We start from the raw sequence: 144179 nt of genomic DNA on the forward strand, positions 1-144179 counted from the left end.
GCCAACCTAGCAGTTCGAAAGCACGTAAAAAAAATGCAAGTAGAAAAATAGGGACCACTACGGTGGGAAGGTAACAGCGTTCCGTACGCCTTTGGCATCTAGTCATGCCGGCCACATGACCACGGAAACATCCTCAGACAAGCGCTGGCTCTTCCGCTTTGAAACGGAGATGAGCACTGGCCCCTAGAGTTGGAAACGACTAGCACGCATGTGCAGGGGAAACTTTACCTTTACTTAACCTTATTTCAAGAGGATATGACAGGGTTTAACTCCCGCATACTTGAGAATAAAAGAAACTTGCTAAGCCTTATCTGAGAAATAATTCGCTATATTATTTCCTATAAATGATTGCTTTTAATTATTATGTAGTATTTTGCAGCAGAGGATAACAGCACAATTCCACTGATATAATTGGAAAGATGCGCACTGACTGAGGTGATATGAAAATTAAACTGATAAGTAATACAATACAAAAGGCACTAAGGTGTGAAAGCAATTTCAATGAAACAGTTATTGAGTATCAGTTACCCATGAAATGATACTAACTTGTTGGAGAAACCATTGCTTTACTATTCTATGATAGCCTATTCTATGACAGCCTATCTATAATTTTAAAGAGTCCTACTTTTTCAAGAAGAATCCAGGAAAATTTTAAAAAACGAAGAACAAAAGATCTCAAAAATCAGTGATTTGTTTTTGTTTTTTTAAAAAATTCAATATTATTCATAGGCCCTTATATTGTTCAGGATAACCTACCACGCCAAGGCTTGACAATGATCACAGTTTGACTAGGCAGAAGATTGACAGATGGAATTTAGCTTGTTTCCAGTAGACAAGGATGAAACCAAACAGAAGAGTTGATTGACCCCTGCCAGGGATAAGATGCAAATAACTTTTATAGTCCTGGGATTTAAATTTGTGGCTTCTTCCTCCTGTCTTTCTGCACTGACGGACATATAGTATAAAACATGGTGGTCTTGAAGCCATCTCTGACTTGGTATTATCTGATATTACTGAGTCAATTTACTATCCTCCTTCTCTCCCCCCCCCCAAATAAGTACAATGGCTACGAAATATTTTTGAGATGTCCTAAGCCAGGGGTCCCCAACCCATGGGCTGTAGTTTACTACTAGGCCTTGAACCTTTCAGAACCGTGTGCGAGCAGCAAGTGAGCTAGGCTGCCACTTGGACTTTATTCTAGTAAGACACAATTCTTCTACTGCCCTGGAAGAGGTGGCGAATAACACCGTGCACCCCACATTGTCCTTTAACATCCCTGGTATTCCCACGCCGAGAATTTGCTGCTTCACTTTTGAATTTAATACTTGTGAGTATAATGACTTGGAAGAAAAAGACGAGACCTTGATACGTGATTTGGGTAGCTAGCTAATGAAGGATGAGTTGGCACAAATACCAAAAATCTCATAAATCTATCTGCCTAGTAATATCTTTTTCATTCAGGTTGATGATCTCAAGGGAGATCATCAAGGCCATTTGGTTTGCCACAAGTTCAAATCTCTGTTTTTGAAAATTTGGTTTCTTTCTTCCTTATGTCTAAAAATGACTGAAATCTATCTGTCTTATGCTTGGACATGGGCACCAAGGTTCCCTTGGGTTTGTGCCAATAACCAGGCTTTATAAGGTGGATAGAGCTCCCGAGTTTGGTTCTTGTGCTGAATCAAAGCTCAGACAAACTTTAGTTAGTTTGTTAAAGTTAAAGTTCTTGTGTTGAATCAAAGCTCAGACAAACTTTAGTTAGTTTGTTAAAGTTAAAGTTCTTGTGCTGAATCAAAGCTCAGACAAACTTTAGTTCGTTTGTTAAAGTTAAAGTTCTTGTGTTGAATCAAAGCTCAGACAAACTTTAGTTAGTTTGTTAAAGTTAAAGTTCTTGTGTTGAATCAAAGCTCAGACAAACTTTAGTTAGTTTGTTAAAGTTAAAGTTCTTGTGTTGAATCAAAGCTCAAACAAACTTTAGTTAGTTTGTTAAAGTTAAAGTTCTTGTGTTGAATCAAAGCTCAGACAAACTTTAGTTAGTCGGTTAAATTAAACGAAGGAAGTCCCATCCCAAGTCTTTATTCTCGCACACTGCCCATTGATGGGGCCAATGATCCGTTATCTCTCTTCCTCAGCTGAGAACATACAGTAAGAAGTAGCTATAGAACTGAGCTCCTGATTATGAAACAACAGCAGGGAGGAGTTAATATAGAGAGACTCAGGATATAGAAAGACAATGGGAATAAGTTTGAGGAGAATCCCATCTACCACCTGCAGCCTATATAGAATCGAATAAGGACCCTTCCAGACTAATTGTTTATTTATTTATAGTATCATATTTGTATGCCATGACTCTGATACAGTGACTCTGGGTGGCTTACAATATAATAAAAAGTTTTTTAAAAGGTAATACAAGGCAGGTAAAATTAAGCAAGGTAAACAGAAAAACTAAAATCCAAGATGATGGGGGACCTGGAGGCAGATACCCTGGACCCATGCCATAAATGCTTGAGACACTAATTTGCTAACAGTTTACTGTATGTTAATGGATTGGGATAGCAGTGCTTTTCACAAGAAGCAGACAAACGCCAGTGCTTCAGGGCGATAAAACAAACTTATTGTGTTTTGCCTCCTGTTGACAATATAGACCTGTTGTGTTTATGTGGAAGAGCAGAAAATATTCAATCTAACCTGGGGACATTTCAATAATGCAAGCATTCCCCCCACCCCACCCCTTGCAGGGCTAAAATTGTAAAGGCACATTGCTTGGGGAACTGTTTCATTTCCGATGTTTCATTTCCAGACTGATAAAGAAAAAAGAAGTGCAGATAGACCTCACTTATTGACCATTCTTTCAGCAATCTTTCAACGTTATGACTGTGCTGAATAAGGAGACATGACCTATCCTCAAAGTTTTGGCCATGACAGTGTCCCAGGGTCATATGATCACCATCTGCAACCTCCACAGCCAAGCAAAGTGAATGGGGAGGCCGGCAAGAGGTCGAAAGTTGCAGTTATGACATCACGTTTAAAGATCACAGGTGATTCACTTAGCAAACAGTCAGAACTGACAAACTGCCATCGTTAAGTTGGGTGTGATGACATATTTCATTTTACAACCATGTTGCTTAGCAACAGAGTTGTCAATCTCAGTTGCAGTTGGTAAGTGAGAACGACCTGCATAGAAATGATCCCTGTTGATACGATGCTTGGAAATCTCTTTTCATTTCCTCTGTTTTTACAAACACACGCACAGACACACACACATAGAAACACACCCTCCTTTCCTTTTTTTTGCTCTAATCTATGTGTTTCCTGGTTTCTTCTCTATTACAGTACTCCATTGACCTTTGTCTGTTGAGTTTGTTAATCATGCTACTATACCTAGTTTGAGAATTCAGGATTTGAAGTCTTAGGGGAGAGTTTGTTGTTGTTGTTGTTGTTTTTAGAAACAGTTTCATAAATTAGAAAGAGGTTATATATCTATTTTGGATGGAAGGTTTTGGTTACAGGTTCCTTAGAATTCTGATTCTCTTAGAATCCCAAAGTTATTGTAAGGGTTTAATTTAAAAAAAAAGAAGAAGAAATCTATAGCATTTACTTATTACATCATAAAGTTATGTTACACATCAGCACCAACAGACGCTTTCTAAATTTCAGTAGGTCTGAGTAGATAAAAAAGCAAATATGAAAACCCAAATGATATATTTTAATGAATAAAATGCTTTAAATTACATGCGCAACACCAAATGAGCTATTGAAAACAACAAAAATCCAAGGTTGAGATGCAAATACACAACAGGGTATTTATCTGTGAGATGCAATAGAAGACAAAGCAAAATAACATCATTGCCAAGGGGCATAAAGAAAAAAAAAGCATTAATAGAATCTGAAATTGCCTGGCAAACCTTACAATTGTTGACAAGAGTTAAGATAGCTCTCCTCTTGCTTATACTCAAGGTAAATAAAGCAACTTGTGTTGTAATTGCTCTACCTTGCCCACTGAGATAAAATCCATGGAGCTGAAAGAACGATCAGCGAGACGCTCCAGCTAAAACTGGCAGCAGACGTTTTCTATTTCAAAGAAATAGAGTATACCTGTTTCCTTCACTCATCCATTTTCACAAACAAGCATCCCATCTCCCATCTTGGCCACTTAAGAATGGCCCTCCAAGCACTGCATTTGTCACTGTCTAGTTTGTTCTGAAATACTTGTGCAGCTTAGTCTACAAATCTGTTTTAACTCACAGCGCAGTCCACCCAAGCCCATTTCCTGGGAAAAGGATCCGAGAAAGCCAGTCAGACTTATCTGGGCTATGTTCGTACCTCCAGGTTATATGCAATCATATCTTCAGTATGCAACCATTGAGAAATAATTCAAAACTTTAGAGGGGGTGGAAATCATTCGGTGATTCCATTTCAGCATTTATCATTTCCAACCACAGAAGGGGGGCTTATTTGTTGCCTTTTTTAAAAAAAGAAAAATCTACTCATATAGATTTACATATTTATTTATTTATTTGAAACATTAATATAGCTGCCCATCTTTCAACCCTGGGCAGCTCTCAAACAAAGATTAAAAGAAACCCTATAAAATCATTTTTTAAAACTATAAAATACAGCCAGCTAAAACATAAAACATTAGAAACAATGAAAAACCTGGTGCCAATCTATGCTAAATGTACCATAAGAACCATGGTGGCACAGTGGTTAGAATGCAGTATTGCAGGCTGATTCTGCCAACTGCCAGCAGTTCGAGTCTCACCGGTTCAAAGTTGACTCAGCGTTTCATCCTTCTGAGGTTAGTAAAATGAGGACTCAGACTTTTGGGAGCAATATGCCGACTCTATCAACCGCTTTAGAGAGTGCCACAAAGCTCTGTGAAGTGGTATATAAGTCTAAATGCAATTGCTATCATCTAATTTCCTAGTGCTTGGGGGGAAACCAAGGTATTTAAGGCCTTATGATAGCTAAAAAAGGGTCCTCAACCCCTGGTCTGTGGACCGGTACTGGTCCATGGCATGCCAGCAACCGGTCCACACAAACAAGCAAAGCCCCATTGTGTGCATGCAGCACACAAACCCATCACTCTCCGGTCAGCGGAAAAACTTTTCTCCACGGAACCGGTCCCCAACATTTTGGCCACCTCTGGGCTAAAAGGGTGCAGGCTTGACAAACGTCAAAGGGCAGAGGGTTCCATAGGGCAGAGACTGCCCTGAAAAAGGCACACTCTCTAGCTCCCATCAGATGACAATATTTGAAGGAACGACACAGGAGCATGCCTACCCTATCTGACCAGATAGGATGGGTCGATCTCCTTAGGGAAATTCTAAATGCATACAGTTCTGTACCTACATACATGCATGCCTAATAGGGGCAGCCCTATTTTCTCATTGTGTAGCAGGAGAGATAATGATCTCCCTGGGGGAGCAGGAGCAAAATTATTGTTTAATTCTTCAGAACTGGGGGAAATTCACTCACCATACAGGAGACTTGAAACCCTTATTTGAGGGTTAACACACACACATATCAGCGTGTGCACATACATGGATCTACACCCAATATTCTGTCGAATTTTGGCTACCTGCCACCAAGCTACGGCACCACCATATTGGGAGGGCTGGTATATCAGTCTGTGTCCTATCAACCTCATCTGGTTCTGGGAAAGTCCTTGTTCTCAAAAGAATGTAATTCTAGGGCTCCGTGTGACTTCAAAAGTTGAAAATACAAACTGCTCTTTGCACCACTGGTTTGCATAGCAAAAGCTGTCCCAGAATCGTGGTTGGATTTATTAGTCTTTTAAATGGTGAATTTCATTAATCTAACATACTCATTCAACTGTGTTTAATTTAATGGGTATTAAGTGTGTTTTAGAAAGAAAAATGTTTGTTGTGGGGGGGGGAGGATTCATGAGGCCAATAGCTGTGAATAATGAAGCCTACAACATTTTTTTAATATGCAGTAACTTGCGAGAAAAAATACAGCCAGCTTTTGAGAAAGTGGGCATTTAGATAAGAGAATCAGTGGTTGAATTTTCCAGCAGTGCAAATAGGAAGCCATTCTGCTTGGGCTAAGTGTGCAGGTGCATATATGTCTAAATCAAATTCACCTTTAGCATCTACTCAAAAGAGAAGTTGCCTTGGGGCTTGGGAGCTCAATTGTTGCAAAACGGTCTCCTGAATTTTATTTCTATTTTCAATATTCAGCTAGCTATATTTTACAAGCCAGAAATGCTCAGAGCTTTACGTAACATTACTGTTGTGTCTGTAGATTAATTAAATGGGCCTTCCTAGAAGCGGGAAACTCTGAGTGCAATTATTGGCTGGTGCAATTTAGGCGGGAGTTTCTGGGCTGGGGATTGGCCACTGTTTGAATGTAGCAGACTATATAAGGGGGAGTTAAACGGTTAATTGCCAGTTGACTTATGTGTGTGTTAATAAACGTTCTTGCATTAAACCTCACGGTGTCGATCGTCTATTCGAACCTAACAATTGGCGACGAAGGTGGGATAGATGGTGGATCAGTGAAGGAACGGCAAAAGTCAGCTGTGTGCAAGGCGGAAAAAATTTGAACGCAGTCAACCAAATTACAACGCTGCCGAATAAAATCTAATAATGGCACAAGTCGGCTCGCTGAAAGAGTTCGATCCGCGATTTCCAGAAGACTGGGAAGAATATGTTGGCCAGGTTGAAGGGTTCCTGTTAGTAAACGGCATTACGGACGACCGAAAGAAAGCCGCAGCTCTTTTGACCATTAGCGGTACGCCCGTGTATCGGATTGCCGTCGGCCTGTGTCAACCGCTGCCGGTGTCCAGCGTCTCGTATGCAGACTTATTGGCAAAATTGAAGGTTCACTTCACGCCAAAAAGGTCTGAATTATTTTGGAGACGGATTTTCGAAAAAAGGAATCAAAGACCTGGCGAATCGATTACACAGTTCGTGGCAGCGGTGAGAGAGGCGGCTTTGAGGTGCAAATATGACAACCTCAAAATTAGGATTCGAGATCGAGTGGTGCTTGGCTTGCGGGACGAAAATCTACAAAATTGAATAATCGCTAAGCCCACGGGAGATCTGCAGGAAGTCCTCGATGAGTTACTGACTTATGAATCAACGGGAACGCGAGACCCCCCCGAAATAGCATGGGCCCTTCAGCCGAAATCAATCTTGAAAGCCATGTGGACAGCGGGGAGGTGGATCAGCAATGGGAGGCCGACATAGCTGAGATCTCCAGAAGATTCGGTAAAATGGCAGCCAGACCATCGCGCACTGAAGTACCAGACCAGGCCCGGAGACAACAGCCACAAGCAGCGCAAAGATTACCAAGGGACAGCCAGCCCAGACCGAGAGACTCGGACACCAGATGTGGTAGCTGTGGGGGTAACCACCCCAGATCAACTTGCAGATTCCGCTCAGCAAAATGCAGATCGTGTGGAAAGACCGGCCACATCCAGGCCATTTGCCGCAACCGGACGCGAGACAACCGAATTCACGAAATGGACGTCTGGGCCGAAGGTAAGGTAACCCCCTGGGATCGTGGCATAGAGACCCCTAGACCTAGGGCACGACAATCCAACCGCGGGGAGGGGGCGAGAGTCAACCACATAGGACAACAAAAAATCAATCACATACTGAGGCCTAAATTAAAAATTGTAGTCCAATTGCAAGGAATACCCTGCAAAATGGAGGTAGATTCAGGGGCCTCAGTATCAATAATATCATACAAAACCCTGAAGCACATTGAACGGAAAAGTGGTCACAAAATTCCACTTAAACCGACCGGAATCCAGTTAGCCAATTTCCAAAAATCCCCCATAACAATTAAGGGTAAAATCACCATTAGGGTTACTTATAAGGGGTTCAATGGGTCATTGGACCTGTTAGTGACCGAGGGCCAAAGAACTAGCTTAGTAGGCCTTAATTGGTTCCCTGCTTTAGGAATTTGGGTAGGGGGAATAAATACAATTCAAAGTAAGACCCTCAAATCTGTTTGCGATGAATTCGCAGACGTATTTGATGGATCTTTAGGTAAATATAAAGGCCCCCCCATTAATTTTAATTTGGACCCCACAGTAAAACCTATTAGATTGAAGGCCCGGAGGGTGCCTTTTGCCCTTAAACAAAAAATCGAGGCCGAGCTTGTAGGCCAAGGCGTGTTAGAACCGGTCGAGGGAGGCCTGTGGGAGACACCAATCGTCACACCCCTAAAACCTAATGGGGATGTGAGGATTTGTGCCGATTATAAAGCCACTCTAAATTTAGGAATGAAAAAACACGCTTACCCGGTCCCAACGGTGAAGCAGGTCCTCGCGACGATCCAGGACGGCGCCATCTTTGCCAAGCTCAACTTGGCGCAGGCGTATTTACAGCTTACCGTGTCTAAGGAAGCCGCCGAGGCCCAAACGATTGTTACCCACAAGGGGGCGTTTCGAGTTCACAGGCTTCAATTTGGAATTGCAGCAGCTCCAGGCATCTTTCAGGAGGTGATGGAGAGGACCTTAAAGGGCATACCAGGTGTATGCCCTTACTTTGATGATGTCCTGATTGCTGGAAAAACTGAAGAAATTTTAGCTGACCGGTTGGAACAGGTATTGGGGAAATTTAGAGCTGCAGGACTTAAATTAAAAAGGGAAAAATGTTTTATTGGGGTTAAATCAACAGAATTTTTAGGGTTTAGAATTGATGAGAAGGGCATTCACCCAACAACTGAAAAAATTAAAGCAATTAAATTGGCACCTGAACCAAGGAACAAGGCTGAATTACAAGCCTTTTTAGGATTAGTTAATTTTTATCATACATTTTTACCACATAAAGCTGCTATTGCTGAACCACTGCATAGACTTTTAGACAAGAAAACCCCTTGGCAATGGCAGGAAAAACATAGAATCAGTTTTCAAACTTTAAAGGACATCTTGTCTAGCCATTCCACTGTTACACACTTTATTGAAAATAAGCCAATTTATTTAGCGTGTGATGCTTCACCTTATGGTGTTGGGGCTGTCATCAGCCATATGGATGACAAGGGTCAACAAAAGCCAATTGCATATTATTCCAGGACGCATACAAAAGCTGAAAGGAATTATGCCCAAATTGACAGGGAAGCCTTAGCAATAGTGGCAGGTGTAAAAAAGTTCCATGATTACCTTTATGGTAGGAACTTTACTATATACACTGACCATAAGCCCTTACTGGGATTGTTTACTACGGATAAGCAGACACCTCAGATCATGTCTCCTAGGATGCTTAGGTGGTTTATTTCCTGTCAGCATACTCGTTCTCCCTAAAGCATAGACCAGGCAAAGAGATGGGCCATGCAGATGCTTTAAGCAGACTGCCTCTAACTGACACTGAGGGTGATCCTGCACCAGCGGGCCAGATTTTGTCCTTACACGAAATACCTGAGTGCCCGTTAACTGCAAAGGACATTGCAGCGGCCACTAAGAAAGATTTAATACTTAACAGAATTTCAGCCTGGGTTCAAGGGGGATGGCCCAATAAAAATCCGGACCCTAAATTCACACACTATTTTAGGAGAAAAGATGAATTATCATCTCACTTGGGATGCATTCTGTGGGGCAGCCGAGTAGTGATCCCGGAGACTCATAGGAAGTCAGTATTAGCTGAACTACACGAAGGTCACCCGGGAATAGTACGCATGAAGGCTCTGGCTAGAAGCCATTTGTGGTGGCCTGGGTTAGACTCAGCAATTGAAGAGTGCGTAGCTGGGTGTTATGTATGCCAACGATCTAGGCCGGAACAGGCTCACACGACAACTCACAAGTGGGAGGTGGCTAGGAATCCATGGTCCCGAATTCATATTGACTTCGCAGGGCCATTTCAGGGCCTAACCTTCCTAGTTGTGGTAGACAGCTTTTCCCGGTGGTTGGAGGTTGTGCCTGTTAAGTCAATGTCTTCGGCGACAACAATTCAGGTTTTAAGGGGCCTCTTTGCCACCCATGGGTTACCTGATGTGATTGTCTCTGACAATGGGCCCCAATTCACCTCTGCTGAATTTCAGGATTTCCTCAAGGCCAATTGGATTAGGCACACGACTTCGGCACCCTTTCACCCGTCCACTAATGGCTTGGCTGAACGCAACGTCCGAACAACAAAAGACGCTCTGAAAAGGATCATCCGCGGCAACTGGCAACAGAGATTGGCACAATTCCTTCTGTCACAGCATACTACACCGTGCACAGCTACAGGGAAGAGCCCGGCTGAAATGAGGTGGGGAAGAAGATTAACCACAAAGCTGGACAGACTTCACCCTGATAGACTACCCACAGAAGCTGAGGCGGCTATACCAACCCGGTCTCTCAACATCGGAGACTTAGTTTGGGCCAGGAACTATGGTCCGGGGGACAAATGGGTACCGGGAGCGGTCATTGATGTCACGGGGCCGTTATCTTACACTATTGAGGGGGAAGGGAATAGAGTAATTAAGAGACATATTGACCAATTAAGGAAAAGGGCCCCAGAAATTGTGCAAAATGATGTGGGCCATTACACACAGGCTCAGGATGTCACATTCAATCCTGACCACCCTAGCTCAGCAACTACTGGGTATGGAGAGGTAGGAGTGGAAACGCAAACCAGGCTACCAAACACAGTGCCTCAGCTGGGCAATGATGATTGGGAGTTGTTTCCAGTGGGTAGCTCAAGCGTATCTCATAGACGTCCAGTCCAACAACAACAAACACAACAACAAAACAAAACACAACAACAACAAAACTCTAACATTGTGTCATCAGAGCCCTTGTCCCAAACATCTGGGACAATAGCCAATGGCCAGACAGCAAATGAGACTGTTGCCAACAAGAGTAATAGATACCCTACCAGGGTTCACAAGCCACCATTATATTTGAAAGACTATGTTAATAAATAACATTAGTGGGGGGGAAGGGGTGTTGTGTTTGTAGATTAATTAAATAGGCCTTCCTAGAAGCGGGAAACTCTGAGTGCAATTATTGGCTGGTGCAATTTAGGTGGGAGTTTCTGGGCTGGGGATTGGCCACTGTTTGAATGTAGCAGACTATATAAGGGGGAGTTAAACGGTTAATTGCCAGTTGACTTATGTGTGTGTTAATAAACGTTCTTGCATTAAACCTCACGGTGTCGATCGTCTATTCGAACCTAACAATTACATAAAGCAAAACATTACATGTTTATAAAGATTTTTCTCCATTACCAGCTCTTACACCTACTACAGCTTCACCTGTATGTCTGTCGCTGTCACTTCTTTTCATGCAATTGTTTCTCCAAATTTTTGTTTTTGGTCAAGAAGGAACAAAAGAGTGAAGATGAAGAGATATTCACTTTGTTTGGGAGCCACCCAGCACTAGTTACACACACACACACACACACACACACACACACACACACACACACACACACACACACACACACACACATAAAAATGAAGAGAAAAGCCAGGGAGGTAAACAGGAATGTCTTGAGGCAAGCTTTACTAACAAGGCAAAGACCTATTCAAGTAGAAATAGTCGGCTTAATAAACACAAATATGTATGAGGATCCACGAGCTCCATAACATTAGCTGTAAGCATACACCAAAAGGAAGCCTATGCCTTTTCTGATCATCCAGTTTGGCCACTTCCATAAAACCTTTCCATTCCCTATCCGTGAATAAATTTCATGTCAAAATGGGCTGAAGCAAATACAAAGCAACCTTTGGAGAAGAAAGATAGAAAAACTCATTTTCCTCACCTTGGCAAAGGAACAGCCTTTTTTTTTTTTATTTTCACAGTCTTGCAGCCTGTAAGTCAGTTTGATCAACTCAATTTCATTGAGGGCTGCATCAGCATTGCGGTTGCCCTCAGGGGGCCGAGTGGGTGTGGCCAGGGTGGGCGTGGCCTACTGGGTGGGCGTGGCCAGAGTGCGTATGGCCTACTGGGTAGGCATGGCCAGCTCTACATCGTTCGCATCAAGGGTGCCTATGGGGGCCTGGGCAGGAGTGGGACAGATCTGAGGGTCTCTGGCAGAAGGAGGATCTCTGGGTCAGGGCCAAGGCAGTGGGGGCCGTTCCCTCACTGTTTCCAGGATGGCTTCGCGGGCCGCATGAAACCACTTCGTGGGCCGGATCCGACCCCTGGGCCTTGTGTTTGACATATCTGATCTAGCAGTTAAGGCACCAGGCTAAAAAGTGGGAGATGGCGAGTTCTAGTGCCCCTCCAGGTATGAAAGCCAGCTGAGAGACTTTGTTGTGGGGAAAACAGGAGGAGGAAGGACTATTTGCTGCCTTGAATTACAGGTAGTCCTCGACTTGCAACATTTCATTTAGTGACCAAAGTCACAACAGCGCTGAAAAAAGTGACCTATGACTGTTTTTCACACTTACAACCATTGCTGCATCGCTGTGGTCATGGGATCAAAACTCAGACACTTGGCAACCGCCTCATATTTATGACGGTTGCAGTGTCCCAGGGGTCATGTGATCACCTTTTGCGACCTTCTGACAAAGCAAAGTCAATGGGGGAAGGCAAGGTTCACTTAACAATCGTGTTACTAACTTAACAACTGCAGTGATTCACTTAACAACTGGGGCAAGAAAAGTCACAAAATGGTTCAAAAGTCACTTAACAAGTGTCTCACTTGGCAACAAAAATTTTGGGCTCAACCGTGGTCATACGTCAAGGACCACCTGTACTGATAAAGTAATAAAGGTGGGATAAAAAAATAAATAAAATAAGAGATATTGTCCAAATGTATCTGCTACTCCTAGACCTTAACTAATTTTGTACCAACTTCTAGGCATCCTCTGTTCAAAGAGCTGATTGCCACCACAATCCCACATTCACTATATTACTCTGCAGTTGACTTGAGCAAGGTAGTATTTGCAATGTGAAAACAGAAATCCATTTGTAATTATGATGCCAAAAATGGATATGAGGACAGGATTATTTATGAGTTTGAAGTTGTGGATAATCCATTCTATCTACTGAAAAGGGAAGGGAGAACCTTTTAGTTTCCCAGAATTCCTGACTTCTTTTTTTAAAAAACAAACTTCATTTTAAAAAAAAAAATGGAGTGTTGGGTTAAATGTTCTAAGGCAATGTTTCTCAACCTTGGCAATTTTAAGATGGGTGGACTTCTTTGCTGGCTGGGGAATTCTGGGAATTGTAGTCCACCCATCTTAAAGTTGCCAAGGTTGAAAAACACTGTTCTAAAGTGAAGTGATAATGGAACAGTTATTTGAGAATTGGCTAGGACTAAGAAATTATCCTTTTCAAAATATGACACTGGGTAGAACTTTTAAAGCTAATGTTTCTTATTCTGAAACACTACCCAAAAAGAAGTGAGTGGAAAAAGTAAGAGAGAGATTGAAAATAAGATTAGAAAAAAGTAGAAATAGGTATGTATATTAGCACTGTTTTGGTGCTTTTATCTTTGCCAATGACACAACATTCCAAACAAGAAGTAACAGCTCAATTAAATTCTAGGATGGGAAGCAGTATCAGCAAAGGAGTTTGGGGTTTTAATAGTTATTGCTCCTGTCAAATGGCTTTGTGCAATCCATGTGGAAAATATGGCTATTTTCATTGTGATATTTCCAAAATAATCTTTCCATGGTTCACTCTTTGCAGTTCCAGTCTCTAAGGATCATTTTTCATTTATGCCAAAAAGTCTATTATTCTTTGTCCTTTTCCTAGGATACCATACGGTACTGTTTTATTTTGGGAATTTTGGTTTTGTTCAGATAGCCTACTGTACATATTTGGCATGAGGAATAATTCTGCCATTTTCCTGATTCACCTCTACTTCCTTTACCCCTAAAGAAAATATATGTCTGATCAGGCAACAGGTGTTCAACAACATTGAAATGGGGGGCAGAACCTGGCAACTGAAACCCTGTCACTGTACAATGTCTGTCGCTTGTATTGCACACCCTTAAAAAGATACGGCATTGTGCCTACCATTTTGATTCCCAATGAAGCCACTTTTTTGTGATCAATTAAAAATGTATTGGAGTATACTTCAAATTATTTCTATGTTATGCACAGGTCATTTCTTATTTACAAATAGCAGAGTATCTGAATATGATTTTCGAAAATGGGGAAAAGTCGATTTCTGTCTCTATGTGTATACATCAGGCATGTCAAACTTGCGACGTCATGTGACGCTGCGCAATCGTGACTTTTCCCCCATTGCTGGAAATGGGGAGGGCGTGATTTCCTTGTGATGCATCTGGCCCCCGGGCCGGCAGTTTGACATGCCTGGTATACATGTATCACTTAGCAAAAATCAATAACAGTACACTGTAGCTTATTTATAGATATCTCTAAACATGTTTGCAGTCACAGAAACACACAAGCTGTAGTCATATATAATAGTCTATAATACATATCTCTCTGTCTCTCTAACTATCTCTCTATCTCTCTATGGAGGCAAAGTTAAAGCTACATGCTTCCCTTGACTGCACAGATTGGAAGTTTTTCGAAGATACCTCTGCAGACTTGGATGAACTCACATATGTTAATGTCAGTCTCCAGCTTGAGTATCCAAATAAAGTCCAGGATTTCTTTCTTTTCTGAAAATCTTACTGTTTTGCTGAATACATCATGGTATAGGTGAAGGAAAACTAACTCTAACTAACATCTGCAGAACTGGAGAGGTTTCGTTTTTCTCTAACTAATCCATTCGAAGCCTCATCTCTTCCCCCCCTTACTCTCTTATGATAAGATGAAAATAATAAGGCATGTAGCTCCAAGTTTCCACTCTTGACAGTTTTTGTGAAGACCTATGTGTACCAACCAGTAACAACAAGCCTTGGTTCACAGCTAAACTCAAGCAGCTATGCCATGCCAAAGAGGATGTCTACATGAAAGGACATAGAATGGTGCACAATCAGGCCAGAAATGTATTAACAAGGGAATGCAGAGCAGCAAAAAAGAAGCTACTCTGAAAAGCTGAGGAATTGGTTCTCAACAAATGAACCAGAGTCGGCCTCCTCAGGGTGCCGTCGGCCAAGCAATGCCGGCTGGCGACCCCCAGGGGGAGAGCCTTCTCTGTGGGCGCGCCGACCCTCTGGAATGAACTGCCCCCGGAGCTGCGGATGGCCCCTGACCTTCGGTCCTTCTGCCGTGACCTGAAGACCTGGTTGTTCCAACAAGCGGGCCTGGACTGACTACGTTTTTTAATTAGGCTTTTTACTGGGTTAAATTGTCTCGTAATTTTGCATCTATTGTTTAATTCTTTTTCAAATTTTTTACTCTATGTTTTTTAATTTTTATTGTTGTGAGCCGCCCTGAGTCCTCAGGGAGAAGGGCTGTTGTGTATTTACTTATTATTGTTATATGTTCACACATTGTGTTTAATAGAATAAACAGGGCTGAGGTAAAAAGCCGCGGCAGCTTTTGACAGCTGTCAAAAGCTGCCGGGCAGACTACGCAGGCGCCAACCGACTGACAGCTCAACACGCGCTACCGATGACAGCTCCGAGCTGTCAAAAAACCTGCCGGCTCCGATTGGCGGAAACAAGCGGCGCGGGAACGAACTCACCCCTGATTGGTTAAACTATTGACAGCTGCCAGTATAAATAGATGTCGTGTTCTTATGTTGTTTGCCTGGTTCGGAATAAAGAGTTAAACTGTTAGCTCGCTGTCTCGCCTGCTTCTTAGCCAAAGCAAGGGCGGCATATAAATTTAATCAAATCAAATCAAATCAAACCAACAAAAACTTAAAAATATCATTGGTTACAGCAAACCTCTTTCCATGCTGAAGGGAATTAACAATTGGCAGATGATCTGAAAGTATTTTCCTGTAGGTTTGAGAGGAAACCCTGTCAGTTATCGCCACCATCCCCATCTCACATACACCAACAACCAAGCCTCATACAACTGACCTCATCCCTTTGTACCACCCCCACCCCCAACCTCTGGTGACCACAGAAGAAGATGTTCAAGATCTATTCCACAGACAAAAGCCTGAAAAGCACTAGGCCCAGACAAGATAACTCCTTCTTGCTTGAAAGCTTGTGCTGACCAACTGGCCCCCATCTTCACCCGCATCTTTAATAATCAGGAGATGTGTTATGTTCCTTCTTGTTTCAACCCTCTACTGCCATCCTGGTGCTGAAGAAACCCTCCATTAAGGAGCTGAAGGACTAGAGACCGATTGCTCTGACATCTGTAGTTATGAAAACCTTTGAAAGGTTAGTGCTGGCCCACCTGAAAACCATCCCGGATCTGCTGTTAGACCTCTTGAAATTTGCCTACTTCTCTTCTCTCTATACACCAACAATTGCATCTCAAAGGATCCCTCTGTTAAAGTACTGATAATACAACAGTAATTAGTCTCATTTGAAACAACAACAAACCTGCATATAGATGGGAAGTTGAACAACTAGCCTTGTGGTGCGGCCAGAACAAACTTGAACTGAACACACTCAAAACTGTAGAAATGATAGTAGATTTTAGGAGAAGCCCTCCTATTTTACCACCTCTTACAAAACTAGACGTATCAACAATAGAGACCTTCAAATTTCTAGGTTCTATAATATCTCAAGACTTAAATTGGACGCCTAACATAAAAAATGTCATCAAAAAAGCACAACAAAGAATGTTCTTCCTGCGCCAACTCAGAAAGCTCAGATTGCCCAAGAAGCTGCTGATACAGTTCTACAAAGGAATTATTGAGTCTGTCATATGTACCTCTATAGCTATCTGGTTTGGCACTGCAACCAAACAAGACAGACACAGACTTCAATGGATAGTTAGAACTGCAGAAAAAAATAATTGCTACCAGCCTGCCTTCCATTGAGGACCTGTATACTGCACAAGCCAGAAAGAGGGCTGTGAAAATATCTACAGACCCTTAGCATGCTGGACGTAAACTATTATAACTTCTTATCTCAACAGGACGCTACAGGGCATTGCGCACCAAAAAAACTAGACACAAGGACATTTTTCCCCCATGCTATCACTCTGCTAAACAACTAATTCCCACAACAGTCACATTATCTAGTAGGACTGTATTACTATTCTCCTTCTCATTTTTTCTGTTACCCATTCCTTAACTTTTTATGACTATAACTTTATTGCTTATATTTCATGATTTATATTGTTTTATTTAGTATCCTAGTATGATTTATTTTGATTGTTTATTTAGTATCCTATGACTATTACTGACTGTTGTATCTTATGATTTATGATGAATGTATTTTATGATTATATCATGATTTATCACTTGTTGCTTGTACGTACACTGAGAGCTTATGCACTGGAGACAAATTCCTTGTGTGTCCAATCACACTTGGCCAATAAAGAATTCTATTCTATTCTATTCTATTCTATTCTATTCTATTCTATTCTATTCTATTCTATTCTATTCTATTCTATTCTATTCTATTCTATTCTATTCTATTCTATTCTATTCTATTCTATTCTATTCTATTCTATTCCATTCCATTCCATTCCTTTCCATATCCATCCATCCATCCATCCATCCATCCATCCATCCATCCATCCATCCATCCATCTATCTATCTATCTATCTATCTATCTATCTATCTATCTATCTATCTATCTATCTATCTATCTATCTATCTATCTATCTATCTCATTTAGAGGTTAGTTGGTTGGTTGGTTTAGATAATTATTTTCCATTGACATTAATGGCATGAAATGAAACATTATTTACTTTCTACCAAATTGTTAGGAAAGGGTTAACTTGGTATTTCCTTATTAGAAAACTAAGAAACGTTGGCTAGAGTGGTATAAGGAGAGGAGACAGGCCTAGGACTGAGTAGAAAAGGCGGTGGGTGGGGGAGAGGAGAGGAGACTATTATGAGAAGGAGAAAACAAAAAAGAAAAGATTTTCTGGATTCCATATGAAAGATCATAGGTCACCTTAAAATGCGTGGCCAGGGTTAGAATTGGATACATCTTGTACCGAGGAGAGTGCAGCCATGGCACCTTTGTGATTCGATCACCCTCCTCCACAATTTCAGCCGCATCCAAGCCTCCTTGTCAGCCACGTCAAAGCTCAGAAGCAGGTATCGGAGCACTGTGACGAATGAGTTTGTGTGTTATGCGAGACTGTTTAAACAAACACATGAATGCTTTCAAATACAGCCGGAACAGCTAAGATCTTTCCGCCACCCTCCTCCTGCTCCCTCCTGCTTTAAAACAGAAGATTAAGCTTGCCATAAACATGAACGGATGAAAAGAATTCACGTTGAGCTTTGAGTGGTGCCACGACGAAGGGCCGTTAGAGAATTACAAATTACCCTTGGAGACACTCGTCTCCCTTTGCAGCACATTTAACATAAAAGTGCACATATCTTCTTTCTATAGGTTACTAACCTGTAAATTAACCTTTAATGGAGTAGAAATGGTGTCCTGAAAGAACTGCTTATGCAGCAGTATTTATGATCTAGAAAATTGCAAATATTTACAAGATCATAGGTGTGAATAGTCTGTCAAAAATGTTTGTGCGTTGCGCACACACATTAGACCAAATTACATACCCTTAAATTAGTAGCGAATATGCTTTCTTTCCAAAGTTCACTTATTTGTATAGTTCAGCACAGTCCTCCTGTGTGAACTGTCTGTTACGTGATACTGTCCAAAGGGAAATTAATCTTCTGTAAAAGACCTAAGGTTTGTTCAGAATTGTCTCATAATCAGAGAGGGATTTCAATGAAAAAGAAAAAGCTGAAAGTTCAGGAAGATGCAGGCCACCGGATGTAATCAGTGATTTAATCTAGAATAGGGATTAAGAAAACCACAGTCCTGGAAATGCTGGTGAACCGTGACTATAGCATCCTTTATGGAAGCCAACGTTAGCAGCTGATGTTACATAATCAGCTTTCTCTGCTGAAGGAATGCTTGAACAGTCATAGATTTCTTCTAACAGTTTGTTCTCTTCAGAGTGATATTTATTTATGTGTGTGTGTATGTACGTACATATGCATGTACATATGTACGTACGTATGTATGTATGCATGTATGTATTTAAATTTTATGCTCCTCATCCCATCTATAACCGGGGCACGATGGCTCAGCAGTTAAGATGCTGGGCTTGAAAGCTATAAAGCGGCAACTCAGGTTCAAGACCAAGCACCACACGAGGGGGTGAGCTCCCGTCCTCGCCCCAGCTCCTACCAAACCAGCAGTTCAAAAGCATGCAAATGAGAGTAGATAAACAGGTACCATTTCAGTGAGAAGATAACAGCACTTTGTGATGTCATACTGGCCACATGACCACGGAAATATCCTCAGACAGTGCTGGTCAATGGCCTTGAAACGGAGATAAGCACTGCCCCCTAGAGTTGACAATGACTAGTGGAGTAAAATCCACAGGGGCTCTTCCCCCCCGCCCCAACTATCTCCCCTATAAGGTTTTTAAACTATAAGATATAAGTAAAAATGATTAAAATATTAGAACCTCAAAACTATACAAATTATAAAAACTATACTAAAATGTACTAGTTCTGTGAACAAAATCCATACCCTTTAAAAAAATAAAGTTTTTAAAGAATCCAACAGGATCATCAGGTCCTGGGGAGTTCAGTGATGTACCACATGGGTTTTCAAATGCTTTTGGAGGAATCCTATATTCCTCGGTAAGGCTGCTAACTGTGGATGAATTCTCCTGAAGGCAGTGGGTTAGGACGCTGAGCTTGTCGATCAGAAGGTCGGCAGTTTGGCGGGTCAAATCCAGAGTGCCGCGTAACAGAGTGAGCGCCTGTTACTCGTCCCAGCTTCTGCCAACCTAGCAGTTCGAAAGCACGTAAAAATGCAAGTAGAAAAATAGGGACCACTAAGGTGGGAAGGTAATAGCATTCCGTGCACCTTTGGTATCTATTCATGCCGGCCACATGACCACGGAGACGTCCTTGGACAAGCGCTGGCTCTTCGGCTTTGAAACGGAGATGAGTTGGAAACGATGAGTTGGAAACGACTAGCACGCATGTGCGGGGGAACCTTTACCTTTACCTATGCAGGACTTTATTGCAGAACTTATGAGTGTATTCTTAGAGAAACTCTTTTGTTGCAGACACTAAGTAATTTAGTGATGATGGAATCTCAAGCCTGGATCCTCAGGGAGAGGGACATAGCTCTATCTCGCATTAAAGCTTAGAAGTAGGAGAAGGAGCAGACAAAAATTCTCCTTCCAAACCGAGAGACAATGTCTAAAAGGTCTAATAAATGCATTTCATGTTTTTAACACAGAAAATATTTTATGAAAATTTGAAAGAAACCATTAAAGTCAGATGAAATTCTGGTCCAGCCATCACAAATTTCATTCACTGTCTTTCCCCATTTAGTTGTGTAGCTTTGTGAAACCTGAAGCATAAATATTTTTTTACTGAAGGCCTGTTCTATCACTGAACAGAGACAAGAAACCATCTTGTGCAGCTGTTCTGGCAGTTCATAAGAGGGAAGCAAATGGTTAGTTATTTTAGCTGTTATTGTGGCATTTTATCAGTTTAAAAATGGGTACTATGGACCTTGCCTTGAGGGAGGCACATGTTGCTCTTTCTCAAGTAAAGCCAGTCTGTTAACTTTCGTTAGCTGAAATGGACTCTGGCCTATACTGAACAGTGCCCCCTTCTCCTATCAGCCCTTTGTGGTAGACAAGATCAAGAATCAGGAGTAGCAGGAATTTTGGGCTGTTTTTTTTAATTGTTGTAGGATAGAATAATAGAGACTTGAAAGCCCATCAGAGTTTCTCACTGCCCCTTCTTAACAAAATGAAGGCCAGGTTATTTTGATTTTCATTCTTGTGCTTTCTCTTTCTCTGGACCGAGTCAACTTTGCTGCAACTCCAACTCCTCCTTTCTCTTCCCTCTTCCCAAGGCTACATCAACCTTCTTTCACAACATCTCGTCCATCATCAAAATCACTCCTAGGTGCAAGGATGGGCCAGGAAATGCATCAAAGGCATGGACACATATGCCACCTCCCCTCTCCTGATAAGAAGATGCACCTGGCAGCTGATCAACCTTGAGTCTAACTGCTTCCCATCTAGATGGAGATGGAAAATGCCCCTTCATCTTTTCCTTATTTCCAGGGCTAGGTCTACATCACATCACAGCTGCTCCCGAAGGAAGCAGCAATGGGGGAGGGACCTTGGAATTTGGGGGCTTCCCACAGAAGATTCATATTTATAATCTATGGAAAATAAGCTATATCAAATGGCATTATACAGGTATCTTGGTGCAGCTGGCTGCCTGCTCATCCTATTTTTTTATTTTGTTTACTGAAACAATACCAAAGAGGGAAGAGCGTGTGCCCTGGGCTATTGCTTGATAATGCCATTGCTTCAGCTATATCAAGAGCCCAGGATGGACCACTATTTTGCAGATTCTGCTGCCTGAGGCAACTTGTTCCTTCTGAGTAATGATAAGTTCAACTTAACCTCACAACCGTACAAAGAGTCCTCTGCTAAGATTCTCAGTGCATCCCACCCTTTTTTAAAAAATAACTGTCTCAGGACAACTATTTTTTATTATTATCAACAAATACATCAGGGGGGTTTATCAGAGACTTGGTGGAAATAAAAATAACGATTTCAAAAGTGTTTTATTCACACTGGACTGTTTTGATTCTTTTCTCAGCAAAACAAACTATTATTAGAAATACCCAAATGTTTTAAGAGTTTAACATTTTAATTCAGATTTTTTTTTAAAAAAAATGTTCCCATACTTTGTTGGGTAGGTGAGATATGTGCAAAGCTCATTTGCTAAATTATTAATGGAAGAAATAACTACACAAAATTTAAGGGCAAACAGGCTAGTTAAATCCTTCTGTTCTAACTATAGGAGCACCTTTGTGTTGGTTGCTCTTTGCAAGCACACTAAGCCTGCCTTGTAAACAAGGGTTTAAGGCTGCTTTAAACAAATGGTAGATCTATACCTAAAAAGCCCTAATTTGTAGATTTAAAGTAGGAAAGAATCTGGTTCTGCCAGCTGTATTTTATGCTGGTTTGATCATAAAGTATCACACTGGTTTTGCTAGACGGGGTTTCAGATTGTTGTAGTTTTGTAATGGACAGAGGAATAACCTTGAGGAGCAGAAGGAAGTCAAAACCAAGACTTCAAGCAAACTATATCTAAATCCTGGACTGAAATGTAATTTGAGACCCACCATGATTCTCACCAAGATGAATGGAGGAGGGAACGTATTCAGACTTGCATTTTGTTACTGTAACATTAAATTAATTCATTTTTCCCCCCTATGAGATCCAGTTTGGTCTAGCTAGCAGTTAAGGCTCCAGGCTAGAGGTGAGTTCTAGTCTCACCTTAGGCATGACTTTGGGCCTGTCACTCTCTCAGCCCAACCCACCACACAGGGTAGTTGTTATGGGGAAAATAGAAGGAGGAAGGAGTATTAGATAAGTTGATTGTCTTGAGTTATTTATAAAATGTATAAAAAATAATAAAGGTGGGTAAGAAAGAAAGAAAGAAAGAAAGAAAGAAAGAAAGAAAGAAAGAAAGAAAGAAAGAAAGAAAGAAAGAAAGAAAGAAAGAAAGAAAGAAAGATAGTGTTAGCATTTATAACTTGGGTCTACCTTGAAGGGCTGATACATTTTCATTGTTTTTATTCAGGACACCTTTTTCCTATTTCTTTGCCATTTTCCTAATCCACAAGTTATTTCAAGGTGTAGGCGTCTATGATCCCATGCTGCCAGATTAAAGAGACTGATTGCTGGTTGTTCTTCCCACTAGTAATCAACACTTAGTGTGAGGGGAAACAAAATGTAGGGAGGCCATCAGTGACTTCCTTGATCTTGTCCTGCATTAAACTTGTTATGACAGTACCACCCGGCAGAACAGGGTTAGGTAATCAAAGCAAAGATTTTAGACTGACATATTTTTCTACCCCTTCAAAGACCAGCAGGCTGCCCAGTCTTGTCACGTGCCTGTTTCCAGAATAGCAATGATTTATATCATCAAAGCATCTAAGCCTATTTTTAAAAAAAGTTTATAGTATCAATAAATCAACTCATTTCCTAACTTCACTAACACAACCACCAAGAGACACATTATTATGCGAACCCCAGTGGCTAAGCGTCAGAACATGCTCTGCTTTTCTTACACCAAACCACTGTTAAAAAAAAAAGCTAATTGTATCTTACTCTTTCACCCATCTACCCCTCCCAACAAGTACGCAATACAGACAAAGCATTCCAGAAGAACAATAAAGGTTTCGGTTTCCTTCCAATCACAAAACACTCCGAAGTGTCTTTGAAATACAAGACGTATGTGTGGGTCATGTCTCAGATTCGAGGTTTTGTTAAGATCCTTAAATGGCATGAAGCAGCAATGATCTAGTGCCCATTGACCACAACCACTCTGGGCCCCTTCTCTTGAGTTAGGTAAACGGGAAGAACCAGCACCTCTAGAAGAAGGATCCCTTTAGCCATAAAGGGGCTCAATCTCAAAACAAAGCATTAGCTGAAGCTACATGACTTGAGTGCATACACTAAATGAATCTTAACTGCTTCCCTGTACTTTAGCCCTGATTTGGTCAAGTGTACCTGACTCCATTGCCCAGTCAATAGACCATCGCCAACTCTCCAAGCTAGGTCTACATCACGCAGAGAAACCAGGAAAGAAGCACGGAAATGCTGGAGAATAAGCCCACCCGATGAAAGTGATAAATGCGAAGCAATCTTTAACTGATACAATGGAAAGAGATATAATCCACTGTGATACAGAGGAAGGCTTGCTCATAAAACACACCAAGACAACCACCATTTGGCTTCTCACAGGATGTATGTGATACACAGATCCAGCAACGAAGGTTAAGAAGAACAGGCCAGTCAAGGTTAGGTTTGAGTCTTGTGATGTTTTCTCAGCCTGCCTCACGAGCTTAGATGAATACAAGGCGGAGGTAAAAGAACCATATGTTTTAGAGCAGGGGTGTCAAACTCAATTTCATTGAGGGCCGCATCAGCATTGTCGTTGCCCTCAGGGGGCCGGGTGGGTATGGCCAGGGTGGGTGGGGCCTACTGGGTGGGCGTGGCTAGAGTGCATATGGCCTACTGGGTGGGCGTGGCCAGCTCTACATCGTTCGCATCAAGGGTGCCTATAGGGGCCTGTGCAGGAGTGGGACAGATCTGAGGGTCTCTGGCAGAAGGAGGGTCTCAGGGCCAGGGCCAAGACAGAGGGGGCCGTTCCATCACTGTTTCCAGGATGGCTTCGCGGGCCACATGAAACCACTTCGCGGGCCGGATCTGGCCCCCGGGCCTTGTGTTTGACGTGTCTGTTTTAGAGCGATCTTCTTGGAGGGAGACGTTACCATGACCATGCAATGATTAATGGATACCCAAAACCTACAAAGCTATGGTCAGTTCAAATGGCATATCTTTATTTATTATAAATTTTCTCCTGAAAATAAAACACACACGAGAAATGCCACTCCTGGCGCTTTGGTAGTTCTTGCTTTCCCAAAGTGAGTTGTCTCAGGTCCACCCGCTAGCAAGAGAGACAAACTAAAGCATGGCAGCTCTTCCTTGGGTTTGCTTCTGTTTACCGTGACATGTGAATCGTGATGCTTGACTTCTCTTTCTTGGTCAACCCAGAAATCAAGCCTCAATAAACTATGGTTTCTCACTCTGACTCATCAGACAGAGAACAAACTAAAACTCTTGGTTCAGGTGTCAATGATCAACAAAGGAGAAGTTTATCCTTTTGGGGGGTGGGGGTGGGAGGTGGATATTCCTTGGGACTGTTCCTAAGGACAAAAACAGCCAACAAGAGTAATTAAGTACCCAAACTGCTCATTACAGAAAAGAAGACTTCCTCCCAGTTTGGTCTTGTGGGTCACAAATGCAGCCATAAAGAAAAACATACTCCTGGGAACCATTGCAAGGAAAACAATTTTATAATACCTGTATATACAGCTATGTTTTGATTCCATGCTACCCCCAAAGATGCCCACATGCATGTAATTTGGGTCATGACCATGAGAGTTAACAGGCCCTAGATTAGAATTTGCTACCATCACATCTAAGGGAATACAGGTAATCCTCGACTTACAGCCATTTGTTTAGTGACCATTCAAAGTTACAACAGCACTAGAAAAGTGACTTATGGCCATTTTTCACATTTATGACGGTTGCAGTATCCCCACGGTCATGTGATCAAAAGTTTGGACACTTGGCAACTGGTCTGTATTGATGACGGTTGCAGTGTCCTAGGATTGTGTTATATCACCTTTTGTGACCTTCTGACAAGCAAAGTCAATGGGGAAGCCAGATTCACTTAACAACCGTGTTAGCAGCTTAACAATGGCAGTGTTTCACTTAACAACTGTGGCAAGAAAGGTCGTAAAATGGGGCAAAGCTCACATAGCAACTATTTCACTTAGCAATAGAAAGTTGGGGCTCAGTTGTGGCTGTAAGTTGAGGACTACCTGTATCCTATCATAAAGAGTCTTGTCTCACCTTAGAACTTTACTGAACAATTAGTGCTACTCCTTCCAGGATACTAAAATCTTTAATCCATAATAGAATAGCCAGTCACAATTTCAGATTTTATTTATTTATTATTTCCCCTGCCTGGGTGAAATGAGCAATATTTTCATCTCCTAAACTTACCATTTGCTTTATGTAATGTAATGTGATAGTATCAACTCAAGAATGGATGTTACTATCTATATATTTAAAAATTCTTCCTCTTTGGCATTAAAGAAATCTGATTGTCCTGTAGACTATCAAAGTTCTCAAAATTTCTTGTGTCTGGTGCCACCATCTGAACCAAATTAGTGTCATGAAACTGAGATTTCAAGGCAAATAAAAATACTATATCATCTTAATAAAAGCATCATGTGGCATGGGAAAATGAAGGCAAGAAAGATATAATTTTATAGGCCTTGCTCCAGCTCTTCTTACTGAAAACTGAAATTTAAAACTACGAAGAGAAGGCACACGTCAGCAGTCACATAATCAATCTGCTACAAATATTGGTGCTGGTTTTTCAGCTCACTTTAGACAAAAGCCTTTGGAAACAATAAGGACACAAATAACCCTCCTGGCTTTGAATGGTGGGTGGCAAGCAATTTCTCTCTCAAGCTCTGCCTTTCCCTCTCTGTGTAGTTTTGTGTGCATATGTGTGTGAGCATGTGTATGTGTGCACATACTCTATTTCTCTTGCTTTGTATATGAAGAATCCCACCCACCCTGCTTTCTTGTGTATCTATCTGTCTGTTGTCTGGAGACAGGCAGGCAGGCACACAGACAGACAGACAGACAGACACACACACACACACACACAGAGAGAGAGAGAGAGAGAGAGAGAGAGAGAGAGAGAGAGAGAGAGAGAGAGCATGCAGGGTGGGTGGGATTTCTCATATACAATTATTTCACGACAGATGCCAGAAGATGAAAATGGGGTCATAAATGTAACCCTTTGTTTTATAACACCCTTATAAAATGATCACTGCTCTTTGGACACTATTATGGGGTGCTGCTTGAGAAAAAGGATAAAAAGAAACAAAAAAAGGTAAGATCACAGAAATACATTTTAAAAGGACAAAATATAGTACTAGGTTACAGAGCAAGAAAATGCATACCATATACTAAATAAGACAATAACCTTCCCACCCCCACCTTTTAAACCCAAGAGCCAAAATAGACACTTTAGATAGGAACGATATGACTGTGGCAAGATCATTGCATCGCCCTAGTAATGGCTATTAAAAGATGCATGATGGGAAAACATTACAGGAACAAGTTGCCCATGCATGCTTGCAAGCAATGAAGTGCAAAAAGCAGATCGTGAGCCTGATAGGACCATAACATACATCTTTTACTTGCCATTAGAAGGGGCAGGAGGAAGGAAACAGCCATATCTGTTTTTTGTAAAAGCCAGTTATACCCTGAATAGTAATGCTGGAAATGAGCTGGGATGCTACCAACACTCAGATAAATCTGAATTTCAGCAATGGGTTAGAGAACATCCCAGGCTGGAAGCACACAAGAGTCTTTATTGCCTGTGTTAAACAAGAAGGAATTAGTAGTAGGAAGCTGATAACTGGTCCAGTACCACTGATTAATAAGATAATGATGCTACCTCATAAAGTCACAGTAGGCTCTGGCATTAGTCAATAATGTCAGTAACCTGCATTGCTATATGAGATGGGAAAAATATCCAGATACTGATCAGGAAATAGCCCACTTATATATTGTGTTCCCTGCTTCACACAAAACCTGGCTACAGGGAGAGCATTTCAATGGAGGTATCTCCCTTGCTTTTTTGGACAGGGAAGTTGTGTTGCAGATGAAGCTACAAGTACTCCTGTAGTCTTGCTATTAGCAATAGCACTTAGACTTATATACAGCTTCCCCATGCTTTACAGCCCTCTCTAAGCAGTTTACAGAGTCAGCATATTGCCCCCAACAAGCTGGGTCCTCATTTTACTGACCTCAGAAGGATGGAAGGCTGAGTCAACCTTGAGTTGGTCAGGATCAAACTGCTGACAGTCGGCAGAGTTTACCTGCAATATTGCATTCTAACCACTGCAGTAATTAGCAGGACTTAGATTCTCTATCCCCCAATGTTCTCCTCCTGAAAGACTGGAAAAGCTAACACTGAGGCGCTTCTGCTTCCAGGAACATGAAGCATTGGACAATTTCAGTTCTCGGTGAGCCAGCTTTGTTCTACTTTCAAACAGGCAATGCAGGTCATTCAGATCAAGCAAAATTGGGCCATTTCCCACTATAACAAAACTTGCATGTTTGATATGACTGAATGGCCAAGTTAATAACTGAAATGCAAGTTACACTAATCAATATACCAATATATCCACTTTCTTGATCACTATTTTTTACCCTAGAACCAGACAATCTTTTGACTGTTGTGTAAATAGGAGACTTGAACCAATATACTGTAGCTGGCATGATTATAGAGACTTAAAGGCAAAGCAGCCCAATAGCACAGGTAGTTTTTATCTGGTTGTTGATGATGACCATTGTTATAACCATGATCAGACTTGACACATTTAATGAATAAATTCAATGCAATGGCTGAAGCTCCAAAGACCCACTCTTTTCAGCTTTATTTCTCAGGGTGTTGGAGTTTGACCAAAAGATTTTAAGGGTGGGCTTGGAGGGAAGGGGAGAAAGTCTACATGTTGCCCACCTGCCAGGAAAACATCAACAGAACAGCAGAACTAGGTTAAAACAAGAGAACACAAAGCAGTTCTGATAATGTAGAGTGAGTGGTTTATACATCCCATGAAATTGTGATTTGCTTAACTATGGTCTATTAAACGAGCGCAATTCCTTGAATTCGCACATCACACTATCCCACAAGCATTGTTTATAAATCATAATTTCTGAGCTCCCCTACCGCTCTAACTCAAAACCAAACAAATTGTATTTTAGCTGAAGGCAGTGTGCAAACCCAAGTCACTTGCACACCATAAAGTTTTCATTACCTTCTTTCAGTGTTTTCTCAACTTTCATGGTAGAAAGTCTTTAAAAAAAAACTTCATAGTTTAACCATATGGCCTTAATTGATAAGTTAATACAATATGTGAAGCCCAAACCAAACAAACCACATTTTGTGAAGCCTACATCTTATTAAAACTATTTGAATTAGACCAATCTGTCTTCTTGGAGCATAGTTAAATAATACTGGCTGACAGGGTCTATAGAAATTGTGGAGGTGGTAAGGCTGATTCATACAGAGAAATTTGGTGTCCTAGTCTTGTTATTGCCTTCACGTAAAGCAGATTTTTCAAACCTTAGCAACTTGAAGACACATGAATTTTAAATGGGGAAAGTGGCTGGGGAATTCTGGGAGCTGAAGTCCATGAGTTTTAAAACTGCCAGGATTGGGAACTCTTATGTAAAGGGTCACAGGTAAACAATACAAACCAAAATCATGTCCCTCCCTGAGGTATGGTCTAATCCCAATTATAATGATCAATTAAGCTAAAACAAAACCAGAAGTCATACAACCATGAGACACTCAACATCATGATATATTTACAGTCGACATAAAAATAACACTTAAAGAAGCATAACATCCCACTTCTGTAACCTGACACTTTGACATACGACCTAACAAGATTTTCTACAGTATAGCTCTCTTATCTACTTTTACTAACTACCATTCTCAACATCTACTCACAACCACTTCCAATAATTGACCTGGATTACTAAATGTCACCAGGGGTGACATTTGAGGGATTGCCACAAAGAGGGGGGCAATCTATTCTCCAAAACACCAGAAGGCAAGACAAGAAACAATGGATGGAAACTAATCAAGGAGAGAAGCAACCTAGAACTTTCCTGATGGTTAGAACAATGAACCAGTGGCATGCCTTGCCTCCAGAAGTTGTGGGTGCTTGATCACTGGAGGCTTTTAAGTAGAGACTAGACAACCATTTGTCTGGAATGGTCTCCTGCTAGAGCAGGCAGTTGGGCTAGAAGACCTCCAAGGTCACTTCTAACTCTGTTATTCTGCTATTAAATAAATAAGTTTTCAATTTGTCTTAAGTGCACTAAAGAAGCGGAATAGAAAAGAAAGAAAATTCCATTATCATGGATTCAGGTCCTGAAATGTTGCCAGACAGGATGGAGCAACATGGAAAAAGAAGGGGCAGATATTCCTGTCCTGCCAATCATATAGTATAAACAGGATAATATATAGACAGGAGAAGGGACAGATAGTGGTGAATGACTAACTCAAGACCTTGATGTGAAAGTTTCCTTTGTGCTCCAGTCATAATAGAAAACTGGTAGATGGAAACATGCAGTGCTTTTTTTGTAAAAGAAAAAGGTGCCGGAACTCATGCATATCATACAACCTGCCTTGCCTACCCTACAAGGTTCCATCCAAAAAAGGTGCCGGAACTCCGTTCTGAGCGTTCAATGAGAAAAAAAGCCCTGGAAACATGGCAAGAAATCAGGAAGCTCCATAACAAGCATGAATTTGTAATGTTGTCCACTTTGATTTAGGATGGAGATTCCATTGTTGACTGGTACAAACAATTCATTTTTATTACAAAAGACTGAACTCCAGACAAACAACCAAAGATCAATATTGTTGCAGCCAATTTGGCACAGGAAAAGGTATTCAGTAGCTGTGCCCAGAGGAAATGCTGAAAACCCAATGCACATGAATACATTTTTGACAAATGTGTTAAGGCAACAATTTCTAGCCCCCTCGTATGAAAAATTATGGAGGGGGGAAAAAAGAAACAATCCTTTTGGATGAATTACCACTGCTTCACTTTCATTGAGCTCCACCTCTTCCAATTCACACCAAATGGTTTAACAATTAATTTTTGTAGGCTGGGCAATAGGAAAGTCATCTAGCATGGGGATAGTGCCATTATTTGGGCATATTTCAGCTGAGAGTTTAAAGCAGTAATTATTATCTGCCAACCGTTTGCCGACATGAAATTTGTAATGCAAATGAATTACAATGAGTTCTGAAACAATGGGCAAAAAATAGGACCAGAACTGGGGAAAAATTTCTAATTCCAGTGTTTAGGGAAAGGTAGAAGTCATTCACGCCATCCTTTGGTATAGAGAAGGAAAGACTGAAACATCCAGGAACCCCCTCCTTCCCCCCCACAACCTATTCAATTTGATTTATTTTCTTTAAGTTAGAAGAAAACAGTAGGTTTAGTTCTGAGTAACAAAATACAGGAGTGTACCAAAAAGAGCCTTAGTGATGTATTGGGAGGGGCCATAAGTATACTGAACTGAAATTTTTGGATGTTCTCATGGTTTTAATAATGGACTTAGTGGATACATCTGCCAATGCGAGCTGCATTGGCTACCAGTTGTCTTCCGGGTGAGATTCAAGGTGTTAGTAATGACCTACAAAGCCCTACATGGCATGGGTCCGGAATACCTTGGGGAGCACCTGCGGCCGGCGTCAACTTCCCTCCGCCCAGTACGCTCCCACAGAGAGGGCCTCCTCAGGGTGCCACTGGTCAAAGAATGCCGACTGGTGGCCCCCAGGGGGAGGGCGTTCTCTGTGGGTGCACCGGATCTTTGGAACCATCTTCCGGTCGAGCTCCGGATGGCGCCCGATCTCCGCTCCTTCCGGCGCGATCTTAAAACCCATCTCTTTGAACAAGCTGGCCTGGCCTGATGGGATGGGGTTGGATTTTATAAATGGATTTTAACTGTTAATCTGTATTAATTTATTATGGGCACTGTTTAATTACTTTTTAATAATTTTTAATTTTTGTATCTTGTTTTTATGTATTGCCCTGTTCACCGCCCTGAGTCCTTCGGGAGAAGGGCGGTATAGAAATTAAATTAATATAATATAATATATATATAATTTATTACTTGGTACTTCAGCCATGCCTGTCAGGCACAAAGAACCAGAAATGATATGAGAACCTATTCAGAGTGATATGTTTATTGTTATTCATCTATAGACAAGAATCTTGCCAGGCTAAAGCATTCAATGCATAACTACTAAATAAATACTGCAAAGGTTTAGGGAAGATCTTCCTTTAGCCCCTTCCTCCCAACAAGGGACTCAAGGCTAGTCGGCCATTTAATTCCTTCTCTCAACTCAGCACCCGATTCCACCACAATACTCCAATATTTCTCCATCGGCTAGATCCTCAGAAAATCTCTCCAGTTCCCTGGATATCTGAACTCATTCAGACTATTATTGGTACTCCCTGTGTATTTCTCTTAAGCTGGAATCCTGCTCCTTCAGTCAGCTCTTCACAAGTGTCTGCTGGAATGCATATTTTCTGTCCAGATAAGAAAGATTCAGAACTGAAGTTGCCTTTTCTTTATTATCTACAGTTTTTTATTATCTACAGCTCTTTTGCCAGCTTCACTGAGAAGCCAACACAATGTTCATTGCACAATGTACTATTTAAATAAATCTGAGTTAGCCACTGTTGTTATTCTTAGCATCTCTTAACCTTAAGAACATTGGTTTTCCTCTCTGATGATGACGATAATAACCTTTCAGTCATGTACGATTCTTGGCGATTCTATGGACCTGAGCTTTCCACATCTTCTGATCTTGCATTGTTTCTGTAAAGTCGCGTGCTTCACATAGAGACGGACACAGAGCTGGGGTAAAGATGAGTTTATTCTGAACAGAATGAACTGGGGAAACAGGGAAGCCTGGTGTCTATTTGTACCTGCCCAGGTGGATGGCATCCAATCAGTTCAAACCTGGGCTTCCTGCCAGTGCAGGTGACAATGGGTGTAGATCCTGGCTTCCCACCAGGCTGACCATGCCTGGGGCTGTCAACAGCTTAAGTCATTAGGCTTATCCTGAGTGAGCAGTTATCACCCGAAGCTGTCCAGCCCCTCTGCTGATCTGCACCATCAGCCTCCTGCTGTGCTGTCCTTTGTGTATGCTGGGAGGCATACACTGCAGTTTCTTTGAGTTTTTCTATGCTCTGGTTGGTGTCAGTTTTGATGGTGTCCAGCCACTGTGTTCTCTGATGGCCTAGTTTCCTTTTGCTAACTCCATAATTGCTTTCTCCAGTGAATTGTATGTACCAGGCTAATTGTATGTAGTTTGTTTTAGTTACCTATTCCTTTTTGGACTCCTGATATCCTTTTTAATTTTAATTTAATTTTAATTTTCTTTGGGTAGCGACATTGTCTTTATATTTTCTTCCTTTGTTCAGTTATGTTTTAGTATCGTTTTTTAAGAAAATCTCACTAGCTTCTCCTACAAAGGAAAGCTACTGATCATTGCTCCAGATCTATTTACATCCACTTTCATGAAGACCAAGGAACATATTTGATTACGCTCAGTTTCAGAATCAAGAACTCCACCTTACACCATTATTTCCTGCTTTTCCCATTTCACAATGAAGTCTTCCTTATTGGTTAAGAAAAATATAGCTGACCTTTTTCTGCCTTTTTCACCCTCTGAAGGAGAAATGTGTCAGTAACATAAATTCTGAATTTCCAGGAAAGACCAAAGTTACAGGGATTGTATTCCAAGAGATATGAAGGATAATTAAATTCCTCCATTACTTCTACTTCAGACTTCCTTGAACAATCGGGCTTTTGCTTTTGAAAAGCACCATCTCCTTGGCTGCAGGCAACAGCAGATAACAATATTTTAGCCTACACACACACACACACACACACACACACACACACACACACACACACACACACAGAGCAGTTCCTCCCTTTCTTTTCCTTCTTATCAAGTTGTATTCCTCAATTGCTATATTTCAGTCATGAGAATATATCCAGCTACCTAAGGCAAGCAAACTGAATGAATCTCTAACTGGCAACTTAGCCCAGCTGTGATGGGATTGTTCACATAAATCCATACAATAAAGCTGATTCCAAATAGTGAATTCACACTTCTTATATTAGTACTAATAGCCATAGGCAGGGCTTTTTTTCTCATAGAATGCTCAGAACAGAGTTCCGGCACCTTTTTTGGATGGAACCTTGTAGGGTAGGCAAGGCAGGTTGTATGACATGTATGAGTTCCGGCACCTTTTTCTTTTACAAAAAAAACCCACTGGCCATAGGTATATTGTTACTCCTGAATCGCTCACTCAGAACACAGGAATGCTGATCACAACAGACTACTTTTTCATTATAAAGGAGGAAATGGAAGCCATTGGAAATGACTAACCTCGAGGAGAAAATATATCTCTGTTTTTCTTTGCTTTTTATGTACAACTTTTGCTAGTACTGTCACCTGGTATTCCCTTTCTCCCTTGACGTTGACTAGTGAATCAGGCAAGCATAGCCATAGCTGCCCACTTCTTGACACTGAGTATATTTAGTAACTAATTTAAAGATAGAGGCAACAGCAGCCAGTCCTGATTTAGTAGCCTTGAGCTCCAGCTGTTGCAATATTCATCACAACTGAATCACTAGTGCTTAGTACCAGAATATTGAAAAAGAGAAGAGGGGGGAGAAAGGGCTTGATTTGAGAGACTGTCAGAATTGCAAAGGTTATGGGAGGCAGGGGTAGTCCAAGAGATTTTTTTTGCTCCCCATCAAAGTCAGTTCCTCTCTTTGGCATTGGACTCCCCTAATCCAGGTGCCTTCAACTTACTTCAGTTTAGAGCTTTGTGTCCATCTAGGACAGGGATGACAAACTTGCAACGTCATGTGATGTGTTGCAAACTTTTTTGCCATTGCCGGCAATGGGGTGGGTACGGTTTCACTACGATGCATCTGGCCCGCGGGCCAGCAGTTTGACCCCCCCTGATCTAGGAGCTCTTCTGAATATTCTATTTATCCTGCCCCCAGACAGCTCAATAACTGAACCTGGGGCAGACAACCTCCTCAAGCTGCCCCTAGCATTTTCTTGCCCCACACCCATATTGGTGATTTCTGTGCTGGCATGGTGATGTTACTTTAACCTAGATTGCTGGGCTGACTGCCTCTTATTGCAGGGACATTCTCACAGTGGACTGATGAAATGGTGGGCTTACCCTCTCCTCCTGTAAAATTCTCACACTTTCCTCTTCTAGTTCAAGTGATGGGGGGGGGGGAAACATAAAACGGTGTGAGGGGCTTTTAATATAGAGTCATATGATTGTAAGTCAAATCTGTCTGACAGAAAAAGAGGGGATTATAAAGCACAATCCCAAGGTTATTTGTATTTAAACTGCACTAACTTCAGAGAGGCTCACTGCCTTGCGAGGATGCATACTGAGATAAAAGTCATATACAGTATGCATTATTAAACCCTTAGAAAATGTAAATTTTTTGATATGAGTGTGTGAAAGCATAACTCCCATCAAGGCGGTATTTCACACTATTAAAGAGATTGGTGAATGTAAGTCAGGATTACAAAAACCAATATCCTCATTAATACTCATTCATCAACAAAGGAGAGGAGTCGTTTTTTTCCTGTGTAGATTGGTGTCAAGACCATGACAGAATTAATGTCTGCAGATACCAGTGGAGAAGATTTAAAACAAAATATCAACGTATCGTTGTTCTCCTTTATGATAGACGTTTATAAACATTTTTTCAACAGAAGAATCACACAGGTTTAAATTAAATGAGAAATCAATACCAAATAATGCTTTACAAATTGTCCGGCCCATGGGATTACTCCTAATTCCACAGGAGAACAAAGGTTTTTTTTTGTTGAAATAGAAGAAGCTTGTCTTGGTGGAACTTCAGCCAACTTTCCAACTTCTTCCACAGTGGATTCCAGGATCAAGTTATAAAATATGGAAGTCTGATAAAGGATAATATTGGTGGGGAGAACCAACAATAAAGCTTGATTTCTTTAGTTGCAAGATTCATTTTGTTTAACTGCCTTGTACTGGCTTGCATATTTGCAGCTTGCATGGCAAAACATGTGGGCTTTTTGACATTACATTACTTTGATCGATCATTGTATCCTCTCCCGGTTTGCAGTCCAACTGCACTGGGCAAGGCTAATTTCTAGCTGATTGTGAAGATGCTCCAAATTACCAGCAGGCTCCTCCCTGCCATCCATCAGTGCATATTAGGTGAAACTTGGCTCAAAACCAGTAACTGCGAGAGGGACCTTGGAGTCCTAACAGACGATCATTTAAATATGAGTCAGCAGTGTACGGCAGCAGCCAAAAAAGCTAATATAGTCCTTAGTTGCATAAACAGAGGCATAGAATTGAAATCACATGAAGTATTAATACGGCTTTTTAAAAACTTACTAAAGCCACTAATCTGAAATACTTCATCCAGTTTTGGTCACCACATTACAAAAAAGATGTTGAGACTTTGGGAAAAGTGCAGAGAAGATAATTAAGGGCTTGGAGACTAAAACATATGAAGAACGGTTGTGGGAAATGGCTAGTCTAGAGAAAAGAAGGACTAGGGGGTGACATGATAGAAGTATTCCAGTATTTGAGGGGCTGCCACAAAGAAGGAGGGGTCAACTTATTTTCCAAACCACCAGAAGGCAAGACAAGAAACAATGGATGGAAATTAATCAAGGAGAGAAGCAACCTGGAATTAAGGAGAAACTTCCTAACAATGAGAAGAATTAACCAGTGGTACAGCTTGTCTTCAGAAGTTGTAGGTGCTTCATCACTGGAGGCTTTTAAGAAGAGACTGGACAGCCACTTGTCTGAAATGGTATAAGGCAGTGATGGTGAACCTTTTAGAGACCGAGTGCTCCAAAACTGCCCCCGGCCCACCCACCCCTGCTCTACCTCTGCCCCACCCCACCTGCCCACAGGGCCATCCACTGCCTCCATGGCCTGCCGTAGCATATCACCCAGGCAGCCCAGCAATGCCATGGTGGCCACGTCCTCTGCCCACACACCACAGCATCATCTGTGCGTGATGGGGCGCGAGGGTGGAGTCTTGTCCCCGTTGCCCGGCTGCCATGTCCTTGGCTGCACTGCTCCGTGCGGGCCATGCCTGGGGACAAACGTCCTCGGGTGGGGGCTGCTGGTGAAAAGGCCAGGGGGGAGGCGGGGCTGGGGTGATGGTGCACATGCCCACAGAGAGGGCTCTGAGTGCCCCCTCTGGCACGAGTGCCATAGGTTTGCCACCATTGGTATAGGGTCTCCTCCTTCAGCAATGGGGCTGGACTAGAAGACCTCCAAGATTCCTTCCAGCTCTATTCTGATTGACTGACTTCATATTAATAGGTACTGCTGGCTTATTTTCTTGTTGTCTGCTGCCAACCACCACTTGCCTTGAAAAGAGAACAAACTTTTCAAAAAGCATGTAGCCGGTCACAAAGGGCAAGTTATAAGTGGTGATGAAAACTTCCCCCCCTCCAGATTTTAAAAAGCAGGAAGTTATGCAAATAGGAGAGAGTGAGAAATACAGAAATAGACCAAGAATCTGCAATGCAGTGCCCTCAGATGTAGGGTAGCGGCGTCCTAATTCTAAATAAAATAAAATAATATTTAGACAAACATTTAGACAAATTTCAGTTACATAAAAATGTACTTGGAGACCTTTGAAATCTCATTAGCAGTATACAGTACAAATATAGCTACACCCACATAAGATTCCTATTAGCACCCTGGTGTTGGTGCCTGGAGGGTTATTCAGGTCTTCACAACCATAATTCAACAGGGAGTCTGTTATGTACTGGGCTTTTTAAGGGAATACCACGTGGGTTTCTGGAGCAGCTAACGGCTCTCCAGCAACCCAGACTACAAGTCTCCTGTGCTGCAATTGGCTATCTCCAGGCGGCAATGGTTGATTCAAACCTATTGGCTGCCACCTAGGGGCCAGACTATATATTGCGGCTAGTTGCAGCCATTCCCCAGTACAGTTTCTGCTTGAATAAAGCTATGAGTTACCCTGTACTCCGTTCCGCATCTTTATTCCTGCGCCAAAGAACCCGCTATTTAACAGAGCCTGTTCCACAAGACCGATGCTGAGACAGAGAAGACCTTAGTTTTCAACTTATGACCAATCCCTTGATTACCATTTGAAGTTATGACCAACCCCAATTCTTATGACCTGAATATGAAGTTACGAAGGTCAGCCCCTTCTGCAGTTATGTGACCAAACTTTGGGTGTTCAGCAACATGGCAGCATTGATGGTTGTTTGCAGCATCCCACAGTCACGTGATCACGTGTTTTACAATGCTTTTTTGCGAAAACTGAAATTTACGTCTGGTTTTTGGCAAAACCATGCCCACAGCAAAACACTGATCTGCTTAATGACCTTGCCATTAGCTTAATGACCACTGCAGAAATGTCATAAAATCAGGTCCAGGCTCCCTTACAGTCGTATGTGGTGGACTACTAGTACTTCCTAGGATACACCAAGTCAGAGGCCCCCAACCTTTTGGGCACCAGGAACCGGTTCTATGGAGAAAGATTTTTCTGTGGACAGAGGGGGAGTGGTTTCGTGTGCTGCCTGCATCCCATGGATGAGGCTTTGCTTGTTTGTGTCGCCCAGTTGCTGGCATGCTGCGGCCTGGTGCCACTCCAAGGACTGGGGGTTGGGGACTCCTGCACCAAGTGACCCTGTTTCACCAATGGGTTCCATACCAAGCCACTGCTCAACCCACCACTGCTCAATCTGGTGGGATGGGAAGTAACCGTTGGAGACAATGTTGTCCTACAAGTAATCTAGCTCCACTGTATCAGGTTTTAAAGGCGACAATCACCACCTTCAATTGCACCTGAACATCTACTGGAAACCAGTGAAGCTCACATGCCAGTGATATTATGTGGCTGTGGGTAACTCCATACTGCATGTGCAACTGCATTCTGGGCCAAACACTCCCCCAGAAAGAGTTGGTCTACAATTTGGGAGTTCTTTTGAACTCCCAACTCCTGTTTAAGGAACAGTGGGCATCTGTGGCTAGGAGAGCCTTGGCACAATTATATCTTGTGTGACACTTGTGCTCGAAACAAGAGCAGGAAGCTCTGCTCACAGTCACTCATGGCTTAATCACCTCCTGTTTGGACTCTTACAATGTATTCTATACAGAGCTGCCTTTGAAGGGGATTTGAAAGTTGGATTTTAGATAAAAATGAAATTCTCACTTTTTCCCTTGTTCCCTCCCTCCTCTTTCTCACACTGTCCTTCAGGATTTCATGCAATGGAAGGTTTACCTTCAATTCTTTAATTCTATTAAAAACTGCCTATCTGAAAGACGGCTGCCAGAATTTGCTTAGAATTTAGTAGGAGTAAAGTACCCAACTTTTTTCTCACTAAGATTCCAAACACATTTTGTTTTAATTCCCATTTTTGTCTGAGCAATACAGCTTTATGTGCCAAAATGCCAATATTTGATGAGAGTTAAGTTGTTTTCATTTCTCCCACAGCTGAGGTCTACTTCTAGAGACATAACTCCTACCGGTAGCTTTACCAATAAAAAAAGTTGAGCAGTAATTCCATCTTTTCTTTTGTAATGGTTCTCATATATATATATATATATATAATGTGGAAATATGGTTAGAAAATACAGGAAGGTGGCAAATGGAAGATAATGGCTTTTGCACAGTCCACCAAATAACATGAGCAAGGTAGAGCAATTGCTCGATAGAATTGAACAAAGAATCCTCTTCTCAAGATACTTGATATTCAACCTTTGTCGTAGATCATCCAAAGACAGTTAATCCTTTATATAACTTTAAACACATTCATGAAGAATACTAGATGGAGGTTACAAGTTGATTCAAAGACCAAGACCTCATAGACCTAAAATAATACAGGAAGAAGTTAAAAATATTTACACTGAAGGAAAACACCAGAAAGTATATAAGAAGAGCTAGAAAAAAAATAAAGGATACACTGTTTATAAAAGATATGACAGAAATTGTAACTATAGAAATATTAAGGAAATAAGACTGGTGAAAGTAAGAGAAAACTATGGAAAAATTGGAGAACTTAATGCAAACCTCCAGCTGAAAGCAAGAAGAGATAAAGAGATCAAATATCTGAACTTGGACAGATGAAACAAAATAACAAAAGAGAAATCACAGGAATATTCCAATGTCAACATCATAAAGAACAAGCATGGAAAAGACTTAATAATGCAATCTTTTGGAAAAGATGGAAAGAATACATGGAAAAATCTGTAATAGAAGCCCAACTCAAATTAGGCTGTATTCAAGAAGCAGAGTTTGAAGATGAACTGGTGGTGCTTGAAGAGGAAAGCAGATGAGTTATTAACCAACCGTCAAATAAGAAAGTCCCAGGGGTGAATGAAACCTTCTGTAATTCTTGGAGGGCAGCTTGGAAATAATAAAGATTATGACCATCCTTTGCCAAAAAAAATATGGAAAAAAGCACAATGGCCAAACTAGAAAATGTCTACCTCTATTCCAATCCCTAAAAAGAAAGATTTCAAGGTATTAGAAAATTATAGGAGAATTGCCTTAATGCCAAATGCTAGCAAGATGCTGCTGAAAATCTTTCAGAAAAGATTACAGCCTCTTAGCCCAGTAGGCAAACCAGACTGGAAAAATCAACTCCACAGGAAGACTAGAACTATACTTTATTGTGATAAATTATAATAATAGAACCTTACAAGTTTGATTGTACTCTTCTTTCTCCCGCTTCTTTTATTCTAGTAATTTAGGGAAGTGTATGCTTGAGTCACATTCAAGTATTATTTTGTTTTCCAGAACTTAAAGAATTATTCAGTCCCCTTTGCCTTCTGTCAAGTCTAACCCCTCATTCTCTACTACGTCTTTATCAAAAAACAAGTGACAGTCCGACAGATAGGCTTCTGAAGGAATAGGGGAACACAAGATGATATGGTAATAACAGGTGAGTAGTGGAAAAAAACCAAGATAATATTTTGAAAAAGTTCTGCTTCAGTTTAGTGACTTCTCTGAAAGTTTTGATTGTGTCAATCATTCAAGACTTTGGATGTCATTCCGTGCAATGGATATTCCAAACATTGGATTCTTTTGTTAGAGAAGCTCTACAATAACCAGAAAGACACAGAGAGAATGAAATTTAATAGTGAACAGTGTAATGTCAGAAAAGAAAAATAATTGATGCTAAACTTTTCAATTTATAGAGTCAACTTTAGGAAGAACCGATGTCAAAATTACTGGAAAGACTATCAATGGCATAAAATATGGAGATGACACTGACTTGATTAGAAAAACTAAAGATGACCTAAGAATAAACATCATCAAAGTAAAACAAGAGTGCAAAAAGGCCTACTTTTTTTGAACCTTGATTTATTTATAAATAATAAAAATGCAGGATTAAAAAAAATCAGATACATAAAAATAAATTATAACGTCAAGAAAGCAAAAACATTTTCTACTGCAAAAGTATTTTTGTTGCTGTTGTTAGCTGCAAAGTCGTGTCCGACCCATCGCGACCCTATGGACAATGTTCCTCCAGGCCTTCCTGTCCTCTACCATCTTCTGGAGTCCATTTAAGCTCACGCCTACTGCTTCAGTAACTCCATCCAGCCACCTCATTCTCTGTCGTCCCCTTCTTCTATTATTGCCCTCAATCTTTCCCAGCATTAGGCTCTTCTCCAGTGAGTCCTTCCTTCTCATTAGGTGGCCAAAGTATTTGGGTTTTAGCTTCAGTATCTGGCCTTCTAAAGAGCAGTCAGGGTTGATCTCCTCTAGGACTGACCGGTTTGATCGCCTTGCAGTCCAAGGGACTCGCAGGAGTCTTCTCCAGCACCATAGTTCAAAGGCTTCAATTCTTTGGCGCTCAGCCTTTCTTATGGTCCAGCTTTCACTGCCATACATTGCAACTGGGAAGACCATCGCCTTGACTATACACACTTTTGTTGACAGGGTGATGTCTCTGCTTTTTAGTGTGCTGTCTGGATTTGACATGGCTTTCCTCCCAAGGAGCAAGCGTCTTTTAATTTCTTGGCTACAGTCCCCATCTGCAGTGATCTTGGAGCCCAGGAAAATAAAATCTGTCACTACCTCCATTTCTTCCCCATCTATTTGCCAGGAATTGAGAGGGCCAGATGCCATGATCTTGGTTTTCTTAATGTTTAGTTTCAACCCAAGTTTTGCACTCTCCTTCTTCACTCGTAACAAGAGGCTCTTTAGTTCCTCTTCACTTTCTGCCATTAGAGTGGTATCATCTGCATATCTTAGGTTGTTGATGTTTCTTCCGCCAATCTTAATTCCAACTTTTGATTCATCTAGCCCTGCCTTTCTCATGATGTGCTCTGCATATAAGTTAAATAGGCAAGGCGACAGTATACAGCCTTGCCGGACTCCTTTCCCAATTTTGAACCAATCAGTGGTTCCGTGTCCAGTTCTCACTGTTGCTTCTTGGCCCGCATATAGGTTTCTCAAGAGACAAATAAGATGGTCTGGTATGCCCATCTCTTTAAGGACTTGCCACAGTTTGTTATGATCCACACAATCAAAGGCTTTAGCATAGTCAATGAAGCAGAAGTAGATGTTTTTCTGCAACTCTCTAGCTTTCTCCATGATCCAGCATATGTTAGCAATTTGATCTCTAGTTCCTCTGCCTCTTCGAAATCCTGCCTGTACTTCTGGTAGTTCTCGATCCGCATACTGCTGGAGTCTAGCTTGTAGAATTTTAAGCATAACTTTACTAGCATGAGAAATTAGTGCAATGATAGTTTGAACATTCTTTGGCACTGCCTTTCTTTGGAATTGGAATGTAAACTGATCTTTTCCAATCCTGTGGCCACTGTTGAGTTTTCCAAATTTGCTGGCAAATTGAGTGTAGCACTTTTACTGCATCATCTTTTAAGATTTTGAATAGCTCAGCTGGAATACTGTCACCTCCATTAGCTTTGTTGTTGCTCAGCTTTTCTAAGGCCCACTTCACTTCACATTCTAGGATGTCTGGCTTGAGGTCAGTGACCACTTCATTGTGATTATCAGGGACATTAAGCTCATTCTTGTATAGTTCTTCTGTGTAATTTTTCCACCTCTTCTTAATCTCTTCTGCCTCTGTTAGGTCCCTGCCATTTTGGTCCTTTATCATGCCCATTTTTGCATGAAACATTCCTTTCATCTCTCCAATTTTCTTGATCTCTGGTCCTCCCTATTCTATTGTTTTCTTCTATTTCTTTGCACTGTTCATTTAAGAAGGCGTTCTTATCTCTTCTAGCTATTCTTTGGAATTCTGCATTTAATTAGGCATATATTTCTTTTTCTCCCTTGCCTTTCGCTTCCCTCCTTTCCTCAGCTATTTGCAAAGCTTCCTCAGACAGCCATTTTGCTTTCTTGCATTTCTTTTTCTTTGGGATGGTTTTGGTTGCTACCTGTTGTACAATGTTGCGAACCTCTGTCCATAGTTCTTCAGGCACTCTGTCTATCAGATCTAATTCCTTAAATCTATTTGTCACTTCTACTGTATATTCAACTGGGATATGATTTAATTCATACCTGACTGGCCTAGTCCTTTTCCCTACTTTCTTCAGTTTAAGCCTAAACTTTGCAACGAGAAGCTCATGGTCTGAGCCACAGTCAGCTCCTGGTCTTGTTTTTACTGACTGTATAGAGCTTCTCCATCTTTGGCTGCAGAGCATATAGTCAATCTGATTTCTGTGTTGACCGTCTGGTGATGTCCATGTGTAGAGCCGTCTCTTGGGTTGTTGGAAAAGAGTGTTTGCTATGACCATCGTATTCTCTTGACAAAATTCTATCAGCCTGTGCCCTGCTTCATTTTGTACTCCAAGGCCAAACTTGCCTGTTATTCCAGTTATCTTTTGGCTTCCTACTTTAGCATCCCAATCCCCCATGATGATAAGGACATCATTTTTTGGTGTTAGTTCTATAAGGTGCTGTAGGGCTTCATAGAACCGGTCAATTTCATCCTCTTCAGCACCGGTGGTTGGGGCATAGACTTGGACTACTGTGATATTGAATGGTTTGCCTTGGATTCGAACTGAGATCATTCTGTCATTTTGAGGATTGTATCCCAGTATTGCTTTTCCTACTCTTTTATTGACTATCAAGGCTACTCCATTTCTTCTGAGGGATTCTTGCCCGCAGTAGTATAGCTGATGGTCATCTGAATTAAATTCACCCATTCCTGTCCATTTTAGTTCGCTGATACCTAAGATGTCGATGTTCAGTCTTGTCATCTCTTGTTTGACCACATCCAGCTTTCCTTGATTCATGGATCTTACATTCCAGGTTCCTATGGAGAAAAAATCTTTACAGCATCGGACTTTCCTTTCACCACCAGACGTATCCACAGCTGAGCATCCTTTCGGCTTTCGCCCAGTCGCTTCATTCTTTCTGGTGCTACTAGAACTAGCCCTCTGCTCTTCCCCAGTAGCATATTGGACGCCTTCCGACCTGAGGGGCTTATCTTCCAGCGTCATATCGTTTTGCATTTTGGTACTGTCCATAGGGTTTTCATGGCAAAGGTACTGGAGTGGTTTGCCATTTCCTTCTCAAGTGGATCATGTTTAGTCAGAACTCTCTGCTATCCGTCTTGGGTGGCCCTGCACGGCATAGCTCATAGCTTCATTGAATTACGCAAGCCCCTTTGCCACGACAAGGCAGTAATCCATGAAGGGGTGCAAAAGTATAAGAATGCAAGATAAACATTGAAAGAATAGAAATGGTTGGTAGTTTCAATTTTCTAGCTTGCAGAGTGATAGAGTTGGTGAAATGTAAAAGAGATTCAGAAAAGAATGAGGATGGGCAGAAAGGCATGGGGATGCCTTATAAACTCATGGAAGACTGTGTGTGACATCAATAGAATATCTGGGTTAAACTACGGGGTCCTTGGTGTTCTCTGAGCTTGATGGTTTTCTTGCAGAGGGTCCATTGTCAAACTAGGTAATATCATTGATAATGTTATTGCGTTTGCTAACGAAATGCCTGCAAGAAAACCATCAACTTCAGAGAGCAGCATAAGACTCCATAAACTGTGACATTTCAGTTAAGTGGTCTCTTTATTAATCTTCCCTGTTATGATGAACAGATGTAAGGCACAGACTCTGCAACAGCAAGGAAAAAAAGATTATAGTAACTCCTTTGAACTCTGTTGCTGGAAGAAACTGCTTCATATTTCTTGGGAAGCCTAGGGCCAACCATTCCGTTCTAGAAGAAATCAAGCCTGAATACTCCTTGGAAGCAAGGTTCACAAAACAAAAACTATCCAACTTTGGGTATATAACGCAGGCTGATGCATTATAGAAAAGCTGATAATGATTTCCGTCTGTCAAGGAATTCCAGCTGACGGGGTCCAAGAGAAGAGATTTTGTTTTGCTATGGCTCCTGCCCTCCAGAATGTCATGCGCCTCAAGGTGAATCTACCATCCTGTCCTTCCAGAAGGACCTTAAAATCTGGTCCTGCCAATTTGCCTGCGGTTCCAAATGGGGGCATTCCAAACTGGAGGTGGTGAGTGGATTGAGAGAACATTTTACCTCCATCCTATTTGTGTTTTGTTTTCTTCCTTAGCCATGTTACTTACTGTTTATCATTTTAATGTTTTATATTGTTTTTACCTTGTTGTAAGCCACCTAGAGTCATCTGAGGGTGAGATGGGTGCCACATAAATTTAATAAATAAATCATGCTGGACAAAAGTACACAGAAGGAAAACAGCATCTTCAGCACCTGAGGTGGTTGGGTGTAGCACTGGAAGCTGCAGAAATGGACCGGCAAGAATTGCAAAACTGGCAAGATAAAAAGAGCTTTTATCCACAGAGTCGTCAACCATTGGCTATTGGCTCAGTGGAACATAACCACTTAACGATCCTTTCTGGCTGTTTCAATAACTAGAGAGCTCGTCTCTCACAGCCCTTAAAAGTGTCAGGTAGATGGATTGCATAGCCCTGTTCACTATGAAAAGATTTACATGACAGCTCCCATTCACCCCAACAGGTCTCTCTCCTCTTAGCCTCATTGTGGTCAATTCCTGAATGTATTGTTGTATAATAAGATGTATATGTACAGTCAGAAGCCTCCTACAAAAATGTTAAAATACAAAATATCCACCATAAAGCTAAGCCTTCCTAAGCCGTGTTCACATCCAATGGATCTCAACACCATTTCTATAGCACACAACATAGCTACCGGCAGTGCTTTTTTTGTAAAAGAAAAAGGTGCCGGAACTCACACATGTCATACAACCTACCTTGCCTACCCTACAAGGTTCCATCCAAAAAAGGTGCCGGAACTCTGTTCTGAGCGTTCTATGACAAAAAAAGCCCTGGCTACCGGTTACTTACATCCTCCCAGAATGATAAATAGGGCACTACCGGAGTAGCTGTGCAACAGTCTACTATAATTCAGTGTATTAATATATGCATGAATGCTATGGGTGGGGGCCTGAAAAGGAGGCGGGGAACTTCAAAAGGGGGAATCTCTTTACTGACATAAATGATTTCATTCATACGATGATATCAAAGGAATGATTTCAAAGAAATGTAATCCTCAAACTGTTCATTTAATTTACATCACCACAGACTCTTATTCATTAAAAGCACCTTAGAACATACCCCTGAAATGAGTTCAAGGAAAGGCAGTCTGGCTTTGATAAACTTCTGAAGAGAGAATATGTGAAGACAAAATAATGAATTTTTGGGATTACTGTCTTAGCCAATATAATTTTATTCTACCTTTCATTAGCCCCAAACTCATAACAAGCTACTCTTTTTATCAGTTCCTGATCTGCATGAGGTATTTCCAAATAATATTAACAGAAAGAATAATATTTGTTGATAGCAGTGTGTATAAACTCCTAGTAAGGAATGAAACGTTTGCCATGCAAAACCAGAAGTGTGTACTTTAATTAAGCATCCGCCCCCCCTTTAATTTACTATTACTTCTTTTAATTCCCATATTGCAAAATGTTAGCAATGAAGATTTTTAAAGATTATTTTTAACCCTATCTTTATTATTTTTATAAATAGGCTGTGAGCAAACCTCCTCCCTCCTCCTATTTTCCCCACAACAATGCTGTGAGGTGTGAAGGGATGAGGCAGAATGAGTGGACCAAAGTCACCTAGCTGGTTTTCATGCACAAATGTCCTAGTGATGTGATGAGAGGGATTCAGTCATATCAGCTAGAGTGAGGGTCCCACAAAATATTTTTTTATAAACTTTAGATGTTCTGAATGCAAGACCACAGCACGTTGTGTGAACAACTAAACCCACAATGATAAATATAGAATTAAGTTCTGAATAATTGTCCAGACAGACAGGTTCTGCCTCTCCATACATGCAGTTCAATTTTGGAAGTGCTTTTAAAGTTTCTTACAACATCTTCTAGTGTCATCCAATTATTGTTGGATCAAAGGACAGTTCACTTCCATAATACTGTTATGTCAATTGCTAGTGGGGAAATTGCCTTAGTGCTGTTTGCTGTTCAGCTTTAACAAAGCATCAAACATTTGGCATTACATAAAGGAAATGCCTTCGGCACCTTTGCTTGATTTCTCATTTGCCCACATTTTCCCAAAGGGAGTTGCTCATATCAAATTTTACATAGAGAACATAAATCATACAAAACCTTAATAAAACAACCCACTGGGACTTATGGGAGTTATTCAAGCCCACTGGATCTTAATTTGATTTTAACACCCCAGAAATTGTCCAGATCAGCTCAGTTCAGTCTGGAAAGCAATCAGATCTGATGCCTCTTACAGAAATTGTGAGGCTAAGGCTGCCTACTTCAATATTTACCATTTTTTTCACTGCTTATTTAATAACAGAGAAACTATAATTATTACCTCAAGGAGCCTTAAAAAGTCAGTAAGTAGTGCTTTTATAGTCCTGAAGATTATATTATACCTGAAATTGTATTATATGCATTGTATTTTGAACAACAACATGACATGTTTGTGCCAAAGTCTTTTGTCAGCTATTCATTCACTGATTTGTATACAAGAGAAAAGAGTAACAGCATAGTCTTTTGACAAACCCAAGAACAATTCAAGTATTCCTGGGAGAATCAAAAATTTATCATACCTTTAACTGTTCACAATCATAAATGTAAGAATTTAGATAGACAGAGTATTTCATTCTAAGGCAGAGAATTTTATATCTCACCAAGGCTGCTGAATACGGTCTTTCTTTCAAATAATGATGCCCAATGAGGCTTGCTGGAATCACATCTTTGTACTTTTAAGTGTGGCTAAAAAACAAGGAAGAGAATCTGCATTAATTCATCTTCATGCAGATCTATGTGTTGATGCAACCTCAGGAAAGTTGTGACTTAGGAACTGGCATTTATCATGAAGATCCTTTCTCTGATTTCTCTAACTCAATTCTTGCTGGTTGAGAGAAGGGGATCATAGAGGAGAACTGTAATGGGCTTGAGCCTTAGAATGGAGAGATCAACACAAATATTATCCCCCTCCCTGCACACACACACACACACACACAAACATCACACACACACACACATACACACAAATGAGATTGCTCTCCTTTGAGGGATTTTGAACATAGAACTCAGAGCTCAGTTTGTTGGAATTATACTGTATAGTTCAGTGTTTCTCAAACTTGGCAGCTTGAAGATGTGTAGACTTCAATTCCCAGAATTCTGTAGCCAGCATAGCTGGCTGGGGAATTCTGGGAGTTGAAGTCCACACATCTTCAAATTGCTAGGGTTTTAGAAACACTGATTTATTTAACATTTCTCCTCTTAGCAAAACTTTTTGTTTAGAAATACTTATTTTAAAATATTCCTATGACATAAAATATGTTAAAATATTTTAAAAGGGCAAAACAATATAGCTGGAAATGACAGTAGATGATATAAATGACCGGATGTTGAATATCAGGAAGGGTTGCTGTTAAAGGACCTATAAATGCTAATAGTGCAGCTACACGCACCATTAACAATATTGAGGTGATCAGACACTTGAAAGGATGAAACTGATAAATGATTGACAGGCTTCTCAAACTTAAGTTCACTGTCAAGCCTGTGTTATGCTATCAGTAGTTAGCACTAATCCAGCAATTACTAATTTATTTACAGTATTTGTAAAATTTATTTTATTTGTAAAATTTATTAGATACCCATCTTACTGTGCGGTAACTCTGAGTGGCTAATACAAAAACAGAAGTGTTTCCACAGGCAAACAAAATATCTGTAATTAAATATGGGTGATAATAATTAAATATGGGAGGGCAAGAAAAAGAATGAGACTTTTTTTGAGAGGGAGAGGCAGGGACCATCTTGAAAATCCACTGTAGTGCAGGAGAAAGGCGTTAGAGCTTTTTGACGTCATATTAGAAAAAGATATGTACGCCTTTTAACATATCATAGAGATGCCCCAACAAGCATTTCACTTTAATCACTCTTTGAAGTGTTGCATTCAAATTCAATATCATTAATGAACTGAAATGTTCAGATCTTCTTTCAATATAATTCAGTGAGTGCATTTATCTGACATGGGCACCAGTCTCATGCTGATTTGGGATCCTGCCTTATTCATGAAGCTGTATCATCAATGCAAAACACAGGTTATTCTCATCTTCCAAGCTAAAAGGAGGCTGTGGGTGCAATTTTGAATGGGTTCCTGACTTTTACACTTTCTGTTACACTTTCATAAGTACGCCCCCAAATATTCCCAATGTAATCCCCTTCCAACCAGTACCCATTAGACTGTTGCTATTGGTATTCCTTCTTCCCTAATTTCTATCCACTCCTTTATTTCTGCCTTCTCCACAGCTTTAAATACTATTTTGTACAATTCATAAACAGTTGCGTGGCTTTTGATTGGGTTTTTTTAAGTAGAAACACACAGAAGTGAAGAAGCATAAGTCTTCCAGCTGCTATTGAACTATGTCACAGGTCTGCAACCCGCGGCTCCGGAGCCGCATGCGGCTCTTTCAGCCGTCTCCTGCGGCTCCCAGTCCTCTGCCATGTGCAGTCCCCCCCCCCAAAAAAAGGTGGGACTAAAATAGTTCAACCTATCAATTCAAATATGCAGGGTAGGTGCATATCTCGCCTTGGCTCCACTCTTCAGTCAAACCCTGTTCTGCGCATGCACGCATGTACGCGCATGCGCACACATTTTTTTGCAGCTCCCAGTTTTTCCTTTTGTGAGGGAACCGGTTCCGAGTGGCTCTTTCACTGTTTCAGGTTGCTGACCCCTGAACTATGTCAATCAGCAGATCAGTCAGCCTGGTAAATGCTGGAGAATAAGGGGAAAATCATTAATCAACAATGATTGCAGGTACCCAAGTTTCCAATCCTAGACCTAGATAAGGAACCACTAAAAGTAAAGGTAAAGGTTCCCCCGCACATGCGTGCTAGTCGTTTCCAACTCTAGGGGCCAGTGCTCATCTCCGTTTCAAAGCCGAAGAGCCAGCGTTTCTCTGAGGACGTCTCTGTGGTCATGTGGCCGGCATGACTAGACGCCAAAGGTGCACGGAACGCTGTTACTTTCCCACCGTAGTGGTCCCTATTTTTCTACTTGCATTTTTATGTGCTTTCGAACTGCTAGGTTGGCAGAAGCTGGGACGAGTAACAGGCGCTCACTCTGTTACGCGGCACTCAGGATTCGACCCGCCAAACTGCCGATCTTCTGATCGACAAGCTCAGCGTCCTAACCCACTGAAACCACTATTTATTTATTTATTTATTTAGTTACATTTATATACCGCCCTATTCCCTGAGGACTCAGGGCGGTTTACAGGAAATTAAAAAATCCACCATACAAAAGTTAAAAAAAAAACCAAATTAAAAAATATTAAATTGACCCTGTATACTTAAAACCCCAATTAAAAATTTCTCCTCAGCCTGGGCCCGAGAGCTCAAAGAGCCAGGTCTTCAGGCCCCGGCGGAATGATCGGAGGTCGGGGGCAGTCCTCAGCTCCACCGGCAGCTGGTTCCAGAGGGCAGGCGCTCCCACTGAGAAGGCCCTATCCCTGGGTGTCACCCGCCGGCAATCTCTCACCGGCGGCACCCTGAGCAGACCCTCCCTGTGGGAGCGCACTGGGCGAAGGGCGTTTGATGCCGGCAGCAGGTGTTCCCTCAAATAGCCCGGACCCAGGCCATGTAGGGCTTTATAGGTAATAACCAGCACCTTGAATTTCACCCGGAGGGCAACCGGAAGCCAATGCAGCTTGCGGAGTAGAGGTGTTACATGGGAGTATCGGGAGACCCCCATTACAACTCGCGCGGCCGCATTCTGCACCAGTTGAAGCCTCCGAGTGGTCTTCAAGGGCAGCCCCATGTAGAGAGCGTTACAGTAGTCCAGACGGGAGGTAACAAGCGCATGAGTAACTGTGCGTAGGGCGTCTCGGTCCAGATAGGGACGCAACTGGCGCACCAGGCGAACCTGTGCAAAAGCCCCCCTGGTCACGGCTCCTATGTGGTCTTCAAAATTGAGCCGTGAGTCCAGGAGGACGCCCAGGTTGCGAGCCCTATCAACGGGGGGTAACACCTCACCCCCCATCGTTAGAGGTGGAATAAGTTGGTTAACCCGAGATGCCGATATGCACAGCCACTCAGTCTTGGCGGGATTGAGACGAAGCCTGTTTCTCCCCATCCAGACCTGAACCGCCTCCAGGCACCGGGACATCACGGAGAGGGCATCGCTGGGTTGGTTCGGGGTGGAAAGAAAAAGTTGGGTATCATCAGCGTACTGGTGATACCCCACCCCGAAACCACGAATGATCTCGCCCAGCGGCTTCATATAGATGTTGAACAGGAGAGGCGAGAGGACCGACCCCTGAGGAACTCCACAAATGAGAGACCTCGGGGCGGATCTCTGCCCTCCTGTCAACACCGACTGCTTAACCCTAAAAGCATGTTTGCCACCATTTGAATTTGACCAGAGATAGCATATCAACAAGTTGGCCTTTGAGTTTGTGCAAGACATAGGCAATTATTTTTCAGAAAAGTTAAAGACGGATCTCCATGTCACAATAATCTTATCCTTGGCTTTTGATGCCTTTTGAAGGAAGCTCAAGATTCCCTGTGCGGACCGTACCTTTGTTTAAACCACAGGAAATGTGAAAAACAAGCCTAAATTTTTGCAATTTGCAAATGTGCCTAGATCAACTAGCTTCCACATCCATTGCTTGGGGAAGATTTCCTTAAGGCCTACAACTGATACTCTGTTGCTAGGGACTAGTAGGTAAAGAGATTCCTGTAATTATAAAGTAAATGTCTGTACTATTCTGTGCTGGAAGAAAACTGCAACGAATTAGTTTTTTTTTTATTAAATGTGTAATGGTGCTCCTTGCATTCAGCATGGAAAGAGTTGTTTACAGAAACCTCGCAGTGTCTTTTATGTGATTTTTGTGGGTGTGACCAATTAAGTATATAATCATATGGAGGGATCTGAGAAAGAATGCAGAATAAAATGTATTTCTATAAAGAAAGTCATAGGCTCCTGCTGCGTGGGAGATCCATCCCTGTGGAGTAGCATTTTATTTCACACTTCAAGAGCTTAAGTGGTTTCTTTTTCCCCATCCAGAAACCTATAATAAATGTATGTATGACAAGGCAATGATTCTAGGGTACATTTTTGTACACTGTGGAAGTTTTTCACAATGCCAAATTGTTGTTGCTGATGAAAATCATGATTTCTTTTCTTGGCATCTGTACAAATTTGCTTTCTGTCGATTAACATTTCTAAACCTACACCTTATGTCTTGGGGTACCATTACAGAGAACCCCACTGTGTAGTCTTCAGTCCCTAGCCTTTGAATATTAGGAATTTCCACGCAGGTTACAAAGCAGTGCCTCAAATTTGAAATGGCTTGAATGTTTCAGGATAATGAAAACTTCAGTGCCTTCAGCCTAACATACTGTATCTAGTTGCCTTAGAGTAGCAACAGCAGCCAATATCTGTCAAAACAAAAGGCTGAGATGTGCGTTATGTTGTGCCAGACAGAGTGGTATTAAATGACTCTGAGACCAACCCTTCTTCTTCTCGTAACCTAACCCAGTGTAGGTTCTGAGTTTCAAACGGTAATGTGAGGCTAGCAGCCAACCCTTAGCGTTACAGATATTATGTGCAGTAACCGGGCTGGAAGCAAAGGCTTAGATGGATCCATCCTTTTTCCTACTGCTGGACAAATCCAACTTACAGGTGAATCTACTGTGGGTGAGACTGGGCCACTCCTTATAGAGCCTTGGTGGAGCAGTGGGCTAATGCCTCCTTAAGTAACACCAGCTGCCTGCAATTAGTGCAGGTTCGCATCCCACCAGGCTCAAGGTTGACTCAGCCTTCCATCCTTCCGAGGTAGGTAAAATGAGGACCCAGATTGTTGGGGGCAATAAGCTGACTTTGTAATAATGCCGCTTGGGGTGTGTGTGAAAGCCCTAATAAGCAGGCATATACATAGAATGAAGGCTACTGCTAAGCTTGTAAGCCGCCCTGAGTCTTCGGAGAAGGGCGGGATATAAATGGAATAAAAATAAATAAAAAATAAATTAAAAAGTATCAGGCTAATTTAGGAGCTTTTAGGCAGGCCTTCTGAAACGATCAGCTAGGACAGGGTGTCAAAATGGCAGCCCACGGGCAGGATGCATCACACACAGGCCACGCCCACCCCGGCTCCGCAAAAGAAAAAAAAATAGCAATACGTCATGATGTGACACATGACGCAATCGGGTTTGACACCCATGAGCTAGGAGGTAGTTACCTTTCCACCTTACATCTATGACTTGAATCAACCACTTTATTTTTTCTTGGGGTTTAGCAGTAAAGACAAAGCTGCTTAAGTGATAAATGATGATACAGTGCTGGACATCAATTCTGGCTTTAAAGCTCCTGCTAAGGAATACAACAAATCCAAAGTGACACATCTGAATTAGATTTCCTGATTAATGTGAGATATAGGAAGTTGTTACTAGATTGCAACATAAACCCTACATGTCATACAGAGATCACAATTTACATGCAAAACAAAGCTTTTGCTTTTCATTCTTCAGAGTTACAGTAAGAGCTTTATACAATAGTCTCTGAGGACAGAAAATCTGATTTTAGTGCATGGCACCAGAGGTAGTACTTGGCAAGGGCTGATGGAGCCTGCAACTCATTTAATCCAACCTTAGGAATGCTGGTAAATCATGCATTTGGTTCTATGTCTTCCCAGAAAACGAAAAGGACACATTTGCCTGTACTCTTCTTATTAAGTGCCAGACTGCTGGCTGCACTGCTCATGTTCCCAAGCAGATAAGCAAATGTCTTATCACAAATGTTCAGATTCATATCTGAATGTTGATAACCCCAGACAAACATTTCCAAACTCTCATTTGTTTTTCATAGATTCAGAAAGAGAGAGAGAGACAGACAGACAGACAGACAACAAGCCTACAAAACAGTTTCCTTTCATTTAGAATCCTACAGTTCAAAAAATGTAAGGGTTAAGACAGGGGTCCCCAACCCCCAATACCGGGCCATGGCATGCCAGCAACCGGTCCACACAAAGCCCCATCCGTGGGATGCAGGCAGCACACAAACCCACACACTCTCTGGTCCACGGAAAAACTTTTCTCCATGGAACTGGGTCCAAAAGGTTGGGGACCTCTGGGTTAAGACACCAGGCTACAAGGTAGGAGACAGTGAGCTGCAGTCCTGCCTTAGCTATGAAAGCCAACTAGGTGACTTTCGGCCAGTGACTCTCTGTCAGCCCATGATGTCAGCTTGAGCAGCAAGCCAGATGGTCAATTCTTGTTGCAGCCAATGGTTCAACGCTTGGTTGTTTCTCCCCCCAAAAAAGATTTGACCCTGTACTTGCAGGAAAATGTTAGAAAGAAAAAAAAACTTCAAAGAGTGTTCTTAATCAGTTTATGATTCTTAGAAAACCACCACCGGAAAGAGATTTTGCAGAGCTTTGAGTAAAGATGGATTTAGGTTTTTTTCCCCATTTTCACTACCTGAATTTTCAAGCAAAACTTTATTTAGGATTATTAATATTCATAAGTTTAAAAATACCCACATTGCCATAAACTGTTGATATCTAGTGTCATATGTCTACTTTGACACATTTCTTGAAGTTGTTAAAAAACAAAAATCTATTTCTGAAAACTCCAATCTTCTAATATCCCACGTCTATTTAAACCCAACAATTCTGTCTGCAGTATATAAACAGATCACACATTTTAAAAAAAACAACTAAAATGCTTTCTTGATAATAAGTCCTTAATTCCAAACGATCAGAAGATAGGCATGTAAACTGTGGCATCATCAATCAGTGTTATGCTGGGTTATTTCAGGCATTCCTTGTTCAAGGAAAGAAAGGCTAGACTGTCCACCTAGCCCAAGTATGACTGAAACACCTTTTTACTGTTCTGGATTTATCCTAATAAAAATACATTCAGACAGAGTGGGACACTGGACAGTGCAATGGCGTGGGGTGAGGGGAGGTGGTCCATAGGCCACAACAGGAAATTCCTTCTCTGAGGTATTCCAGCTATCTGACAAGTTGGAATTTTCAGTCCAGCAAATTAGGCCACACACATATCATAAAAACAGGCACAGTGTCAATTAGACTGGTTTAGTATCAGTCTCCTTGATGACTTCTTGGGATCTACCACTCAGACAGCAGATCCTGTTCTTTTAATTCAGCCTCAATTCCTCTGGCTTCTCCTGCTCATGATAACTAACATTTTAAATGATTATGCCAGGTAGAAAATATTCCTCTAGAACAGAGGTAGGCAACCTTGGCTCTTTTATGATTTGTGGACTTCAGCTCCCAGAATTCCTGAGCTATGCTATGCTGGCTCAGGAATTCTGGGAGTTGAAGTCCACGAGTCATAAAAGAGCCAAGGTTGCCTACCCCTGTGTCTAGAACTACTATCTTTCATCACTTATTCCATTGTATTATGCCTTGTGTGGTTTTGCCCAAATATATTGAACTGAACAGCAGAATGGAACACAAGCTTGACTGCTTGATATCTTCCAGTTGTATCCATATAGAGCAGGAGTGAGGAACTATGGCCCTTTTATGACTTGTGGACTCCATGCTGGCTCAGTAATTCTGGGAGTTGAAGTCCACGAGTCATAAAAGAGCCAAGGTTGCCTACCCCTGTGTCTAGAACTACTATCTTTCATCACTTATTCCATTGTATTATGCCTTGTGTGGTTTTGCCCAAATATATTGAACTGAACAGCAGAATGGAACACAAGCTTGACTGCTTGATATCTTCCAGTTGTATCCATATAGAGCAGGAGTGAGGAACTATGGCCCTTTTATGACTTGTGGACTCCATGCTGGCTCAGTAATTCTGGGAGCTGGAAGTCCACAAGTCATAAAGGGGCCATAGTTTCCCATCTCTGATATGGAGGAATAAACTCTTGTTATTTCCTACTTGAGCTCATTTATTTCCTCCAAATAACAAGGACAGAAGATAATGTTTTCATAGCTTGCCATAGAAATAGATAGCCTAATGTCAGGAACCTGTCAGTCACAGCTATCAACCAGCAAGATTGAGAAGGAACAGGAGGAATTCAAGTTGTTACAAGCATCATGGTGCAAAAGATATGGCTTTTGAGTTTATTTCAAGCATCATTATCCACATACTGAGTTGTGTCCTGTGTTCAGTGCCCTCTGGATGCATAGGTCATCATTTTGCAGCTTACTTCAAATGCCATCTCTTTCAGAACTTGGAAAAGAAAACAAATTTCATCACTATGGTATGTCATATTCAAGAAACTGAAGGATGTGAAAAATTGCCCTTATCAAAATTTTGTTAACTTCAAAAACAATTCAAATAGCCTTATGCTAGCAAGGCAAAACTAAAAATAATCTCAAATCCAAAATAAGTACAGAACAGACACAAACCACACACCTAGCTATAGAATTATGTGAAATTCAGATTTGGAAAAGTAGAGTGCTTCAAATCCTGTGGCAGCATAACTGCTTAAAGCACTGTTTCTCAACCTTGGCAAGTTGAAGATATATGAACTTCAGCTCCCAGAATTCCCCAGCCAGCAATTCTGGGAGTTGAAGTCCACACATTTTCAAGTTGCCAAGGCTGAGAAACACTGGCTTAGAGTGTTACATTCTGGTTTCTTTACCTAAACACAGTGGCTGGCTCATATACTACGTGAAGCCGCAATATGATTGTGTGACACTTGAACCCAACCACTGTGGAATAGAAACATTATTTATGGCCTAAAATTCTGAGTAAAGCACGCCATTGAACTTGTTCTCCAAGCTAGTACTTTTTTAAAAAAGTATCACATATTGGTGCACTCTGCAGCTTCAGAATTCCTACAGGCCTCGTGATTAAGGCTAAGGATGAAATATTCTGTTCTATTATTTACATCTCACATATTTTACTGATCACAGGTTTTGTTCAAATTTACATCTATAACACTTAACATATTTGTCCTCAAAAGTATTTATATAAATTGTTATTCAAACTTCTCACAATGTACGGATGTTTATTCTCTATTTAAGATACTGAGGTTAACTTTTCTGACAATTCCTAACAGCCCCCTCTGTGCAATATTCAAACAGAATTGCTTTATATTGGAATAGCTCCAGCCTGTCTTTTATTTCCAAGTAACTCTTCAAATGAAAAAAAAATCAGTTTTCTAATTTTAGTTAAAATATTGTTTTACAAACCAGTCAAAAGTCCGAAGCAAAATTAATGGTCTGAATGGTTGACATCTAACAGATGGTTCAAGGAATAGTATTTCATTCAATTTTATTTTGGATTTTGGCTGCTAACTCTGACAGCCAGCAATTTGCCCTTCCCAAATTTCTCACAATCCATTTATAGCCAGCAACCCCTGTTTTGGAATGGCTTGTGAAAATAAAAGCAGCTATAACAACTTTCACTAAATGTGGCTCATTCTCTGGTTCCATCAGAACAGTTCTCAGCCATTTCCAAGAAGGGAAATCTTCCTAACCGCCCCCCACACACACACACATACTCCCAAAGGAACTTTCTAGTTAGCATTACTATGAAAAATTGTGAAGCTTAAATGCTGTAAACTCAACTCACAGCTCAAAAAAATCAATGCTACAAATTGTGAAAACGAGTGCTGGAGCATATGATTTATCATGGGAAAATAACCCCCAATTTCTGGTCAACACATTTAAAGATGGTTAATTTGAATGGCTGAAGAAATAATTATAGTTTCTCACTAGCAGCTCAAATTCAATGGAGATCCAAGAAAAAACAATTACTTACAATCAACTTACAACTCTTTGTTTAGCAATCATCCAAAGTTATAATGGCACTGGTAAAAAATAACTTAGGATCAGTCCTCACACATATAATCGTTGTAGCCAGTGCTTTTTTTCTAAAAAAAAAAAGGTACCGGAACTCAGAGGTGCTGTCACTGGGAGCGATGCCAGTGTCTTGCTACGGTGTCGCTGCCCGTCCTTTGCACCCCCGCCCCTGTGGCTCGGAGTCACATGCCATGGGGATTCCCCTCCCCACAGCTGCCATAGGGATTCCTCTCCCCGCAGTTGCCACGCCGCGGCCCGTGCTGAGCCCCCACCTGGAGCTGCTCCGAACCCCGACCCAGAGCTGTGTTACTCATGGCAGTGGTCTCCGGCGCCAAACAGCTGATGGCCTCCGGCACCGGCACTCATTCACTTACTGCCCCATCACTTCCAAATGCAGTAAGTGAGTGAGCAAGCCAGTGGCGCATGGAAGCGTTTGGAAGCGACGGGGCAGTAAGTGAGCAAGCAAGAGGCCTTTGAAAGAGATGGAGGAGTGAGTGAGTGAGAGCTACTGGAGGCTTTTGTGAGCAAAGTGTGAGTGAGTGGGGGGGCTTTTGCGAGCAAAGTGTGAGAGAAAAAGGGAAAAGTGAGGGGGAGAAGGGAAAAAGAAAAGATTTCTGACTTTCTCTGTTACAGGAGTAGAAGGAAGCATTAATATTGAACCTCAACTTTTTGCTTTTCTATAATATTATAAACTAGCCATTTCTATAACAATAAATGAATCTAACCAATGAAACCCAAAATACCCCCCTTTTTTTAGTCATCAAGTTTTGGACACCTTGTTAAGCACTGATGGTGCTTGAATATTGTCATGTCCTAAAAGTGGTACAATTTCTGAAAAGGTTGAAAAGCCCTGATGTAAATGCAGCCTAAATTGTTTATTGCCATCCTATTTGCAAATAATATCTTACTTACCTAGTTGAGATGGTGTAGTTGGGCAGCAGGGAGCGGTGCACAGTTCCTGCCTTCACTGCAGACAACTTGCCTGTGCAACATTGCACAGTGAAAGACCGCGACTAAACAAAATTTTAACATACAGATAATACCATCAGAAATTATTTTAGCCTTTTTAATAAATGTTTATTGATGTTAAGCTCACCATGGAAAACATCATATATCATTATGTATATACTAGGTTAATTATTTAAAGACTGAAGTGCAACATAACTAGATTCTAAATAATCTATTCAAAACACACAACAGTCCAAACAGTAAAAGTAAAGTCCAAATTAAGAATATTTCATTCTTAAGAATTGTTTAATTTAAAGTGGTTTAGTTGTAATAGAGTATGTACAAAAGATACTATTTTTTTCTAGCATCAGCTAAATTAGACATATTACATTGAGAAAAATGTTTCTCATTTCTTTCCTGTTACCTTTATTGATTTCATTGCAGAGATGTTAACATAGGAAATAGATTATTTTGTTATCTAATTTTACCTTCCAAAAGACCGAAGCAGATGAAAAATGTGAGGTTCTTTCCTGTTGGCTTTTTTGAATTAGCTGCTTTAGATTCTAAAATTTTAGTTCCTAAAGAAGTAACCTTGTAAATAATTTTAATGACCTCCTCTAGTGCAGGGTAGGCAACCTTGGCTCTTTTATGACTCAAGGACTTCAACTCCCAGAATTCCTGAGCCAGCATGGCTCAGCTTGGAAACCTCTCTCTTTCCCCTCAGCATGGCTGGCTCAGGATTTCTGGGAGTTGAAGTCCACGAGTCATAAAAAGAGCCAAGATTGCCTACTCCTAAAACAAATAGACCCCTTCATGGATTACTGCCTTGTCGTGGCGAAGGGGCTTGCGTAATTCAATGAAGCTATGAGCTATGCCGTGCAGGGCCACCCAAGACGGAAAGGTCATAGCAGAGAGTTCTGACAAAACATGATCCACTGCAGAAGGAAATGGCAAACCACTCCAGTATCTTTGCCATGAAAACCATATGGACAGTACCAAAAGGCAAAACAATATGATGCTGGAAGATGAGCCCCTCAGGTCGGAAGGCGTCCAATATGCTACTGGGGAAGAGCACAGGGCTAGTACTAGTAGCGCCAGAAAGAATGAAGCGACTGGGCCAAAGCCGAAAGGACGCTCAGCTGTGGATATGTCTGGTGGTGAAAGGAAAGTCCGATGCTGTAAAGGTTCTTACATTCCAGAACCTGGAATATAAGATCCATGAATCAAGGAAAGCTGGACATGGTCAAACAAGAGATGACAAGACTAAACATCGACATCTTAGGTATCAGCGAACTAAAATGGACAGGAATGGGTGAATTTAATTCAGATGACCATCAGGTATACTACTGCGGGCAAGAATCCCTCAGAAGAAATGGAGTAGCCTTCATAGTCAATAAAAAAGTAGGAAAAGCAATACTAGGATACAATCCTCAAAATGACAGAATGATCTCAGTTCGAATCCAAGGCAAACCATTCAATATCACAGTAGTCCAAGTCTATGCCCCAACCACCGGTGCTGAAGAGGATGAAATTGACCGGTTCTATGAAGCTCTACAGCACCTTATAGAACTAACACCCAAAAATGATGTCCTTATCATCATGGGGGATTGGAATGCTAAAGTAGGAAGCCAAAAGATAACTGGAATAACAGGCAAGTTTGGCCTTGGAGTACAAAATGAAGCAGGGCACAGGCTGATAGAATTTTGTCAAGAGAATACGATGGTCATAGCAAACACTCTTTTCCAACAACCCAAGAGACGGCTTTACACATGGACATCACCAGACAGTCAACACAGAAATCAGATTGACTATATGCTCTGCAGCCAAAGATGGAGAAGCTCTATACAGTCAGTAAAAACAAGACCAGGAGCTGACTGTGGCTCAGACCATGAGCTTCTCGTTGCAAAGTTTAGGCTTAAATTAAAGAAAGTAGGGAAAAGTGCTAGGCCAGTCAGGTATGAATTAAATCATATCCCTGTTGAATATACAGTAGAGGTGACAAATAGATTTAAGGAATTAGATCTGATAGACAGAGTGCCTGAAGAACTATGGACAGAGGTTCGCAACATTGTACAACAGGTAGCAACCAAAACCATCCCAAAGAAAAAGAAATGCAAGAAAGCAAAATGGCTGTCTGAGGAAGCTTTGCAAATAGCTGAGGAAAGGAGGGAAGCGAAAGGCAAGGGAGAAAAAGAAAGATATGCCCAATTAAATGCAGAATTCCAAAGAATAGCTAGAAGAGATAAGAATGTCTTCTTAAATGAACAATGCAAAGAAATAGAAGAAAACAATAGAATAGGGAGGACCAGAGATCTTTTCAAGAAAATTGGAGAGATGAAAGGAACGTTTAATGCAAAAATGGGCATGATAAAGGACCAAAATGGCAGGGACCTAACAGAGGCAGAAGAGATTAAGAAGAGGTGGAAAAATTACACAGAAGAACTATACAAGAATGAGCTTAACGTCCCTGATAATCACAATGAGGTGGTCACTGACCTCGAGCCAGACATCCTAGAATGTGAAGTGAACTGGGCCTTAGAAAAGCTGAGCAACAACAAAGCTAGTGGAGGTGACAGTATTCCAGCTGAGCTATTCAAAATCTTAAAAGACGATGCAGTAAAAGTGCTACACTCAATTTGCCAGCAAATTTGGAAAACTCAACAGTGGCCACAGGATTGGAAAAGATCAGTTTACATTCCAATTCCAAAGAAAGGCAGTGCCAAAGAATGTTCAAACTATCGCACCATTGCACTCATTTCTCATGCTAGTAAAGTTATGCTTAAAATTCTACAAGCTAGACTCCAGCAGTATGTGGATCGAGAACTACCAGAAGTACAGGCAGGATTTCGAAGAGGCAGAGGAACTAGAGATCAAATTGCTAACATACGCTGGATCATGGAGAAAGCTAGAGAGTTCCAGAAAAACATCTACTTCTGCTTCATTGACTATGCTAAAGCCTTTGATTGTGTGGATCATAACAAACTGTGGCAAGTCCTTAAAGAGATGGGCATACCAGACCATCTTATTTGTCTCTTGAGAAACCTATATGCGGGCCAAGAAGCAACAGTGAGAACTGGACACGGAACCACTGATTGGTTCAAAATTGGGAAAGGAGTCCGGCAAGGCTGTATACTGTTGCCTTGCCTATTTAACTTATATGCAGAGCACATCATGAGAAAGGCAGGGCTAGATGAATCAAAAGTTGGAATTAAGATTGGCGGAAGAAACATCAACAACCTAAGATATGCAGATGATACCACTCTAATGGCAGAAAGTGAAGAGGAACTAAAGAGCCTCTTGTTGCGAGTGAAGAAGGAGAGTGCAAAACTTGGGTTGAAACTTAACATTAAGAAAACCAAGATCATGGCATCCGGCCCTCTCAATTCCTGGCAAATAGATGGGGAAGAAATGGAGGTAGTGACAGATTTTATTTTCCTGGGCTCCAAGATCACTGCAGATGGGGACTGTAGCCAAGAAATTAAAAGACGCTTGCTCCTTGGGAGAAAAGCCATGTCAAATCTAGACAGCACACTAAAAAGCAGAGACATCACCCTGTCAACAAAAGTGCTTATAGTCAAGGCAATGGTCTTCCCAGTTGCAATGTATGGCAGTGAAAGCTGGACCATAAGAAAGGCTGAGCGCCAAAGAATTGAAGCCTTTGAACTATGGTGCTGGAGAAGACTCCTGCGAGTCCCTTGGACTGCAAGGCGATCAAACCGGTCAGTCCTAGAGGAGATCAACCCTGACTGCTCTTTAGAAGGCCAGATCCTGAAGCTAAAACTCAAATACTTTGGCCACCTAATGAGAAGGAAGGATTCACTGGAGAAGAGCCTAATGCTGGGAAAGATTGAGGGCAATAGAAGAAGGGGACGACAGAGAATGAGGTGGCTGGATGGAGTCACTGAAGCAGTAGGTGTGAGCTTAAATGGACTCCAGAAGATGGTAGAGGACAGGAAGGCCTGGAGGAACATTGTCCATAGGGTCGCGATGGGTCGGACACAACTTCGCAACTAACAACAACAACAAAGCCAATAGAGGGAACTTTTTTTGTGCAAAAAAAAAGTTCCTGGAACGTTGTTCTGAGCGTTCTATAAGAAAAAAAGCCCTGGTTGTAGCAGCCCCATAGTTACATGACCAAATTCAGGTGTAAATGGCAACTGGTGTGTATTTACAACAGCTGCAGCATCCCAGGGTCATATGATCACCATGTGAGACCTTACTAATCAGCTTCCGACAAGCAGCCAGTGGGGGAACTCAGATTTGTTTAACGATTGTATGATTCACTTAATTGCAGTCATTTGATAATTGTTGCAAAAAGATCATAAAATTGATGCGATTCATTTAACAACCACCTTACTAAGCAATGGAAATTGTGGTCCCAATTGTGGTTACAAATCAAGGCTTACCTGTACTAACAATGCTATTTTAAAAAAGCTATCTTTATTCTAAGGTTATTTCTCATAACTTCCAGTGGAGAATTTGAAGCTTTAATAGTAGCAAGAGTAGAATACGCCGTCTGGAGTGTTTCTGGAATACTTATTCTTCTACAGAACATATAAAATACAATCTAATCTCTGAGGGAGGTCATTCTCTCCCCTCAACCCCAAAGTCTGAAGAATGAACTTCCATGAACAAGAAGATACAACTTTTGACATCTGGGAGCTCTGTTAAAATACGTTAAGTTGATTTTTTTTTGACAGATCCATAAGGGTTTTGCAACAAAATAAAGTTAACTAGATCAGTTTTAATCTCACAGGAATCAGAAAATAGTTAAAAATACAAAAGCTGGAGTAGATACGTTTTTATAAGAAAATTTTCTAATCTGTTAATTAAACCAATGTCTTAAACCTTGTCTCAACCTGACAACATTTTTTTCACTTCTAACTAATGGAGCTTGAACTGATCTCTGAAGAGACAATATAATCTACTAATGGGATATTTATACAGTCCTATTATTCATGTAATGTAATTAACCCAGCAAAGTTTAAATCTTACTGATTGATCTCCTGTACTGCCTATATTAGATAACCTCATTTAAATTGCAGAAGTTTTTTTTAAATAAAGAACTGTGCACATGATTAAAATAGAGGCTAATTGATATATTCTGCCCTACATCTAATCATTTAGGAAGGGAATATAATGTACCAAGGACACTAACCCAAAAATAATTTATCAAGGATTCATTAGCTTTTAAACTTGTAAATATTATGCTATAATTACATTGAGAGCCAGCTTGGTGTAGTGGTTGAGGCATCAGGCTAGAAATAGGGAAAACATTAGTCATAGTCCCATCTTATGCACAAAGCCAGTTGGGTGACCTTGGGCCAGTAATTTTCTCTCAGCCCTAGGAAGGTGTCAATGGCAAACCACTTTTGAAAACCTTGCCAGGAAAACTGCAGGGACTTGTCCAAGCAGTCTCTGAGAATCAGATACAATTAATTTGAAGACAAGAAAAAAAATCATGTTCACCAGTGCATTGATATAATGAAGAGATGTTCTGTCATTTGTGCCAGCTAGTCCCTTTCTTAGAAGCCAATAATTTATAGACATATATGCTGTATGATACATGCTGTAAGGCCACACACATTTTCAGAGCAGAGAGCCAAGACAGCTATGAAATGTTGTCTGACTCTGAAGGATAAACTTCCTTTTATGTTGTCCTTACTCCACATTTTTCATTCATGATCCATGATCATTTCAAGAATGGCAATGATTTCATCAGGCCAGTGAATGGCAATAAGAAAGAAAGCAGACCACTCATATTTATGAAAGTTTAACTTCTCTCTGGTTCCTTCTCTCCTGCTAATCATTATGTAAAAACTACCAATTTTAAACATACTTCCCCAAGCTCTTTCGACCTTCTCTCTTTTCTTTTTTTGATTGGAGGTCTGAGGTTGTAAATCCACAGAGGAGGAGTCCTTTCCTTCTTTCATTCCTTTCTATATAAGCCAATATAAGCTTCTTTTTTTGCAGAAGAAAAGGATAACAATTCATGAAACAAACATGAATTATCCAATGATTAAACAGTCACGGTTCATTGCTACCACAGATGTAAAATCTGCAATAGATGTCACAGATAAATTAACTAGGATAAAGAATATTCCATGTACAACAAAATTAGGATACTGCTTGTGTTATTGTTGCTGCTAATTCCTCAGCATCATTTTCATTGTAATTCAGAGCTCCAATTTTCATAGAGAAAGATAGGATCTGAATTTCTAAAAAAACCTCTTTTTCTAGCAAGCTGATGACAATGTCTGACATTAGTATACACTAAAATATTTATGTTTTGCAGCAATCTGGGGAGAAATCCCTTTTCTCTTCTTGATGAAATTTAGAAGTTAAAGGAGGTGCAGAAACAGCATATACTTAATTAATGTAGAAAATTAATAAGGTTTCCTTGCACTCACAGTGAAGAAAAGATTTTATATCCATTTCTCACCCCTATTGTGTAGCCGTAGTTCAAAGCAGAGACAACCTGTGAGGCAACGTGGATCTGATTCACATACAGGTAGTCCTTGTGTAATGCCTGGTCACTTAGCAACCAGTTGAAGTTATGACCAATCTCCCCAGAACTGTCTAGGGCATGGGTCTTCAAACTTTGCCCTTTTATGATTCGTGGACTTCAACTCCCAGAATTCCTGAGCCAGCATGGCTGGCTCAGGAATTCTGGGAGTTGAAGTCCAAGAGTCATAAAAGAGCCAAGGTTGCCTACCCCTGGTCTAGGACCCTGTTTTCAAAGTTCTGATGGCCACATACACACACCGTTATGATTGTGTGATCATATTTTGGGCATATGGAAACTCCCCTCTAGTTCACGTCAGAGGCACTTTCTAAGGCCCTTCTGGGTTGAAAGGATTAGCCAGTGACATCACTGTTGCCCTGGGGACATCTGTGGGGGCTCCTTTCATATCTCTGTGAAGGAGCTGAAGTGAGTGATAGGGAGCTCACCCCCGCCATACAGCAGCACTCAGGTCTCAAATGCAGGCTTGCTAAGCCTCCAACCCAGTGTCCTAACCACATGATCTACCATGCTCCTTGTTTGACAACTGGTTAGCATTTACAGCTGTTTGCGGGGTCCCAAAGTCAGGTGAACAAAATGTTTAGCGCATTCTGCCTGTTTCCAGCATTTACTTCCAGATTCTGGGGAAAACATCCATTGGGTAAAGGGTTTACTTAATGACCAAAAAAAGTGATAAACTCAGGCATGGTACATAGTGATCTGCTTTAAAACTGCCAAAAATTATGATCATATTTCGGGGCTCAATTATACTCGTATGTTGAGGACTACTTGTATGCTTGTCCATCACTTAACAATTGCATCTTCATAGCATGACTTGAATATATACATTTTTATACATGTTGTAAAGGAATGGAGCTGGTGCTGCTGTCTGCAATTGGGAAAAAGAGGTGCAGCTGGCAGCAATGCTTCCCACCCCCACATCCCCAAGGACAGACTCAGCTCATCCCTTCTCCCAAAGGGCAGCAAAAGTTTACATCCTCAGGAACATGAGAGGAGATGGGCTCATTCACTCATTCATTATTTCCCCCAGTCACATTTACTTACAAGCATCCACAATGGTGCTCTGGGCTTCTAGCTAATTGAACCACACCTTGGCATTTCTAGGAACCTGCTGACATTCGGAGACAGCCTTGCCCCACCCAAGTCTTTAGCCTACAAAAGTGTGGGTGATGTAGGAGGAAAGAAAATCCCACAAGTAGAGACGAGAAAGTGATGTCTGGAATGTGTGACTACAAAAGGCAAGCAGCAGGACTATCAGTCAACTGCTAGGACTACGAGCTTTGGTAAACAGCCCATTGTGGTGTGATTCCTGTCTGGAGCTTGGCCTGGAGCTCGGTAAAGCAACTACATGAAGGCAGATCCTAATTCCAACAAGTGCAAGAACTTTTGAAGGGAGGCAAAGGTTATATGCCCCTTTACAAAAATGAAAACATGTATTTCTTTCAAACACTAACCATCAAAGATTTATTTATGTAGCTACATCAACTTGCAAAGCCTAGGAAGGTGGAGTTAATCTAAGGCAACAGGATAGGTGTGTGTGCCACAATAAAGCATTATGTACAATTATATTCAATGCTGTGGTTTGTCCAGTCTTTGGAAAGCAAAAATCCTTCAGACACACGTTCAGGTATTTGAATGGAGACAATGCAAACAGTGAACAGGAAGAATAGTGAACGGGAAATAGTCAAATGGCAAAATGTCAGTGGAGATTCTCAGTCATAGGACATAGTTGTCTCAAAGGTACATTTTCAAAAGGCAACTTGACTGTTTTTTTTCCCTTGAGGAGGAAAAAAAAAGATGCTTTGCTTCTCATCCAAGAAGCTTCATCGATTCTGGCAGGATGATGGGGGCAAAGGAAAGGTTAGTTCCACTGAAAAAGCACTTTTAAGATAATTGAATGACACTTGTCCATTCCACTATTTCCTGTTCACTGTTCTTAGTTTCCACAAAGATGAAGAGAAACCAAGAGATGGTGCACTATATATGCATGGAGCATGTGTGTGTGTGTGTGTGTGCGCGCACACACACCATCATCATGATCATCATCACCTTTCTTAGGTATCAGATTTAGTTATAGCATAAACAGTAGCTGTATTAGTACACAACTAATGTGTAAGATTGATGCCAAGTACCCTGTTCCTCTGTATACTTATTTTACAGAAAGGAAACATGTATGGAGACGTAGTATGCAGACTTGAAACCTGATTTATTTTCAAAATAATCCAAGGCAGTTATAAAAAAAATGAGACCATGAAACTATTTGGGGGCAACCATTTATTGCAGATGTGTTCCTTCCTACGCAGAAGGACATAAATTGTAAAACCCAGCATAGACATTCAAAGGTGCCAACTTCTATGCTACAGATTTTTTTCCCCTTTATGTAAGCACAAATGTTTATATGGGCAATGATTATTTCTGATATGTTGAAAATCACAGCTTTCAGATTTTTCTTTTAAAGGTCTCCAAACCTGACAGAACCCATTTTGTTCATTTTCCAAAAAAATGTAGCTAAATGTGGAAAGTACTGGCTATCGAATGGTCTATTAAAAGCCATTTCCAATTCAGCTTGTTCTGAATGATTAGTGTTATTCCAATAAAAAACCTGTAAAGACTGTTAGATGCAAACACAAAAGGGAACAAACATTCTTAAAACTTGAATAATGTTTCTAAGCACACAGTTGGGAAAGGACAACTGTGCCTCACCTGTCACATTCTTTTTGCCTTTATTTCACTAAAGTCCCCCTTTCTTACTAACTGGCCATCTATCATCTCTTATATTTAACAATATAAACCTTGCAAGTTTCTGTCGGAAATGTAATTCTGAGCTCCTTTGGCTAGCAAAAAGGAGACTCGTCATTTTTATTTCTAAACAAATCATATCAGAGAAGACCGTTCCCAGTTTTGGGGAGACTAAAAGTAAAGAGAGAGATGCTCTCAGCCTGTCCGGCAGAGTCAGGAAGAAACACAGCCGGAACAAGAGCTGAGTCCACAGGAAAGTGTTTATTGAAAAGCAAATGGCAAACAACAATCCAAAAGAAAGCGAAGTCAGCGTTGGCTGCTACCCGCAACCAACGCTGCTAAATACCCTCCCAATGCAAACGCCCAAACCCCACCCATACACGCCTACATCTGCCCATTCCCTATTTCCACCCCGCCCTTCCCCGACAACGCCCTTTGCCTCAGCCCCTGCCTCCCGACGCTTTCCGTCCACCAGGTGAGCTCCCATCGAACCCTGAGACCACCGCCTCGTGGCCCATCATCTCCCCGCACCACGCCCATCTCCCACCCATGCATGGCTCCCACCTGACCCCAGTCCTGGGACACCTCTCCACCCCCCACGGGCCCTGGCGCCACCATGTCCCCAGCCACGCTGGCAGGCCCTAGCTGCGCGCTCTGAAACCGCCTCCCAGCCGGTCTGGCGAAGCCGTGCTCCTCAGTCCGCACTGCGTCCAGGCTCGTTGCGGCACGGACGGGTCCGGTTCCGGACGAAGACGCCATGGAGCCTGCTGGTACCGGGCGAGGCCCGGCAGCGGTGTCCTGCACATGCGCATGCTGCCCAGCTGACGGGGAGGCTCCATGACGGCTTCGGATAGTTGCAGGCGGCGGCCGGCACGAGGAAGGTGTGCTCGCGACGCATCGAGGTGAGCCTGTGTCCATGGCGAGCTGGGAGGCAGAAGGTGGCTCCTGAAGCGTGGGAGGCGCTTCCGTGGAGAGACGGGTGAGGCCTGTGCACCGTGCAAAACATCGGGGCCCCGCTGAATGTCGGGCCCGTGGGGCGCGACAGATGCTTTCAGAGTTTTGAGATTCTGTTAATTTAACCTTACAATGTCTTCTATCGTACAATAAAGATAGAACAAGTACTTCTTATTGTGCTTCTTGTCTGGGCTATCTGGTAAGACTAACAACAGTCTTGCAAGTCTGAAAGTAGCCCTCCCTTCCTTCCCGATTACTTTTCTGAAAACTAGGTTGAGTCCCTTCTGAGACTCTTTGATCATCTCTCCTCCTTCGGACTCAAATTTCATTTATCAGATCATTGTCTAGACTGCAGCTCTTCCTCCGGTCTCTCAAGGTTGTCCCCACATACTGTACATGTGCTCTAGGATAACATCAGAAAATTTGTTCTTTTATCTGAAATTCAGATTAATTTACAAAAGGTAGCAAATTTACCATAGCAGCCTTCTCTTCAGTGGCATAGTGGAACTTCCAGAGCATGTCGCCAGTCTATTATATTTTGAGGCCATCAGGCTGTGAAGGCTACATTTAAAGGAATTTTTACATAACTAATCGGACAGGATTAGAACTCAGGATTTACAGAACTGGCCTGAATAAATCACTCTCCAGTGTACCAACACTGCCCTCTTGTGGACACTGCAATCTATTTTAAAATATATTAATTCACAGTGCAATCATACCTGTATCTAAATCTCACTATATTCAGTGACTTATTCCTAAGCAGTTTTGCACATTAGGATTTTCAGTTTCCATAATTTCAGCACTGTATGCCCATTTCTTTAGTCATAACAAAGTGTAATAATCTGATTCAATAGCTGGAGCAAGTTACTGTACAAGTAGTCCTTGATTTACAACCATTTGGTGAGCATTCGACGTTACAAAGGCACTGAAAAAAAAGACTCATGATCATTTTTCACATTTACGACCAACATGGTCACATGATCAAAATTTGGACGCTTTGCAATTGATATATATTTATGACAGTTGCCATATACCGGAGTTATGTGATTACCTTTTGTGACCTTCTGCCAAAGGGAAGCCACATTCACTTAATAGCAATGTTACTAACTTAACAACTGCAATGATTCACTTAACAACTATGGCAAAAAAAGGCCAAACTCACTTAACACCTGCCATACTTAGTGACAGAAATTTTGGGCTCAGTTGTGGTTGTAAGATGAGGACTACCTGTGTTGAAAATATTCATGACTTTTTAATATAAAAAAATGGGATCAGCTAAAAAAAGAAGAAACATTCTTAACAAATTAAAGTGTTCCAAGAAAAATCTAAACCAAAAGAAACATTTTTTAAAGCATTACTTTGAAGGCAATTCAAACCAGATTATATGAATCCAAAAACCTTGAAAATCTAGAGAAGGGAGAAAATGAAATGAAATAAATTTCACATTTTAATTATCATTTGCACAGTATGTTAAGACTATCTGAAGAACTACTATACACATAAAAGCTGAGGAACAAAACTTTACATTATTAAAACTTTGCACAGTTTTTTTTTAGTCAACCAGTAATTGTTAGGTTGTTCTTTCTTTGTTTTACTGCAAAGGACATAGCTGTCCCCACCTGAAAGAAATAAAGAAAACTATAATAAAGTATATAGATATACATATGATGTGTATGTATATGCTTCTCTTCTTCCTCAGCCATTCAAACCATACCCATCATCCTATTATTTCTTTTGGTAAGCAGCTTGATATAAGTGCAAAAAAGGTGCAAGAGATAGGAAGCCAAATAAATTAAAGGTGATTTTAGGAAGAAAAAAGAAAGAAAGGAAAGGAAATGTATGCCACAATAGTCAATGGATAAGTGCACAGATTTTTTTTTCTGCTACCTGTCATGCCTTTGGTCAATCAAGGCTTTCAAATTATGTTTTTTAATAATACAAATTACTTTATTCATCAACTCTATTCCATGCACCGACATTATGATGAAGTACTGCAAGATTTTAACAGATCACTGAGTTACATATTTTAGTGTGATTATGCAATAATCCATCTAGGAACTAAGCTTCTCTGTGTCCCCCAACCAACAAAATTTAGCTATCACCTCTCCCAGAGAAGCAATTTTAAACAGATATATTTTTCCGCATGTGGAATTATGTTAAAATATGCAAATTACTGTCTGTAAAGATCAGCAGTGATTCTAACACAGTAAACCATTCATGCTTATTTATCTCTGGCAACTGTGCAACTGATGGCATGAATCATGTAAACATTCCTAACTTTTGGATCTTCATTTGTTCTGTCCCGAAATCACATCTCTGTATTATCTTTTTGTTTTTCCAAGCCCCTCTCTGCAGACATCCATCCATCTTGATTTCAGCACTCCTGTCATCTTTTCCTTGACATATATATGCAATATAAAAGAGAAAGATGCCTCAGGTAAGAAATGTCAGGGAAAGGTTTCACACATCGCACAAGTGACCCAGCAGTCAGATCAGCTGCTCTGGGAAATAATGTACCTGATCATCTAGAGGTAATCATCATCATCATCATCATCATCATCATCGGGGCACTGGAAAATATGTCCAAAAACTTTACAAAATACATCAAGAAACTGCAGCTTCCTGCAATAACTCCAGCAATGCTACAAAAAGCTGCACTACTCAGAACACTACATTTTGAGGAGGTACCTGGTTGATACCTAGGATGCTGGCAGCAACCCGTGTCAACCATCAGCACCAGTCAATTTGAGTGTTCAGTTGATAATGTTTCATGTTTAATGAATAAAAGTTATATATCAATAATAATAATGATGATGATGATGATGTTGGAAGGGACCTTGGAGGTCATCTAGTCCAACCCCCTGCTCAGGCAGGAAACCTTATACCATTTCAGACAAATGGCTGTCCAGTCTCTTCTTAAAAACTTCCAGTGTTGGAGCATTCACCACTTCTGGAGGCAGGTTGTTCCACTGGTTAATTCTTCTAACTGTCAGGAAGTTTCTCCTTAGTTCTAGGTTGCTTCTCTCTTCTATTAGTTTCCATCCATTGCTTCTTGTCCTGCCTTCAGGTGCTTTGGAGAATAGCTTGACTCCCTCTTCTTTGTGGCAACCCCTGAGATATTGGAACACTGCTATCATGTCCCTCCTCGTCCTTCTCTTCATTAAACTAGACGTACCCAATTCCAGCAACCATTTCTTATATGTTTTAGCCTCCAGTCTCCTAATCATCTTTGTTGCTCTTCTCTGTATTCTTTCTAGAGTCTCAACATCTTTTTTACATCGTGGTGAGCAAAACTGGATGCAGTATTCCAAGTGTGGCCTTACCAAGGCATTGTAAAGTGGTATTAATACTTCACGTGATCTTGATTCTAGTCCACTCATACTTTCTGCCCTCTCAATATTTGATATTGTGCAGATTATACACCCCACCCCTCAGGAGACCTGGCCAACCCCACTGTGAAAAGTTTTCACCATAAATTAAAAACCTGTCTACTGATACAGACCTTCCCTTGACTTCTTTTCTCTGCCCCTCTGCCAGTAACTCTAACAAATGTTTATTTATTGTTTGGCTTTGTAAGCTTCTTTTATGTCATACGTGTGTTACTGTAAACATTTATAATGTGAATAACTTTGATAGTTCTTTTAATGAATCGTGGAATCTAAATCCCACTAATAGTAAGTAAGCAGTGGCAGCCCAGAGGTGGCGACTCTTAAAGAGAAGGGGGGGAACCCTACTCACAACAGTGGCACCAGAACTAAGTGATTAGAAGTCCGTACACTCTTTCAGAGAAAATAATAATAATAATAATAATAATAATAATAATAATAATAATAATAATAATAATAATAATAATAATAATAATAATAATAATAATAATAATAAAAGCCTTTCTGAGCCACAGCTTACTTCATTACGGAATGGCTAAACTGATGTGGATGAGGTGGAGGGAGGGGGAAAATGTCAGTTATGCAGATGCAGGTCACATATGAGGCAGATGTGGTGAGGTACATTATCAATTAGCAGTTGAGATGTGTTAAAAACCCACTGTGTTTGTTGAGACCTTCTGAGATAGCCTGAAAACTTCCTCTTTTTTCTTCCCCGTCTTATCTTCATTTAAAATCCTACATCATTCTAGGTACTTTATGCATCTGAAAAGTAAGCTACAACTCACGGAGGCTTCTGCCTTTTAATAATACGTGTTACCTTGAACAGTTACTTATTTATTTAATTTAAATGCCACCCGTCTCACTGGGTGACTTACAAACAGTAAAAAGGTGGTTAAAAATACAATTAAAGTTAAAAAAAGTTGTAGTGAAAACTAGAAGCAAGGGGATGGACGGAACTCGGATAGGAAGATCTTCTTACCCCCTAATATCAAACTCCTGATTTGAGGCTACCACAGATGAACCCAGCTCTCTTTCTACACCACCGGGGTGATTTTACCATCTCCAGAATATACATAATCTATAAACAGGTCTGCCCAAGAGTTTGTTCTAGAGTGGATAACGCACAATTAAATCACAGCCGCATTCATTGGTTTCTATTTTTTAATATTCCTTTCCTCCCATAAAGCTTTGGTATTTGACAGTGATCCTCCAATAAAGCTGTTTAGACATACCCAGTGCTTTTTTTTGTAAAAGAAAAAGGTGCCGGAACTCACACATGTCATACAACCTGCCTTGCCTATCCTACAAGGTTCCATCCAAAAAAGGAGCCGGAACTCCGTTCTGAGCGTTCTATGACAAAAAAAGCCCTGGACATACCCATCAGACTTTTACAAACCAAATCTGGCTGCCAGCAGACAGACAGACAGACAGACAGACAGACAGACACACACACACACACACACACACACAGAGAGAGAGAGAGAGAGAGAGAGAGAGAGAGAGAGAGAGAGAGAGAGAGAGAGAGAGAGAGAGAGCATGACAGAGCATTAAATCCTATCACTGAAATGCTCTCCAGGGACAGCCTATCTGTTACAATAGTGACAGCAGTGTACACATTGAAGGAGAATGGAAGGAGAATAGAAGAGGCAAGCAGGGTGTTATATGGAGAGGACACAAGCATGAGTTGCAGGAGTAGCATTGAAATTCTTGTTTTAATACACAAGTAAACATACATAACCAAGCAATTTATGAGCCGTACAATAGCCATGGTAATTATTCCCGGGTTAACTGCCTTTCACTCAACTCCTGAAAACTCAAGGCTGCTGCTTGAGATTCGGTTCTGAGATTCACACATGCTGTCACCCACACGTTCACCTGGATATGTGAACAACGAGGTACTTCAGGCATTGGATGGGAGATTAATAGATCCAATATTGATAGAGGCTGGCAACTGGAGAGGAGAGGAATGCATTACGGGCATTGTTGTGCTCTGTTTTCATTCAGTCACATCAGGATAAAGGAGAGTTTGATGATACTTCTGGTATCCAGGGGTACATCTGGGCCAATAACAAGCCCACTCGGTTGAGTCAGGAATTGATGTTGATAAAATCAATCACCATTCTCTGATACTGGATACAATTGAGGGCACAATAGCCTGTCAAGAACTGCAGACATATGCTGCTTGGGGAGCAGCAATGTTTGTCATCCCATTACAGCAAATGGGAGGAGCAAAGTGTGTCACACAAAAGCTCTTGAAGGGGCGAAATCAGGGAAACAAGTAGCTTTCTGCAGGGGGCTCCAGCCTGCTTTCAGAGGCACTTGTGTTGTTTGTTTGTAGCTGGTTGTTCCCCAGGTCTCTGGAGGTACAGTATGTGGTGATGGTAGTGGGACTACTCCTATTGCTTAAGAAGGTGAGAAGAGTCTGCAGCTACATCTGGAAATATAACAGACTGCCAGCCCCGGGGGAACTCATGGACCAAGGAACAGCAAATACATTTACTGTGGGAATTTAGTTTGGAATCTAAATTTTAAAAGTTAGAGGTTAGAAGGAAATGGAGGCTGTAGAGATGTATAAAACCCAACTAAGTGACTACTTTGAATTACCGGTACACACAGTAACATTCTAATTGGTTGTTCCAGAACTGGATATTCTCTAGGTGCTGGGATGATGGCATTTTATTTCAAGTGACTGCAAAAATGGTAAACTGATAGACCTTTGGACTTAGAAGAAAGCCAGTGGATCAAAACTGTCACTCAAGATATTGTTGTTGTTGTTGTTGTTGTTGATGATGATGATGATTGATGATGATGATGATGATGATGATGGCCCCAATGTTTTTTGCTGGCCTCCATACTGGCAACCTTCTCTCTGCTATGCAAAGATTTTAAGGACTGTGCTGTTTCAGTAGTGCTGGTAAAAGGGGGTATAGAAACTATTAGAATTAGCATGAGTATTGATTCAATTGAAGGAGCAATCCTTTCTCCATAGAGCTGACAATGAACGGTTGAAGTTATTCTGCTAAAAATTGAAGCACTCTAGCCCGAATGGACAAGAATGCTCAATGTGATTTAAGATGGAAACATGCATTTTGGACGCAGAATAGATACACCGGCCCTGAGGTAATTTTGACAGTGAATGGGGGATTAATAGAAAGCAACATCACCCATTACTGCCCTCCAGTAACAGGTACCTATGTTTTCTGGTGATAGGACACCCAGGCAGGGCAGTTAAGCCTAAAGGCAAGGGATCTTTTTCTCTGAGTATCCAGAGATTTTATTCTGTTAACGAAGTCTTGCTTGTGACTTCAGCAACTGATAATTTAAAGAATTGCAAGCTCTACGCTGGCTGGCCTTTAGAATACAAGTTAATTTCCTAGGACAAAGGGCTCGGCACAGCATGGGTCCGGATTACCTTAGGGAGCACCTGCTGCCAGCATCAGCTTCCCATCGTCCTGTGCGCGCCCACAGGGAGGGCCTCCTTAGGGATCCGCCAGTTAGAGATTGCTGGCGGGTGATTCCCAGGGGGAGGGCGTTCTCTGTGGGTGTGCCCGCCCTTTGGAACGAACTGCCGATGGAACTTCGGACTGCCCCCGACCTTCGCTCGTTTCACCGGGACTTAAAAACCTGGTTGTTTGAATTGTCTGGCCTGGACTGAGGGATTTTAAATTAAATTAAATTAAATTAATTTTAAATTTTAATGTTATCTTAATTTTGTGGGCTTGTATTAATTTAATCTTATTTTATTCTCTCTTTTTGTATTGTTTTTAACTTGCCCTGTGAACCGCCCTGAGTCCTTCGGGAATAGGGCGGTATATAAATTTAAATAAATAAATAAATAAATAAATAAATAAATAAATAAATAAATAAATAAATAAATAAATAAATAAATAAATATTTAGTGCACATCCAGCCAACTTCAGAGCAAAAATCAGTAATACAGTTGGAGTTCATTTGTCAGTTATGCAACTGGCACCTTGACTGCCAAAAACGATCTTTCCGTAATCCTTGGTCTACTTAGCTGCTGCACAACCTCCATGTAGCCTCAAAACACAAGCATTGTCCAAGGTGTACAAACTGCAGTATCTAAAATTGCTAAAAGTCCTCAGAAAGCCTTCAAAAGTTGATTTTAAATGATAGTTGTTAGACAGAGGACAGGGGGTATTATCGAACAGATGAGGAGTCAGTGTAGCTAATACATTAATTTTAGTTAGAGTTTTAATTCATTTAAAGGTATTTCATGTCCTGCCTTAAGCTTCCCTTCCCTGTCGTCCCCCCCCCCCCGCAAACCCTTTTGGACCTCTGCTGCAGATAGACAAGTAAAATGAGACCTTTTCTAATATTTCAGATAAAAGTTTCCTAGTCCTGCCGAAACGCAAATCTGCTGCATATGCGTAACTCTTCCAAGTCAAAAGTTGTGGAACAAGTTTTTGCTCCCATTTTCTTTAAACAAAAAGAAATGAAAGCTCACCTAAAACTTCTCAGCCAAGGGAGAAAAAAAGCTGCAAGCGTAACAAACGTCACACTCATTCCAGAGACAGGTTCTTACTGTCTCACCAAGATCGTGCTTTATCATCATTTGAGTCTCTCGCCCTCTGCTTGTTCCCTGGGGATTGTCCAGGTTTTTACTCATTTTGAAAGACCATCATCCATCATCATTTTTAAAAGGGCAGCCAGAGATCTGAACAGAGTCCCATAATAAAACGGCAGAGACAGAGAGCTAATTGATTCCTATAAATAATGTGTAACTGTAAAGATATGAACAGTGGTTAGAAATGCAGGCATTAATCTTCCTATTTGCCATCAGGGACTGCACTGGCAGACTGTGGCAGAGTACCCCGTACATTTTGTGTGGACAATACAATGCAACAATTATGGCATATTCCCCACTTTCAACCTCAGAGTCTCCAACTATTTGTTTTATCCACAATGTTTACAGCACAGTTTGAAAACAGCTTTTACGACATGGTTTGAAAAATGGGGAACTCTTGCTTGTTTGTTTTCTTCAGCACGAAGTGGTTCAAAAGCATTGGGGCAGATTCAAGATACCAGGCAGCAGAGTAGGAGTCTGTGTCAATATCATGATAAAAATAGACTCAGTCACCCCAGCAGAGAGGCAATTTATAAAAGCATCACTCCCCAAAAAGAGTCGTGAAGTATTTTGGCATCCAATCTTATGACAATTTCTCAGTGTTCTGAAACTGCTTTTTGCAGACTCATTGGAAAAAGGCTTCATCTGTGAGATTAGCTGCCTACTTGCTCTGTCTTCATCCCAACTCCTGCTAACCTCGGCCGGTCTCTGTTTGCTACCAGTTCCATATTCACACAGCATGCTCCAAGGACTAAGACCAGCCCACCTGGTGCTCTTAGGAGAGAGGGTATTTTACCCTATCAGAGATTAAAGCCAATGTAATTAGTATGCTAATAATATCAAATTCATTCTCCCTATGTTGCCAATACAAATGCTTTTTCAACAAAGTCTCTTGAGTTATTTTAAGGACTAATCAAGATCTTATTTCATAAACTTCATGGTTCAACGCCCACTTCATCAGATAGATGAAATTCTTCATCAGATAGATGAAGTTCCTCAAATTTGCATATTCTAGACACGTTGGGAATTCTCAGGCCAATTTTGGGGGGTTTTGTATGCTAAATGCTATCAGATTGGAATAACTGGTCTTGTTGTCTGTGATTTGATCTCAGTTTTTTGACCATTCGGAGACCTTTAGCACATTGTTTATATCATGTCAGACAGTTCGTTAGCCTAACCTAGAATTTCCTTATCTGATTAGCAGCATTTTCCCATCACCAGGTGCCTTATTATTTTAAGCCAAACTGACTTGGGTATCATATCACATCTAGTTCGTTAGCCCAAGGCCACAAAACTGAATCCATTTCGTATCTTGATACAAATCCCTGTAGTGAGTATATCATGAAGGAAATTAAAGACTACTATAGTAGGCTATTAAGTATGACTACAAAGCATGTGCTAAACCATTGTGCTTCAAAATAGTCATCAAAAAACTATTTTGCAGTTCTAAGATGTGCTAGAAGGGAACACTATCCATGTAAGATGTACTTGTTCCTCATTTCTTTATCCTTTTTTTATATAGGACTGTGAGAACTACACTCACAATCTGTTAAAACAGGAGACTTCCCCCACTGAAATTAAAAGAGCTGATTGCCAGAGGCAGTTTATCCACAATATCTGGCTGTTTGCACCCTCCATTTTTACAAAGATAAAACCAGAGCTGTACAACTGCTTAGCAAATTAATGGCTGCCTTTACATGAAAGCGAAAAGAATTTTCTAAAAGGCAGCATCCAGTGAAGTTAGTATTTTTTTCCCCAGTGGTTTTGCAAACATCAGGTAACCTTCCCACCATAGTGGTCCCTATTTTTCTACTTGCATTTTTACGTGCTTTCGAACTGCTAGGTTGGCAGAAGCTGGGACAAGTAACAGGCGCTCACTCTGTTACGCGGCACTCGGGATTCGACCTGCCAAACTGCTGACCTTCTGATTGACAAGCTCAGCATCTTAACCCACTGAGCCACCGAGTCCCTATGCCTATACCTATACCTATACCTATACCTATACCTATACATACATACATACATACATACATACATACATACATACATACATACATACATATATATATATATATATATATATATATATATATATATATATATATATATATATATATATATATATATATGTCTCTAACACACAGCAAACAGCCCCAGGCATCTTACAGATTTGCAACATACAGTATGTAAGCATAGCAATCTCTGCCTGCAGGTTTACAGTTTAACCAACAAAACACAAATAGTAAAAGAATGGGGAATGGGAAGCAAAGCAACAAAATGCTCATAACATTATAGGCAGTTGTCCACCTAGGACCATAATGGAGCCTGCTTTGAAAATGGCGGTTGCTTCCAGGATGCAGCCACATGGCCCTGGGATCAAGCAGTCCATTCTGCAGTCTGTGCAATGCTGCAGAAAATTCTGGAGCTCTCTGCAGGGCTGTGCTGACTGTTTTAGGGAAGCAGAGTCAACCATTTCATCCCTGGGCCACATGGCTGCATTTCAGCATGGCTGCAAGGTATTGCGGTCGCTCTGAAAATGGAGGCCAATTCTGGGACATAGTCATGCAGCCCACGAATGCTGAGGGACAGTGGCCTGCCTTCCTTCTCCAAAGTGAGGTCTGGAGATCTTCAAAGGGTAAGTATGTGATGGGATGTGTGAGGAGGGGGTGGGACAAATTGGGGTGGGAAGCAGCCCCAATGCCTGCAGGGACCCAGTGGGGCAGGATGGGGGGGGAATAGGTGGGAGGTGGCTACAGGGTCCCTGTGGTCAGTTGCAGGGGCAAATGATTGTGGGGGTCATTGCAGCAACCATAACTTCTAAACAGAGTTGACAGTAGCTTTTGGGAGTCTGTTGTAACTTTAAAAGATTGGTAAGCAACATGTCATAAGTTGAGGACTACCTGCATGTAAACTCTATTGAGGCCTTCTATGACATGTGAACAAATATATTAAGGTGAAGAAAAAATGGGTCTCTCCACTTTGGTTCATGAAAATGGCAACAGAAGACCTTGGAGCCTCTAAAAGTCCTGGCTCCTGTAGAAAGAAAAATCACCAGGTCCAGTCCAAGCCGGGAGTAAATAAAATGGAGGCTAAGATGCTGGAAATAAAATGGAGGCTGCTTGGGAAAGAAGGTTCTTGTTTATTTAGTTGCCAAAAACCTCAGTGACACAGCATGTTTCTTGGGGTGGCTGACAAGATGGAGTTGGGAGTGGTGGGTTTTTAAACCTTCTTGGACTTTGTATTTGAGATTGTTTCTGTTCCTGTGCAATGTACTTTGACCTGAGCTTGGTATTCTAATGGTGGTGGGTTAATCCTATTATGTCCTAAAGGTCATGTTCCTGTCCTTGGGGTCTTTGTTTTTCTAATCCCATCAGCTCAAACCTTCTCTGGGGCTGTGGCTGAAGGCATTTTGTTTATGAATAGGTGGCTCCAAATCTGCATTTCTAAAAGCTGGCCTGCTCACTTTCTGCCTCCCCTATGATTTTCCACCATTATTCCTTTGGGGAAATATAATGTTCTGCCTTTTTTAATATCCCCCAAAATATTTCCTTCTCTAGGAGGGTGGGTGGGTGCTGACTTCCAACAATCCCTCACAGTCAGCTTTGGCTGCTCCAAGCCTCTGCGCTCCTGGAGCGCCTGAAAGTGCACCTCTTTCAGGCTTCAGCTGTAAGGAAAGTGTGAAGATGAACCAGCAGCATTAGCTCCCAGTGCCTACTTCCCCATCTCTTTTTCAGACAGGGAGAAGTCAAGGAAGTTAAAATAAAGCTAGGATTATGGACATCCTCAAATTGGATAAACTGGAAGCACCAGCTTCTAAGGTAGGAAAATGCAAATGATGAGGCCCGGGGGAAGAATCTTACTTGAGGAATATGATCCAAAACTCTGGTGGTCTAGTTAGGAGGGTGGGCCAGAGATTTCCTGTTCCTGAAATAGAGGACCTTGTCCAGACCCTTATGAAAAAGGGCAAATGGATGTTCTGCCTTTTTTTTGTTGTTCTTGGTTCTCAGCTCACTGCTGGTTTCTTTCTATAGTCATGGCTGGAATACAAGATTTCCAGATGATAAAGAAAACAGGCCTCCTAGAGCCTCTGCATCTGATCCACCTGCATTGGCTACCCAGTACATTTGATACTATAGACTTGCTCACTCTACCTTAGTGCTGTATTAATATCCCTGCGGGGCTGTCATAACATGCAAGCTCTGAAGCCATTTCAGTAATGCAGTGATGATGGTATTGGCTATAATAAATATTTATGCCATGAACAGGAACCACAAATTAGTGTGATATGTACATCATGAATAGGAACTCAGTTTTCATTTCAATATAAACACACCTCACTCATGCTTTTCAAACTAACGTTTAAAGCAAATTGCAATTAAACCCTACAGTATATAATCGGAAGGATGATAACCCTGAATTCAAGATGGCCCTCCTGATGTGAAAGAGCAAAGGCAGCCAAAAAAAAAAAAACTACGAACCCAGAAAAATTCCTGTGGCAAGTTCAACTTTGAAATCACTCTTCGAATAATTTCTTTGTTCCCCCTCAATAAATGGGAACACACACACAAACACACAAATTGTGTATACCTGACATACTGTAAGCCATACTCCAAAACAGGCCAAGCCAACGACAAAAAAGTAAATGTATTAATCATTGCAAATAAAAATTAATTGGCTGCAAAATAAGATACCAAAATTATACAATTAATTTATCTGTTTGCATAGAGTAGACCATCTTTTTCTTCTCTGACATGCAAGTCACTATCATGTGCAGAAACATATTTGTACATACATATACGTTCCCTTCCCTTCTTTTCTACTAGACTAGAGGAGGGAAATGCATAAGAGAAAAGAATAGAGGCCAAAGGAAGGGAAGGGAACTGGATGATGATAAAGCTAGGGGAAAGAGGCAAATTGATATGGAGGAAGAGAAAACAGATTTGAGAAAGTATTAATGAACTTCTGGTCCCTGGTCATTATACTGTGTTTTGCTGCAGTGCTTGTTCTCCTTCATGCCATTTGACATCGTTATGAGGCTCCTGAACCTACATTTCCATCCTAATTAACTATGTGAGCTGCCTGATTAGTTCTTGCCTTAAGTTGATTGCTGTTTGGATGAGAAGCAAGAGATTGAAATTGAATCCCGGCAAAGTCTGATGGTTTGGTGGTACACAGGGATCACTCAGTCAACCTGAGGGAGCCTTTCCCATCCCAGAGCAGACATATTTTTCCCCTTGAAGATCAAAGTTGAACTTTGGGTGTGATCCAATGCCTGTGTTGCTCCAGCAAAGTGGCTAGGAGCTGCCAATGATTTACTAGCTAGGCCTCTTTTTGATAAGGACTGACCTAGCCCCAAATGTTCTTTTAAACCAGGGAAGAGTAGACTAGGATGGTAATGCAAATGAATATGGAGAAGTTGCTTACCATTATAAGAAGCGAAAACTCATCTAAAATATTGTGGGGGGGTGTTAAACTGAAGGATAGGAATTGATGGATAGATGAATTTCTTCAAGTTCTTTTTAACTCACATATCAAGCTCCTAATAAAATTGTGAAACATCAATTTCCATTTTTTGGGAGGGCCAGAAAAATTATATTTGTAGCTCCGAAATAATATATTTACAAATTGGTGTATCAGGCATTTTTAGGGGGGGAAAATATATTTGGCATGTATCCTTGTGTTGAACCAATTGCTCACCTCGGATTGAAATTGAATTCAAGTTATCACATTTATTTACAATGATCAGTTTAGTACTATTCTAGAGGAAATCAAGCTCTCATTTTTCATTTTTCTTTCTAAATAAATGTGTGCTGTTATTTCAAATTGGAAAGAAAATAACAGTGTTCCCAAATGTGTGACATTTATTGACTTGTCAATAAGCCCCATTTGCACAATATGAAATATGCACTCTTCTTGTTCTCAGCAGTGTTGCATCATGCTGGCAGTCCTATATTTTTTTAAAAAAGAATTTCTTCAAGAAAAATCTTCTGTACCAAACAGTACTGTATAACCATAGAGAATAAAATAGTCATCATAATGATTTTTTAATTTTCTAAATCGGAAATAAATATTTCAGATATATACAATTACCTCCCTTGTAATATGAATTTAGCCAGCTTGTAATATAAAAATGGATTTATGAAGTGACTAGCTATTGCTGTCTTCAGCAATAGTTTCTTCCAGTTCCAATTCTGTTGCCTACCCATTAATAACAGAATTGGAACCAGAAGAAATTAATACACAACAAGTTCCTGATTCTGAAATTAAACTCACTTTTTAAAATTAATTTGCATATGGATCTCTCTGTACTCATGTCAAGTATCCTGTCCATTTTATGGCTGTAGAACCATCAGAACAAAAGGATGGTCAATCACCACAAAGAGTCATATCTCTACAACAGAAATTCTTGGCCAAAAGAAAGACTCACACTACCTGTAGGACAATGGGAGAAGCTTCTTTAAAGTTCCAACACACAAGGCATCACCTACTATTCCTAGGCAGTGACTTCTCATCAATCTGATCTGTTTATCTCAAATTGCCAAATTACAATGTGCGTGAACTGTGATGGAATTAGCATTGAAAAAAATACATTAAGGTTGCTCCATTGTACAAGGCTTCCCCAGTGGCATTAGTTCACACATGAAGCTGAGAATCAGAGACTGTACAGGATTCGTGTACAGAGCAACCAGTTACTCAGGCAGGCAAATTTGTTTAGAAGACAACAATTTTGAAAATGCAAACATGCCCCAGGGGTGTGAAGAGCCTGGCATTGTGATGTGTATAGAAGGTAGTGCAGCAGGATTGTGTGAGTATCATCTGCCACATGCAATTATAGTTTGGGAGATACACATCATTACCTCAAGACCCAGCTTGTTATAGTGGTTAAGGCAACAGGCTGGAAACTGGGAGATCATGAGTTGTAGTCCCAGTTTAGGCAACTGGGTGACTCTGGGCAAGTCACTGTTTCTCTCTCAACCCTAAGAACAAAACAATATGAAAACCACTTCCAAAAATGTTGCGAAGAAAATGGAAAGTTCAGAAAATCACCAGGAATCAAGACTGACTCAAAGATGAGTGAGAGATAGCTATTGTAGATCAGTGTTTCCCAACCTTAGTAATTTTAAGATGTGTGGACTTCAACACCAAGAGTTCTCCAGCCAGGATGTTGGCTGGGGAATTCTGGAATCTGAAGTTCACAAATTTTAAAGTTGTTGAGGTTGGGAAACCCTGACTTAAGGCATGATAGAGTAGTTAAGAAAACCAAGATCATGGCATCTGGCCCTCTCAATTCCTGGCAAATAGATGGGAAGAAATGGAGGTAGTGACAGATTTTATTTCCCTGGTCTCCAAGATCACTGCAGATGGGGACTGCAGCCAAGAAATTAAAAAACATTTGCTCCTGGGGAGGAAAGCCATGGCAAATCTAGACAGCACACTAAAAAGCAGAGACATCACCCTGTCAACAAAAGTGCGTATAGTCAAGGCTATGGTCTTCCCAGTTGCTATGTATGGCTGTGAAAGTTGGACCATAAGAAAGGCTGAGCGCCAAAGAATTGAGGCCTTTGAACTATGGTGCTGGAGAAGACTACTACGAGTCCCTTGGACTGCAAGGCGATCAAACCGGCCAATCCTAGAGGAGATCAACCCTGACTGCTCTTTAGAAGGCCAGATCCTTAATTTGAAACTCAAATACTTTGACCACCTAATGAGAAGGAAGGACTCACTGGAGAAGAGCCTAATGCTGGGAAAGATTGAGAGCAATAGAAGAAGGGGACGACAGAGAATGAGGTGGCTGGATGGAGTCACTGAAGCAGTTGGCGTGAGCCTAAATGGACTCCCGAAGATGGTAGAGGACAGGAAGGCCTGGAGGAACATTGTCCATGGGGTCATGATGGATTTGACATGACTTCGCAATTAACAACAACAACAGAGTAGTGACCTGTGACAGGACTGCTCTTTGAATTTAAAATACTCTCCCCAAAGAAGCTTTCCTTGACTAAGCTGTTGGATCTCTTTTTATGTGTTTCAGTTTTTTGCTGCTCTTCTGTAGAATTTCCTCATTGTTGTTACTTTATCATAAATAAATAGATTTATATTCTCAGATGTTATATAACCGTCTTTGAAGGACTTTTGTTTGACAAGGGTTCTGAAACAAAACTCAATAAACAAATAGTGAGACAACTGTGAGATGAATTACTCAATACTTCACCTTTTCTTCTGTTCTATTCCTGCTGGCATAGAAACCCTGGATTGCAGCTGCTCACCTTCCTTTACAAACAAAGTCTGACTTCAGGGGCCTTTTTGTATGTTCTCTTTCTTCAGCAGGCACGCAGCTGATTTGACTTTTTCCCTTCACATCTCAGAAGTCTTAGCTCCTCAGCAAAAACCAAGGGTAGACACTTGACTCCAAAATGAGAGGGCCAATTTGACCTAGTGATTGAGTCACCAAGCTAGAAAGTGGGAGACTGTGAGTTCTAGTCCTGCCTTAAGTATAAAAGCCAGCTGGGTCAGGGGTCCTCAACCTTGGCAACTTTAAGACTTGTGGACTTCAACAAAGCTGACTTGAGGAATTCTGGGAGTTGAAGTCCACAAGTCTTAAAGTTGCCAAGGTTGGAGACCCCTGAGCTGGGTGACTTTGGGCCAGTGCCTCCCTCTCAGCCCAACCCACCTCACAGGGTTGTTGTGGGGAAAATAGGAGGAGGAATATTAAGTATGTTTTCTGTCTTTATAGTAATAAAGGTAAAATAAAATAATAATATAATATAATACAGTTTATAATATAATATAATATAATATAATATAATATAATATAATATAATATAATATAATATAATATAATATAATATAATATAATATAATATAATATAATATAATATAATATAATATAATAATATAATATAATATAATATAATATAATATAATATAATATAATATAATATAATATAATATAATATAATATAATATAATATTATAATATAATATAATATATCATATATCATATCATGCATCATATAATATACAATATCATATCATATAATACAATATAATATATAATATCATATGCAATATCATACAATATCATACAATATCATATAATACAGTATCATATAATACAATACAGTATAATACAATACAATACAATACAATACAATACAATACAATACAATACAATACAATACAATACAATACAATACAATACAATACAATACAATACAATACAATACGCCATTCAGTCTGAATGGCAAATATAGACTCTCCAAGATTCAAGCAGTAGTTGCCGTATCAAGACTTGAATTTCCAGCCTTTGGGCCTAATCTGATCAATGTATATTCCTATCGAACTTGCAGATAGTTCAGAATGGCCTTGACTCCTCTCCCAAGATCTTCCATTTAGACACTGGCCTTCATTTCTTTTCCACAGTATACACAAAGTCTTCCTTCTAATCCAGTGTTTCTCAACCTTGACAACATTAAGATGCATGGGCTTCAACTCCCAGAATTCTCTAGCCAGAAAATGCTACACATTTCTGCAACAGAAATCAAGGACAATAAAAAAAAAGTTTCTTCCAACACATTAACAACAAGAAAAAAGTCAAGGAAACTGTAGGCCCACTAAAGACAGAAGATGGCAAGGAAATTACAGGCAACAGGGAGAAAGCTGAGCTGCTTAACTCATAGTTTGCATCAGTCTTCACACAAAAAGAAACCATAGCCAAACACACCCAAAAAAACACTGCAAAGGGCATACTAGAAACAAAAATCAAAATAAGCAAGAAAATGGTAAGAGAACACCTATCCAAACTTGATGAATTCAAATCACCAGGACCCGACAGATTACATCCCAGAGTTCTGAAAGAGCTGGCAGATGCTATCTCAGAACCGTTGCACGACACCTTCCTCAAATCCTGGAGCACCAGGGAAGTACCTGAGGATTGGAAAAGGGCTGATGTGGTCCATATCTTCAAGAAAGGGGGGAAAAACAGACCCAGGAAACTACATACCAATCAGTTTAACATCAATACCTGGGAAGATCCTAGAAAAGATAATCAAAAAACAGATCTGTGAACAACTAGAAGCAAACAAAGTCATAACTAGCAGCCAGCACTGGTTTGTTAAAAACAGCTCATGTCAGACCAATCTGATCTCATTCTTCAATAAAATGACTAAACTAGTAAACCAGAGAAACGCTTGGCTGGCTCAGGAATTCTGGGAGTTGAAGTCCATGAGTCATAAAAGAGCCGAGGTTGCCTACCCCTGGGATAGGGTGTCCTGCTTGAGCAGGGAGTTGGACTAGAAGACCTCCAAGGTCCCTTCCAGCTATAGTCTGATTTGATTTGATTTGAACTTGCTGGATTATACAGAAAAAATAGTTCCCAGCTGAACTGCACCTCTTCATCCTCCAACTAAAAAAGAGATGGCTACTGCATCGTATTGCCTTGGATGAGACCCAAACATTTGCCTGATTCTTTCTGCAGCCGTTGTCCCCATAATTATATGTTCCCCTCTGAGCCCTTCTGGGAAAACTGTGTATATTTTCAAAAGATAAATTCAGTCTAGATAGTTAATTATTTCACGTTTAAGTCCTCTGAACAATGACAACATTATCATGAACTAGTGATAAAAGCCAGAAAACAGGCCTGTAAACCATTATCTTTTCTTCTAGGCTGCAAATTCTCCAATTCTTTGGCCTCCAGCCACCTATAGAAATGTCATTTTCTGCCAGTCAGAGACAGAATTCGTTTCATCTGACGTTGGAAGGGCAGAGCAGAGGGTAATGTCTTCAAGATCACTGCTAACCTAAGATGTTTTTCTAGTTCACAGACTTCATTTAAAATAAAAAAGAACGTTCAATAAGATCCATGAATTTTCAACATTTGGGTCAGGAAAAAAAAATCATCATTATAAGGCCATTCTTCAAAGCCGATCATCTTCAATATTCTTTAAGTTTGTTCTACAATAAAAGTGGCAATTCTCAGATGAGAAATTTCTAATTCATATACCATCATTTAAGGTTGTTTTTTTTAAAAAACCAAAAAACCCCAATCTGGGAACCAACATAACCTTCCCCATCATTTATTCCTCTTTCAAGTACTGGTTTTAGCATTTCAGCCCTAAATACTTCAAACCAGGATATCCCTTTTCACTCAAAATGGTAAATGTTCTCTTAATAGTGATTTGCTAATTAGGCGCCGATATTTCCATTTCATCCTGGTTTAACCTTCCACTCAGCAAGCTGGCATTAAATGACAAATCATGGCTTTCCTTTCATAAATAAGTGTAATGGTATGTCCAATGACCTGTTAAGAAATCAAGAACTGATGGAGCACAGGCATCTATATAGTTGCTTGGGAATCGGGCAGTTAGTCTGCTGGACTTAAAAGGATATTAGAAAGAGATTGGAGAAGACTGTTCTCAACTGAAAGAGGAATTGAACTCTAAAATGCTATTGAGGCTTCTGTAACCTACTCTCTTTTCTTCTTCATAAATCTTGTCAAAGACAACTTTGTCAGAATCTTGGTAAAGCTGACTGGCAAGAGTCTGACAACAATAGAAAATTCTCTACCAAGAATTTACGATGCAGCCCTGTTCATCCTACTACAGTTCCCGATTTGAGTAAACCTAGGTGTAACAGACTAGTGAGATTAAAAGAGAGGCTGCTTTTGGTAAACAGCTACTAAGGCTGCAAGTACCTCAGCTACGATGACTTGTCAAGATCACATGAAGTGTTAATACCACTTTACAATGCCTTGGTAAGGCCACACTTGGAATACTGCATCCAGTTTTGGTCATCAAAATGTAAAAAAGATGTCGAGACTCTAGAAAGAGAACAGAGAAGAGCAACAAAGATGATTAGGGGACTGGAGGCTAAAACATATAGGGAACGGTTGCTGAAATTGGGTATGTCTAGTTTAATGAAGAGAAGGACGAGGGGGGACATGATAGCAGTGTTCCAATATCTCAGGGGCTGCCACAAAGAAGAGGGAGTCAAGCTATTCTCCAAAGTGCCTGAAGGCAGGACAAGAAGCAACGGAGGGAAACTAGTCAAGGAGAGAAGCAACCTAGAACTAAGGAGAAACTTCATGACAGTTAGAACAATTAACCAGTGAAACAACCTGCCTCCAGAAGCTGTGAATGCTGCAACACTGGACGTTTTTAAGAAGAGACTGGACAGCCATTTGTCTGAAATGGTATAGGGTTTCCTGCCTGAGCAAGGTGTTGGACTAGATGACCTCCAAAGTCCCCTCCAAATTTATTGTTGTTGTTGTTGTTGTCGTCATCTAATTTAAGTCATGATGTCACTATGTAAATAACAAAAACACATCAGTAGCACCAATATGCCATTTGTACAACAAAGTCATTGTACCACTGATGTAATGGGTCCTTTATGTGATTATATCAATATGCAGTGATATTCACGTCACATCAGATGCAACAGCCTCGTCCATTTTAGGAAAATTTGTCTGTTGCATCCAAAGTCCGCTAACAGAGCGTCCATTAAATGAATGTTTATAGGCCAAAATATGATGGTGAGTTAGACACTGGAGTCCATTGTTTGATTATTAATTTCAAAGAAAAAAATAAGTTTAAAAGAGAAAGCAAGATTTAGATCCTTCAGGCTAGCACAAGAAGTGAGCTTTCAAATTGGGGTTTATAATCTCATGAATGCTATGGTAAAACTGGTTTAAGTAGTCCAAGCTGGTCTTTTTTACTTTCTTCAAAATAATAGTGATCTTACAAAGGCTTGGGTTCAGGGAGACCATAATGTCTTACGACTGTCATTCTTAACTCAGTTAGAATCATAATTTGAGGACTACCTGTAAAGCTAATGTAGTTTTGTAATAAGAATTAACATAAATTAATGCATGATCAGATAGCACTTCAAATAACTTTCAATGTACATGAATATAGCGTTCATTTACTCACATTAAACAGATGCATAGCCCCTCCATAAGCAACCATATCCATAGTTTAACTTGTCTCCTATGCTATGCTAATTGCTTACCTTTTTGCAACATTCTTGAAGTATTTATAGCATTTTCAATTTAATTCCTTAACACTATCATTCTCATACAAATCCCTAAAATATTATTTCCACCATTCCCCCAAAGTTTCAATATTTTTATATTTCTATTCAGTCTGCTACAACCTCCTTATTTAGCTCTTTCCATTCACTTCTAAAGCAAGTTTTTGTTGCCATTGTACTATTTATTTTAATTGTAAAAGTTCTTTTGACTCAGTTATTTAGACTTAGCCCTCTATCTCTGTCTCTATTTCTATCTCTCTATCTCTACATCTCTCTATCTATATCTATTGCTAGCTAGCTAGATATATAGAGGTAAGTCCAAATTGAGTCAAAATAATATTTATATATGTATAACATATATAACACACGTACACATATATAATATATATAACATACACACAGACACACTATACAGTATCTTTCCCTCATTCTCATTTTTCCCCTTCTCTTATATGCATTTTTCTGCTCAAGTTTCTTTTCACTTCATTGTTCAACTGAGCATTATTTTTCATATTTCCCATCAGTGTAATTCCACATATTTCTGTGGCAATTGTAATTTTTCCCACTCTGTTTCAAGCAGCTTCCATATCCTTGCTCTTGCAAAGAAATGAGGAAGATTGGGACTATGTGATTTGAAAATGTATTTGCTGCTTGGTTTGGATGAAGAAGTGGGTGCTGCTGAGAAATAAGAGAATTTTAGAATTAGAAGAGCCCCATCTGAGCTTTGGACGGCATGGGTTTCTGTGGTACAATTAAGGTTAACGTAGTTTTTAAAATCACTGTATTAGAAGTGTCACATTGAGAATATGGAATAGATGTAAAACAGACTGTGCCCATAAAGGCCTTTATGAGTCTCAGCACAAGAAGCATTGCACACAAAAGAAACAGTAAGTAAGCAAAGAGAGATGGTTAACATATCAAGAATTTTTTCAACAAGAACTTGGAGAATATAAATTCAAATCAGGAAATCAATTGACTGGAGAGGAATTTGGTTTTCAGTGGCTTTCATTTGTACACTTAAGAGAAAGATTTAAGGTAGATAATAGGAGATTTGGAACTGAACAGCACAAGACAGAATTTGAAACCGAACGACAGTATATGTGCAGTTGTTAAAATGTATAATTTTTTGTTGAAATTTGAAATGGAAGAACAAGTAAAACAGTTTATGATAAAAATGGCCTAAAATTTTGGATACAATATACTAACGGAACAGTGGGAACATATCTGGCTGAAAGAACTGAAATTTACATTATGTTATCATTTAAAATGATTTTTTAATGAAATGATGTACCATTTGTACATAACTGCAGAAAATTTATCTAAAATGTATATAAAGGTATTTAAAATTTATGTTAGCAATGTAGAACCCAGTAAGGGTCCCTTTAATCATACCTGGAGAAGTTGCAAAAAAAAAAGCCAGAAAATGTTGGGTTCAAATACATACTGTGATACAAAGAATTTTAAAGATGAACTTTCTTTTCTTTTTTTTTAATTGAAAAGTTTTAAAATACATTTTTTAAAAACATAAACTCCCTCCCTCCCCCTCCCCCCCCCCGACTTCCCAGAGCTGAATACAGGGTATAAACTTTAACCAACTTAAGCTAAAATATGCTAACCAACTAAAAAAAAACACTTTAGATTCTATCGCACTTTAACTCCTCTTAACATAACTAAATAATAATAACTAATTAATAATACATCATATAATACTAATACTTATTCATATACTAAATGAAACTTTCTAGTCCCATATTTATTCTGAATATAATCGATCCATCTTCTCCATTCCAAAATATATCTCTGTTGCGATTGTTCTTTCAAATACGCTGAAATCTTTGCCATTTCTGCCAGGTTTGAAACTTTTAAAGTCCACTCTTCTATAGTAGGCAGTTCCTCCTTCTTCCAATATTGCGCTACCAAGAGTCTTGCTGCCGTAATTAAATTTAACATCAATTTAGTATCTATAACAGTACAATCTGTAATAATACCCAACAGAAATAACTGTGGAGAAAACCTTATCTTTTTCTTAAATATCTTCTGCATATTCCACCAAATTTTAATCCAAAAAGCTTTAACTTTTTTACAAGTCCACCATATATGATAATAGGTTGCATCATCACAATCAGATGATTGGAAAGGGTAGACTATGGAAAGAAGGGAAAAAATACTTGCACCTTGTAGAGAGAATGGGTAAAATATTAAAGTAACTGCTATTAAGAAGACTGGAAACCCCTTCTTTATAATTTTTTAAAAATTCTTTTTTTTTCTTTTCTATTTCTCTCTTTGCACTTTTTGTCCCTTATTTTCTTTTTAAAAATTTGTATTGTTTTTATTCTTTTAAAAATTTCCTTAATAAAAATAATACATGTGTGTGTACATATATCCCAAATATTTCCTCAAATCATTAATGTTGCATTAATGCTATGGAGCAATTTGTTTATACACATCATTCAATTAACCAGAGATCTCTTCCTATAACCTAATTGTCTTCTCCTAAGACAACCAGTGAGATAGAAACCCATTAATACAAAAAGAATCAATAACAGCCTGGTAAAAACAACATTTAAACTGTGTTTGACCAAGCACAAGAAATTCTAAACAAAACAAAATAGAAAAAGGTCATAACTCCACAATTCTTTCTCTCACCACATTTTCAAATCAATTATTCATAGGTGTAACATAGCACAGTTCAACTTTTCCATGTTAAATAGGTCAGCATCCCTGGATATGTTGACAATGATTTAATTCGCATGTTACTTGGAAATCATATCTCACCGCATTGCTGGGGCTTATTTCTTGTTAGCCATGCACAGGATTGCAGCGTGAATTTACCGGTAAATGGTATATAATGATGCATAGCAAACCTAGCTCTTTAGTTAATAGTTACCCATTTTACAGATGATGGGGCTGAAGCTCCAATTTAAAAAGCTGCTGGTTTGCTAAGGCTGATCAGACTGAGCCAAAGATACATCAGATCATCTAACTACTTCTCCTGCATTTCAAAGCTGTAAACCAGGGGTCTTCAAACTTGGCCCTTTTATGACTTGTGGACTTCAGCTCCCAGAATTCCTCAGCCAGCCCTGGCTGAGGAATTCTGGGAGTTGAAGTCCACAAGTCATAAAAGGGCCAAATTTGAAGATCCCTGCTGTAAACTTTTTAACAGAGATATGTGACATTGTAATTACAACATTTGTTCCAACACTAAATTACAAATAATCTGATAGAGAAAGAGAAAGAGAGAGAGAGCTGAACTTTTTCATTCCTGCCTTTGGGAACTCGGCCATACTCACCAACCAATACCATTGTTTTCTTTTCACTTTGAATGTAGAACCCCTGACTTTTCAAGCAATTGTGATTGTGGATTTTTGGAAGGCCCAATTCAGTTTAAAGCCCAGGTCTCTCCAATGCACTGCCTGCTGTGCCAAAGATGCTAAGACGAAAGGCATAGGAGGAGAAAAGCTTTCATCTGGATCTGGTTGCTAGGGAACAACTCCCTTTGTCTGCTTAAGAACAGCCGCCTGGTTTTCAAGTACTGCAATCAGCAGCCGCAGAGTCAGAAGGGAAAGGAGGCAACTGTGTGGTGTTCAAGGAGGAAACTATGATAATAATTTTTGAAATCTGAGTTTTGAAAGATGTAATCTTTAATTAGGCTTCCAGAGAGGCTGTGGTTTCAGGAGATACATCTATTGGATATTCTCTGGTCAATGTCCTAAACGCTGGAAGCTGGCTTTTTTAGAGAAATGACAGTTGCCCTTGTTTTGCTTTGTTGTTGTGCAAAAGAGAGAAGAGTAGAAAGGGGTAGCAAAGCAACTCAGACTTATGGGGTGTTATTTTGATTCACCAAGCAAAACCATCCACATTGTTGTAGGAACATTTTAAAAAGATCCTTGTACAAGAAGGCTAGGTCTCTACTATCTACTAACTAAGCCATCAAAGCTAGTAAACCATGGTTCAGAACTTAGCATGTTGCATGAAGGCTGTGAGTGGTTAAAGCACCAGGTTAAAAAAAATGGGAGATGGTGACTTCTAGTTCCACCTTAGGCATGAAAGCTGACTGAGTAATTTTGTGGCCAGTCATTTTCTCTCAGCCTAACCCACCTGACAAGAGTTGTTGTGGGGGAAAATAGGAGGAGGAAGCAGTATTAAATATGTTTGCTGTCATGCGTTATTTATAAAAGATGGGATTAGAAAAAAAATCAAAAAAAATATATCATGGCTTATCTTTTAGTTATGCATATAAACAGGCTTACAGGTTGGATGCTGTAATCCAAGACTAGTCCAGCTCCCACCTCCTGGGATGCATGATCAATCAGAAAAAGACAAGGAAGGTTCAGTCCCAACAGTTTTGGCCCTCAAAACTAGCCTAATTTCCTAGACTACTTTGAATATTGGTCAACCCATGTTCAAATACTCAGCAGGAAAACAATATAGAGCAGCCTTCTCACATCTAGGCTATACCTTGCATTACAGTTCCTATAAGTCCCACTCTCTTGGCTATTGTGAGTGTCAAACTCCATCTGTCATTTCTGGTAATCTCAAAGTACCAAACCAAAATCATAGTTTAAGTACATACCCAGCAACTCATCAGCCTGTAGATCGGTTAGGCTAGGGGGAATGTTTTTCAATCACAGTCACTTCAAGCTGTGTGAACCTCAATTCCCAGAATTCCTCAGCCAGCTGGGGAAATCTGGGTGTTGAACTCCACATCTTGAAGTGGCTGAGACTGAGAAACCCTGTGCTAGAGAAAATAAATCTAATTTTTAGTCTGAATCCTCCCTCCTTTGAGACAAGGAATCACATGTTCCAGCTCCTTCCTAGTGCATTTTCATTGGCTTCTTCCCACTGCTGCATATTTTTCTTTGGCTAATGTAAGTTCTAGGTACACACCCCAGTACCATGTCTACAACCAATGTAGTTCCTTGAATTGAGAACACATGTTAACGGTAAGGGACAAATCTGCTATTCTTCAAACCTTTTTACAAGAATTTTGCTATTAAAACAACTATTCACTATTTGGCTACTGAATCCCCTTCCCCAGATTGGCCTGCTAGCAAGCTCTGTTTGCCACTGCCCCTTCTACCCATTCACAAGGTGTAGAGGGCAATTCGATTCTAGGCCCTGCGCTAGCTGTCACAACATATAAACAATACTCCTCTTTATTTGAATTAAAGACTCTTTCCCACAGGCAGTTAGCATCAATGAGACTGTAGTGTGTGCATTCCCCCCTGCCCCAGCTTGGTCTTCTCTAGATCAATTATACAGTCATGTCTTAGTTTCTTAAATTTTTCACCTGGAGACAGATATTTATTTTTAATGTCTTTGTCCTGAATAATAAACAGCAGACAGGCATCGGTAGTGAAAAGGTTGATTGACAGGTCCACCCCAAGCTGCAATTTAACGTTATTTTCCATAGCCTCATTCTACAGACTCCGCTGCTTGTTTATTAAAGTAAATAAATAAACTCCACTCATGGTGTTGGGTGATTTCTAGCCGTGTGTGGGCACGGGTGTGAGAAGAAACTAGCATTAATAATGTCATAGTCCTACATGAGGCACTCCTGAAGGCTTGTGAGTGCCTTAAAGTTGACATTCCTATGCTAATGCTTCGTGATACCCTAGACCTAGCCGATCCAGGACTTAAATGTTTTTTCTTTAATACATGTGTGGAGAAACTTGGCTTTCAGGCTAAGCTTTTATGCCAGCTTTAGTCAATCCGGAGGTGAGGGAACTGGCATTTTAATCGGACAAATGGTTCTGAATGGTAACAGGTGCAGCAAGAGGTTTTCTTGCAGGAAAAAAGGGGTCTCTCTCTCTGTCTTTCTCTCTCTCTCTCCTTTTATTTGCAAAGCGTGGCATCATTTCAGTGTCATGGAGAAAGACTGGTTCCTTTGAGATGTATAGCTATTTCTCACTTGACTTGTACTCCTGAAGAATAAAATGTAAAAGGAAAATCCTGACAGATGTAATCGATAAATATAAAGTAGAATAAGGGTTTCCCCACCACCACCACCCCCAGGAAGCCAAAAGCAGTAGATATGATCTACTCACCTCTTTTATTCTCACAACTCATTGATGTTTGTTAGTTAGAAAGAATGTGCCTGTCTCAAAGCTACCCAGTAAGGTTCTTAGGGATAAGAAGTGGGTCAAACCAGGTCAGGGAATAATGTTGCACCACCCTGACAGTTATGACTTAATTTTAAGCCTAACTAGCAATCAGTTCAGTAAACAATTCCTTAATAGATAAATTAGCCCAAACTCCTTCCTATTCACTTCCCAAAACCAGAATAACAACACTGCTAATGGGAGGGCAGATCTATACAGATATCAGTTTAATATGCCAGCTTAAATTTATTCATTAATTGTTTTTAAGCCAGAATCCTGAGGATTTTTGAGGCCCTTTAACCAAAATCTTCTGTACCTTCTTTGAAGGATTTTGCCTCATCCACCACTGGAACAGTTTTCCCAACTATCCATATCTAAGAAATATGAATTTAATATCTAAGGAAAATAAATTTGCCACTGATGTTGATGGGCTCCCAACTTTGAGGAAGCATGTTAATTGTGAGAAATACCCACTGGATATTACTCAGAATAACAGGAAGTGCAGTTTCAATAATTCAGAGCTTGTCATCACATAAAAATATTATATATAGATAGATTTATCATCTGATGTGACACTGGGAATTGTTTAATGCTCTGTCCTTTTATTTTTTAGGCAAAACCATTTTGGCTTCATCTTAAGTTCTGATTTTGTCTTCCAAGGGAGATTTACTTTGCTGCTTTTGAAATGGTCCTTCCAATGTATAGTTACAAAAACCTGTTTCTTCAGAAAAGCCTGCAGGCAATGAATAATTGCCTTGTGGACTAATAGTGTTAAATTACAAACAGCTGCCTGCTTTTTTTAAAAAAAACTGTTACTTTAAAGTTTTATTCTGCTATTAGGGCTTATTGTGATGGTAAAATTGGCTTTGGGAATAGGAGATATTTTCAGAGCTTGGGAAAAATATATTCTTCAAAGGTCAAATCACCGTTGGACATAATTCCTCCCTGTGGGAATTTTTCTTACCTTAATATGAAGTGAAAATCGAGACAGCCATTTTTTCACGGGGAAATAATATAACCTTGTTTACAACAATGCTGCTGGACTCTTGCAAGTTAGAAAACCACTGACTTGATGACAACAAGAATTTTACCCTCAGCAAGAACAAAGTAACTGCTCTATAATGGAAATGATTGCATAAAAGCAGTAGCATTATTCATCCAGTTTTTAAAGAAAGGTTATGATTGTCACATGACAGGAACAATTTTGGATCCACTCAAGCAGCCATCTGGATCTGTTGCAAACACTATGTCCCTCATCCTATACTCACCTGTTTAGGGAGCAACTAGATATGAAGTCTGCAATTAATGAGCTCATGTAATTCAACTTTTCAAAAATTTCAAGTGGCACACAAGAAGGAAAGGGTTAATAGATCTAGAGGCAATCAGGGTGCTGGGGAGGAATGATTTACTGTGCTAGGTTGACCTCGAATGGGTAAGTTATTCTGACTCCTTTGTCCTGCTCTTTTAAGTTATTGTGAGTCTCAGTCTGTGTTTGTCTCTCTGTGTGTGCATACATGCACATATGTACAAAGAAAGGAAGCTCTCTCTCTCTCTCTCTCTCTCTCTCTCTCTCTCTCTCTGTGTGTGTGTGTGTGTGTGTACACAGACAGACAGACAGATAGAGAGACAGAGAGACAGAGGCAGGCTTTTGAACCTCTGGCATTCCACTCTGACAACATCGGCAATTAGCCGACGAAAATTTATTAAAAGTTTATTAAACAGTTATTGTTGTTTTCTATTATCCCGGTGTTTGACTATTTTTCTCAACATATATATATATTTGGAAACAATAATTTATGTATATAATTGCAAGAAAAAAATCTGACAATTGCTACCTACCCAGACAATTTTTCAAGGCATGACTCAATGGACATGACTGGAGGTGGCCTATGGTACTAATGATGTTAACATTAACAAGTTAATATGTTAACATTTCCTTGTTGCAGTTTGACCTTCATTTCTTAATGATTTGAACATAACTTTTGCACTCCCTGGTGATGGCACAGAACCACTGTTTTGCCATTTCTGTCTTCCAACAATTCTGATTCCTTGCCATCCTTACAATGCCAAATATTTTCTTCCCCTTTCAGTGACAAATTAAGCTTATCTTCAAAATGTTTAGATCTTTATCTTCAGATTGGGCCATCTGCCCCCTGGAAATACTATCTCCCACCTCTATTTCACTCAGCTCGGTTTTGGAGAAAGCCCTGGAATGTAGCTTTAATGACTAATTATATCAGGATTTGCTTAGATATTGTGATCCATCGGGATTGTTGGAAATGTGTCATGATGAACGAAAAGCTTCGGAGCTTTTTCTTGTGTTTCCCAAGAATTTTAGAGGCTCCGAGAGTGGGATTACTTAAAGAAGAAATGAGAATCACAGTGATTGACAGACTTTTTCAGAGCTGGGTATTTGAATAGTTAGGCCAGGGGTCTTCAAACTTGGCCCTTTTATGACTTGTGGACTTCAACTCCCAGAATTCTTCAGCCAGCCAGCCAGCCTGAGTTACTGAGCAATCCTTGGCTGAAAGGTCTCCTTGCAAGGTTAAGACTCATATCGCATGTATGTAAGATCCAGAGATCATGGGGATGCTGTGAAAGAAAGCATGGATTGTTTTTAAAGCACAGTGGGGATGATCTGCAGATGGAAGAGTTGTTTACTTGGCAGAGCAATGTAGCTAGATCCTTTTCTGATTTTTTCCCAAGAGACTTAAGTTAATCTAAAGAACTTAGTTCTTTAGTAAGAATTCATACGGTGTCACACTGCCTGTACCAAGACTTGGCTTTATGCTACAGACCTTAACAAGGCTGAAACTTGGCTAAAATACTTGACACACTCAAAATGGCAGATCTTGATAAGAATCTATTGCAAACTAGAAAAAAGCCATAAGTTAATTTCCCTCTATTGGTATGAGAATTCAGTACTACCTTATTTGTTTGAATCTGTAGGAGGTTTTTTTTTTCCTGTCTGCCTTTCATACCTTCCCATGGACTCTTTGCTTTAATGCTTCAGTGATATGGCTTACTGTAAACCCATGACTTATACACTGTATCCAGGCTTTAGAAAACAGCTATGGCTGAAGATAAAACAGCATGTGACTCAGAATGATAGAGCTAGGACATAGTTTCACCACAATAACACCTTTAATAGGACTTCTTACATTACCCCCAAATATTGTTAAAATGCTTTCTCAGTCCCACATAGGAGGGCATTTATTTTGACAGGAGTGGATGCCCTAACCTCGAAAGAGATGGACGGGAGATTTCACAACACCCCCCTCTGCATATGTTACATGTACATCGCATATTCTTTGGGTATGGCCCCTGTATCACATACGGCACCTTGTGTTAATCTCCCCAATTTTCAGCTAATGCTTGAGCTGGCTACAATCAGAAAATGTGGTTTTCCTGCTAAGCCAGTCTAGAGAACTAGTTAAAAGATGTTGGTTCTGATAACTTGGGTCCATAATTCCCACACTAACTTATGAAACTCCATATACCTCTGGTTACTTTATTATTGTTGTTGTTAATTTTACTATCATTGTTTTATTTATTTTTCCTTCTTTTTTTCCCTTCTTTACTTTTTACATTCACTTTCCAACCTACCCACTATTTTATGTGTTGCATCTAATTTCTTATTTTTTTGGTCTATGATTGTAAATTTAATAAAGCTTTGAAGATGAGTTTTTGACATAACTGATATTTCTGCTCTGAGAACCTTTGACTCTTGGTTTAACTCTCATAAGTTGCCAGATTTTGGGGGGAGATGGGGGGGTAGGAAGTTTCTAAAACGGCATATATGAATATCCTCTCAAATTTACTTCAGCTCACTTACTATTTTTTGGGTGATGATCTTCTGCAATCCGCTGGATTGAAATTATCTTTGAGAACTGATTAAGCAGGAAGCATGAAATACATAGCAGATATTTTTAGTGAAGATGATGCCATTTTGCTGCCTAAAAACTAAAGTAATTTGTGCCAAATGTTACATAGGAATATGGACCTGAAAATTAATATATCAAAAATCAAAGTAATTGCATTTGGCACAGAAAATGAAATAGACAATTTCAAATTATAACTAAATTGGGGCGGAAAACCCTAGATAGATTCATTTGTGTGCCTTAATAGTATGTTTACTAAATGTGAAAAAACGGATGGAGAAATTTTAAGAAGTGTAAATGCTTAAAGAAAAGTAATGGGCAATATGTGGAATCTGTTGTCGGTAATGATTATTTATGGCAAAAAACAAAAATGTTTATAACCTTGCCCACTATATTATAGTAGGACTATGTCACAAAGAATACAAAAATAACTAGAATGGAGCAGCAACAGGATAATTAAGTGTGCATAGTAAAACATAAAGAAATAGGTTAAAGAATAGATAGATGCTGAATGAATGCATCCAAAAGTAAGTGATAAGTACAGGTAGTCCTTGACTTGCGACCACAATTGAGCCCAAAATTTCTGTTGTTAAGTGAGACATTTGTTAAGTGAATTTTGCCCCATTTTACGACCTTTCTTGTCACAGTTGTTAGGTGAATCACTGCAGTTGATAAACTAGTAAGCCAGTTGTTAAATGAATCTGGCTTCCCCATTGACTTTGCTTATCAGAAGGTTGCAAAAGGTGATCATATGACCTTGGGACACTGCAACCGTCATAAATATGAACCAGTTGCCAAGCATCTGAATTTTGATCACATAATCATGGGGATGCCACAATGGTCGTAAATGTGAAAAACGTTCATAGGTCACATTTTTTCAATGCCGTTGTAACTTTGAATGGTTACTAAATGAACTGTTGTAAGTCGAGAACTACCTGTACAGAAGTATACTAAAGTGGTTTGGCGACATTGAATGATCTGAAGGAAGAACAACTCAGAAAGCTATGGACAGGCATAGTGTTAGCAGAAATTAGATTTAGCTGTATTTCCTTTCCTTATCTCTTGGTTTTTTTTTATTTGATTGGTTGTTTTTATTTTCTACACTTTTGCTTTCCAAAAACTTGCTTTCCAAAAGCTGCTTTCCTCAAAATGATGGTATTTATGTATGTAGTTTAGCCACTGATTTATTATGTAATAATTATTAGACATTACCTATTGATCTATGTTCATCCATGTCAATGTCTTTTTAAAATTCTCCTATAAAGGGCCATTAAAGTTAGATAACTATCTTCCTGATGACTACAAATAATAATGATGTTGGAATCTTAATCAAACAAGAAGATTAGATTAAACTGATAGTCTGTCTCTCTTAGTATCTTTCAGCTGTCAACTTTTTTGAGGAACTGGACTTGTGTTAGGCATTCAGTTAATAATGGTAACTGCTTTTCAAGAATGCTATTTGATTGCCTTTCTAGAAATAACACTTGCTTTTAGAGTACTGCCAAATAACTGCTGCCCTCTCTTATCCATGGCACATGAATAAAGAAGCCACAAGGAGTCTGAATTAAGAAAATACTGCTTTTGATAACACCATTTTGTAAAATAGTTAAGGAGTAATCTTCGTTTGTTTATCAGTGTATCCATTTTTATTTAAGATGTATAACAAGAACTACAGGGCAAACATGTATTTCTTTTTTAATATATAATTTTATTAACCTTTTCAAAATATAAAGATGGTGGGAAAGTGGGGGAAGAAGAAGGGGAAGAGAGAAATGTGGGAGAAGGGGGAAAAAAGAAAAAAGAACATTCACTTCCAAGTCTTTTCAGCGCAGTAGAATAAAGGTACTAACATTACAGCCTCATTTTTTTTTACTTTTGCATACTTAGTATATCTTAATTTAGTATATGCAACTAATTTCTATAACAACAAACTTACCCAATCGGCAAATCCCAAAGTCAATTTCATTTTTCCTGTCCCAAGCACAACATCTAGACTAGAAGAAGTTTTCAAGTAGAAATGAAACTGGATGTATTATTTTCTTTGAATAAAGCAGTTAATTTGGCCACCACTGCAGCAAATTGTATTTCTTAAAAGTACTTGTCTGTAATTCTATATAGTGTATCTGTAAAACGTGTTCACCTAATGTCATTATTAGCACTACACAACAGTATGCAGTAGTGAGAGTGTGCCTATCGTGCCAGCTGGTTCCCTCTCCTAACAACATTGGATGGGTCCTTTCATGATTTGATTACTGAGACAGAGGATTCAGAGACAAGCCAGACTCAGTAGTGGAGTTGATTTTCTTCATTATAGAATCTGGTCTGTTTAAGAGGACTAAACCAGGGTCCCTGGTTCATACAAAAGTTTATGAAAAGCACGTTGGTAGTGTGAATTCACTGCCATCAACTCTTTAGCATGAAATGACCACAGAAGGTGAGGAAGGAAACAAATAGTTAGGGATGCAGTCTCCCCTCTTTGTTCCTCTGCCTACTCCTTGTCTAAGACCTCGTTCAGTTCCTTCAGCCTTCCTTGCCAGATTCACACATAGAGAACATGTGCTCTCTGACTCTCCTTCTGTTAGGATGCAGTTAACCAGGTACTAGGCTTTGCCTTTTCTTGAATTTTTCCCCCCTCTAATTTACTTTTTCTCTTCAGTGCACCTTGCTCAGATCAGATTCCCTTAGAGTGCTCTCACATAGATACAGAGCTCTTCTTTCACCTTCAGTGTAATGAAGGGACCATAAATGTTTCTGTAATATATTGGGCTTTGTCTTGTTAAGGGAACACCACGTGGGTTAATTGCTGGAAGGTTGCTTAAGCAGGGAAGCTGGCTAACGGCTCCCAGCTCTTCAGACAACCTGTCTCCAGCACCGCCATTGACTGCCTCTAGAGCGGCAATAGGTTGCTTTAAACTATTGGCTGCCACCTAGAGGCCAGGGTATAAATTGCTGCATTCGCAGCCCTGTTTCTCAGTTCAGATCCTGTAAGCAATAAACAATGATCTTTGCTGAAGTCACTCACCTCGTCTCGTCATTGAAGCGATGAACCCAGTATCTAACACTGGCGACAAAGGTGGGATCCTGCTCCTCCAACTGAGCTGAAGAGTCACTAGGGGAGAGGCACCACATGCCTGGCGGGAAAAGTAATTCCCCCCCCTACGGTCGGCTAGCACAGCCACGCTAGCGACCACGCGCCCAGAGGACCAGTCCCTGGGCAATGGAGGAGCAGGATTTGAAGATGCCGAGCACTAGCCACGAAAACCAGCAGAATTGGCCAAGGTCAGAAAGCTGGAAAAATTCAACATAACTCAGCCAGAAGGGTGGTCCTCGTACCTGTCCAGGGTAGAGAACTACCTTCGAGCGAACCAGGTCACCGAGGACGGATTGAAGGCTGCCACGCTTCTCTGTGTGTGCGGCCCAGCAATGTTCGTCCTAGCAGAGAACCTGTTCACGCAAACGCCATTGGAGTCCATATCATTCGCAGACTTGAAGAAGAAGCTCAGAGACCACTTCCAGCCCAAGCTGTCGGTAATCGCTTGGCGCTATGCATTCAAGCAGAGTCCAGCAACCAAGTGAAACCGTGTCCGAGTTCATCGCGGCCTTGAGGCAGGCCGCACGTCTGTGCCAGTTCTCCGACATCTGCGGTCTCCAAAACCGAGAGCTACAGCAAAAGCTCTTCGCCAAAGAGACTCTGTCATTTCCAGACACGCTGAAGCAAGTCATGGCGGATGAAGCTGCCGGCGGGGCCGTACAAGCCATGTGGCCTGCCAAAACTACACAATGCGAAGAAGCCGTCCACCACAAGGACACCGAACACACCAAAGACCCCGAAGACGACACAGAAGTGAACAAGCTACACAGACACCACGACCAACAGCGTCACAGCAACAAGCAACAGGGGACCACTTACAAGGCAGATCCCTTCCTTAGATGCCCAGGTTGTGGCAGCTGCCACCAACGCTTGGACTGTAGGTCCTGGACAGCCACGTGCTGGGCCTGCGGGAAGTTGGGCCACATCGCATCCGTCTGCAGAGGTCGCCAGAGGGACCAGCCATCAAATCACCAGTCGGAAGATCCAACCAGGAGAGGTGCCGGGGCCCCGGGACAGTATAGTGTGAGGTTCTGCTCCAGCCGCAGGAGCATTTGCCATACCGGGGCTTGCCACCCGATTAAGTCCAAGCATATACTTCAGGTGGAGCTGCAAGGGGTCCCCTGCAAGATGGAGATGGACATGGGCTCCGCCGTTTCTCTTATTTCCCTTGAAACATTTAATTTCGTTTGTAGTCACAGTAAGAGATGGGCCAAGCTAAGGCCATCTGATATTGTACTAACTGATTTTCAGAATGCCAGAGTCGCAGTCAAGGGTGAGGCCACACCAGCCGTTAAATTTAAGGGGTTTTCGGGGCACCTGGATGTTGTTGTAGTAGAGGGTCAGCGAACGAGCCTGATCGGGCTTGATTGGTTTGATGCACTAGGCATCCAAGTAACCGGAATTACCGGACACAAGTCGCGAGTCTAGCGACAGTATGCGAGGAATTTGCAGATGTGTTTGATTCAGCTCTGGGGACATACACGGGCCTGCCAGTAGCATTTAAACTAAATCCAAAAGTAGTGCCAGTCAGGATTAAACCTCATAGGGTTCCATTTGCTCTTAAACACAAGATAGATGCTGAACTAGATAAACTTGTTGAACAGGGCGTACTGCAGCCAGTAGATGGGGGTGATTGGGAGACCTCAATCGTAACACCACTTAAAGCCAACGGGGAGGTTAGAATCTGTGCAGATTACAAATGCACAATTAACCGTGCACTCAAACAGCACGCATACCCAGTACCGGTAGTAAGCCACATCCTGGCATCTTTGCAGGGTGGCACCATTTTTGCAAAATTAATTTGGCTCAGGCCTACCAGCAGCTCCCTGTTCATGAGGCCACAGCCACGTTACAGACTATTGTAACCCATAGGGGGGCGTTTAAAGTAAAGCGCCTGCAATTTGGGGTCAGTGTAGCCCCCAGCATTTTTCAGGGCATCATGGAACGTATACTCAAGGGCATTCTGGGGGTTTGCCCCTATTTTGATGACATGCTCATTGCCGGTGAGTCCACTGAGGTGCTTGCAAGGAGGCTCAGAGCCGTCCTGCAAAGTCTGCGCAAAGCAGGCCTCAAGCTTAAAAAAAATAAGTGCAGTATTGGAGTCCCCTCAACTGAATTCTTAGGGTTTTGCATTGATGCTGACAGCATCCATCCTGCTGAATTGAAAGTAAAAGCCATTCAGATGGCACCCAGCCCAAAAACAAAAGACTGAGATTTTTTTTTTTATTATTATTATTATTATTATTATTATTATTATTATTATTATTATTATTATTATTATTATTATTATTATTATTATTATTATTATTATTATTATTATTAAAAGAACTGCAGGCATTCCTAGGCCTCCTAATTTTTTAACACACATTCCTTCGTAACAAGGCTGCAGTGGCAGAGCTGCTACACCGGCTCTTGGATAAAAATGCTACATGGAAGTGAACTAGTGTTCATGAAAAGAGTTTCCAGGAATTGAAGGCCCTTCTGTCTGTTAGTTCCACGATCACTCATTTCAAGGAGTCAAGGCCAGTATGCCTAGTGTATGACGTGTCCCCATACGAGGTGGGTGCAGTCCTAAGTCACTTAGAGAGAGATAGAACTCAAATTCCAATTGCTTTTTATTCAAGGACATTGTCCTCCGCCAAGCGTAATTACGCTCAAATCTACAAAGAGAAATCGAACCAGATCTGGCCCCAGCGGCCCGCGTTTTGTCCATTCAGGACTTGCTGGAGTTTCCCCTCCACGTGGGGGACATAGCTGAAGAAACGGCAGCAGACAAGACTCTAAGTAGAGTGCTATCTTGGGTACACACAGGGTGGCTGGATAAAAGCCCAGGTCCTGAATTTCAGAGCTACTTTACAAGGAGACATGAACTCTCAGCTCATAAGGGTTGTATTCTTTGGGGGAACAGGGTCATAGTTCCTACCTCACTAAGAGACAGGGTTTTGCAATACCTTCATGAAGGTCATCCGGGTATTGTTTGCATGAAAACTTTGGCAAGAAGCTATTTATGGTGGCCAGGATTAAATAAAGCCATTGAGGCCCAGGTGCATGGGTATTATACATGCCAGCAATCAAGGCCTGAAATGCCACACGCTCCAGTTCACAGGTGGGAGGAGACACACACTCCCTGGTCTAGGATTCATATAGACTTCGCTGGGCCCTTTCAGGGACAGCTCTTTCTTATAGTGGTCGACAGCCACTCTAAATGGCTAGAAGTTATACCAATCACAAATATGACTACTGCTAGGGCCATCCAGGTGCTTTGGAAACTCTTTGCAACGCATGGGCTGCCGGACGTCGTAGTGTCCTATAACGGGGCCCAATTTACTGCGGCAGAATTTCAGGCGTTCCTTAGGGCAAACCTCATTAGGCATGCGACATCAGCTCCATTTCACCCATCTACTAATGATCAAGCAGAATGTATGGTTCACACCACAAAAGAGTCATTGAGGCATATAGTGACTGGGGACTGGCACCACAGACTGACCGACATTTTGCTCTGTCAATATTCCATGCCATGCACGGCAACAAGGAAAAGCCCAGCAGAGCTGCACTGGGGGAGGCGCCTAATCACAAAGTTGGACAAGCTGCATCCAGACTGGGTGGTAGCTGAGGCCTCTCACCCCAAACCCCCAAGGGGGCTGCAAGTGGGTGACGGGGTGTGGACCAGGAACTATGGGCAGGGGAACTTGTGGGTGCCAGGGAAGATCACCAAAACGTCAGGCCCTCTCTCATATGAAGTGGGCCTAGAGGGCGGGCGAGTTGTCCATCGCCATATTGATCAGCTTAGAAAGTGTTTTCCAGAACAGCCACAAAGCGAGGACATCTTCCCAGGTCCTTTCCACGGACCGCAAACCGGCAGCCAGGCCAATCAATCCATAGGCTCTGAGGATCCAAGCAGCCAGAGCAACGGGGAGGTGGCCGTAGGGGAGGAAAGCCCAGGAGTGCAAAATGGGTCCCCTGACGGAGCAAGCCAACCAGAACACTACAGCCACTGTGCTAACTCTGTGGAGCAAACTGACTCTGGGGTGGGCCAAACTGGAAGGGCCAGCCAGAGAATTCCGAGTCAACCAGACTCACTTGAACTTAAAGACACTGGTGTACCCAGCCTGGCGGGCAAGCTGGTAGACCAGGAAGTGCCTGGGTCCCCCAGGTGTTCCACAAGGGTTCGCAAGCCTCCTGCATATCTACAAGATTTTGTTCTGAAATAACGAAGCTATAATGTTGTCTGTATCCTTATTGTGCTGCTAGCTAGGAAGCATCTGTATTAGCCAGGAGGAAAAACGTGTAATTGCACACTATTGTTGTATCTTTGTAAACTTGTTTTGCTGTAATCATTTTCCTTTTGTTATTATAATGTTTGTGCATTCTAGGGGGGAGGGTGTAATGTATTGGGCTTTGTCTTGTTAAGGGAACACCACGTGGGTTAATTGCTGAAAGGTTGCTTAAGCAGGTAAGCTGGCTAACGGCTCCCAGCTCCTCAGAAAACCTGTCTCCAGCGCTGCCATTGGCTGCCTCTAGGGAGGCAATAGGTTGCTTTAAACCTATTGGCCGCCGCCTAGAGGCCAGGGTATAAATTGCTGCATTCGCAGTCCTGCAAGCAATAAACAATGATCTTTGCTGAACTCGCTCGCCTCATCTCGACATTGAAGCAACGAACCCAGTATCTAACAGTTTCCATATGAGTTTGTTAACCAAATCCATCAAATTGATCAGAGCACGTATTGGTCCCTGGTATTCCTGAAAGATTCTGGCTTATTACTACAGAACAGTAATTCTGTTAATAGTAAGAGTTACAGAATGTAGCCTCTGACTGACACTGCTGCCTGCCCCATTGAATTTTGGCAAATCTAATTCCTGATAGTCTTCTTGTGCTAGAAAGCCAATCCTATGTTCATATTGTATAGAATTTCTGAGTCAAAACTTTGCTAGGATATTTAGGTGCATTTGGGAAGTTGAAGTTTTATGAACTCTGAACTCTGTTTCTGGAATTACCTCTCTCGACTCTTAAGACTGACTCTACTAAGCATTCTTTGGGGAAAGACTGAGAAATAGTCATCAGAAGTGAGCCAGGAGTAGGAAACTAGCAGTTCAGAGCTGAGCCAGAGTTGAGGAACCAAACAAGGGAGTCTCAAAGATTTAACAACAAATTATGAAGCACACAAGCACGTCTTTCATTCCCCACAATGTATAATGTTTGCTTCTCTCCTTTTTAGAAAATCATGGGACAATATTATATTCAGCAGTTCCCTACTCCATGAGTGGCATTCACTAAAATGGAGTCAGAGCAGACAAATGTTTGATGAGATGTGACACTCCCCTACATACATGCGTAGGCATGAATATGATCAGCACATTTTTTCCTCTTACAATAATCTGTTTTCTGATGGAATAGTTTTACAAATGATGGGTGCATTGCTTTAGAGGCAGGATCATAAATCTTTATTCTGCATGCATTCATTCAGCCTTCCATTAAGAGATGTCAGTCAAGTTTTTTAGTGAATATTTTTTTAAAAATAGAATACTTTGCAGGGTAGAGGGTGGGGGTGGTTCTGAGTCTAAAGCTACTGTTTGCTCAGACTTTCAAGCAAAATCATGTCCCAAGTGAGGCTTTGGGTGTAATAACTCTTGCCAGCTTCCAAAACTCATAATTCACTTATTAACCTCCAACACGTAATGCAATTAAAGTACATAAAAGCCTGTCTTTTTACTCAGCAAAATAACAGTGGCCCCTTTTTTTCTTAAACCACAGGTTCTTAAATTATGACTCAAGGGCTACCAGAGGACTTTAAATTATTTTCAGAATTAGGAGGCAATTGCTAAATGGGCTGTAGTGTGTGTGTGTGTTTGTGTGTAGATGTCTTTGCGCATTCTGCCACCTGTTCCATTCCACCCCACCCCCAACCCAAATTGGTTGAAACATTATGAAAATTGAATGAGAAGGCAATTTTTCTCTTCAAGAGTAGAGGTAAGAGTTGAAATTAAAAAAAAATCTCATCTCATGAAAGGCATGGGGAGGTTGGTGCCCTCCAATTTTGAGGTGAATAGTGTCTAGGCTAGGGCAAGGCCTTCTCAGTAGTAGCTCCTCCTGAAAACCTCTCTCCAGCATTAACTTTATTGCCTTACTGATGCCATGTGATATTAATACTCCCAAGCATGCTTATACACCAGTGTGCTAATTTAAAACAATGCACAACCGGAAAACCTTTAGCTGCTTTTTTTTATTATTGAAGAGTTTTACAATAAATTTTTGAATACAAAAAAAACCCCTCCTCCCCCTCCCCACTCCCCAACCCCTCCCTACCCTACCCTCCCCCCTCCCTGACTTCCCAGAGCTGAATACAGGGTATAAAAATACAAACAAACATAATCTAAAATATGCTAACAACAATAAAACATTAAATTCTATCACACTTTAACTCGCCATCGTCAAAATATTAATAAAAACTACTAACTAGTTATACATCATATAGATCCACTACTTATTCAAATGCTAAATGAAACTTTTTAGTCCCATATTTATTCTGAATATAATCAATCCATCTCCTCCATTCCACAATGTATCTCTGTTGCGATTGGTCTTTCAAATACGCTGAAATCTTTGCCATCTCCGCCAAGTTAGAAACTTTCAAAGTCCACTCTTCTATAGTCGGCAGTTCTTCCTTCTTCCAATATTGCGCTACTAAAAGTCTCGCTGCCGTAATTAAATTCAACATCAACTTAATATCTATAACAATAGTTTCTGTAATAATACCCAATAAAAACAATTGTTTTTAATTGTTTTTAGCTGCTTTTTTTGTTACTGCTTTATTGTTTTTATTGTGCATTTGCAAATTGTGTTTGATCGTGAATTTAATTATTGCCATTTTTTTATTTTTATGATTTTAGACTGTTATAAACCTCTTTGAGAATTTTTTTTCTTTTTTAAATATGATTTTTATTGTAACTTTTAAAGATTAAAAACTAATCCAAATGAATATAAAGGGAAGAAAAAAGGGGGGGGATCAAAGTGAAGAGAAAAATACGAAAAAATAGCTTAAGAAAAATAGAAAAAGAAAAAAAAAGATATTAAAAAGTGGCTTCTGATATTCTTCACAGAAATGTACCAGCTATACATTTTTGATTTAAATAAAAAATATATATTTGGCACATTTTTCCCAAACACCTGAAACTTGCTACCCGAGGTGAAGAAAGAAAGTTCCTAAACTGTGACACTTGACAATACATCAGCCATGCAGTAAATTCCATGCACATCATAAACCTATTCATCTTGTTTACACTTATGTGAAGAACATTTAAAACCACATTTTATGCTCAGTGTGATACAGGTTTCAAGAGGGGGAAAGCTGCTACTGAGTTTTGGCATGAAATTAGATGCACCAGGTTTTTACACAATAATTGGCATTTTTTTAAAAGCAAAATACTTGCTATACATGTGTAGAAAACATTTCATTCTTTCATATCTCTGTTCAGTGGTCTTTTTTGCTATATTTGACTCTTTGTGACCCGTTTGTTTAAAATGAAATTTAAACGTTCATGGAATAGTATGTAAAATCAGGCTCTGTGGGCTACATGGGAAGTGGGGACTCTTCTATCTAGGGCACGGGTGTCAAACTCGCCACGTCACATGACGTGTCACAACGTATCACAACTTTTTCCTAGGATGTTGCAGCCCAGAACTCAGGATATCACTACACTAGAGCTCAGGATGTCATCACAGCCCATCACCCAAGTTGTTACAACACAAAAGACTAATGGGCACACAGCCAACACCTCAGCCACACAGGATGTTACAAATCAGCTGACTAAACTGCAAACAATAACTCCATCATCCAATCAGGATGTAACAACACAGCCAACCAACCCGCTTACAGCAACAAAGCCAGCACCACACACAACCCCACCAATATTTATAGAGAGACGGCAGCTCTGATCACGCTTTGCTCGCAAAAGCACGAAGCCGAAGACACCAGCTTGAACATGACGAATGGGACTTCATCAAAACGTCGCCAAGACACTCTCAATCTTACACGGGAAAAGACACGAATACGCCAAGACCTACATACCTGTACCCATGAAAATCTACATACATACATACATACATACATACATACATACATACATACATATATATATATATATATATATATATATATATATATATATATATATATATATATATATATATATATATATATATATATATATATATATAATTTATTTATTTATTTATTTATTTATTTATTTATTCGGTTTATATACCGCCCTATTCCCAAAGGACTCAGGGCGGTTTACAAGGCAAAATTTAAAAACAATCCAATATAAAATTAAAATTAAATTAAATTAAGTCTAGCCGCAAAAATTAAATCACAATTTAAAAACATTAAACCCCTCAGTCCAGACCAGATAGCTCAAAGAGCCAGGTTTTTAGGTCCCGGTGAAATGAACGAAGGTCGGGGGCAGTCCGGAGTTCCGTTGGCAGTTGATTCCATAGGGCAGGCGCACCCACAGAGAACGCCCTCCCCCTGTGGATCGCCCGTCGGCAATCCTTGACCGGCGGTACCCTGAGGAGGCCCTCCCTGTGGGAGCACACAGGATGATGGGAAATTGACGCTGGCAGCAGGTGTTCTCTTAGATAATCCGGGCCCATGCCATTTAGGGCTTTATAGGTCATCACCACCACCTTGAATCTCACCCGGAGGGCAACTGGAAGCCAATGCAGCTCGCGGAGGTGTTACATGGGAGTATCGGGAGACTCCCATCACAACTCGCGCGGCTGCATTCTGCACCAGCTGAAGCACACACACACACACATACACATACTGCTCAAAAAATAAAGGGAACAGAATATAAGACATCCTACTATTAAATACAGTACATTGTGTTGTTTAAGTGTTCCCTTTATTTTTTTGAGCAATACATATATATATGTATGTATGTATATAAATACGTATGTATGTGTGTATATGTATGTATATGTATGTATGTATGTGTGTGGTCCAAACAAATGGGGGAACAGCCAAATCTTTTGTGCTTTACAAAAGGATAACAAGATCAAAGCCATCCAGATTTCTGGAGTGACACTGCTACACAGTGCAGGCACTGTCACAGAGAGGTCACAACTTGTAAGTCCAATAAGATGAGACTCTGATTGAAGGACCTCTCTTTATTAGATCTGGTAAGCTGAAGAGAAACAACGAGAGACAGGCAGCCTCACAAATAGCCTGGCATACCTAACTGGACTTTGAGCACTTGGCAACTGGGCCATATTCACAGCCATTTGCAGTATCCCATCATTAGGACCATATTTTACAATGGTTTTGCCCCAAACTGGGCAGGGTCCATTACATTAGTAACTCAAGGACTATTTTTATTTCACATAGAGCTTCATAGGAGAAAACCAGCACCTGGAAGCCCACAAGCTTGTGGAGCAGCAGTATTGCATGGGGTATGAGAAGAAACATCAAAAACTATCTGGGTGGCTGCGTTCTGAATCAGCTGCAACTTTCAACTGTTTTCAAAGGCTGCCCCATGTACCTTACAGTAAGTCCATCAGAGGATGCCTGGTGTATGGGGCACTTGAGTGTGCCTGTTACTCCAGAAATAGGGATAGCTGGTGCACAAGACAGACCTGTGCAAAAGTTCTCATAAGCATGGGAGAACTTTAGAGCAGGAGCCATGGCTGTGCATCAATTTTGACTAGACAGAGTTAAAAATGGCATACCTCCAGAGCCAGCGAGCATTAAAACCCACAGCCATTTATTAGGTTTGAGTCAGATTCTTCTCTCCCATGCAGACCCACACAGGCTCTAGGCACCTCAACAGCATCACCTGGTCAGCCCAGGACAGAGATGTAAAACCATGTAACATCAGAGTACTGATGAAATGACATGATGATTCCATAGTGACAAATGGCCTCTCTCCAAACACTCTTGGTTCCTAACAGCACACCAGCCTGAAAAACGTAACCTGCCATCTGATCGTTCTTCCATTATGTCCCTTCATACTGCAATGCCTTTACAGTGATACCTTGATGGACATAGCAGGAAAGGATTTTCATGCACAACAATTGATAACTCATATCTATTATTATATGGTGAGGATAAAAGGGAAGAAAGATCCTGTTATGTCAGATGACTGGCATCACCCCTATTATCTCTAGCAAGGGTGGGCAAGCCTGGTCCTTTTATGACTTGTTGAACTTCAATTCCCAGAATTCCTGAGCAAGCATGGCTGGGTCAGGAATTCTGGGACTTGAAGTCCACAAGTCATAAAAAGGCCAGGGTTCCCCACCCCAATCTACAATATACCCATCGAAACAGTGACAGGTCTAGACATTGGCCATTTTTTCCATTTTTCATCACTCTGATCTCCTAATAAAAATGTAAACGGGCCCATTTGCTGTGACTCTCAATGAAGCATGCCAGCTTGTTGTCATCTTGACACGTAATTCCGCAGCCGAGTCCACACATTTCAACAGTCACTTAATAGACCAAGCCACAAGCCTGGCCTTAAGTGTGACCAGAACTGTCTGCCAGGAAGCTACCATGGCCCTTCAGCTACTTCTTCCAACTCAGGACACGAATCATTATGAATGCTTGCATTGCCGCTCTAATTAGGTCTGGGAGAGGTTGAACAACCCTGCTACAGTCTTGCTGAGGACCGATACAAAAATAAGGCCTTGTTCGAATGAGCAAGGTGAAAGGAGAAGGTCTAGCAGTCCTAATTGTGTGACCAGCAGTGAAAGAGTCCTAATCCACAGTGAGGTTATTTTGCTTCATAAACTGTGAGTATGTAACCTGCAGGAGGTCTCCCTGTAAAATGAATTATAGAAAGGGAGATGTGATAATTAACCGTGCATTAGCAAATATCATGAAATAGGGGGGCTTCTGTTTTCTCTATATTTTGATTAATAAAAGCATAAATTTGTTCAACAAATGATCATTTAGGCCAGGGAATACCAGGCGTATTGGAAGAACACAGTAAGCAACAGAATATCACATGAGGATTCAGAATTTCCTTGCATAAAAGGCCGTTTAATAGGCTGACTCCATACTATGCCATTCACAGCAGTAAAAAAACAGAATGTTGGGGAGACAAAGGCAATATGCATTTAAAATAGCAGCGATCTTGCTGTTTGTCTTTCAAATGCTTTCAGCATGACAATTAAAAGAAAAATCTGAAAAAGTATGCTTTTATTAAAAAGAAAAGAAAAGGGGATGGTAGAAAGGTAGAATAAGCACCTTGAAATGTAAACTGAGCAATTTCCATCTTCTTCATCATTTGCTGGAGTTAACCAAAATGGTTTTATAACGCTCAGCATAAAACTAACATGGACCAAGGCTAAGAATGAAAAAGAGCAGGATCATATGTCTGTGGAGATTCTCTTGTCATCGAAGTCATAGTTGCCCAAAGGTGCTTTTTCAGAAGGCAACTGGAGAAGTGAACTGAAGAAGCTTCTTGGATGAGAAATGAAACGTCTTCAAGGAAAAAACAAGGAAGTCCCATTGCCTTTAGAAAAAGCACCTTTGGGACAGCAGGATTATATGATCATGAATAGTTGATTCATATTAGAAACCTGCAAGGGCTTAGCCTAATATACTTTGTTAGCCTGATCTGTCTTCTACACAACACATGGCCAGAAGACCTAAAGGTCTTTCTGCTGCTACTGTGGCAAAGTGGCAGAGATACATTAACCAGGTGATAGACAAATGCCACAGTGGCTACCATCTGCTTTGTGGTCTTCATAGATGCCATATCTACATATTAAGACCTTTTAGGCAATGAATTGTAAAAAAAATGGCAATGAAATATCCCAAGGAAGACGGTTTTTTGGGAAGAGAAAACAGGATTGGGCTTCCCTAAAATCTAGAGAAATACATGCCCGGAGAGAAGAAAGTGAGGAAGAAGGTAGGAATTAGCTTTGTTTTGGACTCTCCTCCATTTGAAAGCATCCTTTGTTTAGAAAAATATTACATCCGTACCTCATTTAAAGAAAAAGAACTATGAGAAAAGAGATTAGAGGATCTACATTTGCCCAACGACAGTTAGCAACTGAACACAGATCACCTACCCATGTTCTCTCCAATAAGATGTACAATATTACTCTTTAGCAATCACATTTAGGTTTATATACTGCTCAATAGCAATTTACAGCACTCTCTGGGCGGTATACAATGTAGAAACATTAATTACATATTGCCCCCCACAATTTGGGTCCTCACTTTACTTACCTCAGAAGGATGGAAGGTTGAGTCAACCTTGAGCCAGTCAGAATTGAACTCCAGGCTGTGCACAGAGTTAGCCTGCAGTACTACTTTAACCACTGCATCTCCGGGAGTCTTTATTATAATTATGCATATATTTACAGCTGTTATGTGCAAATGTTTATCTTTGGTAGGCAAATTTAAGCTCTCTTTTGTGGGACTGAATTTCCCCCTAATAGGGATTAAACTTTCCAAAGCTGGTCCCTTGGGAGTATCATCCCTTGCTGCCATTTTGAATAGGAAAAGTTTTGAGCCTGCACCAAAGGAAAAAAGGAACATTGAGATCTATTATTAATCTAGGAAAATGTTTCTCAAGCTCAGTAATTTTAACCAGTGTGGACTTCCATTCCCAGAATCCCTCACCTAACATGGGTGGCTAGGAATTCTGGGAATGGAAGTCCACATAGGAGAAATCAGGAGATTCCGGCAGCTCAGATGAATATAAAGATTTATTGCAAGTTTAAGCTCTCTACAAGAATCTGAACTACTACCAGCCAAAGGAAATTAGCAGGAGTTAAGAAAGGAATTCAAGGTGGGCTGGACTTACTTGTAGTTCTCTTGTGGGATGCAGGGACTCATGACTGATGACATGTTTGACCCCTCCCTCAGACTCAGCTTGGTCATCTCCTACAGCTTAAAGTTGCTAAGTTTGAGAAACACTGATTTTAGGAATAAAATTATGAAGCACCATTACAGGACTCAGACACCCAATATAATTATGTTTCTCACCAAATATAACATATAAACATGAATTTGGGTTTTGAAGTCACACGTGGCATTAAAGGCTCTACAACTTTCAGAAACAGGAGAGACAAGAATATCTTTAGTAGCTGGACAGCAGAGACAAGATGTGAAAGCATGGAAGGTGCAGCTGGTTACATCAGAGCAGAAATTTATTTCCTAAGTACAGATAGTCCTCAACTTACAACCATTCATTTAGTGACTATTCAAACTTATAACAACTCTGAAAAAAGGGACTTACAACAGGTTCTCACACTCACAACCATCACACAATCACCACAGTAATGTGATCAACATTTGGCAACTGGCATGTATTTATAAAGGATGCAGAATCCCAGGATCATGTGATTGCCATTTGTGACCTTCTTAGTTATTTTCCAGCAAGCGAAGTTAATAGGGGAAACAGGATTTGCTTAACAACCACTCAATTCACTTAACAACTATGATTCACTTAACAACTATGGTAAAGTAGGTTGTAAAATTGGGAACAACTCATTTAACAACTGCCTTACTTAACAACAGAAATTCTGGTCTCAACTGTGGTTGTAAATCGAGGACTACCTGTAACTACTAAATAGTACATCCACGGAGGTATATCTATCGAAATAAAACTTTAACTACATGACTGTGGCCTTCATGTTAATTTTTAACTCCACACCACCCAGACATCTCTATTGCTAAAGGCATGGCATCTATGTTCTGATCTACATCTCACCATCCTAACAAACAAAACCTCACATTTTTGTAATTTTCAATGTTATCACATTGTATATAATTTTAGATACTTCTTTAAAACCTTTATAACCTTTATGTTTATAACCTAGACATAAATCGCTTCTTTTGGACATCACTCACAAATTCTGGTCAAGCTGTCTTATAAATGTATTTAATTTTGTATTAAATTTTATTTACTGTCTCTTAAGATAGATTTACAAATATTCACAGTAAACTCATGGATACCTTGCTTGTACTGGTCTAAAACTGTAATAAACTGACTGGCTGGCTGGCTGACAAATCTCAAGCCCTTTTCTTAAAGGGCTGTATGTCAACTCTGATTTCTAGATTATTCAACAGATCCTTTAATATAGGCTCTTTCTCCATCCCAATTATGTATACAATTAGGATTAGAATCCTATTGGATAGGAAGGAGATATTATGCCATGAAAATTTTTGTAGGAGCCTTATTTAGATAAAACATTCATATATCTATTATTTTAAATCTGTCTTTCCCAACCAGGAGGTTGGTGGCATCATGGCTCAGCCTGATAGGATTTGCAGTCAAATATATACAGAGAGAACTAGTTTTGTAGAAGTTTCTCAGCTACACAGCACCGGGAATTAGTGTCTCTTGAGGTGCTCTCAAAATATCCTATCAGGCACTAATAATTACAGAAAGGGAAATTATTTTAGATGTGAGCTTCAAGGGAAATTCAGGCTGTCTCTCTGAATTTTCTTTTGGCTGTCAAATGATACCAATGTCAAGTTAGTGTTGTTCCACAGTCCTAAAAAGAAAAATAGACCCTAGGAAGAAGTAAATATTTGTTCCATGTTTACTTTGATTATAACAACTTTCATGAAGAATATGTATATCTCCGGTTACAGATGATGTATAATTGTCACAGGTAATAAATGATTAAAAAATAGGCAATGAGAAAATGGCTGGAGATGACAGGATTGATAGCTGAATATATGGCAAGGATATCATGTTTATTGATAGATGTGGCCTCATAGATAAATGTCAGAGGGAATCTCAAATGAGGGGTCAAATGATGAAAGCAGTGCTCTCTCATTGTGATCCAAGCTCCACCCTTTTTGTCTTTATAACACGTGTGAAATGGCGGAGCTTACATTGGGACGGCATATTGCTCCTTTTGATGAAGTTTATTTATGTATTAAGATTTATCTTAAATATATTGTCATGTGCAGTTAAGCCAGTTTGGTGCAGTGGTTAAGATTATTGGCCTAGAATCCAGGGGACCATAAGTTATAGTCCCGTTTTAGGCAGGAAACCTGGCTGGTGACTTTGGACCAATCACATTCTCTCTCAGCCTAACCCACCTCACAGGTTGTTGTTGTGGGGAAAAGAGGAGAAGGAAGGGGTATTAAAAATGGGTGACAATTTTAGTTACTTATAAAGTAATAAAGACAGGACCAAAAAATGTAATAAATCAGATCCTGCAGATTCTCCATGTTGATAAAACCTATCCCATATTTCTTCCAGGAATGCAAGTAGCATACATGACTTTCTCTTTCTCCCGTTTTATCCTCCTCACCACCTTGTGAGTATGAGATAGCAATTGGCCCAGGATTGAGAAATGTTTAGTCCTGATACTCTCAAATCTTGATGCAGCATATTAGAACAAGCTATCATTGGTCTACATTACTCCACATAGCCATTAAGATGATGCTTTCAAGAAGATCAGCAGCAAATGCCTTTGCCCTAGGGAGGCTGATATTAGTAGTTTCATTAAATACCCCAGAAAAAGATCTACAGCAGATCAAATATTTCTTTGTTGTTTGCCTTCTCTATAATTAATTCAGCTTCATCTAGGAAGCAAAACATGAAAATAGAGGGGGGAGGGGTCTGTTGTCAAGCAGAAATAAAAGTACCCCTACATAGACCCTCATTTACCAACAACCAGCTCACACACTGTATTTCACACTGATGGATTGTGGTTAGGTGCCCACGCTGTGTATAAACATAATGTGTGAAAAATGATGGATCTACTGCAATTTCCATGATCACATCACAGACTCTAGAAATCACCATCAGAGAAATGGTCTATGGCCATTTCTGCAGTCAGATGTTTAAATTTGTCAACAACTAACCCCAGGATCCAAGCATATTGTTCTGTTACAAAGAGTGTTTAGCTATAAGCCTGACTAAAATAAGCACTGAGTGACTAATAGCCTAATCATACCTGGGAAATTTACTTGCTAAGGAACTTGGAGGTTTGGAGGACAGCCTTGCTGTTCCAACAAATATGGGAAATGCTGCAGTTATGACCAAAAGGCTACCAGGAAGGGGGGCAACACAAGATGTCCTGGAATACTTTAGCAGCAGAATTTTCCCACTGATGCTGCTATGATATCAGAACAGCATAAAGAGAATACAATGTAAGTGAGATAGAGGCAGTACAGGAAAGAACATCTGGACTCATCTGACTAGTTAAATGAAAAGAAGGGCTAGGGGGTGACATGATAGCAGTGTTCCAATATCTAAGGGATTGCCACAAAGAAAAGGGAGTCAATCTATTCTCCAAAGCACCTGAAGGCAAGACAAGAAGCAATGGAGAAGCTAATCAAGGACAAAAGCAACCTAGACCTAAGGAGAAATTTCCTGACAGTTAGAGCAATTAATTAGTGAAACAGCTTGCCTCCAAAAATTGTGGGAGTTCCATCAGTGGAAGTTTTTAAGAAGAGATTGGATAACCATTTGTCTGAAATGGTATAGGATTTCCTGCCTGAGCAGGGGGTTGGACTAGAAGACCTCTAAGGTCCCTTCCAACTCTGTTATTCTGACTCATTCAGTTTCTTTTCCTGATGAGGCAACATTCTCTTGCTTTCTGTGGGAGCAGGATCCCTTTAAAGCAGGGGTGTCAAACTCGCAAGGTCATATAACATGTCGCGATGTATTGCAACTTTTTTTTCCATTGCCAGCAATGGGGTGGGTGCGGTTTCAGCACGATGCATCCAGCCAGTGGGCTAGCAGTTTGACACCCCTGCTTTAAAGTAAGGGTGACCAGACATTCCAGTTTACAGGGACAATCCTGGGTTTGTGGGTGGCATCTGGTGCCAAATGACTTGATTTCCAGGAATCCAGTCACAACAGTCAGCAAAATTGTTAAGATATTTAATAGTTGGAAAACTAAAGTGTGTAATGGGCCAGAACACACAGTTGTACTTGATTGGTTGGAGAATGTGGGCTCCTGCATGAGGCAAGCTACATTATGATTGGTTGCTGGGTGAGAAGGAGTTTCCCTTTTTTCCCGCCTTTTTCTTCTGTGTGCTCTGTATGCTGTTCTGTGATTTACCTGATGATTTACCTCATGATGTAGTGATGTGCCTGACTCTCTGCAGTTAAATATAGATGTTAAATATATTTATTTATATAAACTATAAGTTCATGTCAGCGTCTCTGAAATAATGGGAATTACAGAATGGGAAACAACTTCCAGATTCAAATATTCATAGAAAAAACCCAAACAGTGGGTGGCAGTAAAAAGTTAGTGTTCTATATCTTCTGCCTGCCGTACTAGAGTTCAGCTGATTTTTTCCAGCCCAGATACGGTAGCCTAAATTACATTTGAGCAAGTATTTGAGATCATGGATTAACATTAATAAATATGTAAATTTACAGAAATCAATTAACCTGGATTCAACTTTTGGAAATTTGGAAACTTTAACTAGATGATCCACTCTCAGACATCTAGGAAATCCAACAGATTCCTAAATATTGTCAAGCCCCGCCGGCCTGCCGCCCGCTCGGGCCTCGACATCGCCTCCGTCGAGCCCCGGACGCTCGGATGGTGGGCGTGGCTTCGTCCGGACTCCGCGGAGCGCGCCGCAGCCCCGCCGTACAGCTGGCCGGCGCCCAGCTGATTGGCGCGCCCGCTCCCAGACAATGTCTCCATCGGGCCCCGGACGCTCGGTTGGTGGGCGTGGCTTCGCCCAGACCCCGCGGAACGCGCCGCAGCCCCGCCGCACAGCTGGCCGGTGCCCAGCTGATTGGCGTGCCCGCTTCCCCACGGCCGGCGGACGCGCGCTCACCTCGCCAGCAAGGACGGCGCCGGGCGCCCACCGGACTGGCGCTGGCGTCTGCCCGGGACCATTCAACTCCTCGGCGGCAAGACTCTGAGCTGCGGGCGGCGCCCGGGCTGGAACGGACCGGAGGCGACGAGGGGCTGAACGGACAGTCAGACCCGCCCCAGCAAACCGTAGGGGTGTGTGTGGCTGTGCCCGTTTCGCCACCCTCTCTCACTGGGCGCTTGGATGGACTCGGGGGGGAGCTGACAGCCGCAACGCCGGCACAGACTGGGGCGCATGAGGGAGCAGAAGACCGGGGCTTACCTGAGAGGGGGCTTGGCGGGCCGCAGCAGTGCACACGATGGGTGGTGGCTATGCAAGGTGATGGGTGGGGCATTTATGGGGAGGCGGGCGGATGCCGGTTTGCTTTGAAGGGGTGGGGTTAGGGTGTGGTAACATGATAAAAGAGCATTGAGGCTGGGTGCCTCAACGCTGACTTTACCGCGGTTTGATTTGTGCAAGAAATAAACCTGGTCACCCGTTCCTTTTGGAGTGCTTGTGTTTCCTGGCAGAGGATGTCGTGACAGTAAGTCAGCGTTTGTTTCAGGATTCCTACTGCTGTTACTCACACTTTGGGCATGGCAGAGGATCCACTGGGGCTGGATTTGGCAGCCGAGGAGGAAGGGGCTGTTGGGGCTGCAGTTGCAACACCACCTGACCCCGACGTGGAAGAGGGGCCGGCGGTGCGGCCGAAGACCAAGAGGGTTATGGCCTCGGCTGTGGCTGGCGAAAGCTGGGAGGAAGGGTCTCTGGCTCGAAGCGGGGAGGGGTGGCAGAGCCTTCCCTTGGAGCATCTGGACCAAGCTCGTGGAGAGAGCCGTTCACGGGCCTCAGCGACGGCTTGGAGAGAGCGGCGGCTGACGGAGGAGGAAGGCGAGGAGTGGAGCTACTCCACGGCTCCAGGGGCCTATACAATGGATGTGTTGCGGGACCGTTTTGGGGAGTTTGGGTTCCAGGACACTGCACCTTGGTCACCTTCGGGGCCGGCCCGGGAGACGCGGCGATGGTCGCTACAGAGGTTAACACCTGGCCAGTCGGGCCAGCCCAGTTTCCACCTGGCAAGCCCAAGGCTTCGGGGCCCGCCACCACGGCTGACGGAGATGGGAGCTGTTCAGGCCGAACGACAACACCCCGAGGCGTCAGACCAGGCAGAGGCCACCAGGTGGGCAACAACGGCCGGGGCGTCTGCTAGGCCATGGAGCGGGCGGCACCAAGCACCAGGTACAAGGGGGCCCAGGGCCCAGGGGGGCCCCTGGGGCCCGGGGCTTTTCTGGGGCCCTCCACCACTGCCAGTGACGTACGACGGCCACCCTGACCGGCTTGCCATGTTTCTAAGACACACCATTCACCACCTGGATCAGTACGGTGCAGCCTATGCCTCCCAATGGGCTATGGTGGTGGCCATCACCGCAAGCCTGCAGGGAGAGGCTGCGGCCTGGGCGGCTGACCTGTACGGCGAGCATGCCCGGGAGCTGGCCGACGTCGGACTGTTCCTGGAGTCGCTGCGGACGCAGTTTGAGGATGTGGCCCGCACCCATAGGGCTGAGGCGGAGGTGGTGGGGCTGCGACAACAGGGCAGGCCCGCAGCGGAGTATGTTGGTGAGTTCCGCCGGGTGGCTCGTAAGCTCCGCTCTTGGCCGGAACGCTTGCTGGTACACCATTTCCAGACGGGGCTGGACGGCGCGCTACGTAGGGCGTGCGTGGTGCGTGGAGTGCCCGAGCGACTACTGGAGTGGTACCGGGTCGCTGTAGAACTTGACGTCCGGCTGCGCGAGTGCAGGGGTAAGTCGGAGGGGGTGGTCGGGGCCCGCAGAACCCCTGAGAAGCCAAAGGAGGAGGATCGGAAGACCGTGGCTCCAACGGCAAACCCACCTGTGCCGCTTCCGAGACCAGCCATAAGATGTTTTCAGTGCGATCAGCCGGGACACCGAGTGGCCACTTGCCCTTTGCCGGCACCCCGAGCCGCCGCAGCAACTCCCGCTGGAAAGGGCCCCACAGCACGAAAGTCGGTGGAGCGTTCGAGAGCTGCTCACCAGCTGGCGACCCTGATGATGACACCAGCAATCGGTGCGGAAACATCCGAGGCCAACGACCCGGAGCCCTACGAGAGCCAGGAGGAGGAGGAGGATCCCATGGTGAGTGACCCAGTGGTACCCTTCACAGTTCCAGTTGTGCTCATCAACCTGCGAACGGGACGTAGGGAGACCTGCCCAGCATTAATCGACACAGGCAGCACCCGGTGCCTTATCAGCCAAGCGGTGGTTGCCCGGCTGGGCTTGGAGGTGCGACGCCTGCCAACTCCTCTTCGTTTCCAGCAGGTGGACGGGTCTCTTTTGGGGGGGGCTCCGGTCACCCAGGTGACGAGTCCTATTCGATTGGAGATGGGGACCCATTGGGAGACTTTGCGATTCCTTGTTGTTCCATCCATGACGGAGGCAGTGATTCTGGGGTTGACATGGCTCGACAAGTGGGGACCCACGATCTGGTGGGGGGAGGGCTGTCGGCACCTACGGTTGGGGACAGGGCCACAACCGCCACCACACGCATACGTGGGTCCCTCTGAACAGCTAGGTGGTGAGCAAGCTCAAGGGGCAGAGGGGGTGGAGGAAGCCTGCTTTCCACAGGTGTACGCCGACCTGGCAGAGGTTTTTGACGAGAAAGAGTGTGATGCTCTGCCTCCTCACCGTGCGACGGACTGCGCCATCGAGCTCGAACCGGGCGTAAAGCTGCCAAAACCGCGCATGTACGCGTTGCCACCTCGCGAGATGCAGGAACTACGGCGTTATATCGACAAAAACCTCACGAGGGGGTTCATCCAACCTGCCCGGTCCAAGATAGCAGCGCCGATACTGTTCCGGGAGAAGAAGGATGGCTCGCTTCGCATGTGTGTCGACTTTCGTGGCGTCAGCGCGGTCTGCGTCAAACACCTGTATCCGTTGCCCCTCATGAAGGATCTTCTGGCACACTTGTCGACGGGACGCATCTTTACGAGGCTAGATTTACGGGAGGCGTATTATCGGGTGCGGATCAGAGCTGGGGATGAGTGGAAAATGGCGTTTAACTGTCCGTTGGGCAGTTTCCAGTTCCGACTCATGCCGTTTGGACTCCAGGGGGCCCCAGCCGTCTTTATGCAGATGATAAATCAGGTGCTTCACAAGCACCTGTACCGCGGAGTGTTAGTGTACCTGGATGACATCTTGATTTATACTAAGACTATGGAGGAGCACATCGCCCTTGTGCGCCAGGTGCTACGGAAGCTGCTGGCTGCTCGTCTCTACGTGAAGCTCACTAAATGCGAGTTCCACAAGACGAGGTTGGATTATCTGGGGTATCGAGTATCTGCGAGCGGCATAGAAATGGACCCTCGCAAGGTGGAAGCTGTGCTGCAGTGGCAGGCGCCACGGACGCGACGACAGTTGCAGAGTTTTTTGGGGTTCGCGAACTTTTACCGCCAGTTCATCCCGGGTTTTGCGGCGACAGCCCTGCCGCTGACGGACCTGTTGCGGACGCGGCAATCCGGGGAGAAGCCACATCCAGGGTTGAAGCTGGCATGGACCACCACGTGTCAACAGGCGTTCGAGACCTTGAAAGCCCTGTTTGCTAAGGAGCCGGTGTTGGTACACCCCGATCCAGACCGTCCGTACGTGGTCCAGGTCGACGCCAGTGATGTCGCGGTAGGGGCTGTGCTGCTGCAACGGAACATGGAGGGCGTGCTGCAACCGTGTGCCTACTCATCCAAAAAGCTGTCGTCGACAGAGCGCTCGTGGGCAATATGGGAGAAGGAGGCGTTCGCTGTGCGTACGGCCTTGGAGACGTGGCGCCATCTACTGGAGGGGGCTGCCCATCCCTTCGAGGTCTGGACAGACCACAAAAACTTGGAGGTCCTGCAGTCCCCAAGGAAGCTGGCGCCCAAGCACGTCAGATGGGCTCTCTTTTTCCGGCGGTTTAATTTCATCCTGAAGTACGTACCGGGGGGACGGAACTTTCTTGCTGATGCGCTCTCACGGCTGCCGCAATACAACACCAAACGAGAAGCTGTGGTGCAAGAGCTCATCCCGCCCAGCGCATCCCCGAGTGCGACCCAGGCGATTTGCAGCGTGGGGGACGATTTGTCCCATGCCATGGGCGAAGCCTTAGCTACAGACACCTGGCTGAAGGAGCATCCTGGACTTCTGACTATGCGCGACGGCTTGGCCTGGCACGGGGATAAGTTGTATGTGCCCCAGGCACTACGTCCCGCCATTCTGCACCGATGTCACGACGCCAAGCAGGCCGGTCACTTCGGCTTCTTGAAGACTTTACACTTGGCACGCCGCCAATTCTGGTGGCCGAGCATGAAGGCGGACGTAGAACAACACGTCCGGGGCTGCCACGTGTGTGCCACAGTAAAACCCCGCGTCGGGAAGCCGTTAGGTCTGCTACAGACAGTTTCGGACCCCGTACGGCCATGGCAAGACATTGCCATGGACTTCATTGTCGGGTTGCCGGAAAGCAGGGGTTACACAGTGATCTGGACAGTCATCGACCTTTTTTCCAGACAAGCGCACTTCGTCCCCTGCAAGGGGCTGCCGTCCGCCAAACGGTTGGCACGACTGTTCCTGACTCATATCTATCGGCTGCACGGGGTCCCCCGACGGATTATTTCAGACCGTGGGGTCCAGTTTACAGCACGATTTTGGCGGGAGTTCCTACGGCACATCGGGTCTACCCAGGGCCTCAGCTCCGGTTACCATCCGAGCACTAACGGGGCCGCTGAAAGGGCCAACGCCACGGTGGAAAGGCTCCTCAGGAGTTATGTGTCATACCAGCAAACAGACTGGGTAGACCTCCTGGTGTTTGCTGAAGTCGCCCACAACAACGCCGTGCATAGCAGCACGGGTTTGACACCATTTCAGGTGGTGGCGGGGTATGATTTCGTCCCTGTCCCTGAGTGTGGACAGGGATCGACGATACCCACCGGGCTTGGGGAGTGGATACACCAATTAGGGGGCGCTCGGAAAGCCGCTAGGGAGGTGATGGTGAAAGCCCAGGCACGGGTGAAGGAACAGGCAGACAGAAAACGGGAACCCTTCGACACCCCCAAGGTCGGGGAGTGGGTGTACCTGTCGACCAAGTATTTGCAGTTACGAGTACCGAGCAGGAAGCTTGGCCCTAGGTTTCTTGGCCCTTTTCAAGTGGTTCAAGTAATCAACCCCGTGACCGTTCGTTTACGGTTGCCAAAGTTCCTAGGGAGGATCCACCCTGTCTTCCATAGTAGCCTACTAAAGCCCGCTAGGGGAGTAACAGGGAAAGCGGGTGGGAACGCTCCGGGACCTGTTCACGGGGACCGGTACGAGATACAGGCAATCTTAGATTCTCGGGTACGGAGGGGGCAGGTACAGTACCTCGTGATGTGGAAAGGATATCCATTGGCAGAGGCCTCATGGGTGGGGAAAGGAGATGTTCAGGCAGCTCGTCTGGTCACGGCTTTTCACCGTACACATCCGTCCAAACCGGGGGGTGGCGCTGGGGACTCAGCAGCCTGTCTTCGTGGAGGTTTATCTTGTCGTTCTTCTTTTGCAGGAGGGCAGATGGTAGGGGAAGCCGACTGTCAAGCCCCGCCGGCCTGCCGCCCGCTCGGGCCTCGACATTGCCTCCGTCGAGCCCCGGACGCTCGGATGGTGGGCGTGGCTTCATCCGGACTCCGCGGAGCGCGCCGCAGCCCCGCCGTACAGCTGGCCGGCGCCCAGCTGATTGGCGCGCCCGCTCCCAGACAATGTCTCCATCGGGCCCCGGACGCTCGGTTGGTGGGCGTGGCTTCGCCCGGACCCCGCGGAACGCGCCGCAGCCCCGCCGCACAGCTGGCCGGTGCCCAGCTGATTGGCGCGCCCGCTTCCCCACGGCCGGCGGACGCGTGCTCACCTCACCAGCAAGGACGGCGCCGGGCGCCCACCGGACTGGCGCTGGCGTCTGCCCGGGACCATTCAACTCCTCGGCGGCAGGACTCTGAGCTGCGGGCGGCGCCCGGGCTGGAACGGACCGGAGGCGACGAGGGGCTGAACGGACAGTCAGACCCGCCCCAGCAAACCGTAGGGGGGTGTGTGGCTGTGCCCGTTTCGCCACCCTCTCTCACTGGGCGCTTGGATGGACTCGGGGGGGAGCTGACAGCTACAACGCCGGCACAGACTGGGGCGCGTGAGGGAGCGGAAGACCGGGGCTTACCTGAGAGGGGGCTTGGCGGGCCGCAGCAGTGCACACAATGGGTGGTGGCTATGCAAGGTGATGGGTGGGGCATTTATGGGGAGGCGGGCGGATGCCGGTTTGCTTTGAAGGGGTGGGGTTAGGGTGTGGTAACATGATAAAAGAGCGTTGAGGCTGGGTGCCTCAACGCTGACTTTACCGCGGTTTGATTTGTGCAAGAAATAAACCTGGTCACCCGTTCCTTTTGGAGTGCTTGTGTTTCCTGGCAGAGGACGTCGTGACAAATATTCTCAGGAAGCTGCCAAATGAAGTGGCTAATAGTTCTTTGAAGCCCTAATATTACAGATAATCCTTGATTAACTACAATAATTGGGACTGGAATTTCTGTCGCCAAGTGATGTTCAGTAGATATAAAGAACAACATCATGTGACTATGTTGCTTAGCGATGACAAACCCTGGAGTCCCTGTTATTAGGAATTGCAGGTCATTAAGTGGGGAATGCATGTGACTGCAACTTGATACAGTATTTCCTGCCGACTTCCTTCAAGCAAAGTTAATGTGAAAGATGGCAGGAAGTCACAATCTCAGGTGCCTTACAAGCAGGCTGGTTGGCAGGCAGGCAAGTGGTGCAGAGTGCACCTGTGCAAGTGTGGGTTGGCAGGGAGGGGGATTGCAGTGGAATATGAGCAGGGTGTATGTGTGCGGCAGGTGGGTGTCAAGCACTTGGAAATCAGGAGTCCAGTCCAGAATCTATAGGTTTATTGCAAGCTTAAGCTCTCTACAAGAATATGAACTACAAACAATCAAAGCAAATCAGCAGTAGATAAGAGTCAATGGAATTCAAGTTGGGCTGTATTTAGAACTTTTGTGGGGGCGAAAGGACAGGAGATGGATGAAGCATTTGACCCCTCCCTCAGGCTCAGCCTGCTCATCTCCTACAGTCGGCTTGCAGAAACAGTTAAGTCCGAGATGATCACCAGATACTGACTACTTGTAATGGGAAAGTGCAACCTCATTCAAGGGTAAAATTGGGAATCCCCCAAATGTGAGTGACCCTAATTTTCACAGCCATCTATCTTGGTACTGGAGACAATTCCTCCCCATCCTGAGTCATTGGGACAGCCTCACTACATACTCAAAAACATAAGTGAGGACCCAGATTGTTGGGGGCAATAAGCTGACTTTGTAAAAATGCCGCTGGAGGGGGGGGGCGAAAGCCCTAATAAGCAGGCATATATATAGAATGAAGGCTATTGCTAAGCACATTGATTTGTGCTTCTTAGATTGTAAGCCGCCCTGAGTCTTCGGAGAAGGGCGGGATATAAATGGGATTAAAAAAACATAAGTGAGTATCATCAGCATATTTTTGATACTGAATCCCAGTCTGGGGGATGACCTCACCCAGCGGCTTCATGTAGATGTTGAATAAACACTTAAATCTCCTGTTATGATTAGTTGGCCCAACACTTTATGGATAAAAAAGGTTCATATTTGCTCCAGTCTTGACACCATTGTTGGAAACAATTCTGTAGAGGTTTAAGAGCAAGAGAGCAGTCTAGAGCCTGCTTATATAGGAACAGTTTCAGCTTCTGTGGATTGAAGATATATGCGTAGGAGTTGGAGGGGTTGGAGCATCTATCCAAGTATTTATGGCTTCCTGCCCATCTCATAATTCATTTGATAATATTGATCTTGGAAACACATAGGCTTACTGAAGGAAGCAGCCATGTGATGATGATAATCTCATGACACAGGATTTTGTATTAATTATTCCACAGTAACAAATAACCTGGGAACAGGAGGGGCATGGAATAGCTTAATTTTCAATTCCTGTCACTCTTAGATACAAAGATTATTCTGACGCATTACTGTAGGATATCGGCTCTGATTTTGGATATACCTTTGACCACCCTGCTGGATACCCACTGCCAAAAATGAAATCAAAAATTGCTCCCCATTTGCAGAATTCTGCTTGCATATATGTATTGCTTAATTCTAGAGACCTGCAGATTTTTATTCCACTACCACCACCCTTCCATTTTTATTCATATCTCTATGAAGCCACCGCTTTCTATTTATGATATTGGAGAAGACTCTTGAGAGTCTCTTGGACTGAAAGGAGATCAAATCAGTCAATCCTAAATGAAATCAACCCTGACTGTTCTTTGGAAGGACAGATACTGAAGCTGATGCTCAAATGCCAAATGAGAATATTTATTTATTTATTTTATTTAATTGGATTTATATACCGCCCTTTCCCGCAGGACTCAGGGCGGTTTACAGGGTATTTAAAACAAGAAATACAAAAGTTAAAAACAATTAAAAATAATTACAACAGTCCCTGAAAAAGTAAAAAAACCCCAATTAAAATTAAAATTAAAATTCTCAGCCTGGGCCAGAGAGCTCGAAGAGCCAGGTCTTCAGGTCCCGGTGGAATGAACGGAGGTCGGGGGCAGTCCTAAGCTCCACGGGCAGCTGGTTCCAGAGGGCAGGTGCACCCACAGAGAAGGCCCTCCCCCTGGGTGTTTCCCGCCGGCAATCTTTTACCGGCGGCACCCTGAGAAGTCCCTCCCTGTGGGAGCGCACTGGACGAAGGGAGCTTGATGCCGGCAGCAGGTGTTCCCTCAGATATCCTGACCAGGATATAGAGAACTCAGGAGAAGACCCTGGTGTTGGGAAAGACTGAAGGCAAAAAGAGAAGGGGGCTGCAGAGGATGAGATAATATCATTGACACAATGAACACATCAGGAGACAGGAGGACCAGGGGGGGGGCTTGGCGTGCTACGATCTATGGGGTTGTGAAGAGTCGGACATGACTTAGCGGCTAAACAACAACAACAAAATGAAGCCAACTAGTTTATGAAAAAGGGAGCCAAAAATGCACATATTGGTCACTCCTGACAAAGGGATTATTTCAGATTCCATGTAAGGTAGAAATCCCATCCACTCCCACCTCTCAATCTATTTCCCTTCTGTAGGCAGGAGGCACAGAACTATCGAAGTCAGTTTGTCTCTACATAAATAATAGCAGCCTTTACTTTCTGCAGAAGAGGGAAAGAAAGCCCTGTGCCCTGCTTAGTCCTCTGAAGCAAGATTATTTCTAACCAATGAGCTTCTCCTCTGTGCTTCTAGGTTCCAGTGCTCGCCTTCAGTACTCTGTGGGTGCTATTCACAGGAAGGATGAATAGATGAGGGTGAAGAAGGGGACTAGAAGGGGACTAGCTTTTAGATCTATCGGCTGAAAATTCCTCATGTCTGATATACCAAATGCTAATATTAGGAGAAATGCAATAACAGTTAGACTTATATACTACCCCAGCAGTATACTTACAGCAATCTCTGGGTGGTTTGCAAAGTCAGCATACTGCCTCCAACGATCTGGGTCCTCATTTTACTGACCTCGGAAAGAAGAAGGCTGAGTCAACCTTGAGCTGCTCAGGATTGAACTCCTGGCTGTAAGCAGAGTTTGCCTGCAATACTGCATTCTAATCACTGTGCCACCACAGCTCAAATAATGTGTACAAGTATTCATGTGAGCTTTAAAATGATCCTTCAGACTGATGCAAAAAAAAAAAGACTGAGATATCCAGACAGATTCCTGCTGAAGTGATGTCTAGACGTGGAAATGAGCTGGCAGAAAGCCAAAACCTGAAAATGAATTCTGGAAGATGGCTATGCTTAAGTGAGTTTCAGCTCTGGGAAAGTGTTGTTAAATTGTTATTTTAGAGCAGGGGTGTCAAACTCGGAACGTCTTCTGATGGGGTGGGCACAGTTTCACTATGATGCATCCAGCCCGCAGGCCGGCAGTTTGACACCCCTGTTTTAGAGTCATACTGCTCTTGAATGAGTAGGGATATACTGGTAGGTAGATCAAACTTTGTCATGTAATACTCAGGAGGTCTTGATTATGTCCTTTAACTATTTCAGCTGGTTTAGGAATCTCTCAGCTGGCTTACCATAAGGCATTGCATGTGGAGAGCCCTTAAAGATGGAGTGTCACTTCAACTGCTCACCAAATTATTATTAGATTTCTATCCCTTTAAAAAAAAAACTGTATTTCCCCCACAACAGTTATCCCATGAGACAGATTGAGCCAAGAGGTGACTGGAACAAAGTCACCTAACTTATGTCTAAGGGAGGCCTAGAACTCACAGACTCTTGATTTCTAGGCCAGTACCTTAACCAGTACACCAAAGTAGCTCTCTGAAACCTGCCTGACATGGTCCTTGTTTGTGTGCATTAAGCCAACTATCAGTGATTTTCACTGGTCCTTGTTTCCTTCCTGAAGCAGGAATTAACGTTAAAGCCATAAATGGAAGAAGATGGTTTCCAACATTATTGTCTTATGAACAGATTATTATTCTACCAAATCCTGTATCAGAGACACGCTCTTCAACAGCAAAAGAAAATAAATTAATTAAAATTAAATTCATGGTTACATTTGCATTGGTGATGCTACTTTACCTCAATCCATGATCTGGCACTGGCATAGGAAATGTCCCTCCCACTAGCTTCAAGAAGAGAGGAAAAGGGTAAAATATATCTGTCCTTACCTTGACAACCCAGTACCATTTCAGAGTAACAACAGAATTCAAAACCCAACAGCATTCTATGATCCCCGTGTTTAGGAATCCTAACTCAAAACATCACCTTTAGTTTCCATGATTAGTATGATGAGGGAGCTATGATGAGGGAGAAAGGCCAATTTGCATTCAAAGAACTTTGCCCCAAACTACTCAACTTCATCTGGAAACTTGAGCACGTAAAGGAGGGTAGGGTAGGGTAGGGTAGGGTAGGGTAGGGTAGAATAGAATAGAATAGAATAGAATAGAATAGAATAGAATAGAATAGAATAGAATAGAATAGAATAGAATAGAATAGAATAGAATAGAATAGAATAGAATAGAATAGAATAGTAACAGAGTTGCAAGGGACCTTGGAGGTCTTCTAGTCCAACCCCCTGCTCAGGCAGGAAACTCTATACCATTTCAGACAAATGGTTGTCCAATCTCTTCCTAAAAACGTCTAGTGTTGGAGCACCCACAACAATCAAGTTGTTCCACTGATTAACTTTTTGACTGTTTTTTATTGTTCCACTGATTAACAACTTTCTGTTTTTCCACTGATTAACATTGCTAAGACTTCCGTACTTAGAGTCCCAGTGGATAATTTGTCAAGAGATTCTAGATACAGATCTCCAAATCAAGTTAACTCCATGTTTCTTCACTAATTGGGTAATCAAAACACAAATGTTTGGGAAATTATTTCTGTAAAAAACTGACTATCTCCCATATCTTCCCAATTCAGCTACTAGATGGGTAACTAGCAGTCTTATTATCTCCCATATGTAAATGTTATCATTCAAATTCTATGTCCTCTTAGGATTTTAGTAATCTGGGCTTGAACAGAAAAATCACGATCAAAATATTGATCCATATTTGACTGATTTTATTTTTAGTATCTTATATTTAAGAAAACCAACCTTTGCTCTGATTAAAATCATGTTGAGACTGCACATCAAGTACAGCACTCTACCAAGTATTAGACTCAGAAATTAGACTCTGTCAAGTTTTAGACTTGCTTCAGGTATGACACAGATGAGACAGCAGAAAAATAATAACACAGATCAGAATTATGACTGAAACTTAGCATGACTGTTTTTTCATAAACTTGTGAGCACTAGGATAATAATAAAAGACAATATATTTGCTAATGTTTTCAAAACCATATTTTCCTATGCATTCACAATGTATTAGTTATCTTGTCTCAAAATTCTATTTCTGCAGTTGAAATGGTGTTGCATTATTTACCAAAAGGTAAAACCCAGTAGATAGGTAAGTACCAAATTGCACATTCATTTAACAGGTGCAGATCAGATTATTTTACAGAGGAATGTGCAATTATTAAATTCCACTAAGCAAACTGGAAAAAAATGTCTGCCTTTTTCATTGGACTGATCTAATTCACATTTCTTAACCTAATGTATAAAGGGAATTGTTTCCTTTACTAATTTTTAAAAAACCCATACATTTCTACACTCCAGTAATATAACCCCATCTGAAGAGCAATTGTGGCTTTATTCCATTTTGGTTGAGTCAAAAATCTAATATCTGTCATAGAAAAAATGGGGGAAGTGCAGTACATTATCCATTCCCAGATATATTGAGCATTGAATGAATGAAATAACAGGTGATTGTTTATGTTTAGAAATGCAAGTGGCTGAAACAAAAAGGAAAGGCATCTTTTATTACTGAGTTGATATAGCATGGAAATCTGGGTTGTCTTGTGGGCCTTATATATCAGAGAGAACTAAGCCAATGCACTTATTAACCACTGCATGAAAAAAATGCATGGTGTGCATTCATTTTGTAGGAATGAATGTGGTGGAATCTCCAGCTAGAATAGAGGGGGAAGTAAACAGGCCATCAAGCTTGGAGTCACTCTGTGGGAGGAAGCAACAGGCTCTAATAATAATAATAAAGTTGGAAGGGACCTTGGAGGTCATCTAGTCCAACCCCCTGCTCAGGCAGGAAACCCTATACCATTTCAGGCAAATGGCTGTCCAGTCTCTTCTTAAAAACTTCCAGTGTTGGAGCATTCACAGCTTCTGAAGGCAGGTTGTTCAACTGGTTAATTGTTCTAACTGTCAGGAAGTTTCTCCTTGGTTCTAGATTGCTTCTCTCTGTGGTTACTTTCCATCCGTTGCTTCTTGTCCTGCTTTCAGGTGCTTTGGAGAATAGCTTGACTCCCTCTTCTTTGTGGCAACCCCTGAGATATTGGAACACTGCTATCATGTCCCCCCTTGTCTTTCTTTTCATTAAACTAGACATACCCAATTCCAGCAGCCATTCCTCTTGAAGCCTTTATCTGCCTGATCGCAAGAGAATGCAGTTAGTCTGGTGAGATTCATTTAAATGGAGGAATAACAATAATGAAATTACTTTGGCCTATTCAGGAAGTTGTATTTGGTTCCTTGAGGCCGACAAGGTCCAACTTTTCATGAGAGATGTGCTTTCATCCCTTTTGTTTCTTTAATAAGAGCATAATGATAAAAAAGATATACCCATCCATCTTTCTTGTCATTTTGGAAGTGGATCAAGTATTTTCATTTCCATCTTCTATGCCTGACCACAATTCTCATTTTCCAGCTTGTAATTCTATTTAATGTTGAGATATTTCTTTTTGCCTTTTTTGTTACTGTTTTGTTGCTGTAAATTGGAGCAATCATATTCACACTATTTTGTTTTAATCCAGAGAGTCTTTGGGGGGGGGGGAGGGAGAGAGAGAGAGAGAGAGAGAAAGACAAGACAGAGACAAAGACAGGGACAGAGACAAGTACATAGTAGATGAAAAGGTTGTGGTTGACCTTCTTTGTGGTTTATGTAATATATTGTAATTAATTGCCAGTTAAAGAAGAAAACTTGATGTATTCAATAGAAAATAGGAGGTGGAGTAGAATCAGCAGACTTTCTATAAGGATGTTAAAAATCACACTCAAAAAAGGAAACATAAGGAAATGATTGCTGCCTGAATTTCTGAGAGCAGGACTATGGTTTCTTCTTCTAAGAATCAAATGATTTGGTTAGATTTCCTTTGTCAATCATTTATTTAATAGAACTCTATCTTCTACATATTCACTTCCACTAGTACAATCAATACATTCCTCCTGGGTTATAATTCTGAAAAGAAAAAAAATGTAAGCTGAACAATGTAATATAGATAGAAGATATCTGGTGCTAAACTGATGTGATTTAGCCTATATATGTATGAGTGTGTGTATGTATGTATGTATGTATGTATGTACTATGTAATGTATTTTAGTACAGAAGTTCGCTACAGTATTGCCTTGGCAGAGAGCAACACTGCCCCCTTTTGGAACTTTAGATTCCTGGAAAAAGGATATTATCTTAATACTTCTCAAGCTCTTTGTCTCATCCAAAGAGCAGTTGCATTTCCTTCTATAATATTTTACTGATTTTTTTTTACATTTCTTAATATAGGAACAGGCACAGAAGAATCAACTAATCTTGCCAGCCACCGCAGACCTATAAAAAGCAAGTTTAAGTCATCTAAGGAATGCAGCACAAAAAATAACCATGGAATATATTATTTTTGCCTGTTATATCCCCAATTGGATAATTTTATTAAAAAGGGGGCAGGAGATCACAATCTAAACTAAACTGCTTTCCTTTCTGAAAGATTCAAAAAGTGCCTACAAGAAATATGATTCATCAAAGAGCTTATTTTCAGAAAATTCCTCAATTTCATATTTAATAGCAAAAACTCAGGACTCTAAACAGGAGATATGATCAACTGATTTATACTTTAGGGGAAAAAAAGTAACATTGCCAGGTTCCACCACTTCGCTGACCTTTTTCTTTAAAAAACAAAGATATTTAATGGAACATTATTCATTTTTATTATTGAATTACTAAATTAGTATGGTACTGATCCTATATGTATTTATATCATTTATGCATACAGCTCATCCTCTAAACTCAGTATAATGAACAAAAGAGAATTTTGTATTTTGTGCTCACAACAGCCTAGCCTATAGCCTATCCTAGCCTATCCTTGGAGGTCTTCTAGCGAAATCCAACCCCCTGTTTAGTCAGGAAATCCTATACCATTTCAGACAAATGGTTATCCAATCTCTTCTTAAAACCTTAGTCCCTCTTTTTTTAATAGTGCATAATGCTGATCATTTAGCCAAATTTAAATTATGTTTTCTCAGACCCTGTCACTAGTATGAGAAGTAACAAAAAATGAAAAAGGAGCCTGTGGCATCCCCTGTGTCCACCAGAAAGCTGATGTAGCTGATATAGAGCCCCCTTTGCTGGGTGTACAGTTGTTATTGTTTTGTTTTTAACCAAAGAAGATTGAAATGTCTACTTCCCTAGCTATCACTGACAACCTCTTTCATCGATGTTGCATATGTGCATACCTATCCTATTTATTCCAGCCCTACCATCCAATGTCTTTTAGAATTCATATTTGGAATTTGCAGGACAAATGGTAGCAAGATCCCTTGCTTATGTGGTCTTAGTAATGTGTTGGAGAGTTCAATTTCTCACTGCCCTCATCCCAGCCTTAGAAGGTGGGGTATAAGGCCAATAAATAAGCATCTGTGAACACAAAGAAAGAGAACATCATGTGTACGATTTACAAAACCCTGTACTACTATTTAGGGAAGGGAAGGCTAAGTCATCTTACACATATAGGCTGCTTCTGAGCAAGAGAAACCAGTGAAGATTCTTAAGCATCATGAAATGGAATTCCAAGGTCCCACAAACTGGGGCAGCTTTCTTCTGAATAGGTAATATATACAAATAAGCCAAGCTACGTGCCAGATTAAAATCAAACATTAGTTTTGATTTAGTTTTATACATCTGCACTCTGCTATTCATATGGAGAGATTTAGTGACTGGTTCTTCAAGTGAATGGAGTTGCTGACAGATGACACAGATAGACAGATACAGTGGTGGGATTCAAATATGTGAACAACCGTTTCTCTGTGTGGATGCCGCTTCCAGAAGTCCATTCTGGGCCTGGGCAACCAAAAATTAGCTACCAATTCTGCCGAAGTGGTGCAAACTGGCTTAGGTAGGTAGGTAGGTAGGTAGGTAGGTAGGTAGGTAGATACAAAAGCTCATGGTCTGTGGAGTTATGAACTGGACATTGTTATGTGGAGTTATGGCATGAACATAAGAGAATTTTCTATTTTGTGCTCACAACTGTCCTCCAGTTTGAACTTATGCATTTGCTATGATATTCAAGAAATCTTGACCTTCTGATACCATTCCGTACCCCTTTTCTGAGAGGAAAAAACTGTGATGAAATGCTCTCTCCAAGTACATCAATCTGGCGTTTTTAATTTATCCTGCTATTTTTTAGGCATTTCGGTCAGCGCTGGGTTTCTAAACTTTGGATGGTGAAAGTTAACTGAAGTGTTTTTATTATTTCAATTTTCTGCCTACGGTGCTATCCTGAGACATTTATGCCTTTTTTAAAAAAATAAATAAACGGCTTTTTAAAAATTGCTTTCTTGCACTATTTCGACAATTACAAGGAACCTTTCTTGAAAACCATGAACCAAATGTTCCCGATTCAATCTTGGGGTAGATAACTGTTCCATGCACCCTGGAAAAGCAGATCTTCAACAGGATTAGCAGGCAGGGAGGGGTAGAGGATCAGGCTTTTTTTTGACAAACACAACAACTGGAAGTTGCATCCAAGGACCCCTGTAAGTTTATTGCAAGAACTAATGATGCAGTTCTGGAGGAATTCAAGCAACTGCTGTGCGTCAAATGAACTGAATTCCAAGGTTAGATTCTCCTGCCTTTTTTCCCCTGCTCACCCAATATAATGGGCCTGAGGGCCTCTTTGGGGCCGTTTCTGCTTGTCCACTGCTACAGAAATGGATCAGTCAGTGTTTCAGGGGCTCTAGTACTGGTAATTCCCCAGGTACGAACGTTCATTTAGCGAGTTTTCACAAAAAACGAATTTATTCCAAAAGGGTATTTACCTTAGAAATCCAAAATTGAAAGCAAAAAGAGGCCTCTCTAGCCACGTCACTTGGATTCAGTTACTATTGCAGCAACGGCCATTTTTAATTCTGTGACTTGCCTGGGCTGGTCTGATTATAAATGCAATTTCCTGAAGCTGGAAGGGTGGGGATTTTTTTGGTTTTTTTTTTGGTTTTTTTTGTCCCTGGTCACATGGCCAAACGAGCAGAGTCGGCCAGGTTTATTTTTGCTTTTTTGGTGCTGGTGGAGAATCTTCTCCTGCCTGGGCTTGAGGACTGCTTCTGTAAGTATTTTAAAATATGTTTTTTTATTACTCTATAGTGCTTGTAAACCATTTGGTTTGTTTGTAAGTACACTACTTTGCAAAGATAAAGTTTGTTTGCATTTTCTTGAAAGCGCTTGTAGAAATGCTAGCCAGGATCTACACAAAGCATTCTATAATGTGTTTCCTTGCTTTTATTTTGGAGATTAGTGTACATTACTGTGGTTTGTAGGTTTTAAATGTAAATTGCCTCCAGAAGTTGTGGGTGCCCCATCATTGGAAGCTTTTAAGAAGAGACTGGATAGGCATTTATCAGAAATATTCTGTTGTGAAAGCAGTGGGTTAGACTAGATGACCTCAAGGTCCCCTCCATCTCTGTTACGGTTGCAAGCGGAGAGTTCTGCAAATCCCTTGCCCATCCTCCTCTGGATGCTTGCTGGAGATTCTTAAGCTAATTAGTGGCAATGGGTTTTTTAAAAAGCACTTGCTCTGGGCAGCTGAAGATGCTTGAACTAACTACTGTGTTTTCCCGAAAATAAACCCCACCCTGAAAAAAAAGACCTACCCTGATTTATGGAAGTGGGCCTAATATAGCCCTACTCCAAAAATAAGCCCTAATTAGGACCCCGCCCACTCCCTCCCACCTGGCTGCCTCAAGGGGGCAGGAGGCTGCACCACACACCCGCTTCCTTTGCGAGATTTTTTTTTTTTTGCGAGAATTTGGAAGGTCTGACTGAACTTTTTTTAGTTACAAGAACTCCGTTCCCCTACAGCAGGAGAGAAACGTGTCAGAGCTGGAAAGCAGGTTAGTGAAGATTTTTTTTGCTTTTGCAAAGAGGGAAGAGCTAAGCAATGGTGCGCCAAGCTCTATAGCAGCGCCGGGAGAAGAAGCGGCAAGAAACAGGGCTGCCATTTTGAGAACGAAGGAGGGAGATGCAGGGCAATGTAGGGCGGCAAGCAAGTGCTCTTCTCTGCTCTGCATCGCTGCACAGAGCCGTTCCCCTCTCTGTTCTCTCCAGTGGCAGAGATGGAGGGCTGGCGGAGGGAGGCAGCGGTCACAGCGCAAGCCACGGGAGAGGTGGCGGAGAAGGAGGTGGTGGCTGCCACCAGGCAGGTGACCTGTGGGGCGGAGCGTGAAGAAAGCCCCTCCAGTGGCGCACAGCAGCAGCAGGGCCTTTCGCCATCACTCCTGCCTTGCTCCAAAATGGTGGAGGGTCTACCCCACCCATCCTCTGTATGGTAGCATGGCAGTCCAGCTCGGGAAGTGAGTGAAAGGGAGCAAGGAATGGCCTGGCTGGGGGAGCCCTGAAGGAAGTGGGTGTGGGGCAGCTCTACCCCCTCCCCCACCTGCCTCGCCTCGTTGTGGCAGCAGTGGCACGATGTGCCGCGCAGCTTCCTACTGCGAGCGGCCGCAGCAGAAGTGGGCCAGCAGCCATGCAGGCTGCTGCTGGATGGGGCTGTTGGTGCCGCCGCCACCAGGTGAGGTAGGTATTATGGAAAATATAAGACACCGCCTGAAAGTAAGACCTAATGCCTCTTTTGGAGGCAAAAATAATATAAGACCAGGTCTTACTTTGGGGGAAACACGGTCCCAGCATTATTTTTTTTAATCAAGTGCAATGGCTGCAAACCCTGCTTGGAGGCAATTTAGTTCCTGAGACAGCTGCACCAGAAACACCTGATGGGCAACAGGAAAGCCTCTCAGTTCAGTTAATGTGGCAACAATCAATAAATCGGAGGAAATAGTAAGTCAGATCTTCCTGACAGTTAGAACAATTAACCAGTGGAACAACCTGCCTCCAGAAGCAGTGAATGCTCCAACACTGAAAGTTTTCAAGAAGAGACTGGACAACCATTTGTCTGAAATGGTATGGGAGTTCCTGCCTGAGCAGGGGGCTAGACTAGATGACCTCCAAGGTCCCTTCCAACTAATAATAATTATTATTATTATTATTATTATTATTATTATTATTATTATTATTATTATTATTATTATTATTATTATTATTATTATTATTATTATTATTATTATTAAACTTTTATTCATTAAACATGAACCTCAGTCAACTGAACAATTAAACTGACTGGCACTAATGGTTGACACCGGTTGCTGCCAGCATCCCAGGTATCTCCTTAAAATGTTAGATGTTCTGAGTAGCGCAGTTTTTTGTAGCTTTGCTGGAGTTATTACAGGAAGCTGCAATTTCTTGAAGTATTTTGCAAAGTTTTTGGACATAGTTCCCAATGCCCCGATGACAATGGGTATCACTGTTACACGTTTCATCCATAATCGCACAGTTTCGATGGGCAGGTCGCGGTATTTTGTAATTTTTTTCCAGTTTTTTTTTCTTTGACTCTGGCATCTCCTGGTACAGCGATATCAAATCAACAGTATGCTTCAGTTCTCTACAACTGTAATATCTGGCATGTTGTGTTCCAAATGGCGATCTATCTGTATTCGGAAGTCCCACAAGATCTTCACCCTCTCATTCTCGACAACTTTTTCCACCCTATGTTCCCACGACTTTTCGGACACAGGCAAGTCATATTTTTTATACAGTGCTCAGTGGATTAGTTTAGCAACTCGGTCATGTCTAGGTTTGTAATCAGTTTGCACGATTTTGCTGCACTCACATATTAAATGTGAAACAGTTTCAACTTTGTCGTTGCAAAGTCGGCAATTTGGATTGTCAGTCGATTTTTGTATCTTCGCTTTCATGGCATTAGTTTGTAGTGCTTGTTCTTGAGCAGCCAGTATTAAGCCTTCCATTTCTTTCTTGATGGTTTCCATCTTAAGCCATGCCCATGTCAAGTTGTTATCACATTTTCCTTCAATGTACCTGAGGGAACACCTGCTGCCGGCATCGACTTCCCTCCGCCCTGTGCGTTCCCACAGAGAGGGCCTCCTCAGGGTGCCACCGGTCAGAGAATGTCGATTGGTGGCCCCCAGGGGGAGATCCTTCTCTGTGGGCGCCCCGGAGCTATGGAACCAGCTACCGGTTGAGCTCCGGACGGCGCCCGACCTTCGCTCCTTTCGCCGCGAGCTAAAAACATACTTTTTTGAACAAGCTGGCCTGGCCTGATGAGGGGATTGGGGGGGGGGTTGCTACTGTTTTTTATTAGGTTTTAATGATGTATTTTAGTATGTGGGCATTTATTTAATCTTGTTTTAACTTTTGTAATTTGTATTTTTATTCTTGCCCTGTTCACCGCCCTGAGTCCTTCGGGAGAAGGGCGGTATAGAAATACTATTAAATAAAATAAATAAATAAATAAATGCTGTCCATTCAAAGCTTTGGTTTTCCATCTATTTAATCTGTCATCCAGCTGTTTTTCCTTATATTCTGTCCCTTCCACCACCACCACCACCACCACCACCACCACCACCACCACCATCATCATCATCATCATCATCATCATCATCATCATTATTATTATTATTATTATTATTATTATTATCTTTGTTTATTTAACAACCCATTTGACTCAATTAATGAATTTGATTTTAAAAATTTGTAAAATTGAGTCTGATTCATTTGACAATTTTTTTTAACTTACAAGCCTAATAGGCAGGTTCCATTAGGTTAGTACCTCAAGGACTACCTGTAGTTAAGACACCAGGCTAGAAATCAGGAGACGGTGAGTTCTAGTCCTTCCTTAGGCATGAAAACTGGCTGGGTGACCTTGGGCCACTTACTTTCTCTCAGCCTATAACCTGATAGAGTTGTTGTTGTGGGGAAAATAGGAGGAGGAAGGAGTATTAGAACTGTTCGCCACCTTGAGGCATTTATAAAAATAATAAAAGTGAAATATAAATAAAATAAATAATAAATAAATAACTTTGCCAAAATGAGCTCTCCCAAATGAGGTTTCTCTTTCCCCATGGAAATGTAATATAAGTGCAAGTATTAACACCAGTGTGCATGAGAGTATAAATAGGTACATGTGGGTATAGCCCAAAGCAGACATCCAACTTCAAACATTAAAACTGTATATGGAACCAGCTATGGAACCAGCTCCCGGTTGAGCTCCGGACGGCGCCCGACCTTCGCTCCTTTCGCCGCGAGCTAAAAACATACTTTTTTGAACAAGCTGGCCTGGCCTGATGGGGGGATCGGGGGCTATTTATTAGGTTTTAAATATCTATTTTAGTATGTGGGCATTTATTTAATCTTGTTTTAACTTTTGTAATTTGTATTTTTATTCTTGCCCTGTTCACCGCCCTGAGTCCTTCGGGAGAAGGGCGGTATAGAAATACTATTAAATAAAATAAATAAATAAATAAATGCTGTCCATTCAAAGCTTTGGTTTTCCATCTATTTAATCTGTCATCCAGCTGTTTTTCCTTATATTCTGTCCCTTCCACCACCACCACCACCACCACCACCACCACCACCACCACCACCACCACCACCATCATCATCATCATCATCATCATCATCATCATTATTATTATTATTATTATTATTATTATTATTATTATTATTATTATTATTATTATTATTATTATTATCTTTGTTTATTTAACAACCCATTTGACTCAATTAATGAATTTGATTTTAAAAATTTGTAAAATTGAGTCTGATTCATTTGACAATTTTTTTTAACTTACAAGCCTAATAGGCAGGTTCCATTAGGTTAGTACCTCAAGGACTACCTGTAGTTAAGACACCAGGCTAGAAATCAGGAGACGGTGAGTTCTAGTCCTTCCTTAGGCATGAAAACTGGCTGGGTGACCTTGGGCCACTTACTTTCTCTCAGCCTATAACCTGATAGAGTTGTTGTTGTGGGGAAAATAGGAGGAGGAAGGAGTATTAGAACTGTTCGCCACCTTGAGGCATTTATAAAAATAATAAAAGTGAAATATAAATAAAATAAATAATAAATAAATAACTTTGCCAAAATGAGCTCTCCCAAATGAGGTTTCTCTTTCCCCATGGAAATGTAATATAAGTGCAAGTATTAACACCAGTGTGCATGAGAGTATAAATAGGTACATGTGGGTATAGCCCAAAGCAGACATCCAACTTCAAACATTAAAACTGTATATGGAACCAGCTATGGAACCAGCTCCCGGTTGAGCTCCGGACGGCGCCCGACCTTCGCTCCTTTCGCCGCGAGCTAAAAACATACTTTTTTGAACAAGCTGGCCTGGCCTGATGGGGGGATCGGGGGCTATTTATTAGGTTTTAAATATCTATTTTAGTATGTGGGCATTTATTTAATCTTGTTTTAACTTTTGTAATTTGTATTTTTATTCTTGCCCTGTTCACCGCCCTGAGTCCTTCGGGAGAAGGGCGGTATAGAAATACTATTAAATAAAATAAATAAATAAATAAATGCTGTCCATTCAAAGCTTTGGTTTTCCATCTATTTAATCTGTCATCCAGCTGTTTTTCCTTATATTCTGTCCCTTCCACCACCACCACCACCACCACCACCACCACCACCACCATCATCATCATCATCATCATCATCATCATTATTATTATTATTATTATTATTATTATTATTATTATTATTATTATTATTATTATTATCTTTGTTTATTTAACAACCCATTTGACTCAATTAATGAATTTGATTTTAAAAATTTGTAAAATTGAGTCTGATTCATTTGACAATTTTTTTTAACTTACAAGCCTAATAGGCAGGTTCCATTAGGTTAGTACCTCAAGGACTACCTGTAGTTAAGACACCAGGCTAGAAATCAGGAGACGGTGAGTTCTAGTCCTTCCTTAGGCATGAAAACTGGCTGGGTGACCTTGGGCCACTTACTTTCTCTCAGCCTATAACCTGATAGAGTTGTTGTTGTGGGGAAAATAGGAGGAGGAAGGAGTATTAGAACTGTTCGCCACCTTGAGGCATTTATAAAAATAATAAAAGTGAAATATAAATAAAATAAATAATAAATAAATAACTTTGCCAAAATGAGCTCTCCCAAATGAGGTTTCTCTTTCCCCATGGAAATGTAATATAAGTGCAAGTATTAACACCAGTGTGCATGAGAGTATAAATAGGTACATGTGGGTATAGCCCAAAGCAGACATCCAACTTCAAACATTAAAACTGTATATGGAACCAGCTATGGAACCAGCTCCCGGTTGAGCTCCGGACGGCGCCCGACCTTCGCTCCTTTTGCCGCGAGCTAAAAACATACTTTTTTGAACAAGCTGGCCTGGCCTGATGGGGGGATCGGGGGCTATTTATTAGGTTTTAAATATCTATTTTAGTATGTGGGCATTTATTTAATTTAGTTTTAACTTTTGTAATTTGTATTTTTATTCTTGCCCTGTTCACCGCCCTGAGTCCTGCGGGAGAAGGGCGGTATAGAAATATTATTAAAATAAATAAATAAATAAATAAATATTGAGAAATAAATCAACTGTGTATCCTAATCAGGCACCACTCTAACTTAACTGATTTTAGGAATTTAGCTTGCAGTAAATCTAATACTTCGTTCAGAAGGTGCCCTGAGTCTACTTGTAATAACTAGAGGAATGATTCAGAAAACCCACCAGCCAGATGTAGGAAGTGGCAGAATCCATCCAGATCCAAACAATCGAGGATGGATTTATTTTAAAGTCATAACACTTAAAATAAAAGAAGCAGTACTGATATGTCACGTTTTGGACAAAGTATTAAAACTTAATACCAAAGCTTTGCCAGAAAACCAAATTAGCCTTACTCAAATTGTA

The sequence above is a fragment of the Vipera berus genome, assembly GCF_964194415.1.
Source record: "Vipera berus genome assembly, chromosome: 2".
Lineage (NCBI taxonomy): Eukaryota > Metazoa > Chordata > Lepidosauria > Squamata > Viperidae > Vipera > Vipera berus.